General features: G+C 51.3%; 1 protein-coding gene and 1 long non-coding RNA gene across 4 annotated transcripts; one reads left to right on the top strand and one right to left on the bottom strand.

Annotated features, from left to right (window-relative positions):
- Positions 1-20093: 20093 nt before the first annotated feature.
- Positions 20094-37295, bottom strand: LOC143768316 (uncharacterized). Its single transcript, XR_013213799.1, has 3 exons — positions 37159-37295; positions 23465-23600; positions 20094-20228 (listed from the first exon to the last, which is right to left on the bottom strand). It is a non-coding gene; the product is annotated as an uncharacterized LOC143768316 (long non-coding RNA).
- Positions 37192-95789, top strand: CCDC172 (coiled-coil domain containing 172). 3 transcript variants are annotated; one of them, XR_013213798.1, is made up of 9 exons: positions 37192-37435; positions 40320-40405; positions 49224-49340; positions 56855-57020; positions 61408-61509; positions 61605-61707; positions 85141-85273; positions 94002-95475; positions 95522-95789. XR_013213798.1 is itself a non-coding variant. In XM_077257009.1 (8 exons), the coding sequence occupies exons 1-8, from the start codon at positions 37357-37359 to the stop codon at positions 94053-94055; spliced, it is 840 nt and encodes a 279-aa protein (XP_077113124.1). In that variant the 5' UTR covers positions 37192-37356; the 3' UTR covers positions 94056-95789. The 3 variants fall into 3 exon arrangements, 2 of the variants coding, with proteins under 2 accessions (XP_077113124.1, XP_077113125.1); XM_077257009.1 differs by having other exon boundaries at positions 94002-95789; XM_077257010.1 differs by having other exon boundaries at positions 37196-37435; positions 85141-85204; positions 94002-95789.
- Positions 95790-121896: the final 26107 nt, after the last annotated feature.

Here is a 121896-nt window from a genome sequence, read left to right as displayed (position 1 = left end):
CCTCAAAAACATTTCTAGAATTCGCCCTTTTCTTACTTTCGACTCTGCAAAAACTCTTACTCACTCATTCATTCTCGTCTGGACTATTGTAACTCTCTACTAATCAGCCCCCCTCTTACCAAACTCTGCCCGCTCCAATCTGTCCTGAATGCTGCAGCCAGGATCATATTCCTCACCAACCGTTACACCGATGCCTCTACCCTGTGCCAGTCATTACACTGGTTACCCATCCACTCCAGAATCCAGTACAAAACTACTACCCTCATCCACAAAGCACTCCATGGCTCAGCACCACCCTACATCTCCTCTTTGGTCTCAGTCTACCACCCTACCCGCGCCCTCCATGGCTCAGCACCACCCTACATCTCCTCTCTGATCTCAGCCTACCACCCTACCTGTGCCCTCCATGGCTCAGCACCACCCTACATCTCCTCTCTGATCTCAGCCTACCACATTACCCGTGCCCTCCATGGCTCAGCACCACCCTACATCTCCTCCCTGATCTCAGCCTACCATCTTACTTGTGCTCTCCATGGCTCAGCACCACCCTACATCTCCTCCTTCATCTCAGTCTACCACCCTACCCGTGCCCTCTGTTCTGCTAATGACCTGAGGTTAACATCTTCAATAATCAGAACCTCCCACTCCCGTCTCCAAGACTTTTCACGTGCTGCGCCAATTCTTTGGAATGCACTACCCAAATATGATTAATCCCCAATTCCCCCAGTTTTAAGCGTGCCCTAAAAATGCATTTGTTCAGACCGGCCTACCGCCTCAACGCATTAACCTAACTATTCCTGTGTGGCCCATTCACAAAACGTAAACCATAATCAGGTTCCTCGCATCATGTTCTCATACACTTTATGCAGTTAATAGCCTCTGTGTCTGTACTGTTACATACTTAGGCAGTTAACTGGTTCATGCAGCTTTACATGAACACCCGAGCCTTACACTATGGCTGGTCCGAACTACGAAAGCAATTGTTACCATACACCTCTCGTGTTTCCCCTATTTCCCCATAGATTGTAGCTTGTGAGCAGCAGGGCCCTCGCTCCTCCTGTATCTGGTGATCGGGGCCCTCACTCCTCTTGTATCTGGTGATCGGGGCCCTCACTCCTCTTGGTATCTGGTGATCGGGGCCCTCACTCCTCTTGGTATCTGGTGATCGGGGCCCTCACTCCTCTTGGTATCTGGTGATCGGGGCCCTCACTCCTCTTGGTATCTGGTGATCGGGGCCCTCACTCCTCTTGGTATCTGGTGATCGGGGTCCTCACTCCTCTTGGTATCTGGTGATCGGGGTCCTCACTCCTCTTGGTATCTGGTGATCGGGGCCCTCACTCCTCTTGGTATCTGGTGATCGGGGTCCTCACTCCTCCTGTATCTGGTGAGCAGGACCCTCACTCCTCCTGTATCTGGTGAGCAGGACCCTCACTCCTCCTGTATCTGGTGAGCAGGACCCTCACTCCTCCTGTATCTGGTGATCGGGGCCCTCACTCCTCTTGTATCTGGTGATCGGGGCCCTCACTCCTCTTGTATCTGGTGATCGGGGCCCTCACTCCTCCTATATCTGGTGATCGGGGCCCTCACTCCTCTTGTATCTGGTGATCGGGGCCCTCACTCCTCTTGTATCTGGTGATCGGGGCCCTCACTCCTCCTGTATCTGGTGATCGGGGCCCTCACTCCTCTGGTATCTGGTGATCGGGGCCCTCACTCGTCTTAGTATCTGGTGATCGGGGCCCTCACTCCTCTTGGTATCTGGTGATCGGGGCCCTCACTCCTCTTGGTATCTGGTGATCGGGGCCCTCACTCCTCTTGGTATCTGGTGATCGGGGCCCTCAATCCTCTTGGTATCTGGTGATCGGGGCCCTCACTCCTCTTGGTATCTATATTGAACTGTGATTATTGTTATGCTGTAATGTCTATTGTCTGTACAAGTCCCCTCTATAATTTGTAAAGCACTGCGGAATATGTTGGCGCTATATAAATAAAATTATTATTATCTTGCAATAGGAATAGGATGTCATTTCACTCAGGGTGGGGTGGAGGTTATCCATTAGAAGCCACCATATGTATACAAAGATCACAGATATTGCCAGGCTCGACCGACAGTCACACATGTATGGGGGCATCCTGACGCTCCCCCGAGAAATGATGTTGAGGGGGACGGTCTGATTTTACATTGCTGATCCTCTTCTCAGCAAGTGTGGATGACATAGGGATGCGTCATCTACAAGCAAGAAGGAGGCACCGGACCACGACCGGCAGCGGCCGGCACCTCTCGGACTGCCGCCCCAGGTGAGCATAATAAAAAGGTCTTTTTCTTATTTTACAGGTCGGGTTCGGGGCTTATATACAGCATTATAGAAGGCTGTATATCAGGCCTGACAGGTGGTGGTCTTATCTCTTATCGGCCAAACCTGATGACAGGTATGATTTAAAATAAAATGATAAACTTAGTAATACTTACCATACGGATCCCGCCCCACTGCTTTGCAGGTTCCTTGCTAGTCTTTGTATCCTGGACTCATGACATTTCAATATGAACATGTGACCACTGCAGACAATGACTGTCTGCACCAGACACCACTGAGAGCAGAGACTGCAGTCAGGGATTGGCTGCAGTGTTCACGTGTCAGCTTCAAATCATCACAACTTAAAAATCTACAGGGCTTAACACAATGTCACTTGGGTGCTTGGATTCTTGGTAACATCAGCACCTCCAGCACCGTCACAGACCACGGAGGCGACAGCACGGAAGTGTGTGACTGCGTTATGTTCAGAGGATCAAAGACTTCAGGCAACACATCAGCACTTAACCCCAGGAGGATGCGATAAGGGAAGCAGGGGCACATGAGTCATTAGGCAGCACAGTGGATACTACTGCATAGATATATATATATATATATGGTATATATATACGGCAGGATAGTGGCTCAGTGGTTAGCACTACAATATATACGGCAGGATAGTGGCTCAGTGGTTAGAACTACAATATGTATGGCAGGATGGTGGCTCAGTGGTTAGCACAATATACACGGCAGAATGGTGGCTCAGTGGTTAGCACTGTTGCTTTGCAACACTGGAATCCTGGATTCAAATCCCACCAAGGACAACATCTGCAAGGAGTTTGTATGTTCCCCCGTGTTTTTGCAGTCTCCTCCCTAAGTATCACCCATATGGATAGGGATACTGATGGGGATTTAGATTGTGATGTTGTCGGTAAAGCAGAATATGATGGTGCTAAATAAGCAAATATGATAACGTAAAAAACGAGGGAACTGGAAGGGTCAGTGTGTTTGTATTGTTAACATGGGGTAAAGGACAAATGGCTGCACATTCCTGTTCTGTAAGGGCGTTCAGTAAATGCAGCGTGCCTCATATTAGCTGCCATGTCCCATCCCCTGAGAACACACATAACGTGTGCATAATGCACACACAGTATAGATACACATATATTATAGATACACATATATTACACACACACACATCAACAGTTTAATTTGTTTTTACTTTCAGGGGAGAATCCTCCTACACCAGGGTCGGTGGCAGGACACGATGGCTGCTGGCTGAGGTTCTAATGAAATCACAGCGCTTCGTTACGGACGCACAAACACATTTGAGCTCCTGGAGCATAAAATGATCCTTATCGCAGTGAATTAGCTGCTGCTTTAAGATCTACATCAAGATGACAACTTAGAGCAGAGATTGAAAACAGTTTATTTAACGGCACGTGCTCTGAAAGCGCGGACGGCGGCGTCTTATGGAGCCCGAGAACATGATAAACTCTGCACTTTGCCTAATACAAGTGAAATGAGAAACTGAAGAGAGGGAGAGAAATCTAATTATTTACTCCCTTTTGATAAACTAATGCACATTGTATCACTGCCATCGCTTCACCCTTTTCTTTGTGGTCCATAAAGCGGATTTGTCACAAAAAAGAATCTCAATTCCATAAACTCTCAGATTACAAAAGGGAAAATCTCATATTTCATCATGAAGCTGCAAGGAGAATACAGCAACCTGCTCGTAAGATCAAAGAGCAACATTGTATCACCGAATACTGGGGGCGACCACGGCAACACTATCACCGAATACTGGGGGCGAGCACGGCAACATTGTATCACCGAATACTGGGGGCGACCACGGCAACATTGTATCACCGAATACTGGGGGCAACCACGGCAACACTATCACCGAATACTGGGGGCGAGCACGGCAACATTGTATCACCGAATACTGGGGGCGACCACGGCAACATTGTATCACCGAATACTGGGGGCAACCACGGCAACACTATCACCGAATACTGGGGGCGAGCACGGCAACATTGTATCACCGAATACTGGGGGCGACGACGGCAACATTGTATCACCGAATACTGGGGGCGACCACGGCAACACTATAAAATACTGGGGGCGACCACAGCAACACTATCACCGAATACTGGGGGCGACCACGGCAACACTATCACCGAATACTGGGGGTGAGCATGGCAACACTATCACCGAATACTGGGGGCGACTACAGCAACACTATCACCGAATGCAGTCACTGTGTTACATACTTTACATTACTGATCATGAGTTACATCCTGTAGATCTTTTATTATAAAAATGAAAAACATAACAATAATAGTAACAGAAACAAAACAGAAATATCAGGCAGAAAATAATCAGTATAATGAACACTGGTCCAGCCGCTCATCCTCTCCTCTCACACATATTATATATACAGAATAATAACTAATAATAATTAACATTAAGTACTTACACCTTCTGGACCGGTGACCAAACTAAATAATAGCAAACAATATAAACAATAGCACACAAAAACAAAAACAATAGCAAACAAAGGCTATACATATATATATATGTATATATATATATACAGTGGGGCAAAAAAGTGTTTAGTCAGTCAGCAATAGTGCAAGTTCCACCACTTAAAAAGATGAGAGGCGTCTGTAATTTACATCATAGGTAGACCTCAACTATGGGAGACAAACTGAGAAAAAAAAATCCAGAAAATCACATTGTCTGTTTTTTTATCATTTTATTTGCATTTTATGGTGGAAAATAAGTATTTGGTCAGAAACAAACAATCAAGATTTCTGGCTCTCACAGACCTGTAACTTCTTCTTTAAGAGTCTCCTCTTTCCTCCACTCATTACCTGTAGTAATGGCGCCTGTTTAAAGGGAACCTGTCACCACGTTTTTGGAAGATGGGATAAAAATAGCGTTAAATAGGGGCAGAGGTGGGCATTACATTAGTGTGTTTGTTATGCGTTTATTACCCACCTAAGTTGCCGAAATACCTTTGCAAAGTCTCCGTTTTCGCCTGTCAATCAGGCTGGTCTGGTCAAAAGGGCGTCTTGTCTTCCCCCAGATTTTGCGTAGTTTTCCGTTGGTGGCGTAGTGGTGTGCGCATGCCCAAAGTCCTGAATCCTCTGCCATGGGATTTAAAAGAGCGCGCTGTTCGTTTTCATTGGTGATCGGTGGGCGTGGCCATCTTCCTTTGGCCGCGCGTGCGCAGAAGCGGCGCTCTGCTGGCCGCGGCTTCAGGAAAATGGCCGCGGGATGCCGCGCGTGCGCAGATGGATATCGCGGCGGCCATTTTCCTGAAGCCGTGGCCAGCAGAGCGCCGCTTCTGCGCACGCGCGGCCAAAGGAAGATGGCCGCGCCCACCGATCACCAATGAAAACGAACAGCGCGCTCTTTTAAATCCCCTGGCAGAGGATTCAGGACTTTGGGCATGCGCACACCACTACGCCACCAACGGAAAACTACGCAAAATCTGGGGGAAGACAACGCCCTTTTGACCAGACCAGCCTGATTGACAGGCGAAAACGGAGACTTTGCAAAGGTATTTCGGCAACTTAGGTGGGTAATAAACGCATAACAAACACACTAATGTAATGCCCACCTCTGCCCCTATTTAACGCTATTTTTATCCCATCTTCCAAAAACGTGGTGACAGGTTCCCTTTAAACTTGTTATCAGTATAAAAAGACACCTGTGCACACCCTCGAACAGTCTGACTCCAAACTCCACTATGGTGAAGACCAAAGAGCTGTCAAAGGACACCAGAAACAAAATTGTAGCCCTGCACCAGGCTGGGAAGACTGAATCTGCAATAGCCAACCAGCTTGGAGTGAAGAAATCAACAGTGGGAGCAATAATTAGAAAATGGAAGACATTCAAGACCACTGATAATCTCCCTCGATCTGGGGCTCCACGCAAAATCCCACCCCGTGGGGTCAGAATGATCACAAGAACGGTGAGCAAAAATCCCAGAACCACGCGGGGGGACCTAGTGAATGACCTGCAGAGAGCTGGGACCAATGTAACAAGGCCTACCATAAGTAACACACTACGCCACCTTGGACTCAGATCCTGCAGTGCCAGACGTGTCCCACTGCTTAAGCCAGTACATGTCTGGGCCCGTCTGAAGTTTGATAGAGAGCATTTGGATGATCCAGAGGAGTTTTGGGAGAATGTCCTATGGTCTGATGAAACCAAACTGGAACTGTTTGGTAGAAACACAACTTGTCGTGTTTGGAGGAAAAAGAATACTGAGTTGCATCCATCAAACACCATACCTACTGTAAAGCATGGTGGTGGAAACATCATGCTTTGGGGCTGTTTCTCTGCAAAGGGGCCAGGACGACTGATCCGGGTACATGAAAGAATGAATGGGGCCATGTATCGTGAGATTTTGAGTGCAAACCTCCTTCCATCAGCAAGGGCATTGAAGATGAAACGTGGCTGGGTCTTTCAACATGACAATGATCCAAAGCACACCGCCAGGGCAACGAAGGAGTGGCTTCGTAAGAAGCATTTCAAGGTCCTGGAGTGGCCTAGCCAGTCTCCACATCTCAACCCTATAGAAAACCTTTGGAGGGAGATGAAAGTCCGTGTTGCCAAGCGAAAAGCCAAAAACATCACTGCTCTAGAGGAGATCTGCATGGAGGAATGGGCCAACATATCAACAACAGTGTGTGGCAACCTTGTGAAGACTTACAGAAAACGTTTGACCTCTGTCATTGCCAACAAAGGATATATTACAAAGTATTGAGATGAAATTTTGTTTCTGACCAAATACTTATTTTCCACCATAATATGCAAATAAAATGATAAAAAAACAGACAATGTGATTTTCTGGATTTTTTGTTCTCAGTTTGTCTCCCATAGTTGAGGTCTACCTATGATGTAAATTACAGACGCCTCTCATCTTTTTAAGTGGTGGAACTTGCACTGTTGCTGACTGACTAAATACTTTTTTGCCCCACTGTATATATATATATATATATATATATATATATATATATATATATATATATATATATATATATATATATATATATATATAATTTTTTATTATTATTTATTATTTTTTTATTTTAATTCTTTTATGTTTATTTTTTTATTTATTTATTTTTATAAATAAAATAACCACAAACTATGCAAATATATACAATACTAAGCTAACCACCACCCCACACTCAAGCGTACCATTCCCAACCTCCGCACACTGACCTGAGAGCTGGTCCTGCGTCTCATGCCTCAGTTCATGTCCAACGTCCATAGGCCAGATCAGGCAGTGCCAGTTTTTCCCCCAAACAACCCAGTGTCCCATAGTCCCACAAGATAAACCCACCTCCCCCCCTTTCCCACCACCTAACCTAAAGGTACCTTCACATTAAGCGACGCTGCAGTGATAGCGACAACGATGCCGATCGCTGCAGCGTCGCTGTTTGATCGCTGGAGAGCTGTCACACAGACCGCTCTCCAGCGACCAACGATGCCGAGGTTTACGCTGGTAACCAGGGTAAACATCGGGTTACTAAGCGCAGGGCCGCGCTTAGTAACCCAATGTTTACCCTGGTTACCAGCGTAAAATGTAAAAAAAACAAACCGTACATACTTACATTCGCGTCCCCCGGCGTCCGCTTCCTGCACTGACTGAGCGCCGGCCCTAACAGCAGAGCGGTGACGTCACCGCTGTGCTGTACTTTCACTTTACGGCGCTCCGTCAGTGTGGGAAGCGGACGCCGGGGGACGCGAAGGTGAGTATGTAGTTTGTTTTTTTTAACATTTTACACTGGTAACCAGGGTAAACATCGGGTTACTAAGCGCGGCCCTGCGCTTAGTAACCCAATGTTTACCCTGGTTACCAGTGTAAAACATCGCTGGTATCGTTGCTTTTGGTGTCAAACACGACGATACACGCCGGTCTGACGACCAAATAAAGTTCTGAACTTTGTTCAACGACCAGCGACATCACAGCAGGATCCTGATCGCTGCTGCGTGTCAAACTAAACGATATCGCTATCCAGGACGCTGCAACGTCACGGATCGCTAGCGATATCGTTTAGTGTGAAGGTACCTTAACACCTACACCCAAATATATATCCCCATATACAATATATACAGCAGCACACACCACAATAATCACAACTCACGAAGCCCAAGTTCGGCGCTTGCAGCCCTACATCACTGTATAATGATCAAACAAAACAAAAATCTACAGTGTCAGCAGCAGCCCACCACCAGGAAAGGAGATGACCAGACTAGGGCACACTAAAAGAAAAGCCCCTCCAGAGGAGCGCGGCCCTCCGTGCGCCCAGTCTCCCATACTCCAGAGAGCGCACCTTCATCAGGTCACCGAGTATGGTCCTAAACACATCGTCCACTGGGAGGATTTTTCGTTGCGTCGATACTAAGCACCGTGCGTTCCACGTGTGATACCTAACCACTGCGCTAACTAGAAATAAGATGCAGCGGTCCCGACCACCAAGGTCTCCGAATGCTCCATAGGCCCATTCCGCATAGGAGAGACCGGCCAACCGAGACCTGCCAGTGAATGCGCCCACCCTGTTGTACACCTATGTGTTGAAGGGACAATGAAGCAGGAAGTGGTCCATGCTTTCCAGCAAGGTACCACAATGCTCCCGAGGACAATTCCTGTCCTCAGAGCTCCTACACTTCAGATTGTCCCTCACACACAGTTTCCCATGGAAGCAGCGCCAAGCCAAGTCCCAAAACTTCGAGGGGATCCTGATAGAATTCAAAAGATGCAAACCCACCCCAAGATCCCGACTTGGGCAGTCCCTGAGCACCAGAGGCCTCTGGAAATGGGTCAACAGAACCCTATTGTCAAGGAGTTTCCTTGGCAGATTCCTGATCTCCCACATTCCCTGTCCCCACCGACGGATTACCTTCAGAACCAAGGTAGCGTAAGCCGGAAGATGTCCATGTGGTGTGCGAAGATCCTTCACTTGCCCTCCTGTCTCCCATTCCTGGAAGAAAGACTGAAACCATCCCCTACAGGAGAATACTCACGGAGGAGCCCTCTCTTTCCAGAGGTTTACAATATTGATCTTAATGAAGGTATCCACAAGAAATACCACAGGGTTGACCATACCCAACCCTCCTAGTCTCCTCGTACGGTAAGTAACCTCCCTCTTGACTAGGTTCAGTCTATTCCCCCATAACAGTTGGAAGAACAAACTGTAGACCCGAGTCCAGAGAGATTCCGGCAAGATGCACACACTGCCCAGATAAATCAGTAAAGGGAGCAGGTAAGTTTTGATCAGGTTTACCCTTTCCCTTAGGGTCAAAGACCAACCCTTCCATTGGTTCACCTTCTGAGTGGCGATCTCTAGCCTGCTGTCCCAATTTTGTTTGGGGTAATCCCCCTGGCCAAATTCGATGCCAAGGACTTTTGCAGAGACTTTGGGTCCTGGAAGGGTGTCTGGGAGATCAAAACCAGGATCTCCTCCTCCCAGCCAGAGACTCTCACACTTATCCCAGTTGATCTTGGACCCGAATGCCTCCGAGTAGCGATCTACCTCTGACATCAGCCACCCTGCCTCCTCGTGAGAGGAAACAAACACAGTGACATCATAGGCATACGCCACCACCCTCAGAGTGGCTTCCGATGCTGCCTGGTCCATCACGATCCCGGCCAAAAATCCACGCTCCACCCTCCTAAGAAGAGGGTCAATTGCAAACACGTACAGCAGGGGGCTCAAGGGACAACCCTGGCGAACACTGGACCCAACCTCAAAAGAGCTGCCAATCCAACCATTCACAAGCGGGAAACTCTCTGTCCCACTGTACAAGGTCTTAAGCCAATCAACAAACCCCCCCGGCAGGCCATATCTCAGAAGGACGGACCAGAGGTACTCGTGATTAACCCGATCAAACGCTTTTGCCTGGTCCAGTGACAGCATGTACCCCTTTCAATGACCAGCCCTACCCTGCTCCACTGCCTCTCGGACACGGAGCACAGCACTAAATGCGCTGCGGCCTGGAACAGAGCAATGCTGGGCCTCCGAAAGGAGTCGGGCTGCAAATTTCACCAGCCTATTAAACAGCACCTTTGCCAGAACCTTCCTGTCTGCATTGAGAAGCGCTATGGGACGCCAATTCTCAATGCAAGATGGGTCCTTACCCTTTGACAGGATGATCAGAGCAGACCTCCTCATTCACTTCGGCAGAGTGCCCGAGGAAAGACCCTCATTGAATACCTCAGTCAAGAGGGGAACCAAAACGTCCTTAAAGGTCTTATAGAATTCAGATGTTAAGCCATCTGGACCAGGCGATTATTTTTGGGCAAGCCCTTCAATCGCCAACTGAACTTCCTCTTCCCTGATCATTTCTGTCAAAACGTCAAGAGAGGGGTCTACCCCTGGTTCGGGGACGGCTTCAGCCAGGAAAGCCAACATCTCATCCCAATCAAGATCCCTCTTCCCCAAGAGGTGCGAGTAGAAGGATCTGACAACCTCCAGGATCCCTGATCTGGATCGCCTCAGGGACCCCGTAGTGTCGACCAGTCCTGTAACCACTTTACTATTCACTGACATCTTGCAGTTTCTGTAAGGGTCAGGCGAGCGGTACTTCCCGTAATCCCTCTCAAAAACCAAAGATGCGTGTCTATCGTACTGACACCTCATATGAGCAAAGATTTCACTCTGGAGATCTCCTCGCGGCTACCTCCAGTTGAGACAAGATGCTCGAGTTTCCTCCTCAGACCCTGATACAGGTGGTACCTGCTCAGACTCCTGGGGCTCGAGAGCTGGCGGAAGAATCTCGCCACCCTTACCTTGAACATCTCCCACCACTCTGACTTACTACTACAAAGATCCAGTAAGGGTACCTGGCTCTGAAGAAAATCCTCAAAGGACTGTCTTATCTCCGCTTCTTCCAAGAGAGACGAATTGAGCCTCCAAAAGCCTCTTCCCATCCGGAGGGTCTCTCTACGATAGGTGAACCCCTCGTGGCCTGGGGTGTGCCGAATGTGGACATCCACCAGGCGAGCCTCACTAGCTATACTATTAAGGGCGACGCTATCATAAGTCAGCTTGTCTCTGGAACCTCCTCTATCTCGGGGCCTCGTGACAGCATTGAAGTCCCCTCCAAAGACAACCTGCCGACTTGTAAAAAGGTAGGGCTTGATCCTCATAAAGAGACAATTCCGGACCCACTTAGATTGGGGACCATAGATGTTGATGAGCCGGAGCTCTTGTCCCTTCATGAGAACATCTAAGATCAGGCACCTCCCCATTTCTAACTCAATAACCCGTCGGCATTCCACCGGTGCGGTAAAAAGGACCGCCACTCCGCTATACGGCTCGAACGCAAGAGCCCAATAGGAGGGCCCGAGTCTCTACTCCCTCTTAGCTTTAAACACATCTGCCACGTTTGGCAGCCTGGTCTCTTGCAAAAAGAAAATGTCAGCTTCAACCCGGCTGAGAAAATCAAAGGCCTCAAATCTAGCTGTATTTGACTTTATGCTGGCGACATTAATGGATGCCAGCGTCAACGGAATGGGTTCCGCCATCATTGGTGATTGAGTTAGATGGCTTTCTTTTTCCCACTCCCCTTATCCTCTGACTCAGAGGAGGAATCCTTCCCCCTCTTTAATGACAATGAGGTATCAATTCCCATGTGTTTTTTTATTTTTATCGTCCTCGTCTCCGGACTCTGGGCCAGTCCCGCCCTCCAAGGATCTTACATTCCCAGAAGAAGGAGACTCGGCGTCCCCTGTGAGCCCCGCCGAAGCCAGAACCTCACCCTCAGAGGAATAGATGTTTTCAAGGGCTTGGAACCGGTTAGAAAGACCAACCAGAGGGGAGTCGGTTTTTCCTTCCTTAGGTACCTTGGTCAGAGCGCAGAGCGGGAGATTTTTTATCTCCCTTCTTTCTCTTCTTTTTGGTGCCGAGCTTACACTTGTCCTCTAGCCACTGCCTATTATCCTCATCCATACTTTCATAATGGGAGGACTCTGAGGCAGTGGCACTTTCCTCCCTGTGGATCCTCCTGACCTCCTCATCCAACTCATCATCCCTCGGGGCCTCAGCAGCAAGACTGGCGTCCAGGACAGGGGCCGCTGCAGTAGCCCGAGGCTCGCCCAGCTCCCTATCCTGTCTGCGCTTGTCTAGGACAACGGCTGAATGGGTGACCTAACTCACCACACAGATGGCACCTAATCTCCACACAAGATGCAGCAAGATGGCCAATATCCCCACACAATGCACCCTTCTGCACAGTGCAGTTTGCGCTGAAGTGTGTGGGGTGGCCGCACTTGTGACAGAGCTTCGGTTGCCCCTGGTAGAAGGCCAGGATACGATCCCTACCCAGGAAGGCAGATGATGGTATGTGGGCAACCGTACCACCTGAACGCTTAAGTTTTACCATAAACATCCAGGCCCCTGACCAGATACCAAACTCGTCACGGTTTTTCTTTGGCATTTCTACCACCTCTCCATACCGGCCAAGCCACGTCATGATGTCATAACAAGAAAGCGACTCGTTACATGTCATCACGGTCACTTTCTTGACTTGGTTTTGGCGAGACACCACCTGAATGGCAAAGTCTCACCAGCCAGGCTCATTTTTTGCCAACTCATAGTTCGACCAGAAGAGCTCAAGCCCCTCTGGCCGAACAAAGCTGACATCAAACTCAGGTGTGGAATAGGGATGTATCAAGGCATAGAAGTCAATCGCCTTGAAGCCCTTCCTCACCAGGAGCTCCACAACTTTAGACCTTGTAGGACACGCATCACTGCCCCTCCACCGAAGACGGACCACATTCCTACGCACACTACCCGGCCCAGCTGTTGGGAGGGACCACACTGTATCCCCCTCTTTGCTCTCGGAAGGCCCCGAGGCCATGCCTCTCTATCCAGAAGGATAGATCAACCTCTCGACCCTGTACCATTAGTGATCTCTCTCCCTTCTTTAGAGCCTCCAGGAGACGCCGTTGCAACATGCCGTCCCCAGAGCCTGGAGACGAGGAGGATGCCCTATTTCCCCCGGAGGTGACAGCGGCAAAACTCCTGACAGGTGCTGCCACCACCGGGGGGGCAACCAGACCAGTGACCACATCCACACCAACAGCATCACTATTACTCACCTCCATAACCCCCTCACCCTCTATCAAACCAGCAACCACACCACTAGACAAAGAATTTTCCTCATCCATACCCACTACCACATTCACTCCTGCTGGACCAGTGACAACAGGGTGTGACATTTTGACCTCCGCATCATCAGGCACAAGGGGCCGAGTCTCCTCCACAGAACTGGAGGCGACCTCACCCCTGGTCTTACGTGTGCCCTCCGCATCATCAGATGATATTTTCCGCTGCTTTACTGTTGATACCAGGCGCCGCTGATCTTTCGCCGCTGTGGGGCGCCGCTGATCCTTTATATCAGCATCTTGTTGACCAGCGGCGCCAACACAGAACAGGACTTTGGTGGGAGGACTGCAACTCCCAGCCCCAGCAACCCCCTCACACTGCCGCCGCTTCTCAACTAAGTGATCAGCGGCAACAGCATTCAGGGGCACTGAGGCTACCGGAGCTGCCCCTGACACCGGGCCGCTGCCCCCTCCCACAGAGGAGAGGACCACAGTATCGTGGCCTGACCTTTTGCCCGCTGCCGGGCCGCCCTCACTGTCCAGCCTCTCGGCTGATGCACCTGCTGCTACGTCCCCGCTACAACAAGCAGAGACGGAGCTCTGCGCCTCACTATCGTGCTTTGTAATCTCCCCGTGCCTTTGCACTGGATCCACAGCAGAACCCGGGCTGGGCTGGGCAACGGGGCTTATACAGCGAGCTGACCCTGCAGCCGACTCAGGGGGTACAGGGAGGGGGGCATATATACATAGCTTACCGCTTCCTTCAGCTTAAGTTTGATCTTCTTTACCTTTTTCTTCTGGCCCCCAGGTGCCTCCTCTGGTAAATCATCACCAAGATGGAAGTTCTGCAGGCACACTGGGGACTCCAGGAGCTTGATCTCTGCCATTAGCGCCCCTCCCTGGCCGATGTCACTGTCCTCCCCAGAGCCAGCAGAACTGCGACGAGATGTCATTGTCGCCTGTCCAGCAGGGAGCTCGCCGCACGTGGCCTGTGAGTGACAAAGCAGGCTGCCAGGTGGGGCTTTCTGCTGGTCATCATCCTCCTTCTCCTCATCATCATCCACCTGGCTCCCAGGCTGCAGCCCCATCTGCCTTTGCTCTCTGTTATCAGCCATTTCTCTGAATCGGTCTTCATTTTGCAATTTTTCTTTAAATGGTCCACTTTTTTCTTGAATAAATGCTTTTCTTACCTCCAGGTCATTAATTTCAAGCTTCAGCCTCTTTACCTCCGCCTGGAATTGCGTCTTCCTGGGTCTGGAGGCGCCTGCAGCTTTTGCGCTTGTGCAGCGCAGCTCCTCCCGGAGCCTTCTCAGTGTCTTACTCGCCTCTTCATACTCACGGAGGTGGCTCATGACCCGGGAGGCATAGGTGGACACAGACTCCCGGGGTCTCTGCAGCGCCCAACCCTCCTCAGTGAGGTCGGCCTCACCTCCGTGAGCACTCAGCTTTCCTCCGGAAGGACCGTCATCTTGCACGCTAGCAGGTTTCTCCTCCATGGAAGCCTTGCGGCTTCTCTGGGTCTCTGCAGACCTGGGGGGAGTAGGAGCCACATTGCTGCGACTCCTGGTGGAACGTCTCACCCCCGAATCCTCTGATGTGCAGGCTGGTAGCTGGTTCCTTCTGCCCCCCGCCAGCCTGGTCCGGGAAGCAGAAGCCTGGGACTTGGCTCCTTCACTCATCCCAGGAAACCCACTCTCTCCCTGGGTAAGAGAGAGAGCAGGTCCCCGGGTGGAGAGGTGGTGGTTCCCAGGAGCACACTGCAGGTTCAGCAGCGACCGCACCCACAATCAACACAATGAGCAGCAGCTGAGCAGAGCTGCACTCACTATCCTGCTGGAGCAGTCACTGTGTACATACATTACTGATCCTAAGTTACCTCCTGTATTATACTCCAGAGCTGCACTCACTATTCTGCTGGTGCAGTCACTGTGTACATACATTACTGATCCTGAGTTACCTCCTGTATTATACTCCAGAGCTGCACTCACTATTCTGCTGGTGCAGTCACTGTGTACATACATTACTGATCCTGAGTTACCTCCTGTATTATACTCCAGAGCTGCACTCACTATTCTGCTGGTGCAGTCACTGTGTACATACATTACTGATCCTGAGTTACCTCCTGTATTATACTCCAGAGCTGCACTCACTATTCTGCTGGTGCAGTCACTGTGTACATACATTACATTACTGATCCTGAGTTACATCCTGTATTATACCCCAGAGCTGCACTCACTATTCTGCTGGTGCAGTCACTGTGTACATACATTACATTACTGATCCTGTTACATCCTGTATTATAGCCCAGAGCTGCACTCACTATTCTGCTGGTGCAGTCACTGTGTACATACATTACTGATCCTGAGTTACCTCCTGTATTATACTCCAGAGCTGCACTCATTATGATGCTATTTGTAACAAGCACTAAAAATGTAATGTGTCTGATCGCAGCATTTGTCTTATACAGAAGTCTATGGAAACTCCATTCCCAGATCGGGCTGCGTCTTGGAAAGGAGTATATACACCACTGACTCTGAAACCCACCAAATGATTTTTGTGATGAGAATCATTTCATATTTTGTTGTTAGCATTTTTCGGCTTTTCAGAATCCTGCGCCATGTGTAAATCAGCCTGAGGGTAGGTGAGGTCTTCACAATGCCGGCGAGTTTACAGATGTTACACATCAGCGTTCGTTTTCCTGAAATTTCTTCACGTCTTCTCAGCGTATTTTGTGGCGACTGCTTCATGCTGCCAAACGCGTCCGAAGACTTAGGCCATGTTCACACAGTGCGTTTTTTACCGCGGAACCGCAGCGGTTTTGCCGCTGCGGTTCCGCAGCTTTTTTCCATGCAGGGTACAGTACAATGTACCCTATGGAAAACAGGAACCACTGTGCACACGATCCTGAATTTCCAAAAAAAAGCCGCGCTGAATAGCTGCGGGAAAAAAGAAGGAGCATGTCACTTCTTTGTCCAAAACTGCAGCGGTTCTGCACCCATAGACCTCCATTGTGAGGTCAAACCCGCAGTAAAACCCGCAGATCAAAAGTATATCTGCGGGTTTTATTGCGGTTTGTGGTGCAGAACCGCTGCAGCAGGAAGTGCGGGGAAGCGGCCGGAAGTGCGTCGGCGGAAGTGCGTGGGCGGAGAGACATGGAGGCATACCGTCGCATGGGGATCGTGTCGGCCGTTTGATTGATTTGGTATGTGTGTGTGTGTGTGTGTGTGTGTGTCCCCATGCGACGCTAGTGCCACCATTGTGCTAAGTCGCCGTATGGGACTACTACTCCCATCCGGTATTAGGATGGGAGAGTTGTCCCTGTGTCCGGCGACTTAGCACAATTGTAAAGTTACACAAAACACCTACACACAATACACATACATGACACACAGTACAGTACATACAACACATAACATAGAGTATATACTCACCAACAGCACACTTGTAGGCGAAGCCCTCGATCCTCCAGGGAAAAATCCCAAAATAAAAAATCAAATCCATACTCCCTGTCCGCAGAATCCATAAAACGAGTGTCCCACGCCGATCGGCTGCTCTCCGGCGATACACTGCCAGGAGCGAAGCTCCTAGCAGTGTATCGCGTACTGTTCCGGAGTTCAATGGCTCCGGCGTCTCGGTTAACGGCGGTACAGCTGCGTTGAACTTTCCCACGCAGCACTGCCGTTAAGCGAGAGTGCCGGGGTCAATGACCGCCGGTAAACTCGCTCGCGCATGCACAGTGACACACCGACAGGAACTATGGCTCCTGTCAGTGTGTTATACGTTATATATATATGTGTGATCCGTGGCACTGAAATACGTGATACGTGGCACTTAAATACGTGATACGTGGCACTTAAATACATGATACGTGGCACTGAAATACGTGATACGTGGCACTTAAATACGTGGCACTTAAATACGTGATACGTGGCACTGAAATACGTGATACGTGGCACTGAAATACGTGATACGTGGCACTTAAATACGTGGCACTTAAATACGTGATACGTGGCACTTAAATACGTGATACGTGGCACTTTAATACGTGATACGTGACACTGAAATACGTGATACGTGGCACTGAAATACGTGATACGTGGCACTTAAATACGTGGCACTTAAATACGTGGCACTGAAATACGTGGCACTTAAATACGTGATACGTGGCACTGAAATACGTGATACGTGGCACTTAAATGCGTGGCACTTAAATGCGTGGCACTTAAATACGTGGCAGTTAAATACGTGGCACTGAAATACGTGGCACTGAAATACGTGGCACTGAAATACGTGGCACTGAAATACGTGGCACTTAGGCTATGTTCACATTTGCGTTGTGCGCCGCAGCGTCGGCGCCGCAACACACAACGCAAACAAAAATGCAGCAAAACGCATGCACAATGCTGCGTTTTGCGCCGCATGCGTCCTTTTTTGGATTGATTTTGGACGCAGCAAAAATGCAACTTGCTGCGTCCTCTGCGCCCGGATGCGTGCGCTGCAGTGACGCATGCGGCGCAAAACGCAAGTGTGACGCATGTCCATGCACCCCCATGTTAAATATAGGGGCGCATGACGCATGCGGCGACGCTGCGGCGCCCGAAGCTGCGGCGCAGACCGCAAATGTGAACGTAGACTTAAATAGACTTAAATAGACTTAAATAGCTGGATCGAGCTGGATCCGCGGGCTGTGATCTGGCCTACGCTCAGCACTCTGCGGAGCGCTGTCATTCAAAACACGTCCACTCATTTTGGTGTTTAGTCCCAAAATGGAGGATGGAAGAAGAAAAGGGTTGGACAAGGAAATGACATCATTTCTTTTTTTTTTTTCCCCCACTGCAGTTAAAAGCTTTATTTGTGTCAAACACAGACAATCTGCAGAGAAAACTGCATAAAAAAAACGCATCAAAAACCGCATCAAAAACCGCACCAAAAACGCACCAAAAACGCACCTGCGTTTTCTGCCAAGAGCTGCGGTTTTAGTCCTCAAAAAAAAGGATTGAAATCAGGAACGTGTGAACATACCCTTAGGCTACGTTCACACTTTGCGGGTTTTGCCGCGAATCCGCAGCGGATTTGACACTGCGGATCCGCAGCAGTTTTCCATGCAGGGTACAGTACAATGTTACCCTATGGAAAACAAAACCCGCTGTGCCCACGCTGCGGCTTTTCTGCGGAAAAAAAGAAGGAGCATGTCACTTCTTGGTGCAGAATCGCAGCGATTCTGCACCCATAGAAATGCATTGATCCACTCACTTTCCGCATGGGGCTGTGCCCACGTTGCGGGAAGTTAAGCGGATAATGTGCAGATGGTACCCGGGGTGGAGGAGAGGAGACTCTCCTCCAGGCCCTGGGAACCATATTTTGGTGTAAAAAAAAGAATTAAAATAAAAAATGATGCTATACTCACCTGTCAGCGCTGCCCGCGGCGTCCGGTCTCAGTTGCTGTGCTAGCAGGACCTGTGGTGACGTCGCGGTCACATGACCGTGATGACGCCGCGGTCACATGACCGTGACGTCACGAAGGTCCTTGTCGGCACAGCCGCCTGCAGCACCGAGGAGATCCGGACATCGGATGGTGAGTATAACCAATTTTTATTATTTTTTACATTACTATTGATGCTGCATATTGCTGCATATGCAGCATCAATAGTATAGGCGGAAACCCGCAGCGGAAACCGCGGAACAAACCGCGATAAATCTGCAGGGATAACCGCAGCGGTTTTGCCCTGCAGATTTATCAATTCCGCTGCGGGATTAACCCGCAGAGCAGGCCGCAAAGTGTGAACGTGGCCTTAGGCCCCTTTTACACATCAGTTTTTTGCCATCAGTCACAATCCGTTGGCTCGACGGATCCGTCACAGATTGTGAAAAACTGATGCGATGGATCCGTTTCTTGGACGGATCCGACTAGTGGATCTGGCTAATTGGATCGGAGCATGCTCAGTTTAAAAAAACGGAATCTGTCGCCATAGGTTTCCATTCTAGCAAACGACGGACGGCGATGGATCAGTTCTGTCCGTTTTTTCGACGTACACAAAAAAACGCTACTTTGTCCGTTGTCTCCGGACAAACAATTTTTCGACAGATCCGACGAATGAAACGTGAGGCCATCCGTCACTAATACAAGTCTATGAGAAAAAAACGGATCCGCCGGCATTAGTCACCAGATCTGGTTTTTTTTTTTTTTTTTTCAAAATTCAACAGATTGCGACTGATGGCAAAAAACTGATGTGTGAAAGGGGCCTTAGGTTACTTCTTTAAAAAACACACAGAGAAGGCTGAACATGTGCACAGCAAGGTTGTTTTGCTATTGATGTGTATTAAGTTTATCTTTGCGGCGTCTTTCAGACAATTTCTGCCTCAAAAAAGGCGTTTTGTGCACATACCCCAAATCTCCTGCCTCCGTATAAACATAATGCATGCAAATAGCGTGTTATGGGGCATCGGTGCTCAAAAATGTAATATTGTGTTGCTCCCCTATCAGTATACAGCACTTCGCCTATGCGGGGAGTAACACGCTCGTGCTACTGAGAAGACGATGTGTAACGCGTCGTCACGCGAGTTGGGCGTCAGCCAAGGACACAGCACAGAGGGTAACAGCGAGCGGTACGAGACAGACATGTCTAATTTCCTCTTTACTACACCCATCTGTTCTCCTTCCACCTTCATCTCCCGTTTCCATCTCCACTCGCTGATTTCATAGACACAATCAGGAAAGATTCCATGAAGCACGTACAACAATGCTGGCAGCCGACTCCTGTGCAGATCGCCAGCGCCGAGCGTCCGCTCCAACATCTGTGCGCGTCCTGTGTTTACATCCACAGCATAAGACAAAAAAATGTGGTGTTAAATACATCAGGACAAGACACCAGGGAGGGGAGACAAATCTGAAGTCCTCCATCTGTTCTGGGGGTTACGACAACAATGTCGTAGAAGCGGCGCTGCAATCAGACATGGAGGCTCGCCATCATTACAGATCGCGTCCCTCTAAAATCAGAGCTCGTCCTCCTCCGTCACACCAATAACTACCAATATGGTGGACAGTAAACCATGGTTTCCTGGAGTCAAGATTGGCAATTCAGTCCAGTGTTCAGTAGCTGTACACCAACCATTCCCAAAGTGTAAGTAATGTCTATGGTATATCAATTAGATCAAGGTCCGAGGAGTGAGGGCCGTCCTCAGGGACCCCCATAATGACAAGTAGACCATGGTGTCGTCTGTGCAGTTACTGAGCCTTGTGTCAGGAGTGAGGGCCGTCCTCAGGGACCCCCATAATGACAAGTAGACCATGGTGTCGTCTGTGCAGTTACTGAGCCTTGTGTCAGGAGTGAAGGCCGTCCTCAGGGACCCCCATAATGACAAGTAGACCATGGTGTCGTCTGTGCAGTTACTGAGCCTTGTGTCAGGAGTGAGGGCCGTCCTCAGGGACCCCCATAATGACAAGTAGACCATGGTGTCGTCTGTGCAGTTACTGAGCCTTGTGTCAGGAGTGAGGGCCGTCCTCAGGGACCCCCATAATGACAAGTAGACCATGGTGTCGTCTGTGCAGTTACTGAGCCTTGTGTTAGGAGTGAGGGCCGTCCTCAGGGACCCCCATAATGACAAGTAGACCATGGTGTTGTCTGTGCAGTTACTGAGCCTTGTGTCAGGAGTGAGGGCCGTCCTCCGGGACCCCCATAATGACAAGTAGACCATGGTGTCGTCTGTGCAGTTACTGAGCCTTGTGTCAGGAGTGAGGGCCGTCCTCAGGGACCCCCATAATGACAAGTAGACCATGGTGTCGTCTGTGCAGTTACTGAGCCTTGTGTCAGGAGTGAGGGCCGTCCTCAGGGACCCCCATAATGACAAGTAGACCATGGTGTCGTCTGTGCAGTTACTGAGCCTTGTGTCAGGAGTGAGGGCCTTCCTCCGGGACCCCCATAATGACAAGTAGACCATGGTGTCGTCTGTGCAGTTACTGAGCCTTGTGTCAGGAGTGAGGGCCGTCCTCCGGGACCCCCATAATGACAAGTAGACCATGGTGTCGTCTGTGCAGTTACTGAGCCTTGTCAGGAATGAGGGCAGTCCTCAGGGACCCCCATAATGACAAGTAGACCATGGTGTCGTCTGTGCAGTTACTGAGCCTTGTGTCAGGAGTGAGGGCCGTCCTCAGGGACCCCCATAATGACAAGTAGACCATGGTGTCGTCTGTGCAGTTACTGAGCCTTGTCAGGAGTGAGGGCCGTCCTCCGGGACCCCCATAATGACAAGTAGACCATGGTGTCGTCTGTGCAGTTACTGAGCCTTGTGTCAGGAGTGAGGGCAGTCCTCAGGGACCCCCATAATGACAAGTAGACCATGGTGTCGTCTGTGCAGTTACTGAGCCTTGTGTCAGGAGTGAGGGCCATAATGACAAGTAGACCATGGTGTCGTCTGTGCAGTTACTGAGCCTTGTGTCAGGAGTGAGGGCCGTCCTCAGGGACCCCCATAATGACAAGTAGACCATGGTGTCGTCTGTGCAGTTACTGAGCCTTGGGTTAGGAGTGAGGGCCGTCCTCCGGGACCCCCATAATGACAAGTAGACCATGGTGTCGTCTGTGCAGTTACTGAGCCTTGTGTCAGGAGTGAGGGCCATAATGACAAGTAGACCATGGTGTCGTCTGTGCAGTTACTGAGCCTTGTGTCAGGAGTGAGGGCCATAATGACAAGTAGACCATGGTGTCGTCTGTGCAGTTACTGAGCCTTGTGTCAGGAGTGAGGGCAGTCCTCAGGGACCCCCATAATGACAAGTAGACCATGGTGTTGTCTGTGCAGTTACTGAGCCTTGTGTCAGGAGTGAGGGCCGTCCTCCGGGACCCCCATAATGACAAGTAGACCATGGTGTCGTCTGTGCAGTTACTGAGCCTTGTGTTAGGAGTGAGGGCGGTCCTCCGGGACCCCCATAATGACAACTAGACCATGGTGTCGTCTGTGCAGTTGCTGAGCCTTGTGTCAGGAGTGAAGGCCGTCCTCAGGGACTCCCATAATGACAAGTAGACCATGGTGTCGTCTGTGCAGTTACTGAGCCTTGTGTCAGGAGTGAGGGCCGTCCTCAGGGACCCCCATAATGACAAGCAGACCATGGTGTCGTCTGTGCAGTTACTGAGCCTTGTGTCAGGAGTTAGGGCCGTCATCAGGGACCCCCATAATGACAAGCAGACCATGGTGTCGTCTGTGCAGTTACTGAGCCTTGTGTCAGGAGTGAGGGCCGTCCTCAGGGACCCCCATAATGACAAGTAGACCATGGTGTCGTCTGTGCAGTTACTGAGCCTTGTGTCAGGAGTGAGGGCCGTCCTCAGGGACCCCCATAATGACAAGCAGACCATGGTGTCGTCTGTGCAGTTACTGAGCCTTGTGTCAGGAGTTAGGGCCGTCATCAGGGACCCCCATAATGACAAGCAGACCATGGTGTCGTCTGTGCAGTTACTGAGCCTTGTGTCAGGAGTTAGGGCCGTCATCAGGGACCCCCATAATGACAAGCAGACCATGGTGTCGTCTGTGCAGTTACTGAGCCTTGTGTCAGGAGTTAGGGCCGTCATCAGGGACCCCCATAATGACAAGCAGACCATGGTGTCGTCTGTGCAGTTACTGAGCCTTGTGTCAGGAGTTAGGGCCGTCATCAGGGACCCCCATAATGACAAGCAGACCATGGTGTTGTCTGTGCAGTTACTGAGCCTTGTGTCAGGAGTTAGGGCAGTTCTCAGGGACCCCCATAATGACAAGCAGACCATGGTGTCGTCTGTGCAGTTACTGAGCCTTGTGTCACTTCTGAAGCCTGGAGAAACTGCTGGAGCCTCGAGTATTCATGGCAAGTTACATACACCAGGGAAGGTCAATACGCTGATCCATCAGAGGTCAGAGTCGTGGCAATCCCATAGATGAAGTCTCACTTTCTGTTGGTGGGGATCTGATAGCAGAGACCCCCTATTCATCCTGAGTATAAGGCCCTGAAGAGCTCAATCTAAGTGCAGAGTGGGCCTCATTCTCTACGGGACTGCCGGAGGTCACCGAGTACAGAACTAACCTGTCCACGACACATCCATAAATGATGAGTGGAGCCATGCTTGGTCGACCAGCCTCCATTCTCACAGGGGTCTTCAGAGCCTTGTTCACTGGATTGGCATCAGTGGTCTTGGAGTGGGGAGTGAGGACCCGCCTCCCTGGTTAACGACAGGTATTTTGGCTAAGTCTCAAAACGCTTTATTTTGGGAATACTTGAACCAAAAACTAAAAGAGCCACCTTGTTAGAATGCAGCATTACTGCTGCACAAGGTGGCTCTTTTAGTTTATAATGGCTGGAGGGGGGTGACAGTGGCCCTTTAAGCCCCAAACCATCAAACACAAATAATCGCACCAAACAACATTGTGGCCGCTGTTCATTAACACTATCCGGCAGCTCACCCAATGGGCCCGGGGCACGCCAGCTCTGGTTCCTCCTAGCGATTATGAGGATGGTGCCGCGCTCCTCGTCCACACTGACTAACCTTCATGGTCGTCTTAGCTGGGTGGCATCCCAGCTGTAGGGCTCGATCACACGAGCGTGGATTCTCTCATGCGGTAAATTCTAGCAATGACACTCCGATCAAACTCTGATCCGATTCTCTCGTAGGAGATAACCGCATCGCAGGTGAGGAGAAGATGGAGAACAAGATTTATCTTCTCCACTGTGTGAGTCTATGGAGATCGAAATGTACTCGGATGTCAAGTCAGACACTTTCCACGCAGGCATAGACTTGTATGGGCGAGCGCGATCCGATTCTCAGATACACTCGCATCACGTGCATGAGAACAAAAACGCTTTTCAGCATAGCCCCATACAGTAACATTGGTCCGAGCGCTATGCGATAAAATGTCAGCACTCGTCTGATGTATACGCTCATGTGAGTGAGCCCCTGACCCTGTATATAGAACCCAACTAGCCTCCTATCTCTGACCTGCGATTCCTTATGGCTGCGTTCACACTCAGCAGTCAAGCAGCAGCTGTTACTGCACCGGGCCTGTGCCGCCGCAGTCTTTCCACCGTTTCCCTCCCCCAGTCATAAGGCCAACTCCATATACCTTTATCCCAAACTAACCCGGCCTGTGTCAGTGTCCCCATTACTATCCTTCTGGGGTACACACGGTCTCCTCTCTAGGTCATTACTACCACTACAATTCCCAAACACCCAGACCCCTCCACAGCGACGCACATGCCTCTGATGATATGGCTGCATCCCGGTCATAACAGCGGGGTGATGGGAAGAATGAAAGGCCTTTATTAATAAGTGCACGCAGGATCTGCAAGCATCCAGCACCTCACCCATTAGTGACGGCACATCAAATAGAAAGCAGAACGTAGACGGAAATTCCTGCGGTACAATGAGCATCTAATAACAAGTGTCATTTTCATCATCTTCTATGGGGCAAGAGGTCTTAGAGACCATGTTCCTTGGTTGTTCCCTACATTTGGCTCTCTGGAGCCTGGCCTGCAGTGAGGGTCCCGCAGAGTAAGGGTCCCTGTGGTCTAGAGCCCCCTCTGCAGACATGATCTCTCCATACGGCGTGGACTGCAGAACGGTGATTACACTTCCACCATCACTAAGAGTCGGCCCCGGGAGTGGAGTTTATAAATATGAGGCGATTTCATGGGCAGTTACAGCCCACAAATCCCATCTTAGCCTTCACTCGGAGAGGCAGTGAATCTAAAATAAATAGGTCTGCACTTAATGTAGAAGTCAATAGTATATCACAAAGCCATAAATCACCGGCAAAATGAATGAGCGCTTAAATCACATTCCGTCAAATATGTCAATACAGACAATTAGGAATTCTGTATGGAAGATGTGGAGCGATGATTTACTGCGCGGCACAGCCCCCTCTATTACACAGAATGTCATTTATAGAAGCAGGACACGGAGAAGGGATCGCCGCTCGCTCCATTTATCACATGACGGGGTCAGCGGCAGCTTACACTATGGCGAGGGAACATCGCGAGCTCCTCTGCGCTTCCCAAAAGATCTGCCATATCCACAACACATTAACAACGAGGGCGGCTGTGTCAGCGAAGGGGACAGTCAGTACCGACAGCCAGGGACCCCGGCGTCCTCATCTGATGCTGGCTGTTATTGTTATGGGGGAGTTGTGGGGTATACACTGCTGTGGGGGGAGGGATCCGTTCATGACCTACCATGGTAGGGGGGATCCAGAGATGAATCACTGTCGTGAGGGGCGCTGTAGATGATGCGCTGTCACGGGGGGGGGGGGGGGGGGGGGGGGGGGGTACTGTAGAGGACGTACTGTTGTGGGGGGATCTGTAGAGGACGCACTGTCGTGAGGGGATCTGTAGAGAATGCACTGTAGTGGGGAGGGGGATCTGTGGAGGACACACTGTCATGGGGGATCTGTGGAGGGCGCACTGTCGTGGGGGGGAACTGTAGAGGACGCACTGTCGTGGGGGGGATCTGTAGAGGACGCACTGTCGTGGGGGGGATCTGTAGAGGACGCACTGTCGTGGGGGGGGGGATCTGTAGAGGGCGCACTGTCGTGGGGGGGGGGGGGATCTGTAGAGGGCGCACTGTCGTGGGGGCGGATCTGTACAGGACGCACTGTCGTGGGGGGGGGGGTGAATGGATGATAACTTGCCCCATCCATAGCACACAGCATGTCTACAGCATCTTATGCGACAGATGAGGGATGTATGTCATGGACAGCATGAATGACGCTCCATTAGTCTACATCCATGTCCAGTAACACTTATGAGTTTTTTCTCTATGCTCAGCCAACGTAGCAATTCCATGTAAAGTAGAAGTCCCATGTGGGGCAGCAGAATGCTGGTCTTGAAGATAATTCTGATAAGCAGTGTGCTTTGGTTATAATTATTATCCATAATGCCGAAGCGTCGGATATAATGACAGGCATGGATCTGGCGCCAGGTAATCACACGTATAAATATTACATCCGCTGCTGATAACATTACACAATAAAGTAATAAACACTTATGGAGCTGGAGAGACACGCGGCTGTCACCATATTATCTGTGTGAAGGCTCCTGACAGACGTCTGCTCCACACTCCTCCCGTCCCTGAGGTGGAGGATTGATGGCTCCAGCGCTCCACGGCCGCCCATCAGTCAATAGAATATATAATGAATATGTATGAGCTGCCGCACACACGAGAGTGTGTGTGTGTGTGTGTGTGTGTGTGTGTGTGTGTGTGTGTGTGTGTGTGTGTGTGTGTGTGTGTGTGTGTGTGTGTGTTATGTAACTGCGGTTTAAAAGAAGTAGCACGTCACTTCTTGTTTGTGAATCTGCAGCGTTTTTGGACCCATTCCATTATAGAAAACCGCAGGGGTAAAAAACGCAGCAAATCCGCAAGAAAACCGCAGCAAAAACATACAAAAAAAGTCTGCGGAACCGTACAAAAAACGCGACAAATCCGCAGGTGCGTTTTCTGTCAGGAGAGGCAGAATCCGTACCAGAAATTCCCAAGCCTAATCCGCAACGTGTGCACATAGCCTTACTGACCCACGGTCCGTCTCATGCTACCACGAGTGTGAAAGCACAACCAACAAAAAGTGACCAAAACATCAGCCAGAAAGCATTGGTACTGAGATGTGGTCTGTGGTCCCCACCTGCAGAACCTCCTTTATTGAGGGGGTCTTGATAATTGCCAATAATTTCCATCTGTTGTCTATTCCATTTGCACAACAGCAGGAGAAATTGATTGTCAATCAGTGTTGCTTCCTAAGTGGACAGTTTCATTTCACAGAAGTTTGATTTACTTGGAGTTATATTCTGTTGTTTAAGTGTTCCCTTTATTTTTTTGAGCAGTGTGTATATGTGTATATATATATATTTACACAAGGACAATCACGGGCAGGATGAAGTCTTGTCCTGACCCAATTCTCCACACACGGATGAGGGCACTTGTGCCGACCCTGGACTCCAGAACAGGACACAGTTTACACTCCGGAAATCGTTTGAGGGCCAGTTTGCCTCATGCTGGGAAAACTTCTGGCACAAACATCAGACACCCACAACCCAATTCACCTGTCAGTCAGTGAGAAAGCTCTCGTCTCCACTGACACACTGTAGCAAAAGGACAGGCTCCCCTAAAGGAATCTGATTGTAGAGGGAAGGGTGGACGAGATGGTGCGGTAGGGACCGGCCAGTATCACAAACAACAGGCGCTGACACTGTGCGATATACCCTGGTGTTATCAGCTGGGAGTCAGAGGCTGATGATGAACTGGTGGAAGACGGCGACAATCACTTACAGCCTTTACACAGCGTATAAAACTGGCACTGGAAAAAACACTATCAGTGCACCTATAAGGGTATGTGTCCACGTTCAGGAAACGCTGCGTTTTTGACGCTGCGTTTTTCCGCAGCGTCAAAAACGCAGCGTCCAGATGTTACAGCATAGTGGAGGGGATTTCATGAAATCCAGACTCCACTACGCGTTAAAAAACGCAAGCGTTTTTGCCGCGAAAACGCATGCGTAGTGCGTTTTTTTGAAACGCAGCACGTTGCTACTATGAGCAAAACACGCAGGCACACCGCAGGTGACCTGCCAGTGACCTCAGGTGCAATTTTGGTCAGGATTTTACCTGCATAAAATCCTGACCAAAGCCTGAAGCAAAACTGAACGTGGAAACATACCCTAAGAGCATGTTTCCACGGTAAGTAAACGCTGCTTGTTTGACGCTGCAGCGTCAAACAAGCAGCGTCCAGATGTTCCAGCATAGTGGAGGGGATTTTATGAAATCCCGTCTCCACTATGCGTGGAAACCCGCACGCGGCGGCCCTGCGACTCCGGACATGCTGCGCGTCTTTTCAGAACGCAGCATGTCCGTACACCTTGCGGGGACGCAGCGTCCCCGCAAGGCATATCACAGGGCCCTACGGCGAGGGGTGCGATGATCCCGGATGTGTACTGTACACATCAGGCACCATCGCGTCCCATTAAGGGGGCGGGGCTTAGCCGGCGAAACGGACCGTGGAGACGTACCCTAAGGGTATGTGTCCACGTTCAGGATTGCATCAGGATTTGGTCAGGATTTTTCATCAGTATTTGTAAGCCAAAACCAGGAGTGGAACAATTAGAGGAAAAGTATAATAGAAACATATGCTCCACTTCTGCATTTATCACCCACTCCTGGTTTTGGCTACAAATACGGATGGAAAATCCTGACCAAATCCTGATGCAATCCTGAACGTGGACACATACCCTAAGGGTTCTGGATCGGTGACTGACACCTGCACACCGGTCTGACACCCCACAGTCAGTGACTGACACCCCACACGTCGGTCTGACACCCCACAGTCAGTGACTGACACCCCACACACCGGTCTGACACCCCACAGTCTGTGACTGACATCCCACACACCGGTCTGACACCCCACAGTCTGTGACTGACATCCCACACACCGGTCTGACACCTCACAGTCAGTGACTGACATCCCACACACCGGTCTGACACCTCACAGTCAGTGACTGACATCCCACACACCAGTCTGACACCCCACAGTCAGTGACTGACATCCCACACGCCGGTCTGACATCCCACACACCGGTCTGACACCTCACAGTCAGTGACTGACACCCCACACACCGGTCTGACACCCCACAGTCAGTGACTGACACCCCACACACCGGTCTGACACCCCACAGTCAGTGACTGACACCCCACACACCGGTCTGACACCCCACAGTCAGTGACTGACACCCCACACACCGGTCTGACACCTCACAGTCAGTGACTGACACCCCACACACCGGTCTGACACCTCACAGTCAGTGACTGACACCCCACAGTCAGTGACTGACACCCCACAGTCAGTGACTGACACCCCACAGTCAGTGACTGACACCCCACACACCGGTCTGACACCCCACAGTCAGTGACTGACACCCCACACGCCGGTCTGACACCTCACAGTCAGTGACTGACACCCCACACGCCGGTCTGACACCTCACAGTCAGTGACTGACACCCCACACGCCGGTCTGACACCTCACAGTCAGTGACTGACACCCCACACGCCGGTCTGACACCTCACAGTCAGTGACTGACACCCCACACGCCGGTCTGACACCCCACAGTCAGTGACTGACACCCCACACGCCGGTCTGACACCCCACAGTCAGTGACTGACACCCCACACGCCGGTCTGACACCTCAGTCAGTGACTGACACCCACACGCCGGTCTGACACTCACAGTCAGTGACTGACACCTCACACGCCGGTCTGACACTCACAGTCAGTGACTGACACCCCACACGCCGGTCTGACACTCACAGTCAGTGACTGACACCTCACACACCGGTCTGACACCCCACAGTCAGTGACTGACACCTCACACACCGGTCTGACACCTCACAGTCAGTGACTGACATCCCACACACCGGTCTGACACTCACAGTCAGTGACTGACACCTCACACACCGGTCTGACACCTCACAGTCAGTGACTGACATCCCACACACCGGTCTGACACCCCACAGTCAGTGACTGACACCTCACACACCGGTCTGACACCTCACAGTCAGTGACTGACATCCCACACACCGGTCTGACACTCACAGTCAGTGACTGACACCCCACACGCCGGTCTGACACCTCACAGTCAGTGACTGACACCCCACACGCCGGTCTGACACTCACAGTCAGTGACTGACACCCCACACACCGGTCTGACACCTCACAGTCAGTGACTGACACCTCACACGCCGGTCTGACACCTCACAGTCAGTGACTGACACCCCACACACCGGTCTGACACCTCACAGTCAGTGACTGACACCTCACACGCCGGTCTGACACCCCACACACCGGTCTGACACTCACAGTCAGTGACTGACACCCCACACACCGGTCTGACACTCACAGTCAGTGACTGACACCCCACACGCCGGTCTGACACCTCACAGTCAGTGACTGACACCCCACACACCGGTCTGACACCTCACAGTCAGTGACTGACACCCCACACGCCGGTGTGACACCTCACAGTCAGTGACTGACATCCCACACGTCGGTCTGACACCCCACAGTCAGTGACTGACACCCCACACACCGGTCTGACACCTCACAGTCAGTGACTGACATCCCACACACCAGTCTGACACCCCACAGTCAGTGACTGACACCTCACACGCCGGTCTGACACCCCACACACCAGTCTGACACTCACAGTCAGTGACTGACACCCCACACACCGGTCTGACACCCCACACACCGGTCTGACACCTCACAGTCAGTAACTGACACCCCACACACCGGTCTGACACCTCACAGTCAGTGACTGACACCCCACACACCGGTCTGACACCTCACAGTCAGTGACTGACACCCCACACGCCGGTCTGACACCCCACAGTCAGTGACTGACACCCCACACGCCGGTCTGACACCTCAGTCAGTGACTGACACCTCACAGTCAGTGACTGACACCCCACACACCGGTCTGACACCTCACAGTCAGTGACTGACACCCCACACACCGGTCTGACACCCCACAGTCAGTGACTGACACCCCACACACCGGTCTGACACCTCACAGTCAGTGACTGACACCCCACACACCGGTCTGACACTCACAGTCAGTGACTGACACCCCACACGCCGGTCTGACACTCACAGTCAGTGACTGACATCCCACACGCCGGTCTGACACCTCACAGTCAGTGACTGACATCCCACACACCGGTCTGACACCTCACAGTCAGTGACTGACACCCCACACACCGGTCTGACACCCCACAGTCAGTGACTGACACCCCACACACCGGTCTGACACCCCACAGTCAGTGACTGACACCCCACACGCCGGTCTGACACTCACAGTCAGTGACTGACATCCCACACGCCGGTCTGACACCCCACAGTCAGTGACTGACACCCCACACACCGGTCTGACACCTCACAGTCAGTGACTGACACCCCACACACCGGTCTGACACCTCACAGTCAGTGACAGACACCTCACACGCCGGTCTGACACCCCACACGCCGGTCTGACACCCCACACACCGGTCTGACACCCCACAGTCAGTGACTGACACCTCACACACCGGTCTGACACCCCACAGTCAGTGACTGACACCCCACACGCCGGTCTGAAACCTCACAGTCAGTGACTGACACCCCACACACCGGTCTGACACTCACAGTCAGTGACTGACACCCCACACACCGGTCTGACACCCCACAGTCAGTGACTGACACCCCACACACCGGTCTGACACTCACAGTCAGTGACTGACACCCCACACACCGGTCTGACACCCCACAGTCAGTGACTGACACCCCACACGCCGGTCTGACACTCACAGTCAGTGACTGACACCCCACACGCCGGTCTGACACTCACAGTCAGTGACTGACACCCCACACGCCGGTCTGACACCTCACAGTCAGTGACTGACACCCCACACACCGGTCTGACACCTCACAGTCAGTGACTGACATCCCACACACCGGTCTGACACCTCACAGTCAGTGACTGACACCCCACACACCGGTCTGACAACCCACAGTCAGTGACTGACATCCCACACACCGGTCTGACACCTCACAGTCAGTGACTGACACCCCACACACCGGTCTGACACCCCACAGTCAGTGACTGACACCCCACACACCGGTCTGACACCCCACAGTCAGTGACTGACACCCCACACACCGGTCTGACACCTCACAGTCAGTGACTGACACCCCACAGTCAGTGACTGACACCCCACAGTCAGTGACTGACATCCCACACACCGGTCTGACACCTCACAGTCAGTGACTGACACCCCACACACCGGTCTGACACCCCACAGTCAGTGACTGACATCCCACACACCGGTCTGACACCTCACAGTCAGTGACTGACATCCCACACACCGGTCTGACACCTCACAGTCAGTGACTGACACCCCACACACCGGTCTGACACCCCACAGTCAGTGACTGACACCCCACACACCGGTCTGACACCCCACAGTCAGTGACTGACACCTCACACGCCGGTCTGACACCCCACACGCCGGTCTGACACCCCACAGTCAGTGACTGACACCTCACACACCGGTCTGACACCCCACAGTCAGTGACTGACACCTCACACACCGGTCTGACACCCCACAGTCAGTGACTGACATCCGCACACCGGTCTGACGCCTCACAGTCAGTGACTGACACCCCACACACCGGTCTGACACCCCACAGTCAGTGACTGACACCCCACACGCCGGTCTGACACCCCAGTCAGTGACTGACATCCCACAGTCAGTGACTGACACCTCACACGCCGGTCTGACACCCCACACACCGGTCTGACACCCCACAGTCAGTGACTGACACCTCACACACCGGTCTGACACCCCACAGTCAGTGACTGACACCTCACACACCGGTCTGACACCCCACAGTCAGTGACTGACACCTCACACACCGGTCTGACACCTCACAGTCAGTGACTGACACCTCACACGCCGGTCTGACACCTCACAGTCAGTGACTGACACCCCACACACCGGTCTGACACCTCACAGTCAGTGACTGACACCTCACACGCCGGTCTGACACCCCACACACCGGTCTGACACTCACAGTCAGTGACTGACACCCCACACACCGGTCTGACACTCACAGTCAGTGACTGACACCCCACACGCCGGTCTGACACCTCACAGTCAGTGACTGACACCCCACACACCGGTCTGACACCTCACAGTCAGTGACTGACACCCCACACGCCGGTGTGACACCTCACAGTCAGTGACTGACATCCCACACGTCGGTCTGACACCCCACAGTCAGTGACTGACACCCCACACACCGGTCTGACACCTCACAGTCAGTGACTGACATCCCACACACCAGTCTGACACCCCACAGTCAGTGACTGACACCTCACACGCCGGTCTGACACCCCACACACCAGTCTGACACTCACAGTCAGTGACTGACACCCCACACACCGGTCTGACACCCCACACACCGGTCTGACACCTCACAGTCAGTAACTGACACCCCACACACCGGTCTGACACCTCACAGTCAGTGACTGACACCCCACACACCGGTCTGACACCTCACAGTCAGTGACTGACACCCCACACGCCGGTCTGACACCCCACAGTCAGTGACTGACACCCCACACGCCGGTCTGACACCTCAGTCAGTGACTGACACCTCACAGTCAGTGACTGACACCCCACACACCGGTCTGACACCTCACAGTCAGTGACTGACACCCCACACACCGGTCTGACACCCCACAGTCAGTGACTGACACCCCACACACCGGTCTGACACCTCACAGTCAGTGACTGACACCCCACACACCGGTCTGACACTCACAGTCAGTGACTGACACCCCACACGCCGGTCTGACACTCACAGTCAGTGACTGACATCCCACACGCCGGTCTGACACCTCACAGTCAGTGACTGACATCCCACACACCGGTCTGACACCTCACAGTCAGTGACTGACACCCCACACACCGGTCTGACACCCCACAGTCAGTGACTGACACCCCACACACCGGTCTGACACCCCACAGTCAGTGACTGACACCCCACACGCCGGTCTGACACTCACAGTCAGTGACTGACATCCCACACGCCGGTCTGACACCCCACAGTCAGTGACTGACACCCCACACACCGGTCTGACACCTCACAGTCAGTGACTGACACCCCACACACCGGTCTGACACCTCACAGTCAGTGACAGACACCTCACACGCCGGTCTGACACCCCACACGCCGGTCTGACACCCCACACACCGGTCTGACACCCCACAGTCAGTGACTGACACCTCACACACCGGTCTGACACCCCACAGTCAGTGACTGACACCCCACACGCCGGTCTGAAACCTCACAGTCAGTGACTGACACCCCACACACCGGTCTGACACTCACAGTCAGTGACTGACACCCCACACACCGGTCTGACACCCCACAGTCAGTGACTGACACCCCACACACCGGTCTGACACTCACAGTCAGTGACTGACACCCCACACACCGGTCTGACACCCCACAGTCAGTGACTGACACCCCACACGCCGGTCTGACACTCACAGTCAGTGACTGACACCCCACACGCCGGTCTGACACTCACAGTCAGTGACTGACACCCCACACGCCGGTCTGACACCTCACAGTCAGTGACTGACACCCCACACACCGGTCTGACACCTCACAGTCAGTGACTGACATCCCACACACCGGTCTGACACCTCACAGTCAGTGACTGACACCCCACACACCGGTCTGACACCCCACAGTCAGTGACTGACATCCCACACACCGGTCTGACACCTCACAGTCAGTGACTGACACCCCACACACCGGTCTGACACCCCACAGTCAGTGACTGACACCCCACACACCGGTCTGACACCCCACAGTCAGTGACTGACACCCCACACACCGGTCTGACACCTCACAGTCAGTGACTGACACCCCACAGTCAGTGACTGACATCCCACACACCGGTCTGACACCTCACAGTCAGTGACTGACACCCCACACACCGGTCTGACACCCCACAGTCAGTGACTGACATCCCACACACCGGTCTGACACCTCACAGTCAGTGACTGACATCCCACACACCGGTCTGACACCTCACAGTCAGTGACTGACACCCCACACACCGGTCTGACACCCCACAGTCAGTGACTGACACCCCACACACCGGTCTGACACCCCACAGTCAGTGACTGACACCTCACACGCCGGTCTGACACCCCACACGCCGGTCTGACACCCCACAGTCAGTGACTGACACCTCACACACCGGTCTGACACCCCACAGTCAGTGACTGACACCTCACACACCGGTCTGACACCCCACAGTCAGTGACTGACATCCGCACACCGGTCTGACGCCTCACAGTCAGTGACTGACACCCCACACACCGGTCTGACACCCCACAGTCAGTGACTGACACCTCACACGCCGGTCTGACACCCCACACACCGGTCTGACACCCCAGTCAGTGACTGACATCCCACAGTCAGTGACTGACACCTCACACGCCGGTCTGACACCCCACACACCGGTCTGACACCCCACAGTCAGTGACTGACACCTCACACACCGGTCTGACACCCCACAGTCAGTGACTGACACCTCACACACCGGTCTGACACCCCACAGTCAGTGACTGACACCTCACACACCGGTCTGACACCCCACAGTCAGTGACTGACACCCCACACGCCGGTCTGACACCTCAGTCAGTGACTGACACCCCACACACCGGTCTGACACCTCACAGTCAGTGACTGACATCCCACACACCAGTCTGACACCCCACAGTCAGTGACTGACATCCCACACGCCGGTCTGACACCCCACAGTCAGTGACTGACATCCCACACGCCGGTCTGACACCCCACAGTCAGTGACTGACATCCCACACACCGGTCTGACACCTCACAGTCAGTGACTGACAGCCCACACACCGGTCTGACACCTCACAGTCAGTGACTGACACCCCACACGCCGGTCTGACACCCCACAGTCAGTGACTGACATCCCACACGCCGGTCTGACACCTCACAGTCAGTGACTGACACCCCACACGCCGGTCTGACACCTCAGTCAGTGACTGACATCCCACACGCCGGTCTGACACCTCACAGTCAGTGACTGACACCCCACACACCGGTCTGACACCTCACAGTCAGTGACTGACACCCCACACACCGGTCTGACACCCCACAGTCAGTGACTGACACCCCACACACCGGTCTGACACCCCACAGTCAGTGACTGACATCCGCACACCGGTCTGACGCCTCACAGTCAGTGACTGACACCCCACACGCTGGTCTGACACCTCACAGTCAGTGACTGACATCCCACACACCAGTCTGACACCCCACAGTCAGTGACTGACATCCCACACTCGGTGACTGACATCCCACACACCGGTCTGACACCTCACAGTCAGTGACTGACACCCCACACGCCGGTCTGACACCTCACAGTCAGTGACTGACACCCCACACACCGGTCTGACACCTCACAGTCAGTGACTGACACCCCACAGTCAGTGACTGACACCTCACACACCGGTCTGACACCTCACAGTCAGTGACTGACACCTCACAGTCAGTGACTGACACCCCACACACCGGTCTGACACCTCACAGTCAGTGACTGACACCCCACAGTCAGTGACTGACACCCCACACGCTGGTCTGACACCTCACAGTCAGTGACTGACATCCCACACACCAGTCTGACACCTCACAGTCAGTGACTGACACCCCACACACCGGTCTGACACCTCACAGTCAGTGACTGACACCCCACACGTCGGTCTGACACCTCACAGTCAGTGACTGACATCCCACACACCAGTCTGACACCTCACAGTCAGTGACTGACACCCCACACACCGGTCTGACACCTCACAGTCAGTGACTGACACCCCACAGTCAGTGACTGACACCTCACACACCGGTCTGACACCTCACAGTCAGTGACTGACACCCCACAGTCAGTGACTGACACCTCACACACCGGTCTGACACCCCACAGTCAGTGACTGACATCCCACACACCGGTCTGACACCCCACAGTCAGTGACTGACACCCCACACACCGGTCTGACACCTCACAGTCAGTGACTGACACCCCACACGCCGGTCTGACACCTCACAGTCAGTGACTGACACCTCACACACCTGTCCGAGGCTCCGCACGGGTCGGGCACTCACCTCCGGCCTCCTCTCTGCAAAAACAGCGCAGGGAATTCTGGGACGTGGTCACCTAGTAACGTCGGAGATAAAGCGCGGGAAAAGCTGCTGCCACAGAGCAGAAAATCTGAGAGGAAACGGCGGGAACTCGGCGTCACCAGAGACTGGGCCGAACGTTGCTGTAGACACGGGGCCCCGAGTCCTCGGCCGCTCCCAGACATGAGTGTGGACGCTCTGTACCAGCACATCGTGCTCAGCGAGAAGCGGGCGCAGGAGCAGCGGAGAGTCCTGCAGGAGGGTGAATGTGACGTCATTGCATGATAGTGACCGGTGACGTCATCTCCTGATAGGGACTGGTGACGTCATTGCCTGATAGTGACCGGTGACGTCATTGCCTGATAGTGACCGGTGACGTCATCTCCTGATAGTGACCGATGACGTCATCTCCTGATAGTGACCGGTGACGTCATCTCCTGATAGGGACTGGTGACGTCATCTCCTGATAGTGACCGGTGACGTCATTGCCTGATAGTGACCGGTGACGTCAGCGCCTGATAGTGACCGGTGACGTCATCTCCTGATAGTGACCGGTGACGTCATTGCCTGATAGTGACCGGTGACGTCAGCGCCTGATAGTGAACGGTGATGTCAGCGCCTGATAGTGACCGGTGACGTCATCTCCTGATAGGGACCGGTGACGTCAGCGCCTGATAGTGACCGGTGACGTCAGCTCCTGATAGGGACCGGTGACGTCATCTCCTGATAGTGACCGGTGACGTCATTGCCTGATAGTGACCGGTGACGTCAGCGCCTGATAGTGACCGGTGACGTCATCTCCTGATAGTGACCGGTGACGTCATTGCCTGATAGTGACCGGTGACGTCAGCGCCTGATAGTGACCGGTGACGTCAGCGCCTGATAGTGACCGGTGACGTCAGCGCCTGATAGTGACCGGTGACGTCAGCTCCTGATAGTGACCGGTGACGTCAGCTCCTGATAGTGACCGGTGACGTCAGCTCCTGATAGTGACCGGTGACGTCATCTCCTCATAGTGACCGGTGACGTCATCTCCTCATAGTGACCGGTGACGTCAGCGCCTGATAGTGACCGGTGACGTCATCTCCTGATAGTGACCGGTGACGTCAGCGCCTGATAGTGACCGGTGACGTCATCTCCTGATAGGGACCGGTGACGTCAGCGCCTGATAGTGACCGGTGATGTCAGCGCCTGATAGTGACCGGTGACGTCAGCTCCTGATAGTGACCGGTGACGTCAGCTCCTGATAGTGACCGGTGACGTCAGCTCCTGATAGTGACCGGTGACGTCATCTCCTGATAGTGACCGGTGACGTCATCTCCTGATAGTGACCGGTGACGTCATCTCCTGATAGTGACCGGTGACGTCATCTCCTGATAGTGACCGGTGACGTCAGCGCCTGATAGTGACCGGTGACGTCAGCGCCTGATAGTGACCGGTGACGTCAGCTCCTGATAGTGACCGGTAACGTCAGCTCCTGATAGTGACCGGTGACGTCAGCGCCTGATAGTGACCGGTGACGTCAGCTCCTGATAGTGACCGGTGACGTCAGCTCCTGATAGTGACCGGTGACGTCAGCTCCTGATAGTGACCGGTGACGTCATCTCCTGATAGTGACCGGTGACGTCATCTCCTGATAGTGACCGGTGACGTCATCTCCTGATAGTGACCGGTGACGTCATCTCCTGATAGTGACCGGTGACGTCAGCGCCTGATAGTGACCGGTGACGTCAGCGCCTGATAGTGACCGGTGACGTCAGCTCCTGATAGTGACCGGTGACGTCAGCTCCTGATAGTGACCGGTGACGTCAGCGCCTGATAGTGACCGGTGACGTCAGCGCCTGATAGTGACCGGTGACGTCAGCTCCTGATAGTGACCGGTGACGTCAGCGCCTGATAGTGACCGGTGACGTCAGCGCCTGATAGTGACCGGTGACGTCAGCGCCTGATAGTGACCGGTGACGTCATCTCCTGATAGTGACCGGTGACGTCATCTCCTGATAGTGACCGGTGACGTCAGCGCCTGATAGTGACCGGTGACGTCAGCGCCTGATAGTGACCGGTGACGTCATCTCCTGATAGTGACCGGTGACGTCAGCTCCTGATAGTGACCGGTGACGTCAGCTCCTGATAGTGACCGGTGACGTCAGCTCCTGATAGTGACCGGTGACGTCAGCTCCTGATAGTGACCGGTGACGTCAGCTCCTGATAGTGACCGGTGACGTCAGCTCCTGATAGTGACCGGTGACGTCAGCTCCTGATAGTGACCGGTGACGTCAGCTCCTGATAGTGACCGGTGACGTCAGCTCCTGATAGTGACCGGTGACGTCAGCTCCTGATAGTGACCGGTGACGTCAGCTCCTGATAGTGACCGGTGACGTCAGCTCCTGATAGTGACCGGTGACGTCAGCGCCTGATAGTGACCGGTGACGTCATCTCCTGATAGTGACCGGTGACGTCATCTCCTGATAGTGACCGGTGACATCAGCGCCTGATAGTGACCGGTGACGTCAGCTCCTGATAGTGACCGGTGACGTCAGCGCCTGATAGTGACTGGTGACGTCAGCTCCTGATAGTGACCGGTGACGTCATCTCCTGATAGTGACCGGTGACATCAGCGCCTGATAGTGACCGGTGACGTCAGCTCCTGATAGTGACCGGTGACGTCAGCGCCTGATAGTGACTGGTGACGTCAGCTCCTGATAGTGACCGGTGACGTCAGCGCCTGATAGTGACCGGTGACGTCATCTGCTGATAGTGACCGGTGACGTCATCTCCTGATAGTGACCGGTGACGTCATCTCCTGATAGTGACCGGTGACGTCATCTCCTGATAGTGACCGGTGACGTCAGCTCCTGATAGTGACCGGTGACGTCAGTGGCTCATAACGACCTTTGAGTGGTTGCATGTATCAGACTGAAGCCCTGTATCAGTGAGGGGCTGCGTATATCATTTGAGGGTTATGTATATCGGTGAGGGGCACGAATCATAGTTACGCCTGTAGCGCCGCCCCTGGTTTCCATACATGCGGTCAGCATACACCTAGTGCTGTCTTTACACCGGGAGCGGACCCGTCTGTATGTTTGATGCACGTCCCCCCCCCCGGTTTACAGGAGCCGACAACATGATTTCTCCTCTCCTTATAGTGAAATCTGAAGTTATCAAATGCCATGAAAAAATCTTCCAGGTCAGAGAGACTCTCCGAGCCGCAAAAGAAGCACAGGACACACGGGTGAGAAAATGTCTGCTACGTGGAATGATCATCATACACCTCAGGATCTTACAGGAGATGTGTGTGTGTATGTGTGTGTGTGTGTGTATATATATATATATATATATATATATATATATATATATATATATATACAGTACAGACCAAAAGTTTGGACACACCTTCTCATTTAAAGATTTTTCTGCATTTTCCTGACTATGAAAATTGTACATTCACACTGGAGGCATCAAAACTATGAATTAACACATGTGGAATTATATACTTAACAAAAAAGTTCTTTCTTATATTCTAGGTTCTTGAAAGTAGCCACCTTTTGCTTTGATGACTGCTTTGCACACTCTTGGCATTCTCTTGATGAATGAAATATTCCAGTTGTAAATCTTTATTCATTACATAGTGGAATGTGTTGAGAAGAATAACACCTAAAAATGATCAACATAAATAACAACTAATATCCCACGGAGGTCTGGAGTTGGAATGATGCTCAAAATGAAAGTTGGAAATGAAGTTACAGGCTGATCCAACTTCAGTGGAAATGCCTCAAGGCAAGGAAATGATGATCAGTAGTGTGTGTGTCCTCCACGTGCCTGTATGATCTCCCTACAACACCTGGGCATGTTCCTGATGAGGCGGCGGATGGTCTCCTGGGGGATCTCCTCCCTAACCTGGACTAAAGCATCTGCCAACTCCTGGACAGTCTGTGGTGCAACGTGACGTTGGTGGATGGTGCGAGACATGATGTCCCAGATGTGCTCAATCGGATTCAGGTCTGGGGAACGGGCGGCCAGTCCATAGCATCAATGCCTTCATCTTGCAGGAACTGCTGACACACTCCAGCCACATGAGGTCTGGCATTGTCCTGCATTAGGAGGAATCCAGGGCCAACTGCACCAGCATATGGTCTCACAAGGGGTCTGAGGATCTCATCTCGGTACCTAATGGCAGTCAGGCTACCTCTGGCGAGCACATGGAGGGCTGTACGGCCCTCCAAAGAAATACCACCCCACACCATTACTGACTGTTACAGAACCCCCCAGTACCTAGAATATGTTGTGCAGTTATATGTATGTATAATAGGTTCCATGTGAGATGCATGTCCCTAATGCATCGGCCCACAGGCTGCGCCCCTGGGCAGAGGGGACAAGATATCCCCCTTCTGACCTCCCCACCTTTGTAATTCCCACAATAAATATCAGCAGGCTCCGGCCACCTGCGGCTATTGTATGTCTGGCCTGAATCTGAACCCGTTCCTCCGGCTTCACTTGATGAAGGGCACACTGCCGCTCAAAGTCCTGCAGAAAGCCATCAATGTCTTCCTCTGCCTCCCCCAACTGTCGCAAGGCATTATACTGGATCTTTTTGTGGCTTACTGTTGAAGGTAACTGGGTGGAGGCCAGAGCTCCCCCTGCTCGCTGACTCTCCGCTCTGCCATCTCCATCTTGGCCAGCTCTATCCTGGTCCGCTCGGCCATCTCCATTTTGGCTAGCTCTATCCTGGTCTGCTCTGCTCTGCCATCTTTTCCTTCAGATCAGTACGCACATCAGCCATCACCTCTCGTATGATCTCTACTGTAGGGTTTGGGCCATAGAACGCCAGTCTGTTCTTTACCTCCCTCTGGAATTCACTCTCCTCCACGTTCACATTGGGGGGCGCTGCACTGTCGTGTTCCATGATGGCTGCTATCAAATCCGCTTTTGTTTTGTTGCTGGCGATTAACACTCGGGCTTCCACCAGATCTTTTAATGTAGTCCTGTTTAACTTCTGGTTGTTGTTTTCTATTCATTCCTTTCCTCCTGTAGACGGGGTATCACATCCCGCTGTCTGCCACCGGTGAAATGGGGTCTACCGTGCTGGAGTACCTCTTTCAGTACCACCCCGTGTTTCAGGAGGTCCACTCTGCTTTGGCTGGAGTCTGAATGAAGGACGCTGGCTGGAATTGCTTGGTTACATGGGCACATAGAAAAGATCACTGCTTCTCCACATATTTCCAGTGTGACAACGCTTTTCTCACAGGACACAGAATATATCACACAGATACAGAGGGCAGGCCAATTGAAAAGCGGCAGGCCAGACATACATTACAATAGCCGCAGGTGGCCGGAGCCTGCCGATATTTACTGTGGGAATTACAAAGGTGGGGGAGGTCAGAAGGGGGATATCTTGTCCCCTCTGCCCAGGGGCGCAGCCTGTGGGCTGATGCATTAGGGACATGCATCTCACATGGAACCTATTATACATACATATAACTGCACAACATATTCTGGGTACTGGGGGGTTCCGTAACACTGACCCACTGCCAAACTGGTCATGCTAAAGGATGTTGCAGGTGGCAGATCGCTCTCCATGGCGTCTCCTAACTCTGTCACGTCTGTCACTTGTGCTCAATGTGAACCTGCGCTCATCCGTGAAGAGCACAGGGCGCCAGTAGTGAATTTGCCAATCCTGGTGTTCTGTGGTAAATGCCAAGCGTCCTGCGTGGTGTTGGGCTGTGAGCACAACCCCCATCTGTGGACATCGGGCACTCAGACCATCCTCATGGAGTCGGTTTCTAACCGTTTGTGCAGACACATGCACATTTGTGGCCTGCTGGAGGTCATTTTGCAGGGCTCTGGCAGTGCTCCTCGCACAAAGGCTGAGGTAGCTGTCCTGCTGCTGGGTTGTTGCCCTCCTACGGCCCCCTCCACGTCTCCTGGTGTACTGGCCTCTCCTGGTAGCGCCTCCAGCCTCTGGACACTACGCTGACAAACACAGCAAACCTTGCCACAGCTCACATTGATGTGCCATCCTGGTTGAGCTGCGCTACCTGAGCCACTTGTGTGGGTTGTAGAGTCCGTCTCATGCTACCACGAGTGTGAAAGCACAACCAACATTCAAAGTGACCAAAACATCAGCCAGAAAGCATTGGTACTGAGATGTGGTCTGTGGTCCCCACTTGCAGAACCACTCCTTTATTGAGGGGGTCTTGATAATTGCCAATAATTTCCATCTGTTGTTTATTCCATTTGCACAACAGCATGTGATATTGATTGTCAATCAGTGTTGCTTCCTAAGTGGACAGTTTGATTTCACAGAAGTTTGATTTACTTGGAGTTAGATTCTGTTGTTTAAGTGTTCACTTTGTTTTTTGGAGCAGTGTATATATACACATATTGTGTGTATATATATATATATATATATATATATATATATATATATATATATATATATATATATATATATACATACATACAGTGTTTGCATCAGTTCATGTAAAGAACATGCCAACAACTGTGAACATTTGCTTGTCTTTTTATTGTGAAGAAATGGGACAAAATAACTGAAAGCCTCAGTTTGCATAACTATGCACTCCCTTAAAGTCAGTACTTTGTAGAGCCTCCTTTTGTGGCATTTCCACCTAAAAGTCTCTTTGGATATGTCTCTATGAGCTTTCTACATATTGTCACGGGGATTTTCAACCTGTTTGCAAAACTTCTCATGCTCTTTCACGTTAGATGTTTCCTCTGCTGAACAGCAATCTTCAAGTCTGACTACAGACTCTCTTGGATTAATGTCTGGGCTGTGAGTTGTAATGTTTACTCCAAAACATTTACACGTTTACCCTTAAACCACTTGAGTGTTGCTTTAGCAGTATGCTTTGGGTCATTGTTAGTGATGAGCGAATATACTCGTTACTCGAGGTTTCTCGAGCACGCTTGGGGGTCCTCCGAGTATTTTTTAGTGCTTGGAAATTTAGTTTTTATTGCCACAGCTGAATGTTTTACGTCTGTTAGCCAGCATAAATACATGTGGGGGTTCCCTAGCGACCAGGCAACCCCACATGTACTTATGCTGGCTAACAGATGTAAATCATTCAGCTGCGGCAATAAAAACTTAATTTCTGAGCACTAAAAAATACTCGGAGGACACCTAAGCATGCTCGGGAAATCTCGAGTAACGAGTATATTCGCTCATCACTAGTCACTGTTGGAAGGTGAATCTCCGTCCCTGTCTCATATGACAAACGCAAAGAGGTTTTGCTCAAGGATATCCTTGTATTTAGCACCATCTTCTCCTCAGCTCCGACCATTTTCCCTTTTCCAGCTGCCGAAAAACCTCTCTACATTATGATACCACCACCATGTTTCTCTGTGGGGATGGTGTTCTTGGGATGGAGAGCTGTGTTGGTTAGGCGCCAGACATAGCGTTTACCTTGGTGGTCTAAAAGTTCAGTTTTCGTCCCAACTGACCACAGCACCTTCCTCCATACATATGGGGAGTCTCCCATGTCTTTTGGCAAACTGAAAACAAGCCTTACAATTTTTGTGTGTAAGTAAAGGCTTTTTTGTGGCCACTTTTCCATAAAAGCCATCTCTATGGAGAGTATGGCTAATTGTTGTATGTACAGATGCTCACGTCTCTGCTTGCAAACTTTGCAAACTCTGCAGCTGCTTCAGAGATTGAGAGGGTTTTTTTTAACCCAACCCTGACTTGTGCTTCTCAACAACTTTATCCCTGACTTGTTTTGGGATCTCCTTGGTCTTCATGGTGTTGTTTGGAGATCTACTTGGTCTTCATGGTGTTGTTTGGAGATCTGCTTGGTCTTCATGGTGCTGTTTGGAGATCTCCTTGGTCTTCATGGTGGTGTTTGGTTAGTGGAGCCTTTTGCTTAATGGTGTTGTAGCCTCTGTGGTCTTTGAGAAAAGGTAAGGGCTCTTTCTCATCTGTGTATAAATCTGAAGAGGTGCAGCCTGATTGTGTAGACATTGGGGGGGGGGGGGGGGTCAGCAGATGATCTCGTCCGCTAACCCAAAACTGCAGAGACCAGGGCACATATCACCGAAAGCCCGTTTTCCTTTTATCGTGGACGTAAAACTACTCATCGGACAACACGGGGTGAGGGGAAACACAGTGTGGAAATACTTTATTGAACCACAAAGCAGGCAAATAACACACGGAAGAAGATTGTAAAGAATGACAGCTTACAGAGGCCGATTAATCCCATCTGTGGCACCCACAGAGGTAACGACAAGCTTAGGAAGTTGACAGCCCATTGAGGTACAAGGCCTTTTGACTGGAGGGTCACAACCTGGCTTCTCCAAGCACCTCCATGGAGCCAGGTGACCGGTGGGTCCCAATCCTGACAATCCTCCAACACATCCATGGGTTCAGTGATGGTCAATGAAGCAAATCTGTATTCTTTCAGCCAGTGCAGTGGTCCCCTAAGCTGGCATCCTGTAGAATGTCAAATTTGTGTCCCTCGTGATGCAGCCATGATCTGGCAGCTATCCTGTAGAGCAGACCTGGGCAAAGTGCGGCCTGTGGGCCACATCCAGCCCTTTGGCTGTCTACGCGCTGTAATACTACTTGGACAACACAGGTTGAGGGTAAAACAGTGGGGAAATAGTTTATTGAAACACATAACAGGCTAATAGCACATAGAACAGACCCAGCAACATACCTAAGATGGTGCAAAATTGCACAGTCTCACCCTTCTGCTGACTTGCCAAGATAAGAGCAGCTGTGACTTCAGAGCTTCCAGGGTGACTCGATCGGATTGGACTAAGAAAAAAAATTACAGCATGCAGCAAGTGGCCATGTATATCGGACAAGACTCACCAATGCAAGTCTGTGGTTGCGGGGAAAAAAATCGCACTGTACACTGTCCATGCATGTGCCATCCGATTTTTACATTTCTCAAAGGAAACACTGCATTTTATCAGCCAAGTACTCTTAATTCATAGCCCAAACTGTCAGAATAGGATAGAAATAGTTGAAAGATATGTATAATGAGTTAATTGCGTGTGTTGTTTTCTGTACTTGTATTTAGCTAATAATTAAATATATAAATGAAAAATATGGCATGGGGTCCCTTCTAGTTTTACTAACCAGCTGAGGGAAAACCGACAGATTTGAGCTGGTCTTATTAGTCTGGGAAAGGGCCAATAATATTGGAGCTTCCCAGCCTATTAATATCAGCTCACAGCTGTAGGTGTAGCCTTTACTGGTTATTAAAAAGGGCCCCTCCCCCAAAAAAATGAGATGTGGGGTCCCCTTTATTTTGAATAACCAGCAAAGCCTAAGCAGACAGCTGTGGGCTGATATTAATAGGTTGGGAAGGTCTATGGTTATTAGTCCCTGCCCAAACTAATAAGAACAACTCACGGCTGTCTGCTTTCACTTTGCTGGTTATTAAAAAAGGGTGATCCCACACTATTTTTTTTGTAATTAATAAGTTTAATAAGGCAAAACACCCTTTAGTGCCACGTGAAAGGCTAGTTCATTATATGTAGGGGGGGCTTGTGACATTAAATATATACAGTACACCTATCCTATTTATTCTATTTATGATCTGTTTATCTGTATGTATAAGATTGTTTTATTGGTTTGTAAACTAGCTTTGTTGAAATCGCATAGTAATCATATGTCATACAGATGATGGGTGAGAAAAATCGTATTGCACTCATGACGCTTGTTCTACTTTTCTGGATCAACATTGGAGCATTTTTGTTTTTTTTTGCGCAGATGGGTACGAGCCGTAAAGTGTATATAGTGACAGACATGTGACACTTAGATTGCACATAGGGGGTGTCCTGTCATTAAGCATGGGTCTTATGAAGATGCTTCATAGTAAAAGGGAGTGAATACATATGTATGTGCCAATTTTTTGTTATTTGATCCCATAAATTTAATTTATACCTATATTATTCTCACTTTACCAACTTAGACTATTTAGTGCTGATGCATCACACGCAAATTGGGTTACAAAAATATTTACACACAGCTTGTAATGTAACAAAATAGGTAAAAAGATAAGGGAGTGAATACTTTCGCAAGCCACTGTATATTCATCGAATATATATATATATATACTGTCGCAGGGCCGAGGGGTACCCGGTACCGGGCCTCTCTGTCTCGGTTCTGGGATTGTCACGGTGGCTAGACCCGGTCCGTGACCCTGCTGAGGGGCGTCCAATGAAAGTTGAGAGTGATGATGTGTGGTGCAAGGTGCGATGAATAACGAGGACACAGGGTTGCAGTCTCTTTACCTCTTTACTGAAGGCTTCAGGATCCTCAATCCAGAGTACGGTTAACAGGGCTGGCTGAGACCGGCCGGTCCGAAGGCACCTCCAGAGTTCCCTTTGCAGGTGGAAATCTGTGCCTTCCTTCTAGCGCTTGTGTGTTGTAGTCCTTCCCTGCTGAGCACCACGGGATAGTCCTCACAACTGTTGTGTCTGTTTCTGATGTTCTTTCTCACAACTCTCGTTTCTGTTCTGATGTTCTTCTCCGTCCCCCAGATGATATGGATAGGACGCACCCGTATGACGGGTAGGCCTGGAGTTCTTCCGGGACCCTAGAGTCGCCCCTCTCCCACTGTTGCCCCCTATGTCTTCTTAGGTGATTTAGGTGAGACAGCCCGCCTATAACTGACTGTCCTGCCGTTGGTTTGAAGTAGGGCTTGGAGCCCAATACTTCCTCGGCGTTCCCGGCCACCGGCTACGCGCCTCAGTAGGATGTTGCCTCGTCTTACAGCACGACTCCTACTGGTGTTATCTCCTTATTGCGTTGATCTCGTTTCTCACTCAGCACAATAAACCTCGCTTCTTGTCCTTCCTTGGGGTACCGCCGCAATGAAGTGCAGGCGCGGTCCCGTAACGTTCTTTCCGTTCGCTCGGCCTCTGTAAGGATCCCACCCCTGACAGAGATCCCCCTGAATCTTCCCCTGCAACACCCTCTGCCACAGGATGTTGCCTGGTTCCAACCCAGTCAGCTTCTGACTAACTTCCTCTCTAACCCCCAGTTTTACCAGAGTGTGAGGAGTGGCCTAATACATAGAACCCTTACTCCCCCTGGAGGCCGGAGTGTGAAGTGTATTGGTGTCTGTGATACCTGGTCAGGTGAACTCCTTCAGTGCCATCAGACGTACCATCACTCCCCTTAGCGGCGGAGCATCAGAACTGCAACGACCAGGACTCTGGGGCGCTGCACTAGCATAAAAGAGTACCGATAAGAGGCCATTCCCTTAGACAAACACATATAGCAAAACGCACGTCGGGGTCCTGGCGCCGCACCACCCGGAGGTATGCCATCTATTTACTGCACTGGTCACTTTCTGATCTACTTCTGCTTGTCGTATGTTTATATGACTTGTACCTTGCTCGCATGGTTTCCTTTTGGTCGTGTCTTGTACTTTGCCTCTCGTGTGTTGTGGAGCCATTTTTGGGGGGATGTCTCACACAATTTAATCGGCATTTCATTTTTTTTTTGTATTTCAGTAAAGTTATACTTTCACCCCACTGCTCGCTTCGTCCTGCACACTTATTCCACATTTGTAGGAGTAATTTGTAGGACGGGATCCCATAGGAAATGTTTATTCTGAAAGGAAACTAATCTGTTGGGGGTGTCCTTATTTATGCTGAGCAATGTTTATGGATGCTTTAGGGCATTTGCACATGTTGAGTATTTGCAGCAAAAATTTCTGCACCAAAAACGCATCTGTATGAAGTTACTTCAAATCTTCAAGGAAAAATAGGCATCAAATGCAAGAAATTTGTGAAATCACAGAGTTTGCTAGTACCGGGATCACAGGAGAGACAGAAGGGTCCGCAGGAGCCTCATACACTGGAGATCCGGGGTCCTTCTCCAGATGACTGGAGCAACCTCCGGCCGGGATCCTTCCTGGTTTACAGATACACAATGAAAGGGTTAATAGTTTATTTTATTAAGGATTCTTACTCTTCTTCCACTTCTGCACATTTGCAATAGTCACCTGACGATATTAGCGCAGGCTACCCTGGGATAGCTGCTGACCTTATTCACAGTCATTTCTTTACGCTCACAGGTCCCTGTTTTGCTCGAGAAAGGATTTCAGCGAGATCTGATGAAAAAACGCCAGGACGGCCTGGAGATCCAGAAGCGGAAACTTCTCGGAAAGAATCAGGGTCTCCACGCTGAACTTGTGGGTATAACCGTTGTGGAGGGTTTTGTGTTGTGGATATGGCTTTAGTGGTGCACAGAAGATGGTAAATGCTTCCACCATCACAGTGCAAATTGTACAGGAGATCTATAGTGACCGGAGATCTGAAGTGACAGGAGATCTGTAGTGACAGGAGATCTGTAGTGACGGTGGAGCCCTCCAGGTCCTGATCAGCTTGTTAGAATCTCTGCGTTCACGTGTTACTCCCAGCATCAGCATCCCATTCTCTGTAACATAAGAATAATGCCGCTACAGTGAAGGAGGAGGACAGAGGAGTCTAGAGGAGGAGGACAGAGTAGAGGGACAGAGGAGTCTAGAGGAGGGGGACAGAAGGAAGAGTCTGGAGGAGGGGGACAGAGGAGTCTAGAGGAGGGGGACAGAGGATTCTATAGGAGGGGGACAGAGGAGTCTAGAGAAGGGGGACAGGAGTCTAGAGGAGGGGGACAGAGGAAGAGTCTGGAGGAGGGGGACAGAGGAAGAGTCTGGAGGAGGAGGACAGAGGAGTCTAGAGGAGGAGGACAGAGGAAGAGTCTGGAGGAGGGGGACAGAGGAGTCTAGAGGAGGAGGACAGAGGAGTCTAGAGGAGGGGGACAGAGGAGTTTAGAGGAGGGGGACAGAGGAGTCTAGAGGAGGGGGACAGAAGGAAGAGTCTGGAGGAGGGGGACAGAGGAGTCTAGAGGAGGGGGACAGAAGGAAGAGTCTGGAGGAGGGGGACAGAAGGAAGAGTCTGGAGGAGGGGGACAGAGGAGTCTAGAGGAGGGGGACAGAGGAGTCTAGAGGAGGGTGTCGGGAACATGAGGTATTTGATTGTGTATTATCACGCACACTAAGCTCTGCTAAGTCCCTTATAGCTGAGCCGACACGCTGCTGTCCATCCTGACCCCCCTCTTCTCACTCTGCCTGTGAGTCGCCCACCAGGGCAGCGAGATACTCGGTACCGGGTCCCGTCTTAAAGGGGATGTCACGGTGGCCGCGACCCGGTCTGTGGCCGTGGGACTCACTGTAAAAGGGGAACGGTCTTTAAAGGGAATTGTGATAAAGTCTGTCGTGATACCACCTGTGGAGTTAGGTCAATAGGGGGACCGACGCTGCTTTAAAGGGGTCCTCTGGGGGATGTTGCAGCAATGATGGTGACGCTTCCCACAGGTGAAGCGGGGTCCCCAGGGCTTCCAAGGAGTATGGCGATGGTGGTGTATGCCGGGTAATGAGTAAAGGACACAGCGTTGCAGTCTTTACCTGGTTTACTGAAGTTGTAACAGGTCTCAGTCCATTAGGAGTCCAAGCAGCCCGGAAACACGTGAAATCCCCTTGGCAAGTCAGGTTGGGAGCCTTCCACATTGTGCTCGCTATAAGTCCCTTGCTACCTGAAGTGTCCTAACAAGTTCCTGGTTCTTTCTCCTGTCCTGGGTCAGGTGCCTGTATGGTAGGCAGCTTGAGCCATTCCTTCTAGGGTCTCTGCACATTGGCTCCAGAATGCTGCTGTACCACAGGCTTAATTTAGGCAATATACGTGTAGTTCTGTGCCCTCCGGTTCTGCTATGGGGATTGCAGCTCCCCACAGCGTCGGGCTCCCGGTACCCTGTCACTGCGCTCTGGCTCCTCGGAGGCCCACTCGCAGCCTCCAAGGGCCGTCAAATCTCTCCTCTGCTCCTTTCCCTTCATTGTCTGCTCCAGACTGAACTGACTCCTCCTCCAGCTCTCTGTGCCCTGTATTGTGATACCACACCACAGAGCTCAGTGTCCATGTGCTCAGCTCTCTGTGCCCTGTATTGTGATACCACAGAGCTCAGTGTCCATGTGCTCAGCTCTCTGTGCCCTGTATTGTGATACCACAGAGCTCAGTGTCCATGAGCTCAGCTCTCTGTGCCCTGTATTGTGATACCACAGAGCTCAGTGTCCATGTGCTCAGCTCTCTGTGCCCTGTATTGTGATACCACAGAGCTCAGTGTCCATGAGCTCAGCTCTCTGTGCCCTGTATTGTGATACCACAGAGCTCAGTGTCCATGTGCTCAGCTCTCTGTGCCCTGTATTGTGATACCACAGAGCTCAGTGTCCATGTGCTCAGCTCTCTGTGCCCTGTATTGTGATACCACAGAGCTCAGTGTCCATGTGCTCAGCTCTCTGTGCCCTGTATTGTGATACCACAGAGCTCAGTGTCCATGTGCTCAGCTCTCTGTGCCCTGTATTGTGATACCACAGAGCTCAGTGTCCATGTGCTCAGCTCTCTGTGCCCTGTATTGTGATACCACAGAGCTCAGTGTCCATGTGCTCAGCTCTCTGTGCCCTGTATTGTGATACCACAGAGCTCAGTGTCCATGTGCTCAGCTCTCTGTGCCCTGTATTGTGATACCACAGAGCTCTCTGTCCATGTGCTCAGCTCTCTGTGCCCTGTATTGTGTGATACCACAGAGCTCAGTGTCCATGTGCTCAGCTCTCTGTGCCCTGTATTGTGATACCACAGAGCTCAGTGTCCATGTGCTCAGCTCTCTGTGCCCTGTATTGTGATACCACAGAGCTCAGTGTCCATGAGCTCAGCTCTCTGTGCCCTGTATTGTGATACCACAGGGCTCAGTGTCCATGTGCTCAGCTCTCTGTGCCCTGTATTGTGATACCACAGAGCTCAGTGTCCATGTGCTCAGCTCTCTGTGCCCTGTATTGTGATACCACAGAGCTCAGTGTCCATGTGCTCAGCTCTCTGTGCCCTGTATTGTGATACCACAGAGCTCAGTGTCCATGTGCTTAGCTCTCTGTGCCCTGTATTGTGATACCACAGAGCTCAGTATCCATGTGCTCAGCTCTCTGTGCCCTGTATTGTGATACCACAGAGCTCAGTGTCCATGTGCTTAGCTCTCTGTGCCCTGTATTGTGATACCACAGAGCTCAGTATCCATGTGCTCAGCTCTCTGTGCCCTGTATTGTGATACCACAGAGCTCAGTGTCCATGAGCTCAGCTCTCTGTGCCCTGTATTGTGATACCACAGAGCTCTCTGTCCATGTGCTCAGCTCTCTGTGCCCTGTATTGTGATACCACAGAGCTCAGTGTCCATGAGCTCAGCTCTCTGTGCCCTGTATTGTGATACCACAGAGCTCAGTGTCCATGTGCTCAGCTCTCTGTGCCCTGTATTGTGATACCACAGAGCTCTCTGCCCATGTGCTCAGCTCTCTGTGCCCTGTATTGTGATACCACAGAGCTCAGTGTCCATGAGCTCAGCTCTCTGTGCCCTGTATTGTGATACCACAGAGCTCAGTGTCCATGTGCTCAGCTCTCTGTGCCCTGTATTGTGATACCACAGAGCTCAGTGTCCATGTGCTCAGCTCTCTGTGCCCTGTATTGTGATACCACGGAGCTCTCTGTCCATGTGCTCAGCTCTCTGTGCCCTGTATTGTGATACCACAGAGCTCAGTGTCCATGTGCTCAGCTCTCTGTGCCCTGTATTGTGATACCACAGAGCTCAGTGTCCATGTGCTCAGCTCTCTGTGCCCTGTATTGTGATACCACAGAGCTCAGTGTCCATGTGCTCAGCTCTCTGTGCCCTGTATTGTGATACCACAGAGCTCAGTGTCCATGTGCTCAGCTCTCTGTGCCCTGTATTGTGATACCACAGGGCTCAGTGTCCATGTGCTCAGCTCTCTGTGCCCTGTATTGTGATACCACAGAGCTCAGTGTCCATGAGCTCAGCTCTCTGTGCCCTGTATTGTGATACCACAGAGCTCAGTGTCCATGTGCTCAGCTCTCTGTGCCCTGTATTGTGATACCACAGGGCTCAGTGTCCATGAGCTCAGCTCTCTGTGCCCTGTATTGTGATACCACAGAGCTCAGTGTCCATGTGCTCAGCTCTCTGTGCCCTGTATTGTGATACCACAGGGCTCTGTGTCCATGTGCTCAGCTCTCTGTGCCCTGTATTGTGATACCACAGAGCTCAGTGTCCATGTGCTCAGCTCTCTGTGCCCTGTATTGTGATACCACAGGGCTCAGTGTCCATGAGCTCAGCTCTCTGTGCCCTGTATTGTGATACCACAGAGCTCAGTGTCCATGAGCTCAGCTCTCTGTGCCCTGTATTGTGATACCACAGAGCTCAGTGTCCATGTGCTCAGCTCTCTGTGCCCTGTATTGTGATACCACAGAGCTCAGTGTCCATGTGCTCAGCTCTCTGTGCCCTGTATTGTGATACCACAGGGCTCTGTGTCCATGAGCTCAGCTCTCTGTGCCCTGTATTGTGATACCACAGGGCTCAGTGTCCATGAGCTCAGCTCTCTGTGCCCTGTATTGTGATACCACAGAGCTCAGTGTCCATGTGCTCAGCTCTCTGTGCCCTGTATTGTGATACCACAGGGCTCAGTGTCCATGTGCTCAGCTCTCTGTGCCCTGTATTGTGATACCACAGGGCTCAGTGTCCATGAGCTCAGCTCTCTGTGCCCTGTATTGTGATACCACAGAGCTCAGTGTCCATGTGCTCAGCTCTCTGTGGCCTGTATTGTGATACCACAGGGCTCAGTGTCCATGAGCTCAGCTCTCTGTGCCCTGTATTGTGATACCACAGAGCTCAGTGTCCATGAGCTCAGCTCTCTGTGCCCTGTATTGTGATACCACAGAGCTCAGTGTCCATGTGCTCAGCTCTCTGTGCCCTGTATTGTGATACCACAGAGCTCAGTGTCCATGTGCTCAGCTCTCTGTGCCCTGTATTGTGATACCACAGAGCTCAGTGTCCATGTGCTCAGCTCTCTGTGCCCTGTATTGTGATACCACAGAGCTCAGTGTCCATGAGCTCAGCTCTCTGTGCCCTGTATTGTGATACCACAGAGCTCAGTGTCCATGAGCTCAGCTCTCTGTGCCCTGTATTGTGATACCACAGAGCTCAGTGTCCATGAGCTCAGCTCTCTGTGCCCTGTATTGTGATACCACAGAGCTCAGTGTCCATGAGCTCAGCTCTCTGTGCCCTGTATTGTGATACCACAGAGCTCAGTGTCCATGTGCTCAGCTCTCTGTGCCCTGTATTGTGATACCACAGAGCTCAGTGTCCATGTGCTCAGCTCTCTGTGCCCTGTATTGTGATACCACAGAGCTCAGTGTCCATGTGCTCAGCTCTCTGTGCCCTGTATTGTGATACCACAGGGCTCAGTATCCATGTGCTCAGCTCTCTGTGCCCTGTATTGTGATACCACAGAGCTCAGTGTCCATGAGCTCAGCTCTCTGTGCCCTGTATTGTGATACCACAGAGCTCAGTGTCCATGTGCTCAGCTCTCTGTGCCCTGTATTGTGATACCACAGAGCTCAGTGTCCATGTGCTCAGCTCTCTGTGCCCTGTATTGTGATACCACAGAGCTCAGTGTCCATGTGCTCAGCTCTCTGTGCCCTGTATTGTGATACCACAGAGCTCAGTGTCCATGTGCTCAGCTCTCTGTGCCCTGTATTGTGATACCACAGAGCTCAGTATCCATGTGCTCAGCTCTCTGTGCCCTGTATTGTGATACCACAGAGCTCAGTGTCCATGTGCTCAGCTCTCTGTGCCCTGTATTGTGATACCACAGGGCTCAGTGCCCATGTGCTCAGCTCTCTGTGCCCTGTATTGTGATACCACAGAGCTCAGTGTCCATGTGCTCAGCTCTCTGTGCCCTGTATTGTGATACCACAGAGCTCAGTGTCCATGTGCTCAGCTCTCTGTGCCCTGTATTGTGATACCACAGAGCTCAGTGTCCATGTGCTCAGCTCTCTGTGCCCTGTATTGTGATACCACAGAGCTCAGTGTCCATGAGCTCAGCTCTCTGTGCCCTGTATTGTGATACCACAGGGCTCAGTGTCCATGAGCTCAGCTCTCTGTGCCCTGTATTGTGATACCACAGAGCTCTCTGTCCATGTGCTCAGCTCTCTGTGCCCTGTATTGTGATACCACAGAGCTCAGTATCCATGTGCTCAGCTCTCTGTGCCCTGTATTGTGATACCACAGAGCTCAGTGTCCATGAGCTCAGCTCTCTGTGCCCTGTATTGTGATACCACAGAGCTCAGTGTCCATGAGCTCAGCTCTCTGTGCCCTGTATTGTGATACCACAGAGCTCAGTGTCCATGTGCTCAGCTCTCTGTGCCCTGTATTGTGATACCACAGGGCTCAGTGTCCATGAGCTCAGCTCTCTGTGCCCTGTATTGTGATACCACAGAGCTCAGTGTCCATGTGCTCAGCTCTCTGTGCCCTGTATTGTGATACCACAGAGCTCAGTGTCCATGAGCTCAGCTCTCTGTGCCCTGTATTGTGATACCACAGAGCTCAGTGTCCATGAGCTCAGCTCTCTGTGCCCTGTATTGTGATACCACAGAGCTCAGTGTTCATGTGCTCAGCTCTCTGTGCCCTGTATTGTGATACCACAGAGCTCAGTGTCCATGTGCTCAGCTCTCTGTGCCCTGTATTGTGATACCACAGAGCTCAGTGTCCATGTGCTCAGCTCTCTGTGCCCTGTATTGTGATACCACAGGGCTCAGTGTCCATGAGCTCAGCTCTCTGTGCCCTGTATTGTGATACCACAGAGCTCAGTGTCCATGTGCTCAGCTCTCTGCCCATGTGCTCAGCTCTCTGTCCATGTGCTCAGCTCTCTGTCCATGGGCTCAGCTCTCTGTCCATGGGCTCAGCTCTCTGTCCATGGGCTCAGCTCTCTGTCCATGGGCTCAGCTCTCTGTCCATGGGCTCAGCTCTCTGTCCATGGGCTCAGTTCTCTGTCCATTTGCTCAGCTCTCTGGGCTCTGTATTGTGATGCTGGCGGATCCTCATGGAGGCTGCCCATGGCCTTCACGTGGCCTCAGCCTCCGTCTGTATTACTGCGGCAGTTTACCACTCAGTGCTGTAATTGCTAAAAGACCATAATAGAAATAAATCCGGTGTTTTTGCAGTCCAGCCGCTGCGCCCCAGTGGGGAGGCCTTGGGTTTAGCTGTAAAATATAGATTTCTTTGCAGCATTCTTGAAGCGAGCAGAGTTGTGTGAGTGCGGCTTCCAGGACCCCTGACCCAGCGCAGGCTGGGAGCCATTACTGCCGGCGGGGAGAAGACGCTTTTAACACAGTTGTGGGCGATCAGTGAGACTGAAGCCGGACTAACACCTGCTCCTCCATCCCCGGCTCCAGGTCCAGGACTGAGGCTGCAGATGCAACAGTTAGGACAATGTGACCGTGGCCGCAGACACATTAGTGGGGGATTTACGGGAGGTTTATCTTGTCAGGAATTGTTCCCTTTCCTTTCTCCCCTCTTCCCATGGCATTAGTAATAATGTAGATAATTACCGGATGGGACAGATAGCTGTGTGCCCGACTATATGTGCTCCAGTATCTGACAGATTTCCTATTAAACAATGGACACCGCAGTGAAGCCTCTACCAGGGGCCCACTGGGGCCGGCGAGTCGCCTTGGTCCAGTCAGCCATGTATGATATGAGCTATATCCCATTGATATCTATAGGGACAGTCACTCGTCCCCCCAGCACATTCTAGCAGCTGATGTGTTTTATTTTTCTTAGCAAGAGATGAAGGACAAGATGGCCTCCGAGGAGGAGACGTTTATGATGGAAATCGTGGATTATAATAGAAATTATGGGTTAACGGTGAACAGAAAGGAGCTTCTTGGAGGACAAGCGGAGGCTGAAAGCCGGAGTCTAGAGGAGGAGGCCGAGGTGCTGGGAGAGGGTAAGCGATCCTAGTGCCGCTGTGTGGGATCAGTGTCTTCTAAGATGTCTTTAAGAAGCTTGTACCCCCAAATCATCAGTTAGGTTTCAGCATCTAGTGGGAGCTGCGGCCAGACACCGGTGTCCGCTCTTCAGTCATCTGTCCCCCTTTTGATTTCCTTTAACACCTATCCTACTCCTGCCCCTTCAGAAGAAGCTTCCCCATGTGGCAGGTGTCGCAGAGCAATAATGTGAGCGTCTGCGTATACATCTGACGTAGCATTCAATGGTCTGGAAATCCTGTAATCCAGAATCTGTACGTAATGTGAATTTCAGAAGATTTCTTCCTGCCTATACCGCTGAGACGAGCACTGCCTAAACCACAGAGACGAGCACTGCCTATACCGCTGAGACAAGCACTGCCTATACCGCTGAGACAAGCCCTGCCTAAACCACAGAGACAAGTACTGCCTAAACCAAAGAGACGAGCACTGCCTAAACCACAGTGACGAGCACTGCCTATACCGCTGAGACAAGCCCTGCCTAAACCACAGAGACATGTACTGCCTATACCGCTGAGACAAGCCCGCCTAAACCACAGAGACAAGCACTGCCTAAACCACAGAGACAAGCCCGCCTAAACCACAGAGACGAGCACTGCCTGTACCGTTGAGACGAGCACTGCCTAAACCACAGAGACGAGCACTGCCTAAACCACAGAAACGAGCACTGCCTAAACCACAGAGACGAGCACTGCCTATACCGCTGAGACGAGCACTGCCTATACCGCTGAGACGAGCACTGCCTAAACCACAGAGACGAGCACTGCCTAAACCACAGAGACAAGTACTGCCTATACCACTGAGACAAGCCCGACTAAAACCACAGAGACAAGTACTGCCTATACCGCTGAGACAAGCCCGCCACCACAGAGACAAGCCCGCCACCACAGAGACAAGCACTGCCTAAACCACAGAGACAAGCCCGCCTAAACCGCTGAGACGAGCACTGCCTAAACCGCTGAGACGAGCACTGCCTAAACCACAGAGACGAGCACTGCCTAAACCACAGAGACAAGCACTGCCTAAACCACAGAGACGAGCACTGCCTATACCGCTGAGACGAGCACTGCCTAAACCGCTGAGACGAGCACTGCCTAAACCACAGAGACAAGCACTGCCTAAACCACAGAGACAAGCACTGCCTAAACCACAGAGACAAGCACTGCCTATACCGCTAAGGAGATCACTGCTTAAACCGCAGAAGTGGACCCTGCATGAACCACAGAGGCGAACAGTGTCTAAATCACAGAGGCGGTTCATAGGGGGACTAGGCAGGGGTGTCCACTGTCCCTGTGCTTTTTGCTTTGGCAGTGGAGCCTTTGGCGCAGACAAGTAGGAGGGTGGCTTCGATTAAAGGGTTCAGATATGTCTTGGTAGAATAAAAAGTATCCTTGTATGCAGATGACGTGTTGCTTTTTTTGGAGGATTCCGGTGAGTCGTTGTTATTATTATTATACATTTTTATAGTGCCATTTATTCCATGGCGCTTTACATGTGAAAAAGGGACAAATATAGACAAATACAATTAAACATGAGCAGAAAAACAAGGCACTAACAGGTACAGAAGGAGAGAGGACCCTCCCCGCGAGGGCTCACAGTCTGCAGGGGATGGTTGAGGATACTCTAGGACACAGTCTGCAGGGGATGGTTGAGAATACACTAGGAGAGGGTAGAGCTGGTTGTGCGGCGGTTCAGTAGGTTGGGGAGCACTGCAGGCTGTAGGCTTGTCGGAAGAGGTGAGAGCAATGGATATTATTAAAACATTTGGGTCTATATCGGGATTAAAAATTAACTGGGAAAAATCCACTGTCATGGCTGTAGATGATTGTGTTGTTGATTTGCCAGTATCGGGGAAGGGTAGTAGACTGGCAGTGGTGCGAGAGGTTAAATACATGGGCATTCAGGTGTCACTCCCGATTTCGAGCTATGCAGATTTGAATCTGATTCCACTGCTGAGTAAGTTTAGGAGTAAAGTAGGGGCATGGTGTAACCTGTATCTTTCAGTAGTCTGAAGAATTAATTTAAGATGATTTTCATGCCCCAACTGCTGTAAGTCTTGCTCAATGCCCCTATCTGGTTCCCTAGACGGTGGTTTCGTACTATTGACTCTATATTTAGGGATCTTGTGTGGGGGGAAAAAGCAGCCGAGGATCAGACTTCAGATATTGCAGAGGCCCAAGGATGGAGGGGGACTGGCGCTTCCGAACCCTTAGATTTATTACTTAGCTGCCCAGGGCCAACAGATGAGGGGGTGGAGGGATGTGTCTGGGGCAGGTTCAATACAAAGGGTCTTGGTCCAGGTGATGGGGAGGGATCCCTTGGTTCAGGGGTTAGAGGCAGGAAGTTTCAGGAAGTTGGGTTTGGTGTATCCTACTTTAGTTCTGATATATAAAGTCTGAGAGGCAATTAAAAAGATTAGGGGTTTGGAGCACTTGACAAATTTTTCCCCAATATGGCAAAACGAGACTCTGCCGGAATTTGTTAAAATGGGAGAATTTGACAATTGGATGAGACTGGGAATACAGTACATGGTTCAGGTGCAGGAAACGCAGGGACTGGTGCCCTGTGGAAAGTTGCAGGAGGATTACGGGCTACCGGAGGTCTGCAGATTTCAATATGGGCAGTTTCGGCATGCTTATGTTATGCAGAGCAAGACGATGAATATGGAGATTCACAAGGATATATTGATTGATTATGTCTGCGCAGAGAGGGGAACAAAAGGGGTAGTGTCAGGCATTTATAAGGATCTAATGCATACTTTTATAAATAATTATCCTATTAGAGCACAGGGGAAATGGGAGAAGGGGTTAGGGAGGATAGAGGAAGATAAATGGGAAGTGATTATGGAATATATACCCCAATTATCGCTGAGTGAACCGGGCAGACTCTCGCAGATATATGTGCTCCAAAGAGTATATAGGACTGCTGAATGGCTGTATAGAGCGGCTCTGAGACACACTTCTGAGTGTCCTCGGTGCCGGCTGGAAGGGGCTGGAATTCTCCATATCTTATGGCAGTGTCCAGTGCTTAATGCCATAGGACGAGCGTAGGGTTGTAGGACCGAGAGGGATCCTGTGCTGTGTATTCTGGGATATGTGGAGGAGGTCCGGGTACATAATAAATATAAGGTGGCAATAGCTAGATTATTATATTTTGCTTGGAAACTAATCGCCAGATACTGGATAAATGAAGATCCGCCCGACGTTGAAGGAATTTTTCAGAAAGTCTGACTCTATTGTGAATATGGAAAAAAACATTTATGTTAAGAGAAAAGGCATAAGAACATTTGAGACACTGTGGACACCTTGGGTGGAGAGAAGATGACTCTGAACTTAGGTTAAACCATGCATTATTCGCTGCTCTTGTATGTAATGGGGGGGGGGGGAAGGGAGGGAATTTCTGAAACACAGAGGCGGACCATGCATGAACCACAGAGGTGAACAGTGCCTAAACTACGGAGGCGGACCCTGTGTGAACCGCAGAGGTGAACAGTGCCTAAACTACAGAGGCGGACCCTGCATGAACCGCAGAGGTGAACAGTGCCTAAACTACAGACGCGGACCCTGCTTGAACAGCAGAGGTGAACAGTGCCTAAACTACAGAGGCGGACTCTGCGTGAACCGCAGAGGTGAACAGTGCCTAAACTACAGAGGTGGACCCTGCGTGAACCGCAGAGGTGAACACTGCCTAAATCACAGAGGCGGACCCTGCATGAACCGCAGAGGTGAACAGTGCCTAAATCACAGAGGCGGACCCTGTGTGAACCGCAGAGGTGAACAGTGCCTAAACTACAGAAGCGGACCCTGCGTGGACCACAGAGGCGGACCCTGCGTGAACCGCAGAGGTAAACAAAGCCTAAACAGCAAAGGCAGATGCTGCGTGAACCGCAGAGGTGAACACTGCCTAAACCACAGAGGCAGACCCTGCGTGAACCGCAGAGGTAAACAGAGCCTAAACAGCAAAGGCGGATGCTGCATGAACCGCAGTGGCGGATCCTACCTAAACCGCACAGGCGGACCTTGCCTGTGCCGCAGAGTGAACAGTGCCTAAAACTTCTTTTTAGGTTCCTAAATATTTATTTCCTTAGTTATATTTTTAAGGTCTCAGAGTAAATTTTGTATAACAAGTGTAATGGGTCGGTGCATTACTAGGACATTCTGCAGATTTTTCGGGCCCCGGGGTCCTACCAGGAGGCGTCACATCACCATACACTGGTATCTATTATTTTGGGTATTTATAAACGCTCTTTCCATTCTGGACATGTACATTACCCACCGCCAGTTTCATACATACCGCCTCGGGTGCTTGTCTGTCACTACCATCGTGCTACATTATATTTCCCCCCAGAGATAGAAACCCTGAGAGGTGAAAACATCCATCTGAACACTCTTTATCGACAGAGGAATATGATCCAGAAGGAACTAAGTGACTTCCAGGAGACTCTGAGAGGTAAAGTGTCCCCGCAATCAGCGAGCTCAGCCCTGAAGCTTTCTCCTCTCGTACCCACAATGCACGGCCATAATTGCATCTCCCTTATATCTTAGGTCTAGACAAGGCGATCAGTGCTGCCGCCAGGGTCACCAAGGACCTGGAAGCTGAGAAGCTGTCCATCAGTCAGAAACCGCAGAGCGATGAGGAATGTCTGAGGTGCGGTGACCTGGTCCAGATACGGGTATAACATAGACCTAGCAGTGCACTTTGTGTAGGATGAGCTCGAAGTGTAATTTATGAGCTCCTAACCTGCTACATGTTCCAGTTCTATATGGGAGGTCTCTACTGCAAAAGTATTGTAGAAATCGCTCCAAAAAGCCCCGGGACCCTTCTTTCTTCAGTAAGGCTGGTTTCACATTTGCGGTTGTGTCCGCAGCGTTTGTACTGCATATATCCGCATGCGTTTTGTATTCCTATATTTATCATTAGTGACGCATGCGTTTTTGTTTTTTTCGCGTTTTGCCACGTTTGACGATGCATACGTCGTTTCTTCGTTTGCGGCTTGGCGTGGAAATGCAACATGTAGTAATTTTTAGAGGCGTCAATTTGCCGCCTGGAAACGCATGCGGTCGATTGCGCAAGGAATGCGCCAAAGAAACGCATTGCTGTCTATATAAACGCATGCATTCACAAGCACCTGCTTTTGCTAGCGTTTGTGAATGCATGCGTTAAACCGGAGAAAAACATGTCTAGACACTAATTATCCCCCCCCCAACATACAAGGTGATAAAGGGAGGTAGTGGACATTTGCAGGTCACTACTCAGCAGACAGCCAAGCAGAGCAGACAGACCTCAGCACTTTGGAGAAAACAAGCCTCAGAACAATGTGAGTATATCCTAGCCAACGCCTTTATTTTCTATTTTCTGTCTCTACATGTCCTAATTTCTGCCATTTTTTTCTTTCTGCATGCATCAGAATGTCTTCTTCGGATTCTTCTCATGAGGAGTTTCGTCCTGGGCCGTCGGAAGTGGAGCATGTCAGTGAGGTGAGTTCTTGCCTCGTCAGATTGGTAAGTATTCACTGTCACGTCTACACATGTGACAATTTGAATTTTTCTTTTTGATAGAGCTCTTCTTCTACTGCGGCAGAGACAGGGCAGGAGCAGCGGAGTCAAGGTCCGGTGGAAAGATGGCAGCGGGTACGTATACAAGGCTGACTGTCCTCAGTGTAATATTCTTGAATCTTCCTTTCTTTCCATTCGTATTTCTTTCCTTTTTTCTTCTGGAATCCTTTTGTATGTTGACTTTCCTATTCATGCCATTTCTCATCATCTTTTTTCTTTCTTTACCTTATGTTAATTGAGCAAACTGTAATGACTTTATTTAATTTTTAGGTTTTACAACGGCACGATGATCTAATTGAGAATGACCTCCTCATCCCCCTGGTCCAGGAGAGAGTCCCGTTGTGGGACACCCGGGATCCACTGCACTCAAACATCACGATCCGGCGGTTATGGAATGAGGTGGCCCAAGCGATGTGGGATGGCTGGGACAACGCCCCGACACGGGTCCAAACTGCATTTGGTAAGTGTTGCACTGCAGTGTGAAGCAGCAGAGACCTGGGCCGTGCTCACTCGACTGTGTGTGATGAAAGAAAGTCTCAGGAGTTTCTCTCATCACACACAATTGTGTGAGCACAGCCAAAAGTCCTTTTTGTGACCATTTTTTAAATTTTTTTAACAGTGTCCAAAGTGAAAACACGTTGGCGTTCGATGAAGGACCGCTTCAACAAGGACCTGCGTCAAGAGAGCCGTGTTCCCAGTGGTTCAGGAGCAAGGATCCGAAGATACAAATACCATCGAGTTCTGGCATTTTTAAGACCGGTCCTTGCCCAGAGAACATTACTATCACGTGCATTAGGTTGTATTGTATTGCCATAATCTGTATTTTTATATTCCACAGGATTTTGCATCTGGTTAATTTTTGGTATTAATTTTCTTTTTCCTTTTTTCACAGCACATACAGCACTACTGTTGGCCCAGGTTCTGGAGCGGTCCTTCATCCGACAGCCACGGACCCGTCCTAGCCATCCAGCAGCGCAGCAGCAAGTGGGCCTTCCACACTAACTGGAGACCAGGGAGCTGGTCCATCAGGTCTTCCCCTTTCGCAGTCCTCTTCCACTGCCCCCTTTTTTTGGGGCTCCTCCCAGCAGCGGCAGAGGGCTTCGGGCAGGTCACTCATGCCCGAGTTTTTTGCACTTGAGCTCGGTTTTACACGAAGCAATCAAGGCTTTGGGTGACCGAAAGGATGTTTCACATAACCTCTTGAATGCACGTATCCAGGTTGTCACCAAAAGCCTTGACCAAGTGAAAGCCGACCTCCAGAGGCCAGCACATCATTTTTTTAACCAAATTGAGCAGGGCATGTCGGAACAACTTACTCCTGATCTCCAGCTGAGTGTCATGCAGGCCTGCAATGATGCTTACGTGCAGGCTATGCAGCAGAGTCGGTATTTTCAGCAGACAGTGTCGGCATATCCAGCTGTGCCTTCACTGTCATGATTGACCTCAATGCCGACCTCTGCTGCATACCACTGCACGGCCACCTCAATTCCTTACACAGCCGGACACCACTACAGCACCACCACCATGCCGAGTTCAGTTGGACATCCCACCGCCACCACCATGACAACCGCTGCTCCTGCTTGGACCTCCTCCACTGACACCACAATGCAGCAGGACCCTGGCATGGCCTTCCGTACCGCCACCACCACAATGCAGCAGGACCCTGGCATGGCCTTCCGTACCGCCACCACCACGATGCAGCAGGACCCTGGCATTGCTGCACACTCTACAAGCGCTATGGACTCTGGTATGGCTGCACACTCTAAGAGCACTATGGACTCTGGCATGGCTGCACGCTCTACGAGCACTATGGACTCTGGCATGGCTGCACGCTCTACAAGCACTATGGACTCTGGCATGGCTGCACGCTCTACAAGCACTATGGACTCTGGCATGGCTGCACGCTCTCCGAGCACTATGGACTTTGGCATGGCTGCACACTCTACGAGCACTATGGACTTTGGCATGGCTGCACGCTCTACGAGCACTATGGACTTTGGCATGGCTGCACGCTCTCCGAGCACTATAGACTTTGGCATGGCTGCACGCTCTCCGAGCACTATGGACTTTGGCATGGCTGCAAGCTCTACGAGCACTATGGACTCCTGCATGGCTGCACGATCTACGAGCACTATGGACTCCTGCATGGCTGCACGATCTACGAGCGCTATGGACTCTGGCATGGCTGCACGATATACGAGCACTATGGACTCTGGCATGGCTGCACGCTCTACGAGCACTATGGATTCCAGACCCTACTAGTTTCATTGCCCCTTCTCCTGCCACCTCTGCGTCGTCCACGGTTAGCCAGGCCTCAGTGCTTCGCACCCCCCGTTTACATCACTCTACCCCAAGCCGGCGCAGTTAAATAAATATTATTGTTGTTAAAAAATAAATATAAGTTTTTTTGCCCCAATTATGTTTGGTTTATTGTGTCTTTCGCCGCCGGCAACACACACCGTGCGCCAAATAATAAACTTCGCCACACACTTTATTTTTTGGCCACATCATATTTCCACTAGTTAGCAAATAAAAGACTGCAGCTTTGTGTGTCTATAATATAGAGATATGAGGTGGGCCAAAAAATTAATTCATGTATTATCTCCATAATCTCTTCTTTCTGCTTAGTCTGTGCCTAGTGTAGCAGTCTCAGAAAATGGCGGACATACAGTGCAGAACTATACTCAACAGGCCAGGTGTCAAAAAACTCATTAGTTATGACACCTGACCTGGTGAGTAGAGAACTGCCTTGTATAACCACCATTTTCTCTTCTTTATACATAATCTATTACACACAAATTGAGGGACAATGGTGGTCACACACTACATATCTATGCTCACCTGCACAGGTGTCAGAAATAGTGAATTCATGAGGCTGTTATATGTTCATCATGAATTCATTATTTCTGACACCTGACTTGATGACTATAGATTGTGTGACAGTGATTGTCTCTTCAGTTTGTGTCCAAGGGATACAGGAGAAGAGAATCATGATGCAATGACGTCAACAAGCTTACCAATAAAGCAACATGGCTGCCATTACTAGCAGTTTGTGGCCAGTGTTTTATATCCATATTTGTAAGCCAAAACAAGGAGTGAACAATTAGAGGTAAATTATGATATTAACATAATAACTAGCACCTCTGCCTCTATCACCCACTCCTGGTTTTGGATTACAAATACTGATATTAAATACAGATCAAATACTGCTAGTTTTAGGACAGCCTTGGTTTGGAGAGGAAAAAGATAGGAGACACGGTCAACACAAACAAAACTAAAGTTTATTAATGAGAAATATTATTATCATTGTAGAAAATTACTGGTACAGATGTAATTACAACAGGACATTTACACAACATTGTCCTGCCATGACACACGTCCAATATCAGAATAAAAAAAGGCAGCAAATTGGTCCCGCATGAGACCAACTGCCGCAGTTGACCTCAGCAGGTGATGCTGGAAATCGGGCAGTGGGTGTGCAACAGGTTCATCCAGTTCAATGTTGGGTTGCTCCTTAGCCATTATGTAATTGTGGAGAACCACACAGGCTTTGACCACCTCGTCGACTGTTTCCACTTTCAGATTAATGGCTGATGCAAGAATGCGCCATTTAGCGACCAGAATGCCAAAGGTACACTCTACAGTTCTTCGGGCCCTGGTCAGTCTGTAGTTAAAGATCCTTCTAGTGTGGTTCAAGTCCTGACTGGAATAGGGCTTCAGTAGGTTTTCACACATCTGAAAGGCCTCATCCCCAACCATAACAAATGGCATCGGTGGACCTTGAGTGTTGGGGAGAGGTTGTGGCGGGGGAAAATTGAAATTGTTGCCATACACACGGCGGCCCATATCCGAGTTCTTGAAAGTCTCGGAATCGTTGCCACGGCCAAAAGCTCCAATGTCCACGGCGATGAAGCGACAGTTCGCATCAGCTATTGCCATGAGCACAACAGAAAAATATTTTTTGTAGTTGAAATACTCCGATCCTGTTCTGGCTGGTTTGATAATGCGGATGTGCTTTCCATCCACCGCTCCTAAACAGTTGGGGAAATCACACACACTCCAGAATTTTGCCGCAATTTCAAGCCACATGTCCAAGGTGGGTAGGGGTATAAACTCATCCCGGAGTACGTTTCACAAAGCCCGGCAGGTGTCCACAACTATTCCGGACAGGGTGGATATTCCAAGCCGGTATTGGAAGTGGAGGGATGATAAACTCTCTCCGGTTGCCAGAAATCTGTAAGAAAAACAAACCCAACAAACATTACAATCTATTCTATTAATGGTGTGGTTACGCTAAAGGCAGAAAGGAAAATACCCAAAATATACATGTCAGAAAACACTATATTTGGACTGTCATTGGTTTAGATTTGGAACGTACCTTAATGTAACCAGCAGATGTTCCTCCGGTGGAATCGCTCTACGGAGCTGGGTGTCCTGTCGCCGTATGGCTCCTTGGACACGGGAAAGCAAATCCCGGAACGAGTCTTGCGACATCTTTGTGTATTCCTGGAATTTCTCCGGGTTGGCATTAAGCTCAGCATAGAGCGTGTGATAGGCTCCACGGCTCTCACGTAGTTCGATAATGGGGTGCCTCCAAAAACACCTACCTTGTCTCCTTCTCCATCTTTGGCGATTTCTGTCTTGCTCCCAAGCAAAAGCACAGGCAAGAAACAGCTTGATGCTTAAATCCAGGTTGAAATAAAAGCTCTCCATGCGAAGATCCATCAAGACACAGGAGCAAAATCTGAAGATTCCAGCTGTTCAGGGGTCTATATATAGAGATCCCATAATACACGCCCTCTGTAGTCCCATTGGCGGTGTCTGGTTGTCTAGATTTTTCTCTTGTGAAATTTCACATCATGCGCATTTAAAACGCAAACGCAGGAAAAAACGCATATAAACACGTACAAACGTGGCGTTTTTTTAACCGCATGCGCTACCGCATGCGTCTAAAAAAAAGCCGCGTTTGTACGTGTTTACGTGCGTTTTTTCCACCACTTGCGGATGCGTTTTAAACGCTGCAGATTTAAACGCTAATGTGAAAGTAGCCTAAGACAGTATTCTGCCATTCGTTAGTTATATCTGTCTCTAGAAAAGCAGGGTGAAAAAATGCCTGTGACGTTACCTCCTCCAGTGGATTAGTTACCCAGCTTTCCCAGACTCCTGCGGCAGTAGAAAAGTAGGATGTGCAGCACTGCTACATAATTACACCTATTATTCATGCAGGAACCCGAGAAAGATGCAGAGAAAGGGAAGAAAAAGTAGCACAAGTCCGTCCTATTCCCATATCATCCTGCAGTAATGTCCCTTGTAAAATCAGTAGTGTTAAGAGTCGCACTGCCCCAGTCTGGGGTCCGATCCCGTCTGCAGGTGTGTGGTCCCTAATTCCTGAGGTGTCCCTGGTCATCCATCCCGAGCAGACAGGTTCATGGCCAGCAAGCACCTTCCTCCTAGGCTCACACAGCGCCTTCAGAGCCCGGAGCATTGTGTGGGCTTAGCTTAGGTTTGGGGACATCTAGGACTGACCCTGACATTGTGAGTGCCGGCCATAGCGCTGACGCCCCAGGACAGGCACCGCTCCTCCATTAGTGCTGGAGGACGTCCATTCTGAAATGGAGAAAGCTGGTTCCCTATTGATTGTAAGCTCGGCCCTAAAGGCAGCGATGTAATGGGTCTAATCCTGCGCAGTCTCCGGTGTATTCCCCGACACTGTATAGACTCCACATCTGTAATAACAGTAATTGTGTTACCGCATTTCTCTCCCTATAGCTCCGCTATCAGAGCCAATCGAAGACACAAATGTGCGGCTAAGTGACTTCTCCATTCTTCAATTACCGAGCTCCTATACAAAGCAGACGGCCGGGAGGTGCGAGATTAAGTGTCAGATATTGAATTAGAGCTTTATAGAAAGCTGCAATTTATATGGAGGCAGAGGAAAGAGCCGACTGGGACCAAACTCTGCTCAGAACTGGGCGCTCAGTTTCCGGCCAGATGAGAGGCTGAGATCAGCAATGTGCAGCTGGATGTCGCCTGCATATAAGCACAGTCACCTCGTACAAGGCACAGTCACCTCGAATAAGGCACAGTCACCTCGTATACACTGTGCCGTGTATGAGAGACGTGCAGGAGGTCCACCTTGGTTTTCTCTTGTTGAAGGCCTCAGTTCTGTATCTTGGGCTGATTGTATCTGATCACTTGTAGTGTTTGGACTTTCGCTGTCGTCACTTTCAGTCTTCTCTTCTGTTCTTATTTCTGATGTCATCATCACATTACCTTTCCCGATCCTTTGTAAGGTTCTGTATTTTGCAGCTCTTTTATATTTTGTGAGTGTCTGAGGCCCAGACAACTGTGCCATGTGTGGACACAGTCATTGCATCCATCTGTGCAGAATCTCGCCTGTTCCGTTACTGTATTGAGAAGATATAAATGCTTAATTCTTTTGGCATTATCTCCTAATTTTCCTCTAGGGTAGCACAATTTGTGGCCGGGAATTTTACAGTCAGTACTTTAGCTGTCATATGCTTTACAGATAACAGTCCTCCTTCTAGAGTGAGAATTTACAACACGTCCTTTACTGGTATGGAAGCTTTCTGTGCTTTATAACTGGGGCACATGACAACTCCATGCCCAGAACCTTCTGTCTTTATTCTACTTTCATCATTAAAATACATTGTGTCCTTGTTATTTAGAGGAGTTGTCCGAAACGTGACAGCTCACCACACGCTGTCACAATTCCATAGTATTCCCTGTTGCGAGCAGGCGGTCATGTGTACAAATCCAAGAGATTTGCTTAGTTGCAGTTACGTGCCCAACTTGAAAGAATTGGAACCAAATTGAAAGAAGCAGATGAGTCAAGTCAGCAGTTTACTGCTCACATATGAATACTGACTGCAGCTCTGGAGGTGACTGGAGGATAAGACATGATGTAACAGCAGTGCAGTGACTGCAGCTCTGGAGGTGACTGGAGGAAAATACATGCTGTATCAGCAGAATATAGACTGCAGCTCTGGAGGTGACAGGAGGATAAGACATTGTAACAGCAGAATAGTAAGTGCAGCTCTGGAGGTGACTGGAGGATAACACAATGTAACAGCAGAATAGTGAGTGCAGCGCTGGAGGATAACACAATGTAACAGCAGAATAGTGAGTGCAGCTCTGCAGGTGACTGGAGGATAACACGATGTAACCGCAGGTGTGTATGCAGCTTTGGCAGTGAGCGGTGTAACCTGAGGTATCTCCCTGGCAGTATGTTATGCCTTGTGTAGGTCGCTGGGCCTCAGCGCAGTTTGTGGCTGCAGGTAGTTTATTATCTTACAGTCACTGTCCTTTCTAGGAGGACGGTCCGTACAGGATGGCCGTTTTCTGGCCGCTGTCGGGCTCCTCGTCTTTACTGCCTCTCATTTTACAGAAGATTCAATTTGTCAGCGGATCTCCTCTGTGTCAGCAGCTTGATTTCAGCTCCGAGCGCTCTCCCTGTCTGCTCATTATTATCTCCCGGCTCTGACAAGTCCCATTTGCCTTTAACTCTCCAGAAATGAGTTTGTCTGGTGTGCGCAGGAGAAGGAGCACATTTCCATTCTGTGCTATATTTAATTGTAATATTTACATTTTAATCAAAGTGAGTATATTTAAGAATGAGCTCCCGCCGCTGACATTTACTTAAATCATTTTGTCCTCCTGTCGGGGAGAGAATGACTCGCGGCTGCAGGAGATGAAGTATGCTGTGTGTGAAGGTTACAGCTCCCAGCCACTTCCAGGGAGAAGAGCGGGGCCCAGGCTGTGTGTCTGGTCATATCCTAACCAGGGCCCTTCTACAGGAGAGCAGGGGTCAGCCGGGCCTATCTACAGGAGAGATGGGCGTCAGCCGGGGCCCTTCTACAGGAGAAATGGTCGTCAGCCGGGGCCCTTCTACAGGAGAGCAGGGGTCAGCCGGGCCTATCTACAGGAGAAATGGTCGTCAGCCGGGGCCCTTCTACAGGGGAGCAGGGGGTCAGCCGGGCCTATCCACAGGAGAGCAGGGGGTCAGCCGGGCCTATCTACAGGAGAGATGGGCGTCAGCCGGGGCCCTTCTACAGGAGAAATGGTCGTCAGCCGGGGCCCTTCTACAGGGGAGCAGGGGGTCAGCCGGGCCTATCCACAGGAGAGATGGGTGTCAGCCGGGCCTATCTACAGGAGAGATGGGCGTCAGCCGGGCCTATCTACAGGAGAGCAGGGGGTCAGCCGGGCCTATCCACAGGAGAGCAGGGGGTCAGCCGGGCCTATCTACAGGAGAGATGGGTGTCAGCCGGGCCTATCTACAGGAGAGATGGGCGTCAGCCGGGCCTATCTACAGGGGAGCAGGGGGTCAGCCGGGCCTATCCACAGGAGAGCAGGGGGTCAGCCGGGCCTATCTACAGGAGAGATGGGCATCAGCCGGGGCCCTTCTACAGGAGAGCAGGGGGTCAGCCGGGGCCCTTCTACAGGAGAGATGGGCGTCAGCCGGGCCTATCTACAGGAGAGATGGGCGTCAGCCGGGCCTATCTACAGGAGAAATGGTCGTCAGCCGGGGCCCTTCTACAGGGGAGCAGGGGGTCAGCCGGGCCTATCCACAGGAGAGATGGGCGTCAGCCGGGCCTATCTACAGGAGAGATGGGCGTCAGCCGGGCCTATCTACAGGGGAGCAGGGGGTCAGCCGGGCCTATCCACAGGAGAGCAGGGGGTCAGCCGGGCCTATCTACAGGAGAGATGGGCGTCAGCCGGGGCCCTTCTACAGGAGAGCAGGGGGTCAGCCGGGCCTATCTACAGGAGAAATGGTCGTCAGCCGGGGCCCTTCTACAGAGGAGCAGGGGGTCAGCCGGGCCTATCTACAGGAGAGCAGGGGTCAGCCGGGCCTATCTACAGGAGAGCAGGGGGTCAGCCGGGGCCCTTCTACAGAGGAGCAGGGGTCAGCCGGGCCTATCTACAGGAGAGCAGGGGGTCAGCCGGGGCCCTTCTACAGAGGAGCAGGGGGTCAGCCGGGCCTATCTACAGGAGAGATGGGCGTCAGCCGGGGCCCTTCTACAGAGGAGCAGGGGGTCAGCCGGGCCTATCTACAGGAGAGATGGGCGTCAGCCGGGGCCCTTCTACAGAGGAGCAGGGGGTCAGCCGGGCCTATCTACAGGAGAGATGGGCGTCAGCCGGGGCCCTTCTACAGGAGAGCAGGGGTCAGCCGGGCCTATCTACAGGAGAGCAGGGGGTCAGCCGGGCCTATCTACAGGAGAGATGGGCATCAGCCGGGCCTATCTACAGGAGAGATGGGCGTCAGCCGGGGCCCTTCTACAGAGGAGCAGGGGTCAGCCGGGGCCTATCTACAGGAGAGCAGGGGGTCAGCCGGGGCCCTTCTACAGAGGAGCAGGGGGTCAGCCGGGCCTATCTACAGGAGAGCAGGGGGTCAGCCGGGGCCCTTCTACAGAGGAGCAGGGGGTCAGCCGGGCCTATCTACAGGAGAGATGGGCGTCAGCCGGGGCCCTTCTACAGGAGAGCAGGGGGTCAGCCGGGCCTATCTACAGGAGAAATGGTCGTCAGCCGGGGCCCTTCTACAGAGGAGCAGGGGGTCAGCCGGGCCTATCTACAGGAGAGCAGGGGTCAGCCGGGCCTATCTACAGGAGAGCAGGGGGTCAGCCGGGGCCCTTCTACAGAGGAGCAGGGGGTCAGCCGGGCCTATCTACAGAGGGAGATGGGCGTCAGCCGGGGCCCTTCTACAGAGGAGCAGGGGGTCAGCCGGGCCTATCTACAGGAGAGATGGGCGTCAGCCGGGGCCCTTCTACAGAGGAGCAGGGGGTCAGCCGGGCCTATCTACAGGAGAGATGGGCGTCAGCCGGGGCCCTTCTACAGGAGAGCAGGGGTCAGCCGGGCCTATCTACAGGAGAGCAGGGGGTCAGCCGGGCCTATCTACAGGAGAGATGGGCATCAGCCGGGCCTATCTACAGGAGAGATGGGCGTCAGCCGGGGCCCTTCTACAGGAGAGCAGGGGTCAGCCGGGCCTATCTACAGGAGAGATGGGCGTCAGCCAGGGCCCTTCTACAGGGGAGCAGGGGATCAGCCGGAGCCCATCTACAGGGGAGCAGGGGGTCAGCTGGAGCCCATCTACAGGGGAGCAGGGGGTCAGCTGGAGCCCATCTACAGGGGAGCAGGGGTCAGCCGGGCCTATCTACAGGAGAGATGGGCGTCAGCCGGGCCTATCTACAGGAGAGATGGGCGTCAGCCGGGGCCCTTCTACAGGGGAGCAGGGGGTCAGCCGGGCCTATCTACAGGAGAGATGGGCGTCAGCCGGGCCTATCTACAGGAGAGATGGGCGTCAGCCGGGGCCCTTCTACAAGGGAGCAGGGGTCAGCCGGGCCTATCTACAGGAGAGCAGGGGGTCAGCCGGGCCTATCTACAGGAGAGATGAGCGTCAGCCGGGGCCCTTCTACAGGGGAGCAGGGGGTCAGCCGGGGCCCTTCTACAGGGGAGCAGGGGGTCAGCCGGGGCCCTTCTACAGGGGAGCAGGGGGTCAGCCGGGCCTATCTACAGGAGAGATGGGCGTCAGCCGGGCCTATCTACAGGAGAGATGGGCGTCAGCCGGGGCCCTTCTACAAGGGAGCAGGGGGTCAGCCTGGCCTATCTACAAGTGAGCAGGGGTCAGCCGGCGCCCTTCTACAGGGGAGCAGGGGGTCAGCTGCAGCCCATCTACAGGGGAGCAGGGGGTCAGCTGGAGCCCATCTACAGGGGAGCAGGGGGTCAGCTGGAGCCCATCTACAGGGGAGCAGGGGGTCAGCCGGGACTATCTACAGGGGAGATGGGGGTCAGCTGGAGCCCATCTACAGGGGAGCAGGGGGTCAGCTGGGACTCTCTACATGAGTGATGGGCGTCAGCCGGGGCCCTTCTACAGGAGAGCAGGGGGTCAGCTGGAGCCCATCTACAGGGGAGCAGGGGGTCAGCTGGGACTCTCTACAGGAGAGATGGGCGTCAGCCGGGGCCCTTCTACAGGAGAGCAGGGGGTCAGCTGGAGCCCATCTACAGGAGAGATGGGCGTCAGCCTGGCCTATCTACAAGGGAGCAGGGGGTCAGCCTGGCCTATCTACAAGTGAGCAGGGGTCAGCCGGGGCCCTTCTACAGGTCATCAGGGGGTCCGCCAGAGCTTCAGCCTGTGTGAAGTAACACGGAGCCAAAAGGCCTGGCAACCCTCAGCATACATGGCGGTGCAGTCACCCACGGCAAGCGGTTTCGGTTACAGACTGTCTTGTTTTCCCAGCTGCAATCTGGAGGATACTATTTGCTTTCTGTTTGTGAGTACGCTGACCATTAAAATAGACTTTGTTTTGAACTTTCCTAGGTCACTGCCTGTCTAAAATTCAAAGAAAGCAACTCATCAAATAAGATTGATTAAAAAACTGCAGCTTCCATGCAGACCTATCTCCAAGCTAACAGACTATAAACAGCCCCAGTGAGGTCCACTGCTGTAGCCATTTTTACTTCCACCTGTATAACCTGAAAATGTCCTTTTAGGTGTTGAGTATTGTTTTCGGCAGTTCCTTCTTTACATCTGGTAACCTCCAGTATATGCAGTTTATACCGTACTTGCATAGCTAAGCAAGCTGATGCCTGGAGGATGGGCAGTTTTTCTTTACACTATCAGAAATTTTCTGATCAATTCACTCCCCTCCACACCTATTCACTGCCCCCTCCATGGCTTGTCACTCACTTTTCCAAGAGGCACAAAAAAACTTCAGAAATCACTAACTTTCAGTAGGTTTTGCTAGGTCCCAGAAGATTTGCTGACTCTTGGAATTACATTTTTGGATGAGTTTGTGTTTTAAAGGTGTTTTTCATTTTTTTAAAGGGAGCATGTCACTAGATTCATGCTGCCCAAACCACAGGCAACATGAATTAAAGCTTGGCTGCACTATAGCAATCATGTATATGTTTTATTATGAAACAGAGAAAGTACAAATTAAAAATTCTGAGATTTTATGGAGAGCCCTGTAAGTCATCTGGAGCAGGGAGGCGAGAAGCCTGCTGGGCACTGTATAAACAGAATTGTCAATCACCTGGAGTAGGAAGAAGTTGGAGCCATGTGGGGAGCCTAGGACTGTATGGAGAGACCTATCCGTCACCGAGTGAGGTGGGGAGAAGCCGGCTGGGAACTGTATGGAGAGACCTATCCCTCACCCTGAGGGAGGTGGGGAGAAGCCAGCTGGGAACTGTGTATGGAGAGACATATCCCTCACCCTGAGTGAGGTGGGGAGAAGCAGGCTGGGAACTGTATGGAGAGACCTGTCCATCACCCTGAGTAAGGTGGGGAGAAGCCGGCTGGGAACTGTGTATGGAGAGACCTGTCCATCGACCTGAGTAAGGTGGGGAGAAGCCGGCTGGGAACTGTGTATGGAGAGACCTGTCCATCACCCTGAGTAAGGTGGGGAGAAGCCGGCTGGGAACTGTGTATGGAGAGACCTGTCCATCGACCTGAGTGAGGTGGGGAGAAGCCGGCTGGGAACTGTGTATGGAGAGACCTATCCCTCACCCTGAGTGAGGTGGGGAGAAGCCGGCTCGGAACTGTATGGAGAGACCTGTCCATCGCCCTGAGTAAGATGGGGAGAAGACAGCTGGGAACTGTGTATGGAGAGACCTATCCCTCACCCTGAGTGAGGTGGGGAGAAGCCGGCTCGGAACTGTATGGAGAGACCTGTCCATCGCCCTGAGTAAGATGGGGAGAAGACAGCTGGGAACTGTGTATGGAGAGACCTGTCTATCAACCGTAGTGGAGTGGGGAGAAGTCGGCTTAGGACTGTATAGAGAGATCTGTTGATCACCCGAAGCGGGGTGGGAAGAAGCTGGCTGGGGACTGTAGGGAGAGACCTGTCCATCACTCAGAGCTGGGTGGGGAGAAGCCGGCTGGGGACTGTAGGGACAGACCCATCAATCGACTGGGACTGTGAAGATAGGCCTGTCAATCAACTAGAGCAGGGAAGGGAGAAGGCACCTGGAAACTGTATGGACAGTCCTGTTCATCACCCGGAGCAGGGTGGTGAGAAGCCGGCTGGGGACTGTATGGAGAGACCTGTCGATCACCTGGGGTGGGGAGAAGCCAGTTGGGGACTGTAAGGAGAGAATTTTCAGTCACCCAGAGCCAGGTCGGGAGAAGACGGCTTGGGACTTTATGAAGAGACCTGTCCATCACCCTGAATGAGGTGGGGAGAAGTCGGCTGGAGTCTATAGGGAGAAACCTGTCCATAACCCAGAGTGGGATGAGGAGAAGCTGGCTGGGGACTGTAGGAAGAGACCTGTTGATCACCAGGATCGGAGTAGGGAGAAGCCGGCTGGGGACTGTAGGGACACACCCGTCAATCGACTGGAGCAGCGAAGGGAGAAGGCGTCTGGGGACTTTATGGAGAGAAATGTCAATTACTCTGAGTGGGGTGGGGAGAATCCGGCTGGGCACTGTACGAAACTTATCAATCATCCGTAGCGGGGTGGGGAGAAGCCTGCTGGGGATTGAAGGGAGAGACCTGTCAACTACTCTGAGTAGGATGGGGTTAAGGCGGCTGGGGACTGTATGGAGAGACCTGTCCATCACCCTGAGTGAGGTGGGGAGAAGCCGGCTGGGGACTGTATGGAGAGACTTGTCCATCACCCTGAGTGAGGTGGGGAGAAGCCGGCTGGGGACTGTATGGAGAGACTTGTCCATCACCCTGAGTGAGGTGGGGAGAAGCCGGCTGGGGACTGTATGGAGAGACTTGTCCATCACCCTGAGTGAGGTGGGGAGAAGCCTGCTGGGGACTGTATGGAGAGACTTGTCCATCACCCTGAGTGAGGTGGGGAGAAGCCGGCTGGGGACTGTATGGAGAGACTTGTCCATCACCCTGAGTGAGGTGGGGAGAAGCCGGCTGGGGACTGTATGGAGAGACTTGTCCATCACCCTGAGTGAGGTGGGGAGAAGCCGGCTGGGGACTGTATGGAGAGACTTGTCCATCACCCTGAGTGAGGTGGGGAGAAGCCTGCTGGGGACTGTATGGAGAGACTTGTCCATCACCCTGAGTGAGGTGGGGAGAAGCTGGCTGGGGACTGTATGGAGAGACTTGTCCATCACCCTGAGTGAGGTGGGGAGAAGCTGGCTGGGGACTGTATGGAGAGACTTGTCCATCACCCTGAGTGAGATGGGGAGAAGCCGGCTGGGGACTGTATGGAGAGACTTGTCCATCACCCTGAGTGAGGTGGGGAGAAGCCGGCTGGGGACTGTATGGAGAGACTTGTCCATCACCCTGAATGAGGTGGGGAGAAGCCTGCTGGGGACTGTATGGAGAGACTTGTCCATCACCCTGAGTGAGGTGGGGAGAAGCCGGCTGGGGACTGTATGGAGAGAATTGTCCATCACCCTGAGTGAGGTGGGGAGAAGCCTGCTGGGGACTGTATGGAGAGACTTGTCCATCACCCTGAGTGAGGTGGGGAGAAGCTGGCTGGGGACTGTATGGAGAGACTTGTCCATCACCCTGAGTGAGGTGGGGAGAAGCCGGCTGGGGACTGTATGGAGAGACTTGTCCATCACCCTGAGTGAGGTGAGGAGAAGCTGGCTGGGGACTGTATGGAGAGACTTGTCCATCACCCTGAGTGAGGTGGGGAGAAGCCGGCTGGGGACTGTATGGAGAGACTTGTCCATCACCCTGAGTGAGGTGGGGAGAAGCCTGCTGGGGACTGTATGGAGAGACTTGTCCATCACCCTGAGTGAGAAGGGGAGAAGCCGGCTGGGGACTGTATGGAGAGACTTGTCCATCACCCTGAGTGAGGTGGGGAGAAGCCTGCTGGGGACTGTATGGAGAGACTTGTCCATCACCCTGAGTGAGGTGGGGAGAAGCCGGCTGGGGACTGTATGGAGAGACTTGTCCATCACCCTGAGTGAGGTGGGGAGAAGCCGGCTGGGGACTGTATGGAGAGACTTGTCCATCACCCTGAGTGAGATGGGGAGAAGCCGGCTGGGGACTGTATGGAGAGACTTGTCCATCACCCTGAGTGAGGTGGGGAGAAGCCGGCTGGGGACTGTATGGAGAGACTTGTCCATCACCCTGAGTGAGAAGGGGAGAAGCCGGCTGGGGACTATATGGAGAGACTTGTCCATCACCCTGAGTGAGGTGGGGAGAAGCCTGCTGGGGACTGTATGGAGAGAATTGTCCATCACCCTGAGTGAGGTGGGGAGAAGCTGGCTGGGGACGGTATGGAGAGACTTGTCCATCACCCTGAGTGAGGTGGGGAGAAGCCTGCTGGGGACTGTATGGAGAGACTTGTCCATCACCCTGAGTGAGGTGGGGAGAAGCTGGCTGGGGACTGTATGGAGAGACTTGTCCATCACCCTGAGTGAGGTGGGGAGAAGCCTGCTGGGGACTGTATGGAGAGTTGTCCATCACCCTGAGTGAGGTGGGGAGAAGCCTGCTGGGGACTGTATGGAGAGACTTGTCCATCACCCTGAGTGAGGTGGGGAGAAGCCTGCTGGGGACTGTATGGAGAGTTGTCCATCACCCTGAGTGAGAAGGGGAGAAGCTGGCTGGGGACTGTATGGAGAGACTTGTCCATCACCCTGAGTGAGGTGGGGAGAAGCCGGTTTGGGACTGTATGGAGAGACTTGTCCATCACCCTGAGTGAGGTTTGGAGAAACCGATTGGGAACTGTATGGAGAAACCTGTCGATCATCTGGAGAGGGGAGAAACTAGCTGGGATCTGCAGAAATATCAAATTCCGGTGGTAGATACGGTTTGCTTCTTTTATAAGCCACCCTACTCTCAGTAGACCTTAAGAAAAAAGCTTGTATAGAGGCAAAAATTTGGCTTTTCCCAGAATTTCGGCATCTAAGCCGTGAATTTCTTGGGGTTTTGGGGGCCTCGCTTAGCATTCTGATGTGACCGAAGCAGCCACAAAAAACAAACAGTCATGAGTGAAAGCAGAGAATGAAATGAATGCGCTCTCCTTATAAATCATATCTGGAAGCAGGGCCACCAGACCTGAACCAATGCTTTATTTCTGTGATGGATTGCCGTGGGGCCACAGTTCTAGCAGTTTTGAGGAATATTTGCAATTTAATTTTATGTTAAGTTTCATAAGCCGAAAATATCAATCTTCAGAGCCGTATATTTCATGGCAAATGAGTTTCTGTAATGGCAATCTGTTTACTGTTCCCTCTCACTGTGAAAGTGATCCTGCTCCTCCTAGAGGACGGCGAACACAGCCCTGATCTCCGCGGGTTTATGGCCTACTGTCTGGAAGGATCAATGATCCCGGACACTTATGGTACATGGACACCGCATGTCTGTAAGGAGACGTCATCAGGTCCTGACATCAGAAGGCGCCAGAGATACAGAGACAAGCGGCAAAACCGCAGAATGGATCTGGTATACATTGCTGCTGCCAAACGCCCTCTCCTCATGGGCTGAACCCATACTATACCATGATTTACCGCCCTCACCGAATACCGATCTTATGTCATATTGTCATATGTCACCTCAAATAGTATCTCCCCTCATACCAGACCTCCCCTCATACCGGACTTCTCCTCATAGGTCACCTCAAATAGCTCCTCCCATACCGGACCTCCTCTCATACCGGACCTCCCGTCAAACTGGACCTCCCCTCATAAATCTCAAATAATATCTCCTCTCATACCTGATCTCCCCTCATAGGTCACCTGAAATAATAACTCCTCTCATATTGGATCTTCCCTCATACCTGACCTAACCTCAGAGGTCAACTCGAATTATGCTTCCTCTCATACCGGACCTCCTCTCATACCGGACCTAACCTCAGAGGTCAACTCAAATAATGGCTCCTCTCATACCAGACCTCCCCTCATAAGTCAACTTAAATAATATCTCCTCTCATACCAGACCTCCCATCATACTGGACTTCTCCTCATAGGTCTCAAATAATATCTCCTCTCATACCAGACCTCCCATCATACTGGACTTCTCATAGGTCTCAAATAATAGCTCCTCTCATACCGGACCTCCCCTGATAAGTCATCTTAAATCATATCTCCTCTCATACCAGACCTCCCGTCATATGTCTCAAATAATAGCTCCCTTCATACCTCCCCTCCCCTCATAGGTCATCTCAAATAATAGCTCCTCCTACTGGACTTTCCCTCATAGCGGACCTAACCTCAGAGGTCAACGCAAATAATGGCTCCTCTCATTCCGGACCTCCCGTCATACTTGACTTCCCCTCATAGGTCTCAAATAATAGCTCCTCTCATACTGGTCCTCCCCTCATAGGTCAACTCAAATAATAGCTCCTCTCACACCGGACCTCCTCTCATACCAGACCTCCCTTCATAGGTCACTTCAAATCATAGGTCTCCTCAAATAATAGCTCCCCTCATACCGGACCTCCTCTCATAGCAGACCTCCCCTCATAGGTCACCTCAAATAATAATTCCTCTCATGCTGGACCTCCCCTCATACGTCAAATCAAATAATAGCTCCTCTCATACCGGACCACCGCTCATACTAGACATCCCTTCATAGGTCACCTCAAATCATAGGTCAGCTCAAATAATAGCTCCCCTCTTTACGGACCTCCTCTCATAGCAGACCTCCCCTCATAGGTCACCTCAAATAATAGCTCCTCTCATACCGGACCTTCCCTCATACCGGACCTTCCCTCATACCTGACCTCGCCTCATAGGTCAACTCAAATAATAATAGAAATAGCTCCTCTCATACCAGACCTTCCCTCATACTGGACCTAACCTCAGAGGTCGCCTCAAATAATAGCTCCTCCCATACTGGACCTTCCCTCATACCGGACCTCCCCTCATAGGTCAACTCAAATAATAGCTCCTCTCATACTGGACCTAACCTCAGAGGTCACCACAAATAATAGCTCCTCCCATACCGGACCTTCCCTAATACCAGACCTCGCCTCATAGGTCAACTCAAATAATAGTTCCTCTCATACCAGACCTTCCCTCATACCGGACCTAACCTCAGAGGTCAACTCAAATAATAGCTCCTCTCATACCGGACCTCCTCTCATACTGAACCTCCCCCCATTGGTGATCTCGAATAAAAGCTCCCCTCACACTGGACCTCCCACCACTAGGCCATAATATTACTGGACCATTCTCCAGTGCCTGGTCACACCTCATCAATTGTTTCCCTTCTGCTCTTTCCTGGGGTGTTTCTGGATTGTTTGGCTACGAGAGACGTCTCTTGAGATTTTTGGCTGCTCATCCTGGAGCATGTCACCTGGATCAGATCAGACGTCTGCCGTGTGTATAGTGGCCACTGCTGCGGGGGGCGCTGTGCATTACTAGCACACTACCTGGGAGCTGATGGTGGGGTCCTGCAGCTCGCTCAGCGGAGGTGTTTGGGGGGCTCCTCAGTATTACATGCTGCAATCCAAGCTGGACATACGAGCGACACTTTAGGATGTAGAGGAATGGTGTCAGCCATGTGTCGGGTCTGTGACCACAGCATTACATTCTGCTTGATGGTGGAAGAGTTCTCCAAGCTGATCTTATCGCAGCCTCATACCGCTCTCTTCCTCCCGCCGCCAGCTTTTGCCCACATTAATAAGTTTAGGATGCCAGTCTCCATAACTGAAGCCCTCGCAGACCCCCCTACAACCCATCCGCTGGTGTGAACACTCTGTAGCATGCACGGCCCTCCAGCTCGTGTCCTCGATACTCCGCAGAGCTGTTTCATAAAGCCGCAGAGATTAGAGAGAAAAGCAATTGTGAGATGATTAGATCTTAAGGTAAAACACGACATTACAGGAATCATTCTATATGTAAAACTGCAAAATTATGCAAGAACATCACATCACCATAATGTCATCCACAGCCGGTCTGACATCTGATTCCTGTACCGCGGCCAGCCCCAGGGTATGCAGACCCCTGAGATCATGACTTCAGCTGTCACCCACCATGTACTCCCCTCCTATTCTGCCTCTAGCTGCGCCTGTTAAATTGTCAACCACAGCAGCCTCCTGGCAATGTCAGCCTCCGTGCCCCCTAGCATACCCCCTTACTTTGTCAGCCTCCATGCCCCCTAGCGTACCCCCTTACATTATCAGCTTCCGTGCCCCCTAGCATCCCCCCTTACATTGTCAGCCTCCATGCCCCCTAGCATCCCCCCTTACATTGTCAGCCTCAGTGCCTCCTAGCATCCCCCCTTACATTGTCAGCCTCCGTGCCCCCTAGCATACCCCCTTACATTGTCAGCCTCCATGCCAAATAGCATCCCCCCATACATTTTCAGCCTCCGTGCCCCCTAGCATACCCCCTTACATTATCAGCCTCCGTGCCCTCTAGCATACCCCCTTACATTATCAGCCTCTGTGCCCCCTAGCATCCCCCCATACATTGTCAGCCTCCGTGCCCCCTAGCATCCCCCCTTACATTGTCAGCCTCCGTGCCCCCTAGCATACCGCCTTACATTATCAGCCTCCTTGCCCCCTAGCATACCCCCTTACATTATCAGCCTCCTTGCCCCCTAACATCACCCCCTTGCATTATCAGCCTCCTTGCCCCCTAACATCGCCCCTTACATTGTCAGCCTCCATGCACCGTAGTATCTGCGCGCTTTGGTTTGTGTCTGCTGTGGTTTGTGTCCGCCGCGGTGTGTGTCCACCGTGATGTATGTATGTGCCCACTGTGTTGTGTGTATCCGCCATGGTGCGCACCGTAGTGGTGTGTGTCTGCCGTGGTGTGTGTCCGCCGTGGTGTGTCCACCATGGTGTGTGTGTCCGCCGTGGTGTGTGTGCACCATGGTGTGTGTCTGCCATGGTGTGTGTCTGCCATGGTGTGTGACTGCTGTGATGTGTGTGTCTGCCGTGATGTGTGTGTCTGCCGTGGTGTGTGTGTGCCTTGTTGTGTGTGTCCACTGTGGTGTGCACCCCATTGTGTGTGTCTGCCGTGGTGTGTGTGTGCCGTGTTGTGTGTGTCCGCTGTGGTGTGCACCCCATTGTGTGTGTCTGCTGTGGTGTGTGTCTGCCGTGCTGTGCACCCCATTGTGTGTGACCGCCGTGGTGTGTGTCCATTGTGGTGTGTACCTCATGGTGTGTGTGCACTGTGGTGTGTGTCCGCCGTGTTGTGTGCATCCCATTGTGTGTGTCTGCTGTGGTGTGTGTCCGCCATGGTGTGTGTTCACCGTGGTGTGTGTCTGCTGTGGTGTGTGTCCGCTGTGTTGTGTGTGCACCGTGGTATGTGTCCGCCATGGTGTGTGTGCACTGTGGTGTGTGTCTGATGTGGTGTGTGTCTGCTGTGGTGTGTGTCCGCCGTGGTGTGTGTGTCCGCCGCGGTGTGTCCGCCATGGTGTGTGTCTGCTGTGGTGTGTGACCGCCATGGTGTGTGTGTGCTGTGGTGTGTTTCCGCCGTGTTGTGTGAGCCCCATGGAGTGTGTCCGCCATGGTGTGTGCGCTGTGGTGTGTGTCAGCTGTGGTGTGTGCGCTGTTGTGTGTGTCCGCCGTGTTGTGTGAGCCCCATGGAGTGTGTCCGCCATGGTGTGTGCCGTGGTGTGTGCCCCGTGGTCTGTGTCTGCCCTGGTGTGTGCCCGTGGTGTGTGCGCCATGGTATTGTGCCCTGTGGTATGTGTCTGCCGTGGTATGTGGTCTGTGCCCTGTGGTGTGTGTCTGCCGTGGTATGTGGTCTGTGCCCTGTGGTGTGTGTCCGCCATGGTATGTGCCCTGTGGGGTGTGCGCCGTGGTGTGTGCCCTGTGGGGTGTGCGCCGTGGTATGTGCCATGTGGGGTGTGCGCCGTGGTGTGTGCCCTGTGGTGTGTGTCCGCCGTGGTATGTGCCCTGTGGGGTGTGCGCCGTGGTGTGTGCCCTGTGGGGTGTGCGCCGTGGTATGTGCCCTGTGGTGTGTGTCCACCGTGGTATGTGCCCTGTGGGGTGTGCGCCGTGGTGTGTGCCCTGTGGTGTGTGTCCGCCGTGGTATGTGCCCTGTGTGGTGTGTGCCCTGTGGTGTGTGTCCGCCATGGTATGTGCCCTGTGGGGTGTGTCCGCCGTGGTATGTGCCCTGTGGGGTGTGCACCGTGGTATGTGCCCTGTGGGGTGTGCGCCGTGGTGTGTGCCCTGTGGGGTGTGCGCCGTGGTATGTGCCCTGTGGGGTGTGCACCGTGGTATGTGCCCTGTGGGGTGTGTGCCGTGGTGTGTGCCCTGTGGGGTGTGCGCCGTGGTATGTGCCCTGTGGGGTGTGCGCCGTGGTGTGTGCCCTGTGGGGTGTGTCCACCGTGGTATGTGCCCTGTGGGGTGTGCGCTGTGATGTGTGCCCTGTGGTGTGTGTCCGCCGTGGTATGTGCCCTGTGGGGTGTGCACCGTGGTGTGCCCTGTGGTGTGTGTCCGCCGTGGTATGTGCCCTGTGGGGTGTGCGCCGTGGTGTGTGCCCTGTGGTGTGTGTCTGCCGTGGTATGTGCCCTGTGGGGTGTGCGCTGTGTTGTGTGCCCTGTGGGGTGTGCACCGTGGTATGTGCCCTGTGGGGTGTGCGCTGTGTTGTGTGCCCTGTGGGGTGTCCGCCGTGGTGTGTGCCCTGTGGTGTGTGTCCGCCGTGGTATGTGCCCTGTGGGGTGTGCGCCGTGGTGTGTGCCCTGTGGGGTGTGCGCCGTGGTATGTGCCATGTGGGGTGTGCGCCGTGGTGTGTGCCCTGTGGTGTGTGTCCGCCGTGGTATGTGCCCTGTGGGGTGTGCGCCGTGGTGTGTGCCCTGTGGGGTGTGCGCCGTGGTATGTGCCCTGTGGTGTGTGTCCACCGTGGTATGTGCCCTGTGGGGTGTGCGCCGTGGTGTGTGCCCTGTGGTGTGTGTCCGCCGTGGTATGTGCCCTGTGTGGTGTGTGCCCTGTGGTGTGTGTCCGCCATGGTATGTGCCCTGTGGGGTGTGCACCGTGGTATGTGCCCTGTGGGGTGTGCGCCGTGGTGTGTGCCCTGTGGGGTGTGCGCCGTGGTATGTGCCCTGTGGGGTGTGCACCGTGGTATGTGCCCTGTGGGGTGTGCACCGTGGTATGTGCCCTTTGGGGTGTGCGCCGTGGTGTGTGCCCTGTGGGGTGTGCGCCGTGGTGTGTGCCCTGTGGGGTGTGCGCCGTGGTATGTGCCCTGTGGGGTGTGCGCCGTGGTGTGTGCCCTGTGGGGTGTGCGCCGTGGTATGTGCCCTGTGGGGTGTGCGCCATGGTGTGTGCCCTGTGGGGTGTGCGCCGTGGTATGTGCCCTGTGGGGTGTGCGCCGTGGTGTGTGCCCTATGGGGTGTGCGCCGTGGTGTGTGCCCTGTGGTGTGTGTCCGCCGTGGTATGTGCCCTGTGGGGTGTGCGCCGTGGTGTGTGCCCTGTAAGGTGTGCGCCGTGGTATGTGTCCTGTGGGGTGTGCGCCGTGGTATGTGTCCTGTGGGGTGTGCGCCGTGGTGTGTGCACTGGTCATTAGGCACCGATAGCAGGTTGTACACATTGATGCCATTTTGCTTCTGCCCCTGTATGTGTGTAACCCCGTAGCAGCGCCGTCCCCGCCTGTAAGCGCGGTACAACACGGCCTCATCAAGCTTTATTTGTTTGCACGCAGGCTGAAGAAGGAGCTGGAATCCTACAGGGAGGAGGCGGTGTGGAGGTCCGAGGCGCTGCAGCAGGTGCGTCCCCGCCGTCATCTACACAATGATGGAGAACCTGGAATTCTCGTACATTCTGCTCAGATAATTGTAAGTGACTGTGTGTAGCGGACAGCGGCCGCTATCATATGCCAGGGACAAGACGTGGCTGCCGTCACCTAGCACAGCCAGAGAAAGACCCTAACCGTGTACTGTAAGCGTCCTCTAATCCGACATCAGTGGGAGCGATGGATTATCAGATAGTCTGGATTATGGGTCCATTATATGAGATGAACGCCCGTCTGGTCCGATCTCACGGAATAGTCAACGCTCCCCAAAGTACTAATAATTGTACTGCTGACGATGACGGGAAGGTCTCAGAACACGGAGAGCCTCGGTCAGCCGCCGTATATGAAACGTGCACGCCGTCCCTGAGGTTTCTGACCTCTCAGTGCTCCTGATATTCCTGCAATATTGGCGGTACCTGGCCTGCGGCTGCTGTTATCTTCCTGTAGCCTCATGACAACACTACCCGCTGGTCATAAGAAATAAAATCACCATCCATATCCATGTCCTCTATAACCGGCTTCAGTAGACGCCATGGGGGCTGTCCAGCAATGTCGGTGATGTCTTGGAGCCACACATTGCTCACACAGTCTCCTCGCCCCCAGTTTTTAACCACCAGCCCATCTCCCCAGTGTATAACCTCCAGACCGTTGCCCCCATCACCCCCAGTGTATAATCACCAGCCCATCTCCCCAGTGTATAACCTCAAGACCATTGCCCCCATCACCCCCAGTGTATAATCACCAGCCCATCTCCCCAGTGTATAACCTCCAGACCGTTGCCCCCATCACCCCCAGTGTATAATCACCAGCCCATCTCCCCAGGGTATAACCTCCAGACCGTTGCCCCCATCACCCCCAGTGTATAATCACCAGCCCATCTCCCCAGTGTATAACCTCCAGACCGTTGCCCCCATCACCCCCAGTGTATAATCACCAGCCCATCTCCCTGGTGTATAACCTTCAGACTGTTGCCGCCAGTGTATAACCTCCAGCCCTTCATCCCAGTCCCAGTGTATATCTTCCAGCCCATCACCCCCAGTGTATAACCTCCAGCTCATCACCCCCAGTGTATAACCTCCAGCCCGTCACCCCAGTCCCAGTGTATAACTTCCAGCCCATCACCCCAGTGTATAACCTCTAGCATATGGCCCCTAGCTTATAACCTCCAGCCCGTCACCCCCAGTGTATATCCTCCAGCCCATCACCCCAGTGTATAACCTCCAGCCTGTTACCTCTAGTGTATATACTCCAGACCTTTGCCCCCATTGTATAACCTCTAGCCTGTCACCCCCGGTGTATAACCTCCACTCCATCGCTACCAGTGTATAACCTCCAGCCTGTTACCCCCAGTGTATATACTCCAGACTGTCACCCCCAGTGTATAACCTCCAGCCTGTTACCCCCAGTGTATTCTCCAGACCGTCACCCCCAGTGTATAACCTCCAGCCCGTCACCCCAGTCCCAGTGTATAACTTCCAGCCTGTCACCCCCAGTGTATAACCTCTAGCATATCGCCCCTAGCATATAACCTCAAGCCCGTCACCCCCAGTGTATAACCTCCAGCCTGTTACCCCCAGTGTATATACTCCAGACCGTCGCCCCCAGTGTATAACCTCCAGCCTGTTACCCCCAGTGTATATACTCCAGACTGTCACCCCCAGTGTATAACCTCCAGCCTGTTACCCCCAGTGTATTCTCCAGACCGTCACCCCCAGTGTATAACCTCCAGCCCGTCACCCCAGTCCCAGTGTATAACTTCCAGCCTGTCATCCCCAGTGTATAACCTCTAGCATATCGCCCCTAGCTTATAACCTCAAGCCCGTCACCCCCAGTGTATATCCTCCAGCCTGTTACCCCCAGTGTATATACTCCAGACCGTCGCCCCCAGTGTGTAACCTCCAGCCCGTTGCTACCAGTGTATAACCTCCAGGCTGTCACCCCCGGTGTATTACTTCCACTCCATCGCTACCAGTGTGTAACCTCCAGACCATCGCCCCCAGTCTATAAACTCCAGCCCGTCACCGCCAGTGTATAACTTCCAGCCCGTAGCCACCAGTGTATAACCTCCAGCCTATCACCTCCAGTGTATAACCTCCAGCCCGTCACCCCGGTGTATAATCTCCAGCCCGTCGCCCCAGTGTATAAACTCCAGCCCGTCGTCCCCATTGTATAACCTCCAGCCCGTCGTCCCCTGTGTATAACCTTCAGACCGTTGACTTGGTGTATAAACTCCAGCCCATCAGCCCCAGTGTATAACCTCCAGACCGTCGCCTCAATGTATAACCTCCAGACTGTTGCCCCCAGTGTATAACCTCCAGCCCGTCATCCCAGTCCCAGTGTATAACTTCCAGCCCGTCACCCCCAGTGTACAACCTTCAGCCCTTCACACCCAGTATATAATCACCAGCTCATCTCCCCAGTGTATAACCTCCAGACCAATGCCCCCAGAGTATAACCTCCAGCCCTTCATCCCAGTCCCAGTGTATATCTTCCTGCCCATCACCCCCAGTGTATAACCTACAGCCCATCACCCCCAGTGTATAACCTACAGCCCATCACCCCCAGTGTATAACCTCCAGCTCATCACCCCCAGTGTATAACCTACAGCCCATCACCCCCAGTGTATAACCTCCAGCTCATCACCCCCAGTGTATAACCTCTAGCCCATCATCCCAGTCCCAGTGTATAACCTCTAGCCCGTCACCCCCAGTGTATAACCTCTAGCATATCGCCCCTAGCATGTAACCTCCAGCTCGTCACTCCAAGTGTATATCCTCCAGCCCGTCACCCTGGTGTATAACCTCCAGCCTGTTACCCCTAGTGTATATACTCCAGACCATTGCCCCCATTGTATAACCTCTAGCCTGTCACCCCCCGGTGTATAACCTCCACTCCATTGCTACCAGTGTATAATCTCCAGCCTGTTACCCCCAGTGTATATACTCCAGACCGTCACCCCCAGTGTATAACCTCCAGCCCGTCACTCCAGTCCCAGTGTTTAACTTCCCGCCCGTCACCCCCAGTGTATAACCTTTAGCATATCGCCCCTAGCATATAACCTCAAGCCCGTCACCCCCAGTGTATATCCTCCAGCCCATCACCCCAGAGTATAACCTCCAGCCTGTTACCCCCAGTGTATAAACTCCAGACCGTCGCCCCCATTGTATAACCTCTAGCCTGTCACCCCCGGTGTATAACCTCCACTCCATCGCTACCAGTGTATAACCTCCAGCCTGTTACCCCCAGTGTGTAACCTCCAGCCCGTTGCCCCAGTGTATAAACTTCAGCCCGTCGTCCCCGGTGTATAACCTTCAAACCGTTGACTTGGTGTATAAACTCCAGCCCATCAGCCCCAATATATAACCTCCAGACCGTCGCCCCAATGTATAACCTTCAGACCGTCGCCCCCAGTCTTTAAACTCCAGCCTGCACCCCCATTGTATAACCTCCAGCCCGTCGACCCTGGTGTATAATCTCCAGACTGTCACCCCTGATGTATAACAAGCAGACCGTTGCCCCGGTGAATGACCTCCAGCCTGTCGCCCCAGTGTATAACCTCCAGCCCGTCGCTACCAGCGTATAACCTCCAGACCGTCACCCCCAGTGTATAACCTCTATCCCGTCGTCCCTGGTGTATAATCTCCAGACTGTCACCCCCAGTGTATAACCTCCAGACCATTGCCCCCGGTGAATGACCTCCAGCCTGTCGCCCCAGTGTGTAACCTCCTCCACCCCCCATTGTATAACCTCCAGCCCGTTGCCTCCATGTATAACTTCCAGTCTGTCGCTCCAAGTGTATACCCTTCAGGCCCTCACCCCCATTGTATAACCTCCAGCCCGTCGCCCCCGGTATATAACCTCCAGACAGTTGCCCCCGGTGAACGACCAGTCTGTCGCTCCAAGTGTATACCCTTCAGCTCGTCGCCCCCATTGTATAACCTCCAGCCCGTCGTCCCTGGTGTATAATCTCCAGGCTGTCGCCCCCAGTGTATAACCTCCAGACAGTTGCCCCTGGTGAATGACCTCCTCCACCCCCCAGTGTATAACCTCCAGACAGTTGCCCCCGGTGAATGACCTCCTCCACCCCCCAGTGTATAACCTCCAGACTGTGGCCCCCGGTGAAGCTGCATACTGCCATACATCACCAAGCATATTGGCCATGGATGATGCTTGGTGAGTGTGCATACAGGCAGCACGGTGGCTCAGTGGTTAGCACAGCAGCCTTGCAGCACCAGAGTCCTGACTTCATATCCCACTTTGGACAACATCTGCAAGGAGTTTGTATGTTCTCCCCGTGTTTGCGTGGGTTTCCTCCAGGTACTCCGGTTTCCTTCCACATTCCAAAGACATACTGATAGGGAATTTAGATTGTGAGCCCCATCGGGGACAATGTTTGCAACTTGTAAAGCGCTGCGGAATATGTTAGCGCTATATAAAAATAAAGATCACATTATTATATATACAGTATATTATATACTAGATGGTGGCCCGATTCTAACGCATCGGGTATTCTAGAATATGCATGTCCATGTAGTATATTGCCCAGTCACGTAGTATATTGCCCAGTCACGTAGTATAATACTCCATGCAGTTATGGCCCCATAGATGCCCCATATAATGCTCCATGCAGTTATGGCCCCATATAATGCTCCATGCAGTTATGGCCCCATAGATGCCCCATAGATGCCCCATATAATGCTCCATGCAGTTATGGCCCCATATAATGCTCCATGCAGTTATGGCCCCATAGATGCCCCATATAATGCTCCATGCAGTTATGGCCCCATATAATGCTCCATGCAGTTATGGCCCCATAGATGCCCCATATAATGCTCCATGCAGTTATGGCCCCATAGATGCCCCATATAATGCTCCATGCAGTTATGGCCCCATATAATGCTCCATGCAGTTATGGCCCCATAGATGCCCCATATAATGCTCCATGCAGTTATGGCCCCATAGATGCCCCATATAATGCCCCATATAATGCTCCATGCAGTTATGGCCCCATAGATGCCCCATATAATGCTCCATGCAGTTATGGCCCCATAGATGCCCCATATAATGCTCCATGCAGTTATGGCCCCATATAATGCTCCATGCAGTTATGGCCCCATAGATGCCCCATATAATGCTCCATGCAGTTATGGCCCCATAGATGCCCCATATAATGCCCCATATAATGCTTCATGCAGTTATGGCCCCATAGATGCCCCATATAATGCCCCATATAATGCTTCATGCAGTTATGGCCCCATAGATGCCCCATATAATGCTCCATACAGTTCTTTATGGCCCCATAGATGCTCCATATAATGCTCCATGCAGTTATGGCCCCATAGATGCCCCATATACAGTAATGCTCCATGCAGTTCTTTATGGCCCCATAGACGCTCCATATAATGCTCCATGCAGTTATGGCCCCATAGATGCCCCATATAATGCTCCATGCAGTTCTTTATGGCCCCATAGATGCCCCATATAATGCTCCATGCAGTTATGGCCCCATAGATGCCTCATATAATGCTCCATGCAGTTCTTTATGGCCCCATAGACGCTCCATACAGCATTGTGCCACATGTAATGCTGCTGCTGCTGCAATAAAAAAATAATAAAAAAAAATCACATACTCACCTCTCGTCGCTGCTCCTCAGCGTCCCGTCTCTCCGCACTGACTGTTCAGGCAGAGGGCTGCACGCACACTAATATGTCATCGAGCCCTCTGACCTGCACAGTCACTGCAAGAGGACAGGAAGACGGAGCGGCGCCCAGCGGATGGAACGCGGACAGGTGAATATGAAATACTCACCTGCTCCTGGCGCTCCTGACGCTCCTGACGCTGTCCCTGCCTGTCCCATGGTACTGCAGCTTCTTCGCGCCTGTGCGAGAAGGACCTGCCATGACGTCACGGTCACATGACCGTGACGTCATGGCAGGTCCTTCTCGCGCATGCGCGCAGGGCCTGTGATGACGTCGCGGTCACATGACCGTGACGTCATGGCAGGTCCTTCGCGCATACCATCCTTGCCACCGAAACCTGCCGGCGAAGGTGAGAATATAATGATTTTTTTTTTTTATTATTATTTTTAACATTAGATTTTTTTACTATTGACGCTGCATAGGCTGCCTCAATAGTAAAAACTTGGTCACACAGGGTTAATACTGGCGGTAACGGAGTGAGTTACCCGCGGCATAGCGCAGTCCGTTACCGCCGGCATTAACCCTGTGTGAGCGGTGACTGCGGGGAGTATGGAGCGGGCGCCGGGCACCTACTGCAGGGGAGTAGGGAGGGACTAATCGGACTGTGCCCGTCGCTGATTGGTCGCGGCAGCCATGACAGGCAGCTGGCGAGACCAATCAGCGACTTGCATTCCATGACAGACAGAGGCCGCGACCAATGAATATCCGTGACAGACAGAAGGACAGACAGAAGGACAGACAGAAAGACGGAAGTGACCCTTAGACAATTATATAGTAGACAGGCCATGGAGGATGCTTGGTGAGAGTGCATACAGGCCATGGAGGTTGTGTGGATTACTTATAGTTTTCTTGTACCTGCTGATTCCGGGTCGTTCTGTAGTTCTCCATAATTCTCCTTTCGCTCTTGGACAACTCTTCTGATAATTCTTTTCACTTCTCTGTATAAAATCTTGTGGGGAGCACCGGGTCGTGGTCGGTTTGTGGTGAAATCCTGGGGGGGGGGGGGGGGAATCTGGTTGTGGCTGATTTATGGTGAAATCTTAGGGGGCACGTGGTTGTGGCTGGTTTATGGTGAAATCTTGCTTGGAGCACCTGTTTGTTGCCCTTTTATGGTGAAATCTTTCAGGGAGCTCTTGGTTTTGCCCGTTTTTTTATGAAATCTTGCGGGATGCACCTAGTTGTTCCAGGTTTTTGGTAAAATCTTGTGGGCACCTGGTCGTGGCCGTTTTATGGTTAAATCTTATGGGAAGCACCTGGTTGTGGTCGATTTGTGGTGAAATCCTGTGAGGAACACCTGACTGTGGCCGGTTTATGGTGAAATCTTGCTGGAGGCACCTGGTCGTGGCCGGTTTATAGTGAAATCTTGCGGGGAGCTCCTGGTCGTAGCCGGTTTATGGTGAAATATTTCGGGGAGCACCTAGTCATGGTCAGTTTATGGTGAAATCTTGTGGGGAGAACCTGGTTGTGGCTCGTTTATGGTGAAATCTTGAGGGGGCTCCTGGTCTTGGACGGTTTATGGTGAAATCTTGCTAGGAGCACCTGGTCGGTGCCAGTTTATGGTGAAATCTTGTGGGTGATAACCTGGTCGTGGTTGATTTTTGGTGAAACCTTGTGGGGAGCACCTGGTCATGGTTGGTTTATAGTGAAATCTTGCGGGGTGCACCTTATCGTGGCCGGTTTATGATGATATCTCTCGGGGGTCACCTGGTGGTGGTCGATTTTTGGTGTAATCTTGCGGGGAGCACCTGGTCACGGCCGGTTTATAGTGAAATCTCTCGGGGAGCACCTGGCAGTGGTCAATTTTTGCTGAAATCTTGTTGGGAGCACCTGGTTGTCACCACTTTATGGTGAAATATTGCTGTGAGCACCTGGTCATGGCCGGTTTATGATGAAATCTTGTGGGGAGCACCTGGTCGTGGCCGGTTTATGGTGAAATCTTGCTGGGAGCACGTGGTTGTGGCATGTTTATTGTGAAATCTTATAGGGAGCACCTGGTCATGGCATGTTTATGGTGAAATCTTGCAGGGAACACCTGGTCATGGTCGTGGCATGTTTATGGTGAAATCTTGTATGGAGCAGCTGGTCGTGGCTGGTTTATGGTGAAATCTTGTGGGGGGCACCGGGTCATGGTCTTGGCAAGTTTATGGTGAAATCTTGCGGGAAGTGCCTGGTGGAAGCCGGTTTATGGTGATATCTTGTGGGGAGCAACTGGTTGTGGCTGGTTTATGATGAAATCTGGTGGGGACTACCTGGTTGTGGCTGGTTTATGGTGAAATCTTGTGGGAATTTTGCGGGGAGCACCTGGTTGTGGCTGGTTTTTGGTTAAATTTTGCTGTGAGCACCTGGTCGTGGCCGGTTTATGGTGAAATCTTGCAGGGCCACCTGGTCATGGCCGGTTTATGGTGACATCTTGCTGGGAGCTTCTGGTTGTGGCCAGTTTATGGTGAAATGTTGTAGGGAACACCTGGTCGTGGCCGGTTTATGGTGAAATCTTGTGGGGGGCACCTGGTCATGGCTGGTTTATGGTGAAATGATGTTCTTTCCACTCCTGGATTATGGCCACCAGCAGCGCTCACTGGAGCCTTCAGTAGTTCTGAAATTCTGTAACCAATGACACCAGGATGTTTTACAACAATAAGGTTGTGAAGGTCTTGAGACAGCTTACTGATATTATCCATCATGAGCTGTTTCCTGTGTGGCCCCAGTTTAATGAAGCCCTTCTTATAGACATCAGGTGACCCAGCTGACATTATTTGTCACTAATAGCAAGGTTGCTTCCTAATTACTGATAGATCTCTGCCGGTGTCAGGACTTTTCAGGGCTTTTTGCTTATTTCGTTGTTCATGTGTTCAGTACTTTTCCCTGTGTCCTTTCTCAAAATTTCACATAATTTATGGACATCTATGGTGATTTCTTTCCTGTGTGGATTGAACCAATTGTTACCAACATCTGGGGAGAATTTCATGTCAATAACAGCTTTACCGCTAGATTTACTGAGAACACTGGTGACGAGTTCCGTCCTTCTGTCACTGTTGTATATAACATTTACTTTTATATTTCTTTACCTGCAGAAGCTCTGTGATGGTCATTTTGATAGGACGAAACCAAACATTTCACCGCAGTAAACCCAAGTGATAAGTGGTTACAGTATGGCGACAGTCTCTCCTGCAGTTACAGCATCAGTCTCCCCTTCAGCTACAGCAACAGTCTACGGTGGTTACAGCGACAGTCTATGTTGGTTTCAGCGACAGTCTCCGGTGATTACAGCGACAGTCTCTGGTGGTTACAGCGACAGTCTCTGGTGGTTACAACGACAGTCTCCGGTGATTACAGCGACAGTCTACGGTGGTTACAGCGACAGTCTATGGTGGTTTCAGCGACAGTCTCCGGTGATTACAGCGATAGTCTCCGGTGGTTACAGCGACAGTCTCCGGTGGTTACAGCGACAGTCTCTGGTGATTACAGCGACAGTCTCTGGCGGTTACAACGACAGTCTCTCTGGTGGTTACATCTACAGTCTCCGGTGGTTACATCTACAGTCTCCAGGGGTTACAGCGACATTCTTCCCAGTGGTTACAGCGTCAGTCTCAGGAGGTTACAGCAGCAGTCTCCCCAGTGGTCACAGCAGCAGTCTCTGGAAGTTACAGCATCAATGTCCCCGGTGGTTACAGCGTCAATCTCTCTGGTGGTTACAGCAGCAGTCTCCCCGGTGGATACAGCGACAATCTCCGGTGGTTACAGCGTCAGTCTCTCTGGTGGTTACAGCGACAATCTCTGGAGGTTACAGCGTCAGTCTCCCCAGTGGTTACAGAGTTAGTCTCTCCTGTGGTTAAAGCGACAGTCTCCGGTGGTTATAGCGTCAGTCTCCCCGGTGGTTACAGCAGCAGTCTCAGGAGGTTACAGTGTCAGTCTCCCTGGTTTTTAGAGCAGCAGTCTCTGGAGGTTACAGCATCAGTCTCCCCGGTGGTTACAGCGTCAGTCTCCACAGTGGTTACAGCAGCAGTCTCCACGGTGGTTATAGCATCAATCTCTGGAGGTTACAGTGTCAGTTTCCCCGGTGGTTACAACAGCAGTCTCTGGAGGTTACAATGTCAGTCTCCCCAGTGGTTACAGCAGCAGTCTCCCCGTTGGTTACAGCGTCAGTCTCCCCAGTGGTTACAGCATCAGTCTCCCCAGTGGTTACAGCAGCAGTCTCCACGGTGGTTACAGCGTCAGTCTCCCCAGTGGTTACAGCATCAATCTCTGTAGGTTACAGCGTCTCCCTGGTGGTTACAATAGCAGTCTCTGGAGGTTACAGTGTCAGTTTCCCTGGTGGTTACAGCATCAATCTCCCCTGTGGATACAGCAGCAGTCTCCCTGATGGTTACAGCAACGGTCTCTGGAGGTTACACAGCGTCAGTCTTCCCTGTGGTTACAGCGTCAGTCTCCCCGGTGGTTACAGTGTCAGTCACTGCAGTTTACAGTGTCAGTTTACCCGGTGGTTGCAGCAGCCTCTGGAGGTTACAGCAGCAGTCTCCCCAGTGATTACAGCAGCAGTCTCTGGAGGTTACAGCAGCAGTCTCCCCAGTGATTACAGCAGCAGTCTCTGGAGGTTACAGCAGCAGTCTTCCCAGTGGTTACAGCGACAGTCTCCCCGGTGGTCTCTGGCCTGACCGCACTCCGTCTCCTCACCGCAGCTTATTTCATCGTTCACTTCAATTAAATTGAATTATTAATAATAGTTCTCGGCGTACATTAGGAGTTATAGGCGATGGGCTTTGGCGTTTATGCCGTTTATCGGCAGCACAAATGTTCACTTTGCACTAAATGGTTATTACTTTGCTGGATGCTGGTGGTATTAATAAAGGCTCGCCGGCTGCAGGTTATTGATGCGCCTCTCGCTAATGTTTCATGGCACTGATCGCGGGGAAAATAAATATCACGAAAACTTCAGCTCCATTATAACCCGGTCACAATGCTGCTCAGTAACTCTCCTCCCCGGCAGACGGGTAAAGTGGTTTTCTGTCATCATGTGACATGCAGGAGAGTTCTGCTCCGGAGGTGACACCGCCGGTACCTGGGACGTCACACGCATGCCACACTACGGCCGCTCTGCCGGGCTTGTATCGTTACTTCTCTGTTTCCATGTACCGACTTCCTGCCTGTACACCGCAGCCAATGTAATGAAGCAGAGCTGTAGTATAAATCATAGAGGATAGGACAGAAGATGGTGCCTGTGTCAGACGCTTAGACGGTGCAGCTGAGCGACACTGGTTAGGCTTGTGTCCTTGTGAAGCAGAGGTGCAGTGTAAAGCATAGTGCATAGGCTGAGCATGAGCCCGAGCTTCTGAGGAGACATTGGTTGTATGATTCTTATAGGTAGTGCAGCTCAGAAAGTCACTGATTATAGTTGTGTCTCTGAGGAAGCAGAGCTGCAGTGCAAAGCATGAGGAACAAGTATACAAGTGAGCATCTGATGAGCCGGGAGGTGAACTCAGCCTATAATACAGGCTCTGTCCTGACGAGGCCGCTGTCAGGGTGGAGGAAGGTGATATGGCTGTAGATTTGAGCCCTGTTGTGTGCAAGTTGGGGCCCCGGCTGTCAGTCTGCTCCATCTGCGGTGCATTGTATCATGTGGCCTCTGCGGATACATAGGATGCAGGTACTGGGACAGCGAGGCAGCCGGTGGCATGGAAGGAGTTAACCATCAATTAAAGTGTTTGTGTACAATAATGTTATCGACATCCTGGTGTGCCTGGTACATTGTACAGGATCCGCAGCCGCTCGATACAACCTCGTCAATTAGCTGCAAATTAACGAGCTGTGGCGTTCACTCCGCAGTGTAAACACTCGACAATCCACCCCGTGGACAATCACTTAAGAGTATCTACATGTAGAATATAAAGAAGCCTGCACACGCCACATTAGGCGTCTCCGGTACGTGTGGTGACAGTTTTCACATGTACCGGAGACACTGACACACATAGAACCATTTAAGTGAATGGGTCTGTGCACAAGTCAGTGTGTTTCCACAGATCGTGTGTCCGTGGGCAAAACGCGTTGACATATCCATTTTTTACCGCAATACGTCCTGCACTCATGCACACAGAGAATACACATGGATGTCATCCGTGTGACACGCACCGGCGCCAGGGAAGAAGCGCTACAGTAAGTGCTGTACCCCGGCGCCGGATGCTGAAGACATTATGATCATTTTCCTCTGCTCTGCCAGCGATCGGCGCAAGCAGGGGAGAATGATTAGAGTTGTATTCAAGAGATAACAATGACAGCAGGTGGCAACTGATGGGACTATTAGTTCCATCAGCCTACACCTGCTACTGCTAATAACAGTAAGAGCAGGAGCCGCTGATAAGAGTATTCCTCACCTGCCGCCTGCGCTGGAAATACATTTTATTATTATAGCGCTATTTATTCCATGGCACTTTACATGTGAGGAGGGGTATACATAATAAAAACAAGTACAATAATATTGAACAATACAAGTCACGACTGGTACAGGAGGAGAGAGGACCCTGCCCGCGAGGGCTCACAATCTACAAGGGATGGGTGAGAATACAGGAGGAGAGAGGACCCTGCCCGCCAGGGCATACAATCTACAAGGGATGGGTGAGCATACAGGAGGTGAGAGGACCCTGCCCGCGAGGGCTCACAGTCTACAAGGGATGGGTGAGGATACAGTAGGTGAGGATAGAGCTGGTCGTGCAGCGGTTTGGTGAATCAGTGGTTACTGCAGGCTGTAGGCTTGTCGGAAGAGGTGGGTCTTCAGGTTCTTTTTGAAGGTTTCGATGGTACGTGAGAGTCTGATATGTTGAGGTAGAGAGTTCCAGAGTAGGGGTGATACGCAAGAGAAATCTTGTATGCGATTGTGGGAAGAGGAGATAAGAGGGGAGTAGAGAAGGAGATCTTGTGAGGATCGGAGGTTGCGTGCAGGAAAGTACCGGGAGACGAGGTCACAGATATATGGAGGAGACAGGTTGTGGATGGCTTTGTATGTCATGGTTAGGCTTTTGTACTGGAGTCTCTGGGTAATGGGAAGTCAGTGAAGGGATTAGATGAAAAAAAACAGCGTGGGTTTCCCTCTATTTTCTATAACCAGCCAGGCAAAAGTGACAGCTCGGGGCTGCAACCCTCAACTGTCAGCTTCTGCAAGGCTGGTTATCAAGAATAGAGGGGGTCCCCATGCTGCTTAATAAACAGATGCACCATTTCTGGCACTTTGCCCGACTCTTCCTCTTGCCCTGTAGCGGTGGGAAGTGGGGTTAATGTCACCTTTGTATTGTCAGGTGACATCAAGCCCACGGCTTAGTAATGGAGAGGCCTCTATAAGACACCCATCCATTACTAATCCTATAGTTATATGGTAAATAAGGACACAGCCAGAATAATGTCTTTTATTATAAATAAAACAAACCACACTTTTCCATTTTTATTTAAAAATAATAAACACAGTTATACTCACCGAACGCCTAATTCCACTGAATCCCTCATCTCCTATAATAAAATTTAAAAAAGCCATATCCCTCACCTGTCTGTCGTTCTGACCCACGCTGTAATCCATGTCTGGGGGATAAATAGGTTTCAACCTGGATGGCCCCAAGATGCGACCATCCAGGCTGCGAGCGCAGCATCAGTGACCAGCGGTGACGTAATCAAGGTTACCTCCGGTCACTGAGGCTCCGTTCCCAGCAGGGCTACTTTTATTACAGAAGGGCGTTGGTGGAATAGGCTTTAGGTGAGTATACAGTAGCTGTGTTTAGTATTTTTAAATACAAATGGTAAACTGTGTTTTATTTTATTTCTAATAAAGGACTTTTTTTTCTTGCTGTATCTTTATTTACCATATAGCTATAGGATTAGTAAAGGATAGGTGTTTTATAGACACCTCTCCATTACTGCCTAACAATACAAAGGTGACATCAACCCCACAAATATGAACCCCACTTACCACTTCTACAGGGCAAGTGGGAAGAGCTGGACAAATCTAATAGATGTGCCTTTTCTGGGCAGCTGCGGGCTGCAATTTTTAGGCTGGGGGGCCTATATCAATGGCCCCTTACCAGCCTGAGAATACTAGCCCCCAGCTGTCAGCTTTAGCAAGGCTGGCTGTCAAAAATGGGGGGATGCCATGCCGTTTTATTTAAATTATTTAAATAATTAAAAAAAACTGTGGGGACCCCTCTATTCTTGATAACTAGTAGTGATGAGCGAGTATAATCCTTGCTCGGGTTTTCCAGAGCACGATCGGGCGGTCTCCGAGTATTTGTAACTGCTCGGAGATTTAGGTTTTGTTGATGCAGCTGAATGACTTACGGCTGCTAGCCAGCCTGAGTACGTGGGGGTTGCCTGGATGCTAGGGAATTCCCACATGTATTCAAGCTGTCAGCTGTAAATCATGCAGCTGAGGCAACGAAAACGAAATCTCCGAGCAGTCACAAATAGTCAGAGACCACCCGAGCACCGAGTACACTCGCTCATCACTAATAACTAGCCTTGCTGACAGCTTAGGGTTGAAGGCAACCAGCTGTCAGTTTTGCCTGGCTGGTTGTACAAAATAGAGGGGAACCCACACTGGGTTTTTTAATTTATTTATTGACAAGGCAGGTGAGGAATACTCTCATCAGCCGCTCCTGCTCTCACTGTTAGGCCGGGATCACACATACGTGAGATACGGCCGAGTCTCGCAGGTGAAAACCCAGCTCTGGCGCCAGCACTCCAGAGCGGAGCGTGCAGCTCCATGTATTGCTGTGCGGCTGCACGCTCCGCTCCGGAGGGCAGGTGCCAGAGCTTGGTTTTCACCTACGAGACTCAACCGTATCTCACGTATATGTGATCCCTGCCTTATTAGCAGCAGCAGATATAGGCTGATAGGGGTAATAGTCTCATCAGTCGCCGCCTGCTGTCATTGTTATTTCATGAATACAACTCTCATCATTCTCCCCTGATCGCCGGCAGAGCAGGTGAGAATGATGAAAGCGTCTTCAGCACCCGGCGCCGGGGAACAGCGCTTACTGTAGCGCTTCTTTCCTGGCGCCTGTCCGTATGGTACTGATGTGGCACACAGATGCCACATGTGTGCCGCAAGTATTACACACACTGACACAAATATATCAGAATGTGTGAAACCGGCCTTACTGAGGGTTACTTACCGTGTATCCAGTGCAGACAATCCCCATTACTGAGGGTTACTTACCGTGTATCCAGTGCAGACAATCCCCATTACTGAGGGTTTGTTACAGTGTATCCAGTGCAGACAATCTCCATTACTGAGGGTTTGTTACAATGTATCTGGTGGTGACCTACACACATCTGTGTCCTGTTCTGGTAGGTTGTTACAGCGGACGATCGGCCGGTGTGAATGCTGCTTTAGGCCGGGGTCACACTGCCGTATTGCATCCGATGCGATATGCTAATGACCCTCGGCTCCTGCTGTGCTGTCAGCAGGAGCCGAGGGTCATGTGTCTGTTCTCTCGCACAGGGAGGATCGGAGCACAGCTGCGGAGGAGGCGGAGAAATGAATTTCTCCATCTCCTCCATTTCTGGGGTCCGCGTTTAGCGCACAGCACTCGGACGATATCCAAGTGATGTGCGCTGTCTCACTCGCACCCATAGGCTTATATGGGTGCGAGTGAGCCAACAGTCGGCCGAGTGTCCATGACAATCACAGCATGCTGCGATTGTCTCGGACCGAGGAAAACGGCTGACAAAAAAATCGGCTGCTGGGAGATGCCCCATAGCGTAACATTGGCCCGAGTGCAATGCGATTTTTAATCGCATTGCACTCGTCCGTTTAAGTCACCAGTGTGACACCGGCCTTACTGAGCTGGCAGTGCCTCCTTGTGAATGATGAGATCAGGAAACAGGAGAGGAAATGAAGAGGCTCATAAGTGCAGAAGGCAGCACTCCATTGTACCCAGCCTAGACAATCTGTGCAGTAGATGGATTAGCAGTCTAGTGTTGAGCATTCCGATACCGCAAGTATCGGGTATCGGCCGATACTTGCGGTATCGGAATTCCGATACCGAGATCCGATACTTGCCGCATATCGGATACCGGAATTGGAAGTTCCCAGGATTCAAACTGCACGAATGCAGCCAATGAGGAATGATTCTGAGTGTGGGCACATCCTGTTCAGCATGGTGGGCATGTAACTACTGGCAAGGCTGTGATTGGCTGCTGAAATGATGTCATGCTGCAGTTTAAAAGTCGCTGGCGCCATTTTTCGCTCACTCTGCTTTGAATTCAGTTAGTAACAGGACGCTGTGTGCTGACTGAGGGCCAGTTGAGATAGCGATTTGCTTCATTGTTCTTTTCCAAGGCTAATTTAGCAACCGCTGTGTTCACCTACTAATCACCTTGCTTTTGCCTTGCAGCGCTGTTTTCACAGCGATCTGCAAGGTCTGTGTGTGAGTGTGCAGCCCACTCTCTAGTCTGTGTGCAGCCATAGGCCATAGCTGGTTGTATTCAGTTCAGGGAGGGTGGTTCACTGCCTCATACTGTTCTATTTTTTTTTTTTCTTTTTCAAGTAGTGCAGGCTGCTGCATATTTTTTCAAAAAATTCCTATTAGTGTCTTTCCACCCGTATCCAGCTAAATTGTGGAAAAACACTACATAGGATAACGTAGAGGAGTGTTTTTGGGCCTTGCAGTGCCGTTTACGGCTGTCTGCACGGTCTCCGTGTGACTGCAGCTCGCCCTGTAGTCTGTGAGCAGCCATAGCCGGTTGTATCCAGCTCAGGGTGCGTCACTGCGTCATCCCGTAAAATCCATTTTCCTTTTCTTTAAGTAGTGCAGGCTGCTGCACATTTTTTCAAAAAATTCCTATTAGTGTCTTTCCACCCGTATCCAGCTAAATTGTGGAAAAACACTACATAGGATAATGTAGAGGAGTGTTTTTGGGCCTTGCAGCGCCGTTTACGGCTGTCTGCACGGTCTCCGTGTGACTGCAGCTCTCCCTGTTGTCAGTTCAGCCCCCAAAAAATAAATAAATAATAAAGTCTAGTCCACACTTTAGAAAATTAGTGTTTCTTATACCTGTTAGGAGCTGTTCAGGAATAAGCACACAAAGCCGTTAGTACTTTTCTGCTTATCTTTATCAGTCAACCAAGATGAAGAAGGCACGTGGGCGTGGAGCAGGGAGAGGACGTGGGGATTCTGTGCCTGCTGTGGGCACCGGTGACTCATCATCACCCAGTTTCAGCAGGGAACAGTCCTTCATGCGCAGCTTTGTCGTAGAGCGCACTACACCGCTGCTGCGTGAAGACCAAATTGAAGCCGTTGTCGGATGGATGGCAGCTAACGCATCGACTTCAATTATTGCCACATCCTCTCAGACACAGAGCACTGGAGAGCACCCATCTGTTTCTTCACCACCTGCCAAATTGCCCAGGCAGACAGAGAGCCCAGGACAGGAGCCGTCTCTACTTCTGTTCTCTGAATCTCTTGGCTTGGAAACAGAGGGCCAGCCATGCAGCATTGGAGAAATGGAAGAAGAGGCAGTGTGCAGTGATGCCCAACAGCTTTTTCTCTCTGAGTCTGAAGAGGCGGGTGGGCCAGTGCCTCCGGTCACCACATCGCAGGACGCATCCGCTGATGACACTCAGGTGCCACTTTCTGGTGCGTGCTCTGCTGCTGAGACTACCCAGGAGGAGCAGTTGGTGGCAGAGGGTAGTGTAGATGATGAGGTCCTTGACCCATCGTGGCGTGAGGGACAGGAAGGTGGTGGGAGCAGCTCTGAGGAAGAGATTCCCCGAACGGGCCAAAGAGGGAGAGGGAGGGGGAAGACTGCGGATCCTGTAGCCTCCACTTTGGCACCCGTTAGGAGCGTGTCTCTTCCAAAAGCCAAAAAGGGCGCTCCCAAGACTTTTTTGACACAGTTGCAGATGACATTTGCTATGTCAAATGCAAGGTGTGTCATCACAAGGTCAAAAGAGGGAGAAATGTCAGCAACCTCAATACCTCCAACATGTGGAAACATGTGCGGAACAGGCACGCGGCGGAGTTACAAAAACACACTGAAGAGCTAGGCCAACCAACAGCGGCAGCTACCACCTCTTCAGCTCGTGTTGCCTCTTCCTCCAGCTCACACGCAGCTGGTTCGGCTTCCTCCCAGGATCGCCGTGGAAGAACCTCTGGCACTGTTGTCCAGAGACCCACTGTAATTCCACCCGCAGCACCACGTTCCCAGTTATCCTCACACTCCCAGGCCAGTCTACAGCCATCGGTAGTACAGGCATGGGAGAAAAGGCGGCCTTTGTCGGCAAACCACCCACGAGCACAGGCTCTGACTGCAGGCATTGCCAAACTTCTGTCACTGGAAATGCTGTCATTCAGGCTGGTGGAGACTGACAGCTTCCGTGACTTGATGTCATTGGCAGTCCCACAGTACAATGTGCCCAGCCGCTTTTATTTCAGCAGGCAAGCCGTCCCTGCCCTCCACAAGCATGTGGAGGGACACATAAAACACGCGCTACTGAACGCCGTCAGTAGCAAGGTCCACCTCACCACCGATGCGTGGACCAGTCAACATGGACAGGGGCGATACCTTTCCCTCACTGCCCATTGGGTTAATGTTGTTGAGCCGGGTACAGATCGTGCGAGTGGCGCAGGACGTGTCCTGCCCACTCCCAGGATTGCAGGAATCCAGTCTGTACGCATTGACTCCTCCTCTTACACAAGTTCCTCAGAAACGTCGCTGCAGGAGCCGTCACAGTCCACCTCCACATGGACCCGTGAACGTTTACCTGTTACGACCGACATGAGCACAGCCGTGGCCAAACGTCAACAGGCCGTCTTGAAATTAATTTCTTTGGGGAATCGAAGCCACACAGCGCAGGAGCTCTGGAATGCCATCAAGCAGGAGAGCGATGTGTGGTGTTGTGAATTTGCTTTTTGCTCCCTCTAGTGGTTACTAGTTTTTTGACTCTGGTTTTTCTGTCATTCCTTTTATCCGCACCTGGGTCGTTAGTTAGGGGTGTTGCTATATAAGCTCCCTGGACCTTCAGTTCAATGCCTGGCAACGTAGTTATCAGAGCTAGTCTGCTGTGCTCTTGTCTACTGATCCTGGTTCCAGTTATATCAGCTAAGTCTGCCTTTTGCTTTTTGCTATTTGTTTTGGTTTTGTATTTTTGTCCAGCTTGTTCCAAATCTATATCCTGACCTTTGCTGGAAGCTCTAGGGGGCTGGTGTTCTCCCCCCGGACCGTTAGACGGTTCGGGGGTTCTTGAATTTCCAGTGTGGATTTTGATAGGGTTTTTGTTGACCATATAAGTTACCTTTCTTTATTCTGCTATCAGTAAGCGGGCCTCTCTGTGCTAAACCTGGTTCATTTCTGTGTTTGTCATTTCCTCTTACCTCACCGTCATTATTTGTGGGGGGCTTCTATCCAGCTTTGGGGTCCCCTTCTCTGGAGGCAAGAAAGGTCTTTGTTTTCCTCTACTAGGGGTAGCTAGATTCTCCGGCTGGCGCGTGTCATCTAGAATCAACGTAGGAATGATCCCCGGCTACTTCTAGTGTTGGTGTTAGGAGTAGATATATGGTCAACCCAGTTACCACTGCCCTATGAGCTGGATTTTTGTATTCTGCAGACTTCCACGTTCCTCTGAGACCCTCGCCATTGGGGTCATAACAGTTTGCCAGGCCAGTATTAAATGTTTAATGCATTGCAGAAGAGGGATTATAAGAAAGAAGATTCTGAGTTTTTTTTTTTTCTCCTTCCCCTTTACCTCAGAGTGGCTATGCTTGCTGCAGACATGAATGTCCAGACCTTGATTACAAGTGTGGACCAGCTGGCTACTCGTGTGCAGGGCATACAAGACTATGTTATCAGAAATCCTAGGTCAGAACCTAAAATACCGATTCCTGAACTGTTTTCCGGAGACAGGTTTAAGTTTAGGAATTTCGTGAATAATTGTAAATTGTTTTTGTCCCTGAGACCCTGTTCATCAGGAGATTCTGCTCAGCAAGTAAAAATTGTTATTTCGTTCTTACGGGGCGACCCTCAGGATTGGGCTTTTTCGCTGGCGCCAGGAGATCCGGCATTGGCTGATCTTGATGCGTTTTTTCTGGCGCTCGGTTTACTTTATGAGGAATCCAATCTTGAGATTCAGGCAGAAAAGGCCTTGCTGTCTATGTCTCAGGGGCAGGACGAGGCTGAAGTGTATTGCCAAAAATTTCGGAAATGGTCCGTGCTGACACATTGGAACGAGTGTGCACTGGCCGCTAATTTTAGAAATGGCCTTTCTGAAGCCATTAAGAATGTTATGGTGGGTTTTCCCATTCCCACAGGTCTGAATGATACTATGGCACTGGCTATTCAAATTGACCGGCGGTTACGGGAGCGCAAAACCGCAAATTCCCTCATGGTGTTGTCTGAACAGACACCTAATTCGGTGCAATGTGATAGAAAAACCGCAAATTCCCTCATGGTGTTGTCTGAACAGACACCTGATTTAATGCAATGTGATAGAATCCTGACTAGAAATGAGCGGAAAATTCATAGACGCCGGAATGGCTTGTGCTACTACTGTGGTGATTCTACACATGTTATCTCAGCATGCTCTAAACGTATAGCTAAGGTTGTTAGTCCTGTCACCGTTGGTAATTTGCAACCTAAATTTATTCTGTCTGTAACTTTGATTTGCTCACTGTCATCTTATCCTGTCATGGCGTTTGTAGATTCAGGTGCTGCCCTGAGTCTCATGGATCTCTCATTTGCTAAGCGCTGTGGATTTACTCTTGAACCATTAGAAAATCCTATTCCTCTTAGGGGTATTGATGCTACACCATTGGCAGCAAATAAACCGCAGTATTGGACTCAGGTTACCATGTGCATGACTCCTGAACACCGCGAGGTGATACGTTTCCTGGTTTTACATAAAATGCATGATTTGGTTGTTTTAGGGCTGCCATGGTTACAGACCCATAATCCAGTCCTGGACTGGAAGGCTATGTCAGTCTCAAGTTGGGGCTGTCGTGGTATTCATGAGGATTCCCTGCCTGTGTCTATTGCTTCTTCTACGCCTTCGGAAGTTCCGGAGTATTTGTCTGATTATCAGGATGTCTTCAGTGAGTCTGAGTCCAGTGCACTGCCTCCTCATAGGGACTGTGACTGTGCTATAGATTTGATCCCAGGCAGTAAATTTCCTAAGGGAAGACTGTTTAATCTGTCGGTACCTGAACATACCGCTATGCGTTCATATATCAAGGAGTCTCTGGAAAAAGGACATATTCGTCCGTCTTCTTCCCCTCTTGGTGCGGGATTCTTTTTTGTGGCAAAAAAGGACGGATCTTTGAGACCTTGTATTGATTATCGGCTTTTAAATAAGATCACTGTCAAATTTCAGTATCCTTTACCGCTGTTGTCTGACTTGTTTGCCCGGATTAAGGGTGCCAAGTGGTTCACCAAGATAGACCTTCGTGGTGCGTACAACCTTGTGCGCATTAAGCAAGGTGATGAATGGAAAACCGCATTCAATACGCCCGAAGGTCATTTTGAGTACTTGGTGATGCCTTTTGGGCTCTCCAATGCGCCTTCAGTTTTTCAGTCCTTTATGCATGACATTTTCCGGAAGTATCTGGATAAATTTTTGATTGTTTATCTGGATGATATTTTGTTTTTTTCCGATAATTGGGATTCGCATGTGGAGCAGGTCAGGTTGGTCTTTAAAATTTTGCGTGAAAATTCTTTGTTTGTCAAGGGCTCAAAGTGTCTCTTTGGTGTACAGAAGGTTCCCTTTTTGGGGTTCATTTTTTCCCCTTCTGCTGTGGAGATGGACCCAGTCAAGGTCCGAGCTATTCTTGATTGGACTCAGCCCTCGTCAGTTAAGAGTCTTCAGAAGTTCTTGGGCTTCGCTAACTTCTACCGTCGTTTTATCGCTAATTTTTCTAGCATTGTGAAACCTTTGACGGATATGACCAAGAAGGGCTCCGATGTAGCTAACTGGGCTCCTGCTGCCGTGGAGGCTTTCCAGGAGTTGAAACGCCGGTTTACTTCGGCGCCTGTTTTGTGCCAGCCTGACGTCTCACTTCCCTTTCAGGTTGAGGTGGATGCTTCGGAGATTGGGGCAGGGGCCGTTTTGTCGCAGAGAGGCCCTGGTTGCTCTGTTATGAAGCCTTGTGCCTTTTTCTCTAGGAAATTTTCGCCTGCCGAGCGAAATTATGATGTGGGCAATCGGGAGTTGTTGGCCATGAAATGGGCATTTGAGGAGTGGCGTCATTGGCTCGAGGGTGCTAAGCATCGTGTGGTGGTCTTGACTGATCACAAAAATCTGATGTATCTCGAGTCTGCTAAACGCCTTAATCCGAGACAGGCCCGCTGGTCATTGTTTTTCTCCCGCTTTGATTTTGTTGTCTCATATTTACCAGGTTCAAAGAATGTGAAGGCCGATGCTCTTTCTAGGAGCTTTGTGCCTGATGCTCCTGGAGTCGCTGATCCTGTTGGTATTCTTAAAGATGGAGTTATCTTGTCAGCTATTTCTCCGGATCTGCGACGTGTGTTGCAGAGATTTCAGGCTGATAGGCCTGAGTCTTGTCCACCTGACAGACTGTTTGTCCCGGATAACTGGACCAGCAGAGTCATTTCCGAGGTTCATTCCTCGGTGTTGGCAGGTCACCCGGGAATTTTTGGCACCAGAGATCTGGTGGCCAGGTCCTTTTGGTGGCCTTCCTTGTCAAGGGATGTGCGGTCATTTGTGCAGTCCTGTGGGACTTGTGCTCGAGCTAAGCCTTGCTGTTCTCGTGCCAGCGGTTTGCTCTTGCCCTTGCCTGTCCCGAAGAGACCTTGGACACATATCTCCATGGATTTCATTTCTGATCTTCCGCTATCTCAGGGCATGTCCGTTATCTGGGTGATATGTGATCGCTTCTCCAAGATGGTCCATTTGGTTCCTTTGCCTAAGCTGCCTTCCTCTTCCGATCTGGTTCCTGTGTTTTTCCAGAACGTGGTTCGTTTGCACGGCATCCCTGAGAATATTGTGTCAGACAGAGGATCCCAGTTCGTTTCCAGGTTCTGGCGATCCTTTTGTAGTAGGATGGGCATTGATTTGTCGTTTTCGTCTGCTTTCCATCCTCAGACTAATGGACAGACGGAGCGAACCAATCAGACTTTGGAGGCTTATTTGAGGTGTTTTGTCTCTGCTGATCAGGACGATTGGGTGACATTCTTGCCGTTGGCTGAGTTTGCCCTGAATAATCGGGCTAGTTCCGCCACCTTGGTTTCGCCTTTTTTCTGCAACTCTGGTTTCCATCCTCGCTTTTCTTCGGGTCATGTGGAGCCTTCTGACTGTCCTGGGGTGGATTCTGTGGTGGATAGGTTGCAGCAGATCTGGAATCATGTGGTGGACAACTTGAAGTTGTCACAGGAGAAGGCTCAGCGCTTTGCCAACCGCCGCCGCGGTGTGGGTCCCCGACTACGCGTTGGGGATTTGGTGTGGCTTTCTTCCCGCTTTGTTCCTATGAAGGTCTCCTCTCCCAAATTTAAACCTCGTTTTATTGGGCCTTACAAGATATTGGAAATCCTTAATCCTGTATCTTTTCGTCTGGATCTTCCTGTGTCGTTTGCTATTCACAATGTATTTCATAGGTCCTTGTTGCGGCGGTACATTGTGCCTGTAGTTCCTTCTGCTGAGCCTCCTGCTCCGGTGTTGGTTGAGGGCGAGTTGGAGTACGTGGTGGAGAAGATCTTGGATTCTCGCCTCTCCAGGCGGAGGCTTCAGTACCTGGTCAAGTGGAAGGGCTATGGTCAGGAGGATAATTCCTGGGTGGTCGCCTCTGATGTTCATGCGGCCGATTTAGTTCGTGCCTTTCATGCCGCTCATCCTGATCGCCCTGGTGGTCGTGGTGAGGGTTCGGTGACCCCTCACTAAGGGGGGGGTACTGTTGTGAATTTGCTTTTTGCTCCCTCTAGTGGTTACTAGTTTTTTGACTCTGGTTTTTCTGTCATTCCTTTTATCCGCACCTGGGTCGTTAGTTAGGGGTGTTGCTATATAAGCTCCCTGGACCTTCAGTTCAATGCCTGGCAACGTAGTTATCAGAGCTAGTCTGCTGTGCTCTTGTCTACTGATCCTGGTTCCAGTTATATCAGCTAAGTCTGCCTTTTGCTTTTTGCTATTTGTTTTGGTTTTGTATTTTTGTCCAGCTTGTTCCAAATCTATATCCTGACCTTTGCTGGAAGCTCTAGGGGGCTGGTGTTCTCCCCCCGGACCGTTAGACGGTTCGGGGGTTCTTGAATTTCCAGTGTGGATTTTGATAGGGTTTTTGTTGACCATATAAGTTACCTTTCTTTATTCTGCTATCAGTAAGCGGGCCTCTCTGTGCTAAACCTGGTTCATTTCTGTGTTTGTCATTTCCTCTTACCTCACCGTCATTATTTGTGGGGGGCTTCTATCCAGCTTTGGGGTCCCCTTCTCTGGAGGCAAGAAAGGTCTTTGTTTTACTCTACTAGGGGTAGCTAGATTCTCCGGCTGGCGCGTGTCATCTAGAATCAACGTAGGAATGATCACCGGCTACTTCTAGTGTTGGCGTTAGGAGTAGATATATGGTCAACCCAGTTACCACTGCCCTATGAGCTGGATTTTTGTATTCTGCAGACTTCCACGTTCCTCTGAGACCCTCGCCATTGGGGTCATAACAGTGTGGTTTGTGGCAGCGAATCTCCAGCCAGGCATGGTAGTGTGTGATAATGGCCGAAATCTGGTGGCAGCTCTGGGCCTCGGCAACCTCACTCACATCCCATGCCATGTCTGGCACATGTGCTCAATTTGGTCGTGCAGAGTTTTTTGAGGGACTATCCGGATCTTGATCCACTGCTGCACAAGGCCCGCCTAGAGTGTGCTCACTTGCGGCGTTCCAGCACGGCAAAATCGCGCATTGCGTCTCTGCAGCGCCGATTCCGCCTTCCGGAACATCGCATCATATGTGACCTACCTACCAGGTGGAATTCCACGTTACATATGTTGGAGCGGTTGTGTGAGCAGCAGCAAGCAGTAATGGAGTACCAGCTGCTTCAGGCGCAAAGAAGTCGCACTCAGCGCCGTTCAGACTTCACAACCACAGAGTGGGCCACTATGAAGGACGTCTGCCAGGTTTTGCGTCCCTTCGATTATTCCACGCGGATGGCGAGTGCAGATGATGCACTAGTCAGCATGACTGTCCCCCTTATCGGCCTGCTTGAAAAATCACTGCAAGCGCTAAGGGATGATGTTGTGGAAGAGGTGGAGGATGAGGATTCACCATTTCCATCATCTTCTGGACAGTCAGCGCCACGTGGTTCCTCACAAACGCGTAGGCAGGGGACACTTTGTGAGGAGAATGAGGAGGAGTCAATGGAGGAGGAAGACATCCGTCCAGAGGAGGGAGTTACACAATTGTCCAGTAGTCAGTGTGTACAGCGAGGGTGGGGTGATGACGAGCGGGCAGAGATCACGCCTCCAGCAGGGGACAGCGTTTCTTGGCCAGTTGGCAGTCTGCAGCACATGGTGGATTACATGCTGCAGTGCCTGAGAAAGGACCGCCGCATCACCCACATTCTCAACATGTCTGATTATTGGGTGTTCACCCTCCTCGATCCTCGCTACCGGGACAACGTAGAAAGCCTCATCACACCGTTGAACCGGGAGCGAAAAATGCGGGAGTACCAAGACACACTGGTGAATTCCATCATCTTCTCCAGTCCAACTGAGAGAAGTGCTGCTAGTGCATTACAAAGCAGCTCAGTGCGTCCAGGCAGTGGTGGAGGCTCTGCACAAAGAGGGAGCAGAAGCAGTGCCTCTGCCCAAGGCAAGACCAGTATGGCCCAACTGTGGCACAGTTTTGTGTGCCCGCCACAAATGTCCACACCATCACAGACGGCTCCAGTCAGCAGGAGGCAACGGTTCCGTCAGATGGTGACAGACTACATGTCTTGCCCTCTTGCTGTACTCCCAGACGGCTCTTCCCCTGTCAAGTTTTGGGTCTCAAAGCTGGATACATGGCCAGAGCTAAGCCAGTATGCATTGGAGGTGCTGGCTTGCCCTGCGGCTAGTGTATTATCGGAACGCGTCTTTAGTGCTGCAGGTGGTGTACTATCGTTATCCTCCGATAACGTTGACCGGCTTACTTTCCTGAAAATGAACCAGGCCTGGATCTCGCAGGAATTTGCCACTCCTCTTCCTGATTAAATAATTAGGTGACTGTCTACAGTATCCAGGTCTCCTGTTGTGTTCATCTTTCTACCACCTGAACTTTAATTCCTGGGCTCCAACACCGCCAGTTGAGGCTCTGAAGTGCCGTCTGCACAGTCAAAACATACGACCCAGTGTTATTGGGTTTCAGTAACGTCAGCTGATCCCCAGCTGTGTAGCCGGCAATGTGTCCTGCGACCGCCACGCTGACACAACAACTGAAATGTAAGGGAACCTGTCCCCCCCCCAGGCGTTTGTTACTGAAAGAGCCACCTTGTGCAGCAGTAATGCTGCACAAGGAAAAGGTAGCTATTTTTGTTTAGCTCCTTGCACACGCAGAACTTAACACTTATAAAATGTGTCCACTAATACCGTAAAACCGTCCCGCCTTCACCTCCGCCTCTCACTCATCTCCCTTCGCCTTCTTCAGACTGTGCGCCGTCAGCTGATCCCTAATAGCATGCCACGGCCGTGACGCCGCACAGTCTGAAGAAGCCGGAGGGAGAGGAGTGAGAGGCAAGGATATGCACTGCGCATGGCCACGGATCCCAGGCCCGCGGTGGGATTACATTAGACGACACTGCGAGGCGGGATCTCGGCCAGCGCGGCCGCACAGGCGCAGCCTGACTGACACCAAATGATGTCAGAAGATGGGCAGCGCTAAGTGCGCCTGGCCAAGGGATAACATAACAGCGCAGGCTCCGGGACGGAATTAAACAACGCTGAGGAGCCGGGCACGGCGCCAAGGGGGTAGGAATGACGGCTGTGCTGCGTCATATTACGAAGGAAAGTCCCACCTCCAGGACCGTCTCACGGTATCAGGGGACACATTTTATAAGTGTTTAGTTCTGTGTTTGCAAGGAGCATAATGAAAAGAGCCACCTTTTCCTTTTGCATCCTTTGTGCTGCACAAGCTGGCTCTTTCAGCTACAAACGCCTTGGGGGGGGGTTAAAGGTTCCCTTTCGACTTTCTCCAATCAGGCTTCGGCCTACACTGTGTTCCTCTGCTCCTCCTGCTGTCCCTGGGCTCCAACACCGCTAGTTGGTGCCTGGAAGTGCTGTCCGCACAGTCAACACTTGCTGCCGTGTTATTGGGGTTCAATAACGTCAGCTGCTCCCCTGCTGTGTGTGCTGCAATACCTCCTATCTGCTCCTCCTGCTGTCCCTGGGCTCTAACACCGCTAGTTGTTGCCTGGAAGTGCTGTCCGCACAGTCAACAGTCGCTCCTCTGTTATTGGGGTTCAGTAACGTCAGCTGTTCCCCAGCTGTGTGTGTGGCAATCCCTCCTCTCTCCTCCACCTCCTCCTTCTGTCCCTGGGCTCCAACACCGCTAGTTGTTGCCTGGAAGTGCTGTCCGCACAGTCAACAGTCACTCCTCTGTTATTGGGGTTCAGTAACGTCAGCTGTTCCCCAGCTGTGTGTGTGGCAATCCCTCCTCTCTCCTCCACCTCCTCCTCCTGTCCCTGGGCTCCAACACCGCTAGTTGTTGCCTGGAAGTGCTGTCCGCACAGTCAACAGTCGCTCCTCTGTTATTGGGGTTCAGTAACGTCAGCTGTTCCCCAGCTGTGTGTGTGGCAATCCCTCCTCTCTCCTCCACCTCCTCCTCCTTCTGTCCCTGGGCTCCAGCACCGCTAGTTGTTGCCTGGTAGTGCTGTCCGCACAGTCAACAGTCGCTCCTCTGTTTTTGGGGTTCAGTAACGTCAGCTGTTCCCCAGCTGTGTGTGTGGCAATCCCTCCTCTCTCCTCCACCTCCTCCTCCTTCTGTCCCTGGGCTCCAACACCGCTAGTTGTTGCCTGGAAGTGCTGTCCGCACAGTCAACAGTCGCTCCTCTGTTATTGGGGTTCAGTAACGTCAGCTGTTCCCCAGCTGTGTGTGGCAATCCCTCCTCTCTCCTCCACCTCCTCCTCCTTCTGTCCCTGTGCCCCAACACTGCTAGTTGTTGCCTGGTAGTGCTGTCCGCACAGTCAACAGTCGCTCCTCTGTTTTTGGGGTTCAGTAACGTCAGCTGTTCCCCAGCTGTGTGTGTGGCAATCCCTCCTCTCTCCTCCACCTCCTCCTCCTTCTGTCCCTGGGCTCCAACACCGCTAGTTGTTGCCTGGAAGTGCTGTCCGCACAGTCAACAGTCGCTCCTCTGTTATTGGGGTTCAGTAACGTCAGCTGTTCCCAAGCTGTGTGTGGCAATCCCTCCTCTCTCCTCCACCTCCTCCTCCTTCTGTCCCTGTGCCCCAACACTGCTAGTTGTTGCCTGGTAGTGCTGTCCGCACAGTCAACAGTCGCTCCTCTGTTTTTGGGGTTCAGTAACGTCAGCTGTTCCCCAGCTGTGTGTGTGGCAATCCCTCCTCTCTCCTCCTCCTCCTGCTGTCCCTGGGCTCCAACACCGCTAGTTGTTGCCTGGAAGTGCTGTCCGCACAGTCAACAGTCGCTCCTCTGTTATTGGGGTTCAGTAACGTCAGCTGTTCCCCAGCTGTGTGTGTGGCAATCCCTCCTCTCTCCTCCACCTCCTCCTTCTGTCCCTGGGCTCCAACACCGCTAGTTGTTGTCCGGAAGTGCTGTCCGCACAGAGCCAAACACCTCGCCAATGTGTTAGTGGGGTTCAGTAATGCCTGCTGCTCCCCTGCTGTGTATACGGCAACGTGTCATGTGACCGCCACGCAGGCACAACAACTTAAATTTAAGGGAACCTGCCCCCCCCCCAGGCGTTTGTTACTGAAAGAGCCACCTTGTGCAGCAGTAATGATGCAAAAGGAAAAAGTGCCTCTTTTCGTGGTGCTCCTTGCACATGCTGAACCTAACACTTATGAAATGTGTCCCCTCACACCGTTAAACCGTCCAGTAGGTGGAACTTTCATTTGTCATGTGACGCAGCACAGCCGTCATTCTTACCCCCTTGGCGCCGTGCGCCGCCTCCTCAGCGTTGTTTGAATCTGTCCCGGAGCCTGCGCTGTTATGTTAGCCCTTGGCCATGCACACTTAGCGCTGCCCGTCTTCTGACATTATTTGGTGTCAGGCTGGCTGCGCCTGTGCGGCCGCCCTGCCCCACACAACGCCCCTCGTTGTCTTATTTATTTTGACTGTGAGGGTGTGATTGACGGGCATGAGCAGTGCATATCTTCGCCTGTCACTCATCTCCTTCTGCCTTCTTCAGACTGTACGGCTTCATGGCCGTGGCATGCGATAAGGGATCAGCTGACGCCGCACAGTCTGAAGCAGTTGTAAGGACCCGAGTGAGAGGCGAACATATGTACCGCGCCAGGCCATGAATCCCAGCCCCGCAGTGTTTTAACAATGTAAAGACACTGCTGGGCTGGGATTCATGGGCATCGCGAACCGCACCAGCCGACATGAAATGATGTCAGAAGACGGGCTGCACAAACAGCGCATGGCCAAGGGTGTTGTGAAATTGGATTCTGGGCTCCCCCGGTGGCCACTGGTGGAATTGAACTTGTGTGCATCATCCTCTCTGTTCACCTGTTCCCATCAGGATGTGGGAGTCTCTATATAACCTTGCTCCTCTGTCAGTTTCATGCCGGTCAACAATGTAATCAGAAGCCTTTCTTTGCATGTTCCTGCTACTAGACAACTCCCAGCTAAGTTGGACTTTCGTCCTTGTTTGTTTTTGCATTTTGTTCTAGTTCACAGCTGCTGTTTCGTTACTGTGTCTGGAAAGCTCTTGTGATCTGAAATTGCCACTCTGGTGTTATGAGTTAATACTAGAGTCTTAAAGTAATTTCTGGATGGTGTTTTGATAGGGTTTTCAGCTGACCATGAAAGTGCCCTTTCTGTCTTCCTGCTATCTAGTAAGCGGACCTCGATTTTGCTAAACCTATTTTCATACTACGTTTGTCATTTCATCTAAAATCACCGCCAATATATGTGGGGGCCTCTGTCTGCCTTTTGGGGAAATTTCTCTAGAGGTGAGCCAGGACTGTATTTTCCTCTGCTAGGATTAGTTAGTCCTCCGGCTGGCGCTGGGCGTCTAGGGATAAAACGTAGGCACGCTACCCGGCCACTGTTAATTGTGCGGCAGGTTTAGTTCATGGTCAGTTTAGATTCCATCTTCCAAGAGCTAGTTCTTATATATGCTGGGTTATGTTCTCTCGCCATTGAGAATCATGACAGTTTGACCGGCCCAAAAGGGTTAAATTATTGGCTGAGAAAGGAGAGAAAAAAGAAGTCTGCTGAAATTTTTTTTTTTTTTTTTTTTTTTTCCTCTAGTTCTGAGTGTGCTCATAATTGAATCACTTGCTAGTCTGCCTATACTGCAGCCTTCCTCTCTTTCTCTCCTTCTAATCCTTGAATGGCTCTGTGTTCACCTGTTTGAAATGGATCTTCAGAGTGTAGCTACAGGTTTGAATAATCTCGCCACGAAGGTACAAAATTTGCAAGATTTTGTTGTTCATGCACCTATGTCTGAACCTAGAATTCCTTTGCCTGAATTTTTTTCAGGGAATAGATCTTGCTTTCAAAATTTTAAAAATAATTGCAAATTGTTTTTGTCCCTGAAGTCTCGCTCTGCCGGAGATCCTGCACAGCAGGTCAGGATTGTAATTTCCTTGCTCCGGGGCGACCCTCAAGATTGGGCTTTTGCATTGACACCAGGGGATCCTGCGTTGCTCAATGTGGATGCGTTTTTTCTGGCCTTGGGGTTGCTTTATGAGGAACCTCATTTAGAGCTTCAGGCGGAAAAAGCTTTGATGTCCCTATCTCAGGGGCAAGATGAAGCTGAAATATACTGCCAAAAATTCCGTAAATGGTCTGTGCTTACTCAGTGGAATGAGTGCGCCCTGGCGGCGATTTTCAGAGAAGGTCTCTCTGATGCCATTAAGGATGTTATGGTGGGGTTCCCTGTGCCTGCGGGTCTGAATGAGTCCATGACAATGGCTATTCAGATCGATAGGCGTCTGCGGGAGCGCAAACCTGTGCACCATTTGGCGGTGTCTACTGAGAAGACGCCAGAAAATATGCAATGTGATAGAATTCTGTCCAGAAGCGAGCGGCAGAATTTTAGACGAAAAAATGGGTTGTGCTTCTATTGTGGTGATTCAACTCATGTTATATCAGCATGCTCTAAGCGTACTAAGAAGCTTGACAAGTCTGTTTCAATTAGCACTTTACAGTCTAAGTTTATTCTATCTGTGACCCTGATTTGTTCTTTATCATCTATTACCGCGGACGCCTATGTCGACTCTGGCGCCGCTTTGAGTCTTATGGATTGGTCCTTTGCCAAACGCTGTGGGTATGATTTGGAGCCTTTGGAAGCTCCTATACCTCTGAAGGGGATTGACTCCACCCCATTGGCTAGTAATAAACCACAATACTGGACACAAGTAACTATGCGTATTAATCCGGATCACCAGGAGATTATTCGCTTTCTGGTGCTGTATAATCTACATGATGTTTTGGTGCTAGGATTGCCATGGCTGCAATCTCATAACCCAGTCCTCGACTGGAAAGCTATGTCTGTGTTAAGCTGGGGATGTAAAGGGACTCATGGGGACGTACCTTTGGTTTCCATTTCATCATCTATTCCCTCTGAGATTCCTGAATTCTTGTCTGACTATCGTGACGTTTTTGAAGAACCCAAGCTTGGTTCACTACCTCCGCACCGGGAGTGCGATTGTGCCATAGATTTGATCCCGGGTAGTAAATACCCTAAGGGTCGTTTATTTAATCTGTCTGTGCCTGAACACGCTGCTATGCGAGAATATATAAAGGAGTCCTTGGAAAAGGGACATATTCGTCCTTCGTCATCTCCCTTAGGAGCCGGTTTTTTCTTTGTGTCTAAGAAAGATGGCTCTTTGAGGCCGTGTATTGATTATCGGCTTTTGAATAAAATCACGGTTAAATATCAATATCCGTTACCACTGCTGACTGATTTGTTTGCTCGTATAAAGGGGGCCAAGTGGTTCTCTAAGATTGATCTCCGTGGGGCGTATAATTTGGTGCGAATCAAGCAGGGGGATGAGTGGAAAACCGCATTTAATACGCCCGAGGGCCACTTTGAGTATTTGGTGATGCCTTTTGGTCTTTCAAATGCCCCTTCAGTCTTCCAGTCCTTTATGCATGACATTTTCCGCGATTATTTGGATAAATTTATGATTGTGTATCTGGATGATATTCTGATTTTTTCGGATGACTGGGACTCTCATGTCCAGCAGGTCAGGAGGGTTTTTCAGGTTTTGCGGTCTAATTCCTTGTGTGTGAAGGGTTCTAAGTGCGTTTTTGGGGTTCAAAAGATTTCCTTCTTGGGATACATTTTTTCCCCCTCTTCCATCGAGATGGATCCTGTCAAGGTTCAGGCTATTTGTGATTGGACGCAACCCTCTTCTCTTAAGAGTCTTCAGAAATTTTTGGGCTTTGCTAACTTTTATCGTCGATTTATTGCTGGTTTTTCTGATGTTGTTAAACCATTGAGTGATTTGACTAAGAAGGGTGCTGATGTTGCTGATTGGTCCCCTGATGCTGTGGAGGCCTTTCGGGAGCTTAAGCGCCGCTTTTCTTCCGCCCCTGTGTTGCGTCAGCCTGATGTTGCTCTTCCTTTTCAGGTTGAGGTTGACGCTTCTGAAATCGGAGCTGGGGCGGTGTTGTCGCAGAGAAGTTCCGACTGCCCCGTGATGAGACCTTGTGCTTTTTTTTCCCGTAAATTTTCGCACGCCGAGCGGAATTATGATATTGGGAATCGGGAGCTTTTGGCCATGAAGTGGGCTTTTGAGGAGTGGCGTCACTGGCTTGAGGGGGCCAGACATCAGGTGGTGGTATTGACTGACCACAAAAATTTAATTTACCTTGAGTCTGCCAGGCGCCTGAATCCTAGACAGGCGCGCTGGTCGTTGTTTTTCTCTCGGTTTAATTTTGTGGTGTCATACCTACCGGGTTCTAAGAATGTTAAGGCGGATGCCCTTTCTAGGAGTTTTGAGCCTGACTCCCCTGGTAATTCTGAGCCCACAGGTATCCTTAAGGATGGAGTGATATTGTCTGCCGTTTCTCCAGACCTGCGGCGGGCCTTGCAGGAGTTTCAGGCGGATAGACCGGATCGTTGCCCACCTGGTAGACTGTTTGTTCCTGATGATTGGACCAGTAGAGTCATCTCTGAGGTTCATTCTTCTGCGTTGGCAGGTCATCCTGGAATCTTTGGTACCAGGGATTTGGTGGCAAGGTCCTTCTGGTGGCCTTCCCTGTCACGAGATGTGCGAGGCTTTGTGCAGTCTTGTGACGTTTGTGCTCGGGCCAAGCCTTGTTGTTCTCGGGCTAGTGGATTGTTGTTGCCCTTGCCTATTCCGAAGAGGCCTTGGACGCACATCTCGATGGATTTTATTTCGGATCTGCCTGTTTCTCAGAAGATGTCTGTCATCTGGGTGGTGTGTGACCGTTTCTCTAAGATGGTCCATTTGGTTCCCTTGCCTAAGTTGCCTTCTTCTTCCGAGTTGGTTCCTCTGTTTTTTCAAAATGTTGTTCGTTTGCATGGTATTCCGGAGAATATCGTTTCTGACAGAGGGACCCAATTCGTGTCTAGATTTTGGCGGGCATTCTGTGCTAGGATGGGCATAGATTTGTCTTTTTCGTCTGCTTTCCATCCTCAGACTAATGGCCAGACCGAGCGGACTAATCAGACCTTGGAGACATATTTGAGGTGTTTTGTGTCTGCGGATCAGGATGATTGGGTTGCTTTTTTGCCATTGGCGGAGTTCGCCCTCAATAATCGGGCCAGCTCTGCCACCTTGGTGTCCCCGTTTTTCTGTAATTCGGGGTTTCATCCTCGATTTTCCTCCGGTCAGGTGGAATCTTCGGATTGTCCTGGAGTGGATGCTGTGGTGGAGAGGTTGCATCAGATTTGGGGGCAGGTAGTGGACAATTTGAAGTTGTCCCAGGAGAAGACTCAGCTTTTTGCCAACCGCCGTCGTCGTGTTGGTCCTCGGCTTTGTGTTGGGGACTTGGTGTGGTTGTCTTCTCGTTTTGTCCCTATGAGGGTTTCTTCTCCTAAGTTTAAGCCTCGGTTCATCGGCCCGTACAAGATATTGGAGATTCTTAACCCTGTGTCCTTCCGTTTGGACCTCCCTGCATCTTTTTCTATTCATAATGTTTTTCATCGGTCATTATTGCGCAGGTATGAGGTACCGGTTGTGCCTTCCGTTGAGCCTCCTGCTCCGGTGTTGGTTGAGGGTGAGTTGGAGTACGTTGTGGAAAAGATCTTAGACTCCCGTGTTTCCAGACGGAGGCTCCAGTATCTGGTCAAATGGAAGGGATACGGTCAGGAGGATAATTCTTGGGTGACTGCCTCTGATGTTCATGCCTCCGATCTTGTCCGTGCCTTTCATAGGGCTCATCCTGATCGCCCTGGTGGTTCTGGTGAGGGTTCGGTGCCCCCTCCTTGAGGGGGGGGTACTGTTGTGAAATTGGATTCTGGGCTCCCCCGGTGGCCACTGGTGGAATTGAACTTGTGTGCATCATCCTCTCTGTTCACCTGTTCCCATCAGGATGTGGGAGTCTCTATATAACCTTGCTCCTCTGTCAGTTTCATGCCGGTCAACAATGTAATCAGAAGCCTTTCTTTGCATGTTCCTGCTACTAGACAACTCCCAGCTAAGTTGGACTTTCGTCCTTGTTTGTTTTTGCATTTTGTTCTAGTTCACAGCTGCTGTTTCGTTACTGTGTCTGGAAAGCTCTTGTGATCTGAAATTGCCACTCTGGTGTTATGAGTTAATACTAGAGTCTTAAAGTAATTTCTGGATGGTGTTTTGATAGGGTTTTCAGCTGACCATGAAAGTGCCCTTTCTGTCTTCCTGCTATCTAGTAAGCGGACCTCGATTTTGCTAAACCTATTTTCATACTACGTTTGTCATTTCATCTAAAATCACCGCCAATATATGTGGGGGCCTCTGTCTGCCTTTTGGGGAAATTTCTCTAGAGGTGAGCCAGGACTGTATTTTCCTCTGCTAGGATTAGTTAGTCCTCCGGCTGGCGCTGGGCGTCTAGGGATAAAACGTAGGCACGCTACCCGGCCACTGTTAATTGTGCGGCAGGTTTAGTTCATGGTCAGTTTAGATTCCATCTTCCAAGAGCTAGTTCTTATATATGCTGGGTTATGTTCTCTCGCCATTGAGAATCATGACACAAGGGATAACACAACAGTGCAGACTCCTGTACAGCTAATAACAACGCTCAGGAGACTGCGCCCAGCACCAAGGTGGGATTTTTGACAGCTGGGCTGCGTCTCATTTAGAAGGAAAGTCACGCCTCCAAGACAGTTTGACTGTATAAGGGGCTAAATGTTATACGTGTTTCATTCAGCGTCTGCAAGATTCAAAACTTAAAGAGCAACCTTTGACTTGTGCAGCATTACAGCTGCACAAGGTGTGGCTCTTCTAGTTTGAAACACCTGAGGGGGGGTTTAAAGGTTACCTTTAAAATTGGTTCAATTAGGCTTCGGCCTACACTCTGCTCCCTCTCCTCCTGCTGTCCCTGGGCTCTAACACTACCAGTTGGTGCCCGGAAGTGCTGGCTGCACAGAGCCAAACACCTCGCCAATGTGTCAGTGGGATTCAGCAACGCCAGCTGTTCCCCTGCTGTGTAGCCGGCAACGTGTCCTGCAACAGCCACACAGACACAAAGCTGCCGCCAGTGCAGGCTTCGGCCTACACTCTGCTCCCTCTACTCCTCCTGCTGACCCTGGGCTCTAACAACGCCAGTTGGGGCCCGGAAGTGCTGGCTGCACAGAGCCAAACACCTCGCCAATGTGTCAGTGTGGTTCAGCACCGCCAGCTGTTCCCCTGCTGTGTAGCTGGCAACGTGTCCTGCAAAAGCCACGCAGACACAAGAACTGAAATTGAAGGGAACCTGTCCCCCCCCCCAGGCGTTTGTATGTATTACAGCCACCTTGTACAGCAGTCATGCTGCATTTGTGCAAGGTGGCTCATAAACTTATTCTCCTTGCACACGTGGAACTGAACACGTCTAAAATGTGTCCCCTGAGACCATTAAAACGTCCCTCAGGTGTGACTTTCCTTTGTAATGACACGCTGCACCCCACTTGGTAGGGTAGCGCTGCCCATCTTCTCACATCATTGTTTGGCTGGCTGCGCATCTGCGGCCGCCCTGCCCGACACAACGCCTCTCGGTGTCTTATTTATTTTGACTGCGAGGGTGTGATTGACGGGCATGAGCAGTGCATATGTTCGCCTGTCACTCATCTCCTTCCGCCTTCTTCAGACTGTGCGGCTTCATGGCCGTGGCATGCAATAAGGGATCAGCTGACGCCGCACAGTCTGAAGCAGGTGTAAGGACCCGAGTGAGAGGCGAACATATGTACTGCGCAAGGCCATGAATCCCAGCCCGCAGTGTTTTAACAATGTAAAGACACTGCTGGGCTGGGATTCATGGGCATCGCGAACCGCACCAGCCGACATGAAATGATGTCAGAAGATGGGCAGCGCATGGCCAAGGGATAACGCAACAGCGCAGACTCCTGTACAGCAAAATGCGATGCTCAGGAGGCCGCACCAAGCACCAAGGTGGTATTTTTGCCAGCTGTGCTGCGTCTCATTAAGAAGGGAACTCCCTTCTCCAAGACAGTTTTGACTGTATAAGAGCCTAAATGTGGTACGTGTTTCACTCAGCGTGTGCAAGGAACAAAATTAAAAGGGCAACCTTTGACTTGGGCAGCATTACTGCTGCCCAAGGTGTGGCTCTTCTAGTTTGTAACACCTGAGGGGGGGTTAAAGGTTACCTTTAAAATTGGTTCAATTAGGCTTCGGCCTACACTATGCTCCCTCTCCTCCTGCTGTCCCTGGGCTCTAACACTGCCAGTTGGTGC

The sequence above is a fragment of the Ranitomeya variabilis genome, chromosome 4, assembly GCF_051348905.1.
Source record: "Ranitomeya variabilis isolate aRanVar5 chromosome 4, aRanVar5.hap1, whole genome shotgun sequence".
NCBI lineage: Eukaryota > Metazoa > Chordata > Amphibia > Anura > Dendrobatidae > Ranitomeya > Ranitomeya variabilis.
This window is presented reverse-complemented; position numbering and strand designations above follow the sequence as displayed.

Coding starts and splice junctions, on each gene's coding strand:
- CCDC172 (XM_077257009.1), top strand. CDS start 37,357: ATGAGTGTGGACGCTCTGTACCAGCACATCGTGCTCAGCGAGAAGCGG. Junction 49,341..56,854: donor AGGGTCTCCACGCTGAACTT/GTGGGTATAACC, acceptor TATTTTTCTTAG/CAAGAGATGAAGGACAAGAT. Junction 61,708..85,140: donor AGCGATGAGGAATGTCTGAG/GTGCGGTGACCT, acceptor GTTTGCACGCAG/GCTGAAGAAGGAGCTGGAAT.